Source organism: Trachemys scripta, chromosome 4, assembly GCF_013100865.1.
Source record: "Trachemys scripta elegans isolate TJP31775 chromosome 4, CAS_Tse_1.0, whole genome shotgun sequence".
NCBI classification, from domain to species: Eukaryota; Metazoa; Chordata; order Testudines; family Emydidae; genus Trachemys; species Trachemys scripta.
This window is the reverse complement of record NC_048301.1, coordinates 33,370,832-33,515,010: the sequence shown is the minus strand read 5'-3', so window position 1 is coordinate 33,515,010 and position 144,179 is coordinate 33,370,832. Positions and strand designations below refer to the sequence as shown.

Here is a 144,179-nt window from a genome sequence, read left to right as displayed (position 1 = left end):
ACAATGAAGCACTGTGGGATAGCTCCCGGAGGCCAATAACGTCGAATTCCGTCCACACTACCCCAATTCCAACCCGCAAAGGCCGATTTTATCGCTAATCCCCTCGTCGAAGGTGGTGTAAAGAAACTGGTTTAAAGGGCCCTTTAAGTCGAAAGAAAGGGCTTCGTCGTGTGAACATGTCCAGGCTTAATTCGATTTAACGCTGCTAAAGTCGACCTAAACCCGTAGTGTAGACCAGGCCTCAGTTACTTGCACTGGTTGGCTCCAGCACTGGCCCTAGTTCCTAACTTCTTACAAGGGGCACCTACCCCTTGTGGGTCTCCTTAAATCTCTCCCTGGGAGTTCACTGTACACCCCTTAGGGTTGGGATGAAGCTCTTCTGGATGGAAGTTCTCCCTGTCGCTCCTGGGATCACACCAGCAGTCTCCTGCTTGGCAGTCCTGCTCCTTCCCTTCTCACCCTTGCTGACTGCAGTTTTCTCCCTTTTAAAGGCCTCCTGCCTATCATATGTGATTGGTAAGTCCACAGGGGCATGGCTAGCCCTGCCTCCCGTGCCTCTCTGGCACCTTCCTCCTCTGTGTGGGGTCTATACACCCCATCAAATACAGGATCTGAGTTTATTTTTTTTTTAAGTGTTTTAAGTGTGTGCTTTGACATAGCAATGTCAGAGCATTGTAGGTCCTTGCCTGTATTTTAACCTCTCCCCCAAAGAAGATCTCTCTCAAGTAGTATGTGTCACTTAGCACTACTAATTCCTTGTAGGTACCTGTTCATCAATGTTTGACTCGCATGTACAGTGACTACAGAATGATTGTCAACAAGAACATCTCAGTCTTGCCAGCATTTGTGTGTGATTCAACCAACTGCATGTTTGAGTGAGATATGAATAGGCAATCATAATATATTTTATAAGTGGTTTTGGCAGACTTGCCAGTTTAGGTAACATTGGATAATACTTAATGTCACCTATTTTGAGCCCTTTTCTGGAGATCTTTTAATCTCCATGTAGACAGGAAGCAGATATTCCAAAAGATAAAACTTGGCACTAGGAGAGTCCCATGAATTCCCTCTCTGCATGATTCAGAACAAAAAATACAGCCATTAACAGCTTTTCATCTGAGCCATGATGATAGACATTAGATCATAATATGGAAAATCTTGCTTAAAGATTTACAAAATATTTTTCATCAGCATGTGAATCGAAGCACCATTGCATTAGTAAGAAGTGAATATATTTCTGCAGGAGGCTCCTGCTATAAAGTGAGCAGTGGTAGTAATTGGGCTTTCATATATCTGTACCAAAACCAAAGCAATATTTAAATATTGTTTCTTTTACCAGACAGTGTATCGATTTTACTATGTTTATTGATGTACCTAGGGAGTTTTATTCCTGTTGATCTATTGGATCACTCCTAATGCATCCTTAGGGTCACATAACTTCTCAAATTGTATTTCTTTAGCCATAAGAATGGATAAGTAACTAGCAGCCATAAGACAACTTCTACACATGCCTATTAAAAGATATGATAGGACACAGAATTATCACCAGGCAATATAATCGTACTGCTGTTGGTGCTATCCCCATTTCCTGGGGAAACTGCTGATCTTAAATTTTCTGCTTTTAGAACCACTGCAAAATCTTGAATATTGAGTCAAAAGATGCTTATGGGGCATGATGGTAATCAATTTAAATATCAAAATGTAAGAAATACTGGTGCAAACAATGTGGAACACCACCAGGTGCTAAAAAGATGTATAGCAAGAGTGGAATATTACTGTACTTGATAAGCACCTTGCAATACCTCAAATGATCTATTCAGCATGTCCTGTTATACACTGAGTAACCAGGTTAGTGAATGCATACGGTGTTTGTTGCACCAGAATGGCCCACCGCTGCGTTGTTTTTGTGTAACTTTAACTAAAATTAACTACGCATAAGACTTTAAATTCATTAATACAGTAAGTTCTTTAGTTGTAATTCCTTCAGTTATAACAGTAATACTATATTCTGTTTTGTTTCTCAAAAACTACTACACTAATATGTTTCAGAACTGTTAATTCTATAGTTACTTCATGCAGATTTCATATCTTATTTTTTACTAGCGTGAGTGCTCTTAAAAAGGAAGCATTTAGCTCACGATGATAAAAATGCCTCATCACAGTATTACATACCAAGACCCCATTTACCAAGAGCTGGCACACACAGGTGTCTGAAATACTACAAACATTTCCCTACACTTCTGCCTGATTTTTCATGTGGCAGAGATGTCCTTTGGCGCCTGCTGTAGTCAGCACAACTTAGAGCACTCTTTTTGCTGCTCTTAGTTACACTGGGGGCTGTTTTGTCCTAATGTCTTGTCTCTAAATATTTATTGTTATATTGCTATTAACATTCTCAAGATACGTTATACTCAAATTAGTACTTTCTGAATTAAATAAACAAATTCCTAAGGAAACCAAAAATACCATTTAAAGTCTTAAAATCCTGGCCAAGGATGAGGGGAAGCATAAAGATGGAGTAGAGCCACCTTTACTTCTCCTCATACTCACTACAGCTCAGAATTGAGCCTAATACTATGATAAGTCAAATGTTTCCTTTTAAAAGTTTCTCATTGTATTTATAAATATTATACAAATACATTTCTTAACATTTCCCCTTCTCCAGTCCCCATAGCAACACATTAATGATTGCTGGCACATATGAGTGAAAGGTACTCAGACACCATGGTGATCAGCACAATATAAGTACCTAGGTAGAAAGAGGCACTTAACTTAAAATTGTATGTATACATGAAAAAAAACTTTGTTAAATGAATGAAAGTTAGGTTGAAAAGTCAAGCACTTAAATGTTAGGAATTGAAAGATTTGTGGTTGTCCACACAATCTTAATTCTTCCCCCTTGTCCATCCATTCTGTGCAATGCATGAGGCACATTTATTCCTTTTTAAGTGTAGCTACTTTAAATATTTTAATTAGCTTTCCTGCAACAGAAAAGCGTATATGGACACAGGAGTTAGGGAGGGCAGAGAGGTTTATTAATTTTCATGAAATTTAATATTTCTAAAAGTAACATTGTGTTTCTTCACCTAGATGGTGAAGGTTTCCCCCTGTTCAATAAAACGTAGTGTTAGATTGCATATTTCAGCATCTCCATTTAAAAGTCAGCCAAAGTTATCAGGAGTGCTGACTTCTTTCAGTTTCACCTGCAGATGACATTCATAATAACAATTTACTTATATAGTGCCCTTCTCCAAAAGGCTCCCAAAGTACTGTACGATCCATCTACACAGAGCACTACTGAAATGCAACCACCACAGGACAGATAGCAGCAACCAGGAAGATAGCACGGTAGCGTAGTGTGCAACACAGGGAGCAAGGGTGGGAAGGTTTTACCCCAGTAGAAATCCTTGCCCTTGTAACAAGTGCCATGGCATCTTTGATGCCAAGGCAGAACAGACCTTGGTTTATAAGCCCTCATCTAAAAAACCCACAGGCATCAAACTGGAGCTCATCTTATAAAGCATGCATAGCTGGGCTGATCCTACCATGAGTCAAATCTGTGATTCAGGCAAGGCTGGGTATTTCTTATCTGATGCTCAGACAACCCTGCTAGTGGGTGCTTCTGACTGACCAGTTCTGAGATGAGGAAATTTCAAGATATCAGCCATGCCAAAAGCCAAACCTGGATGCCAGCGTCATTTCTGAGGTTCTTTCTTCTGGAGAATAAATCCCTTCAACCACTTAAGTTATTAGAGGATGAAAAAATATTGAAGTCAGTGAAATTACACTGGTGTGTAAAAGCTATGTAAAATGAGGAGAGAATCAGGTCCAACACATTTCCCATTTTCAATTATTGTTGCAGGGTTTTTTCCCAGAGAGAGATGGCACAAAACTGGCTAGTAGCTCTTAATGTGTAGTATGTGCTTTGCTGAGTTTCAGAAAATCTAGTTGTAAAATGACAGCTATGACAATATGGAAATCTGTACATAACAAATACGTATTAGGAAATGGTATTAAATTTTTATCTATATTGTTAATTTCAGATACACTGTGCATGCATTCATAGCTATAATTGCCTAATCAGATGTCTTGTCTCTAAATATTTATTGTTATATTGCTATTAACATTCTCAAGATACGTTATAATCAAATTAGTACTTTCTGAATTAAATAAATGAACTTCTAAAGAAACAAAAATACCATTTAAAGTATTAAAATAAAAACCCATACTTATATTGCGAACACTTATATACAAATGGAAAATTCCTTCATGGCTTCATGGTGTCAACCACATTTTTTATGCTAGAAGTCCAGATTCATACATTTTCACATATACATTTAGTTGTATCTCTAGTTAACAAATTTAATCTATGTCTACTTGTTGAAGATAGGAATATATCACACTATACAATCTGAATATTGCATAATAGATTACAGTCAAAAATATTATTGTATATATGAATACCAACACTACCGGGTATTTTGTAAAATGAGAAAAATCATGAATGTTAATATATCTGCTTGTAAACAAATTAGATCCTTAAGGCTCTAGTCAGACCACCCCTGAATGACAGAAACAGGTTTGTGTGAACTTGCTCCCTCATTTTATTCATTCATTAAGTAAATATTAGAGTGTAATTAGATGGACTGATAGTATGTACAAGGGGTGATGGAAGCACAGATTATGTAAAATACTAATATTTACCAAACGAGATCTTATTTTCTGCTCTATTCAAGCAAGCTACTCTGCAGATATGTCAAGCACAAGTCAGACCTGCCATGGTAGGTGCTGGAACTAGGGATGCTGCCCCACCTTCTGGCTTGAAGTGATTTCCATCATATACAAGCTTTACAGTTTGATTCAATGGCTCTCAGCACCCCCACTATACAAATTGTTCCAGCACCCCTGCCTGCCATAGGCATCTGTAAGTAGCTGTTACAACTCAGGTTGTCTCAAGCTAAAAGAACTATGTTCAAAATGATACAAAATTGCAGCTTCTGCATTTTGATAGTATAGCTTTCAAAGTGCCTAAATAATCTCATTAAAGGAAATCCTCTAAAATCCACAAGGCTCTTGTTGCTGTCTCGACTATTGCAAATATTTTTTAGTCAGACTGAATGAATATTAAACTGTAAACTGCTCTCTGCAGCAAACATGAGAATACATCTTATAATTCCATCCTTTATTTAGCTTGTAAAAATATTAAATTTTGTGATGAATTACCTACAAAGTTATAAATCATGAAGCTTGTTTTCTGACCATTAGAAGATGTGCTGTCATATTCTAGACCCTCACCTACAGCAAAAATTAATTTCCTGAGCCAAATTCATCCTTGGTGCACTTCTGCTGGCTTCATTCGGGGATGAATTTACATCTTTGTATAAAAGCAGATCTTTTCAATGAACTAGCCCGATTTTAGGAGGCATCTGTGACATCAAAGTGGGGTTTTGGTTACGTAATAACGCTTTCTTTTTGAAAATAAAAATAATTTAGAGGCAAATCCATTTCTCCCTGGCTTGTTGTGTGCATCTCTTGCCCACCACTTAGCAAGCTGAGGCCTTGATCTGCAATTTGTTCTGTTCTGATGGACGGGCCCTTGCTTTCATGGCTTCAGTGTAGGTTCAGGGGTCCACTGGTGCAGAGCTCACAGACGGGTCAGGGCCTTGCTCTGTAACTAATGCACTTTTCACAAAATTGTGACTACTGACATTCAGCTAATTCAGTATCTCATGATTATTATTAGTAGTAGTATTCACATATTTTCTGGAAGCCTTTTTTTTACTTCTATGAAAACTGCCTGTCTCAGGCTACGTCTTCACTGCAGCTAGGGGTGTGATTTGCAGCTTATGTAGATGAACCTGCATTAGGTGTAATCTAGCTTGCTCACTAAAAATAGCAGTGAGGATGCACAAGCCTGCATAACCTCACCTAGGTGCATTCTTTTTGTGCAGTCCATGCTGAAGGCCGCACCGCCCCAAGTCAGTGCTATTGTGAGCTAGCTAGATTAAAGCTAGTGTGGGTATGTATCGTATAGGTAGCCTTAGTAAGGTTGTGTTTGTAAGAACATAGGAGTTGTAAATTACTCATTCATATACAGTCGGATCATAGAAAATAGAAGTGAAAGAGAAGTCAGCTCAGGATTGTCCCTTACAGTATATTTTCCAGTACCATACTCAGTCTAGTTTTACATGTCCCAAACAATGGGGTTTCCACTATTTATTTAAAATTGTTTAGTTTTGTTTGATGGATAGAGTAAAATCTCCCATGCAGTCTCACACTGAATATTTGTAGTATTGTGTAAAATTAGTCATATTTTCATGGTTAGATAAATCTCTCATGTTAAGTAGATTCATGACATCGTAGTATAAATGAATATATATACACATACATATATAAATCTATAAATTAGATTGCTTATACAAAAAGAATTGTTAAACATCAGAATCAGTTTGTTGTACCCATAGGAATAAAGTGCAGCGCCTAATTTTGCACTAGCTGACACCCCTTTCACTCAGCTCAGTGTGTCTAAGGACTGGGTCCAATGTATTTTCGTGAGATGGAATCAGCACAATAATTGACCCATTACCCTTAGCAACAAAAAGTCATTACTCTATTTTATTTTAGATGCGATTAAGTTGTCATATGTACTAAGTGCTTCTAAAGTTTGATTTACGCTGAAACTCCTTAAGCTATTTTTAAAAATAAGAGCACCAAATATACATTGTACAACAAAAACGAAGTTGTTGTTTATGTAAATGCTAAAGGGTTTGGAATTTGCTTTCCAAAACATTCATATAGGTGGGTTTTGAAACATTCCAGTCTTATCTGTTTTCCAGAGCACCAAACTATAGCTGCAATTATTTTATATCCAAATAATCATGTAGTAAACCTTATTATACTGCTTGCAAATACAGGCATTTGTTTGGCATTGTTATTGCAAGTTACCAGTGCAGCACTTAATTGTGCTGTAGTAGTAAAATTAAGTGTGAAATACCACAAAGAAGGGTGCATTGCATCCTTACTAACTGTAAATATATGAGCTGTTTGCTCTAGTTATTAGCATGTAAACATATCTCAAATGGTTGTTCTCACTAGAAAAGTAACATTTGTATTAAATTTGGAGAAAAGTGTAATGAAGGCAAAGGGAAATATCATGTTATATGTGAGCAATGTGTACTGTGATTTATTTTTGATGGTCTTCCTAGAGAGAGGTTTTCTTTGTTTGTTTTAAAGCTATTACAAAAACTGTTTAAAATACCACAAAAGGCACGTTTGTTTTTTAGTTTAAAACACCATGGAGTTCTGAGAGTGAAAAAATGGGCTATTGGTGACACAGGGATTAATAACACAGTTATTAGGAGGTAATGTAACATCATTTATACAGCAAAAAGGCACATTTCCTGGATATTAAAAAAAACCCATTGCTTAGGTGCACACAAGAGAGCAGAAAATGTACTATCAGGAACTTTTAGAAATAGTTAGGCCTTTGGGATCTGCGGAGCTTGGGGAGGAGGCAGTGCGCAGAGCTGCCTGGCCACACCTCCGCCTAGGAGCTGATGGAGGGATGTGTTGTTGCTTCTGGGGAGCCGCACAGAGCCAGGTAGGGAGCCTGCCAGCCCCGCCCCCTCAGCACCAGCAGGAGTCCTGGGCTGCTCCCCCAAGAGCACCCATGGTGTCCCCCGGACCGCCACCTCACACCTGCCCAAGCACCTGCGGCACCCCTGGGATGCCCCCCCAAGATTTAGTCAGGGATATATAGTACAAATCATGAACAGGTCATGGGCCGTGAATTTTTGTTTATTTCCTGTGACCTGTCCATGACTTTTAGTAATAATGCCCGTGACTAAAATGTGGCCTTAATCATGTGGCATTTGTGAGTAGGACATTGCTTAGAATCAGGACTTTGTCAAGTGATAATCTGTAATCATTTGTATGAAAGCCTGCTGATGGACTGAATTGCATATTATTTTTTAATTAATCTGTATAAAGAGCTAGATGTTTAAGATAATTTTAAACTCATACACATTCCTGAATGTATTTTATTCATGAATTCAACTGCCTTGGCTCCCTTCTTTTATCACTTCTAAAGTACATGCTGCCTAATCTTTAGTCATATACCAGTGTCTTCTGATCTACCTATTCCTAATTAATATGTTGGGTATATATCATATGAAAGGTTTCTACTTCCGCCTGTCTGAAGCTAAACTTCAAGTTCACAAGAAATCTGGTAACTAATTAGCCTAATGAATTAAATTCTGTCCTTCAGAAATCCCTTTTCTATATTACATTCATTTACATTTTACAACATTTGATGATATGAATGCTAGCCAGGCAGGCCCATTGAGTGTAACGAACAATGAATCCCTCATTTTAAGAAGCCTCTTTATTCAGTTTAAAGTGAACTAAACTGGCAGGTTTTGTAAGTTGCTCTTTTAGATTGGGTGCTGCACTATATTGTTTACACAGTATGATAATGAGCTGTGCTAGAGTAACACCGTATCCTTGTGGCTTTTCGCGTGGGCCTACATGCAAATGAGATGTTTCTCTCTCAAGGCTATCCTAGTGAGCAGTTTTAAATACATATAGTATGTGCTGTGCCCCCCACCTTCACATAGTTTATACTTTTTGTACAGATGAAAAATATATATTTAAGTTTTTGGCAAGTGGTGGTTGTCTGTAAGCTTCTGAGTCAGTTTCCTAGCTGCAGCTAGACCTTGGAGTTAATAAAGTGTTAGAAATAACTCTTGCCAGTTAGCAGAGTCACTAGAAGTTTTACTATCCTTCAAGTCCAACTGTGACACTACACATTTCCAGGGATGTGTTAAAGGCTTGTGCAATAACTGTCTTGTTAGGATGCTTCCTGAACATTTGGACTCACATCAAAATGGGCCTGACTAGTGCTGATACATTACACAGCCATTCACATTTAACTTTCTAATGTGCCTTTCCTCATTTAGTGCCTCTGAATCCTTTCCACACTGTCAGATGTTGCTTAGGGCTGAGGAAAGCCAATGGAGAGCAGGACAGGACCACAACTGGTTCTTTCAGAGCCTACAGCAGCGTCTATCAAAAAATGGCTCCTCTCACCCAGGCAGCCACCTAAGGCAGCCCAGGAGAGGGGATAAAATGGAGAAGCTGAGAACCAACAACCAATTCTGTGCCCCAGCCCAAGTTAGAGCAGCTCCCAAATGGCTCTAAGTTGCACCACCTGGTAATGGTCACCTTGGGGATAATACACCATCTGAGGATAGCAGGAATGCAACATGCTCCCACCAGCAAGGAACAGTGGGGAGGGAGGTATAGAAGCAGGCTATGCCAGCAACACACCTGCTAGAGGATACCCCCTGGTGTGGGAATACCATGCAGGAGAATTGTGGGTGGTTTCTACTCATCTTTCTCTGTCTGTGCAGCACAGAGGGAGCTGAATAGGTCAGAGAACCTGCGCCAAAGCATTGATTGTGGTCCTTTGACCTTTTTGAAATATGGTTGGCCCTCAGGCTGAAAAGGTTGGACATCTCTAGTCCAGAGGTGGGCAAACTATGGCCCGTGGGACCATCCTGCCCGGCCCCTGAGCTCCTGGCCGGGAAGGCTAGCCCCCGGTCCCTCCCCTGCTATCTCCTCTCCCCCGCAGCCTCAACTCGCCGTGCCACCAGCGTGCTCTGGCCCACCGCTCCTGACGGGCAGTGCGGCAGTGTGGCTGGCTCCAACCACGCGGCGGGGCTGCAAGCTCCTGCTGCTCCGAGCAGCATGGTAAGGAGGGGGAAGGTTGGATAAAGGTCAGGGAGTCTCGGGGGGGGCAGTCAGGGAACGGGGGGCATTGGATAGGAGGTGGAGTCCCCGGGGGGTGGTTGGGGTGGGGGTCCCAGGAGGGAGTGGTCAGGGGACAAGGAGCAGGGGGGGTTGGATGGGTCAGGGGTTCTGAGGGGGGCAATCGGGGGCGGGAAGTGGGAGGGGGCAGATAGGGGGCGGGGACCAGGCTGTTTGGGGAGGCACTGCCTTCCCTACCCAGCCCTCCATACAGTTTTGCAAGGCTGATGTGGCCCTCAGGCCAAAAAGTTTGCCCACCCCTGCTCTAGCCTATACAAAGGCTATATGTAATATGGCACCTCAGCGTTTGTAGGGATGTTCTGATTGTAAGACATCGCATTTAATTTTCAGTATCCAGCCTACAATCTTTGAGCTTTAAAATCCTTCATTGTTTGGAGGTGACTAAAAATACCACCATTGGTGTTTCTTGCTAACACATTTGACTTCATTGAAATGCAAAATCTTTATAGAAAACATCTCCAACTTGGTTAAAACCACAGCCTGAGCTGCAGAGACAGATGTTCTTTCTTACTGGCAGTCCTGCAAACTTCAACCTGGGATCTGAGAGTTACGCTAGGGGTTTTCTTTCTTACACATCATCCTCGGCAATGAAGGTGTTCTGCAAATCAATCCAGGCCTTCAGTTACACCTGTACAACCTCATTGTCCTTAGTGGCTTTTTGCACTGGTGTAAATGATTGAAATTTTGTACACAATTCTGTTGGTTATGCACAAGAAACAGTAGGGAATAGTGAGTTGGATTCGACCTGTCTGTTGGTTCTGAAGTGCTAATAGTAGTAAAGATTACTATGCTTTTGTCTCTAAAGCCCACAGGGAGCCTATCTATTGAATAAGGATGTGCAGTTTTTACCTTGACACTTTTCAGAGTAAAAGTGTACAGACATTTTACTGTATTAATAAGTGTAATTTGTTACATTTTGTTCAGTTTCATAATTTATAATTATTTCATATTTAATGATTTCTTTTATTTTGGGTCAAACCAATTGTTCACACTGATTTTCTGAGATAAATAGTTGCTCTTTGACACTCTTTATGTGCCTCATGCTTTAGATGTGCTCCATGTAATCTCTTGGGAAAAAAAACCAGTTAAGCAATCATTTCACAGAACATTATCATTTGTGTTTTTCTAGAGTTCATTTGAAGCAGAAGCCAATGACCAGCTATCTCCTCAAGCACAAAATGCACAGAAATATTTGTCTAGATCATTATTGTCTTCGGAGAGGCAAGGCCTGGATCTTCCCAACCCTGCAAAATGTGTTAGAAAAGATACTCGGAAAACATCTAATGCCTCGATCTCTAATTCAAGTGTCAGTGTTTCAAGTCCACAAAGAAAATACTCTGGAGTTTCATACAGTTCTTCTGCTGAAAGTGTTATGAATATCAGTCCTTCTCACAAGCATCAGGATACTGAATCAAAAGTGTACAGCGGGGATCTCCTAGATAGGCACTCTGACCACTTTACTGACAGCCATCAACCGTTCACTCCACGCACCTTAAAATCAGATGCTAAATCCTTCCTGTCACAGTATAGGTATTACACACCTGCTAAAAGAAAAAGGAAGGATCCCCCCAAGCAGCAGGTGGAAGCAGAAACACAAACTGACTTGAGCAGGTACAGAGACTAAAATTTTAAAATAGTGTTATTTAAGTGTTAATTATGTCAGGATCTTCATAAAGCTACATACTGCATTGAAGTCTTCTCCCATCTATACAGGTGTAAATCCAGCATAATTTAATTGAAATCACTACAATTCTTCCAGACTTATCACTAATGTAAATTAGAACAGAATTTGGTCTCTTGTGTTAAAAACCCTCCAAAGACCTGCTCCAATCTGTATCATAGACTGTGGACATGATTCTCTACTCCATTTTACCTTGTGTCACTGTTTACACCTATGCAATCTGGATTTCAAATGCTACCAGATCCAAATGGCAGTATTCTACATGCACTTTGCACTGGTGTCAATGCCAACACAAGGTACAAGAAAGTGGAGACTCATTCCTCATGTATCTGTTCTCCTCCCTGCTCTCTCTGTTTTTTACACTGGCTTTCTTTCTGTCTTTTCTCACAGTTTTACACATGAACCTTCCCTTCTGTAGCTCCTGCAGTCTATATAGGGAGTACTCTGGTGTCTCCCTAATTGACTCTCCATCCCTTTTTGAAATCTCACTCAGAATGCCCTTTTCCCCTTGAATATATCTCTTAATGCCTTTTTTTCTTTTTAAGATATGTGATTCTATTTTTAGTTCAAACATTTTAAGATACAGTTTGTGTGAACATTTTATACAAGATAAAATTGTTTTCTCTTGCACTGTGCTGCTGCTTGGAGCAGTGGACCTGTTAATGCAGAAGAAGGCAATTTTATTTTGTATAAAATGTTCTCATAGGCAGAATTTTTGTTGTCAGATTTTTCCTTCTAAAGTAAGTTTCTTATAGTCTTAGGGACCCTAGTTGCCTCAGTGCCTGTATCCCTAATGCTCCGCTCTCTTGTATGAGCTGTCTTATCCTGCCTAGGGTTTTTACCATGTCCATCAGCATAGTCTCTGAGCACCTTTAAATGAGAGCATTACTGTGCATGTTTTGAGGAAACAGTGGATAGAGGATAATCACTGTGGGGCCAATATGCAAGATGCTGAATGGCCTCCACTCCCACTGAAGTCAATGGAAGCTCAGGGGGCTCAGCACCCCATAGCATCAGGACTGAAATCCATACTATTGGATTTCAAGTGGCAAGTGCAGCACCCCTGAAAGCACTTGAATCTAAAGCGGGAGAATTGTTTTCCAAAATCTTGGGAATATTGAGGTAGGAAGAGCTCAACCTCTGTCACCTTCCTTGGTCATTCAAGTAGGGTTCCAGATCTGAAACCAGGGCTTGTCTGGTGGATGTAATGAAATTATTGAACAAAAAATTTGCAAGAAACTCTGTGAGCTTCTCCTCCCTCCCTTACCTCTGTTAACTTCATCATTTCCTTTTGATATAGATTGTGACTAAAGTAATATGGTCTAATGGCAAATATACTTCACCACAGATAAAATGCCAAAACACCTTTAGACATTAAAATTCGGGTAAGGTAGTCCCTTTTTATAGACAGGTAGATAAATCACTTAGATGAAATTTCCATTGATATCTAGAGGAGAATAGGCATTTTAATGTATATTTAAAATTAATACCTGTGCCCTTTTCCATCTGCAGCAAAAAGGCATATAGAAGAAACATTAAGTTTGGCTGTTTTAAATAGTTCTATTAAGACATTTGACTTCAAATATCTTTTTTCTAATACATGAACCACTGCTGATTGAGTCTGATCATTTAAACAAAGATCAAGATTCCCAATATCATTGGATTTATGCTTCTTACCACAGGTCTTTCATAAACCTTTTTGAGAATGTCAGTTACTTTCTATTTTTAATTCTTTTTTCCTTAGCAGTTGAAGTTTATGTCACATATTTAAGTTAATTTTGTGCTCACAAAGGGTGGTATATTGGCCAAACTGGACACTCAAGCCCTCATTTTATTAAAAACACAGGCAGTAGCAATGCAAGTGTCTCCTATACTCTACCCTGTACTTGGAGATGATTGGTCTTTGCTTATTTTATTCCATATATTTTGGAATTCAGAAGACTGCAGTGGTGATAATTTACCATCTTTCATATTTGTACTATTGATTTGCTGTGTGTAGGTTATATAATGGCCCTATTGCATTTTATATTAATTTTTTGGCAGTCTCCACTCCCAATCCCAGACAATTATTCTGAATATTTTGCTATGCAGTCAGCAGATCAATTTGGATGATCTGGATATGGCTTTATTACCTTAAATATTGCCATCATTGAAAATTGACTCTTAGTTTCATTATGAGAGTAGAAGCTATAGCAAAGATTTTCAAAGATGTCTAAAGGATTTGAATGCCCAATAACCTTTAATATTGATGGGAATCAAGTGTCTAGATCCTTTAGGTGGCTTTGAAAATCTCTGTCAATGTATAGTTGAAACAGCTGTTTCAACTACAAGGCATGTATATTCTGAGAGATCTGTCTAATATTCTTTTTAAACTTTGTAGTTTTCAATCTGAGGCCAGAGAACCTGAGAGAAAAGATACTACCATACTGCAGAAGATCATAACACAGGTAATACAAACAGCTCAGTGGTTTGAGCATTGGTCTGCTAAACCCGTGGTTGTGAGTTCAATCTTTGAGGGGGCCACTTGAGGATCTGGGGCAAAATCAGTACTTGGTCCTGCTAGTGAAGGCAGGGGGCTGGACTCGATGACCTTTCAAGGTCCCTTCCAGTTCTAGGAGATGGGATATCTCCATTAATTAATGTATTTATTTATTTAATATCTCTATCAGTCACTGAGGTGTTTTGACTACATGTCCACCATGCAGAGAACCCATATTTTATCTTTGCCACTACAGTGTAAAGCTGAATTAAATTTCATATTCTGGATGGGTGACAGATTAATTTGGTGTGTGTCAAGCTACTTGTTCCAAAGGAATGAGCTGGAATGATAAGAAAGAATATGGACAAATTGAAATAGATTCTGAAAAACTAGTTTTTTTAAAACCTATGTGTAGTATGTGACATTCACAGGTAAGCACACATGTAAATATACATGTATGAAATTGAAATACAGATAAGAATGCAGACACTTGGCCCAGTATCATTAAACATGATGAAGTTGGTGCAGTATTGTAGGTAGGCAGATAGATAGCTCATAGATACACAACCTGGTGTATGGAATTTTTGTACATATGGAATACAGTCCTAGAACTTTTGGAGAGGGATTTGAAAACCAGAGCCAGATCTTTAGTGACTTTTATTTTAAATACTATAGCTCAAAAATGGCATTGTTTCTAAGCTGGAATGTAGCAGCCCATTAGACAATAGTGTGGACTTTGGGCTTTTGGGGAATCTTTGAGGGAAAAAAATAAAAAATCAATTATTTTCTTGAAAAAAATGACTTAAGAATCATGCACAGGAGAATTTGTTTGGAGATGGATTCTGTAAGGATTTTTAGCACTTGCGCTTGAATATATGTTTGAGAGCTGGACAGACACACGAACCTGAATATTAATAAGGAGCCTTTATATGCTGTTAGGTTAGGGAAGTAAAAAGTACTTGGGAGAAACCATTCAGTTCCTGAATATGTAGTAAAGAAGCTTCTGGTACTCCAAAAATAAAAATAATTCCTGCTGTCGTCCAAAATGGACTCTTGAGAGCCATCTCTTAGTATGGACTTTATTGATACCAGTTGTTTGAATCAGATAGCTCTGTAACCCATCTTCTTCGAGTGCTTGCTCATGTCGATTCCGTTCTAGGTGTGTGCGCGCTCACATGCACATTCATTGGAGATTTTTGCCTTTAGCCTCTCATGCTAGCCCATCAGATGATTTTAAGGAGCACCAATCTCTGCTCCAAAGGGTGTTCACGAACTTAGGCCTAGAGGTGGAGGAGATGGTGGCGCAATTGGACACCTTGTTTAATGTGCTCTCCGCATCAACCCCTGCACGTGTCACGCTTCCGGTGCATGATGGGGTCCTAAAGATTGCCAAATCCCTCTGGCAAACACTTCTCATGAGCAACTCTTCGCTCAGGAGGTCGACAACCACCTGCAGTTGGGGGCAATGGAAGAGGTCCTTCAGGAAATGAGGGGGAAAGTGTTTTACTTCTGCTATTTTTTATTCCTGAAAGCAAAAGGGGGTCTAAGACGCATTCTGGACCTGCGGAGACTCAACAGATATCTCAAAAAGTTGAAGTTCTGCGTGGTCTCCCTGCCTCCATCATTCCCTCCCTGGATTTGGGAGACTAGTACACCACTCTCAACTTGAAAGATGTTAATTTTCATATTTCCATCTTCCAATGACACAGACGGTTCCTCTGTTTTATGATGGGTCAAATTCACTTCCAATTTATAGTGCTGCCCTTTGGCACCTCGTCGGCCACGCGTGCATTCTTAAAATGCATGGCCCCAGTAGCCAATTACCTGAGACATCGAGGGGTCCAGATCTATCCTTATCTCGACGATTGGCTCATCAAGGGCAGATTGCAGGATCAAGTGCAGAGGAGTCTCAATCTGGTGCGTTCTACCTGTCACGACCTGGGCTTATTAGTAAATGAAAATAAATTGATCCTCGTACTAGTGCAACAGATAGAATTCATAGGGGCGGTCCTTGACTCCACGCGGGCCAGAGTATTCCTTCTGGAGGCCCGTTTCTAAGCTATGTCAGACTTGAACTCCCACATAAGGGTCCACCCGCTCATCACGGCCCACACCTGCCTGAGGTTGTTAGGCCACATGGCAGCTTGTACTTACGTGGTCCATCATGCCTGGCTCCATCTCCTTCACTGTAAGCATGGCTGGTGTCAGTCTACACCCCCAAAGGGCATGATCTAGACCTGGTAGTCAGGGTGCCAGACCACATCCGGTTGTCACTAGAATAGTGGTTGGACCCCAAATCGCTGTTGGATGGGGTTCCCTTCGTGGCCCTGTCCCAGTTGCTGACCCTGGTTTCCGATGCCTTGGACCTTGGCTGGGAAGTCCGCTTGGGCGAGCTCAGCACGCAAGGCCGCTGGCTGCGGGACAATCGCTCCCTCCACATAAATGTCAGGGAGCTCAGAGCAGTTCATTTGGCCTGCCAGACTTTCCAGTCCCACTTGAAGGGCAGAGAGGTACAAGTCCTGACAGACAACACCACCGCAAAATTTTATATCAACAAACATGGTGGAGCCAGGTTGACAGCCCTTTGCTAGGAAGCCCTCCAGCTCTGGGACATCTGTGTGCAGAATGCCATTCATTTTGTGGCCGTGCACCTCCTGGGGACCTGGAATGTATTAGCAGATCGCCTCAGCAGAACCTTCATATCTCACCATGAGTGGTCACTCCATCTGGAGGTGGTCAGCATGGTCTTCCAAAGGAGGGAAACTGCCCAAGTGGACTTGTTTGCTTCTCAGAACAGGAAATGCCATGTGTTCTGCTTGATTTGAGGGATCGACAGAGGCTTCCTGTCAGACGCCTTTTTACTCCCGTGGTCGGGGGCCCTGATGTACTCCTTCACACCAGTGCCATTAATCCACAGAATCCTCATGATGATCAAACAGAACAGGGTGAAGGTAATGCTAATAACCTTGGCTTGGCGTCGCCAGCACTGGTTCAGCATGCTGCTGGACCTCTCGGTGGTGGCCCCACTGCAGCTGCCTCTCTGGCCGGATCTGCTGTCTCAGAACCATGGCAATCTTCTGCACCTGAACCTGGCAGCACTGCAACTGACTGCTTGGCTGCTGTGTGGTTAAATGCGGAAGAGCAGGAGTGCTCAGGCCATGTCCAGCAGGTACTGTTGGGCTGTAGGAAGCCCTCCACCAGAGCAACCTACCTGGCCAAATGGAAACAGTTCACATGCTGGGCCTTGGACCAGAATATTAGGCCTGAGCAGGCCTCGATGCAGTCGATCCTGGACTATCTCCTACATCTTAAGCTCCAGGGCTTGACCCTTTCATCAATTAAGGTCCACTTGGCTGTTATCTCAGCTTTTCACCCTCCAGTCCAGGGCAGCTCGGTCTTCACTCACGACATGATGGTCCAGTTCTTGAAAGGTCTGGGGTGACTCTACCCCTATGTCTGAGACCCAGTCCCTCTTTGGGACCTGAATCTAGTGTTGGCACAGCTTATGGGGGCCCCATTTGAGCCATTGGCTTCCTGTTCCCTTCTTCTGTTCTCCTGGAAGGTGTCATTCCTAGTGGCAATAACATCTGCTCATAGGGTCTCTGAGATTAGGGACCTAACCGCCCTATGTAGTGTTTTTCAAGGACGAAGTCCAGCTGCGGCCACACCCAGCTTTCCTGCCCAACGTTGTTTCAGTTTCATGTGAGCCAGGACATATTCTTGCCAGTCTTCTTCCCAAAGCCGCATAGATATGAGGAGATGCGTAGATTGCACTCTCTGGATGTCAGAAGAGTGCTAGCCTTTTACATCGAAAGGACCAAGCAAGTAAGTCGATGCAGCTGTTCGTTGCAGTGGCGGACAAGATGAAAGGTCATCTGGTGTCCACCCAAAGGATCTCATCGTGGATCACTGCCTGCATTCAGTTTTGCTATGAACAGGTGAAAGTGCCTCCTCCAGCAATTGTAACTGCCCATTTGACTAGGGCGCAAGCCTCATCGGTGGCCTTCCTGCCCCAAGTGCCTATTCAAGATATCTGCAGGGCCACTACCTGGTCATCTATGCACATGTTTATGTCTCTCTATGTGCTTATCCAGCAAGCCCGAGACAATGCTGGCTTTGGCAGAGCAGTGCTGCAAGCCACACAACCGTGAACTCCGATCCCACCTTCAGGGATATTGTTTGTGAGTCACCTACAATGGAATCTACATGAGCAATCATTCAAAAAAGAAAAAACAATTACCTACCTTTTGTAACTGTTGTTCTTCGAGATGAGTTGCTCATGTCCATTCCAAACCCTGCCCTCGCCTGCTCCTCTGTCAGAGTTGCTGGTAAGAAGGAACTGAGAGGGCATAGGGCCGGCGGTGCCTGATATACTGATGCATGAGCGCAGCATTCCAGAGGGTGCCAAGGCCAACCCTACGGATACCACTAAGGCAAAAATCTTTGATAACCGGGCAGGTGGGCGTGAACAAACCTAGAATGGAATGGACATGAGCAACAAATCTATAAGAGCAACAGTTACGAAAGGTAGGTAACCGTTTTTTATTAAAGACTTAAATAAGTATTTATATAAAAAACTATTATAGCTGTTTAACCTCCAAATGTGTATTAGGGATTCAGAATCAATAATCATGTTTCAAATGCCCTGTAAATATGTATTTTACAGAATGTTCATTTCATAAAAAGTATAAAATATGCAATAGCTGTTAGATTCTCATAATGCAAATGCCTAGGAACTGTTTTATCAGGGTATAATTTGGGAATTTCCTTGTTTCCTTGAATAGTTAGTTAGCTAGCTAGTGTGTGTGTGTGTGTGTGTGTGTGTGTGTGTGTGTGTGTGTGTGTGCGCGCCACACACACACACGTATGGTATCTCCGTTTTGAGCTTAATTCTTGATTTGCTTCAACACCTACACACAACAGGATGATTTGAGATAGAAGTCTCAGCCTTTTGTGTATTGGTGCCATCAGTCAATTTGTCTTTACACTACACCAGGGGTTCTAAAACTGGGATGATTTAGTTGGGAATTGGTCCTGCTTTGAGCAGGGGGTTGGACTAGATGACCTCTTGAGGTCCCTTCCAACCCTGATATTCTATGATTCTATGGGTCTGGACCCCAAAGTAGGTCGCGACCCTGTTTAAATGGGGTCGCCAGGGCGCAAGGACTTCAGCCCTGAGTGGTGGGGCTCAGGCTTCGGCTTCAGCCCTGGGTGGCGGGGCTCAGTTTACAGGCCCCCCCCCACTTGGGGCTGGTTTTGGCTTTGGCTCCTTCTCCCCCCACCCAGGGCAGCGGGGCTGGGACAGGCTCAGGATTTGGTCCCCCATTCTGGGGTCATGTCGTAATTTTTGTTGTCAGAAGAGGGTTGCGGTGCAATGAAGTTTGAGAACCGCTGCACTACACTATTAAATATACTCTTGACAGTCATAGGAGATTTTATAATGATTGCGGTTAGCTGGTGCTTAGTTTTGTCTTTTATACTAACAGATCTCTTTGTTAGACTCCGCTGCCCTTACTCATGTTGAATAGTATCTTACTCTACACGTAGTGTCATAGATTTCAGTAGGACTTTGAGGAGTAGGGTACTGCTCAGCCTGAGCAAAGGAGGCAGATTCTGTCCCTCAGCTAATATTTTTCAGATAAAATATATAGCTTGTGACAATAATTGCAATAGCACAGAAATGTCTTTTACCGGAGGAGAATTTTCAGTAGTTTTTGAATGCACATTATTGATTTGTGGTGATAAGTGGCTTCAGCGCTGAAGATATTTTGTCTTAACATTTTCCCTTTCTGCTCATTTTTGTGTTGAAGAGAATGACCTGGAACTGAGATTTTTCAAATAGCTACCGAATTTTGGACCTCATCCTATAGCCTGTACACAGACACGTATTCCTTAAACAAATAATCCTGTCAAGGTTAATAGACGTACTCACATGAGTAGGTACTGGACCTTTAACATCTCAGATTACGAATAAAGCAAATAGTTCTGTTTATGCTTGCAGGATATTTGCTGCTTTATACCTTCCCTGAAAATGACAGAGTGGCTGCATCTGAACTGGGTAGAAATTGGTTCAGACAAAGCTTTAATAATTAGGGAGCTCCCCTCCAGTCCAACTGAGTACTATGTATTCATATGGCAACATCTGTCACATCAGTCTTTTCCTTGCTGATGAAAGAGTGACAGTCAGTAATGGAGCATTAATGGCCTTTTCTGAGTGTTGTCGTTTAAAATGCAGGCAGTAGACAACTTTACCATCTCTATGTTTGTGCGAGTGCCTGAAGTGAGGGGGAATGGTCTGGTGGTTAGTGCAATGGAATAGGACTCAGCATGGCTAGACTTTACTCCCACTCTACCACTGACACATTTTGTGTGGTTAGATAAGTCATTTTTGCCTGATTTGCAGAGGAGGTGAGTACTCACATCTCCCTTGGCTTCAGCTGGAGATTTAGGTGTTTAGCCTATGTTCAAATTAGGCCATTAACCTCCAGGTGCCTTAATGTACTGTTAATATTGACCTCAGAAAGGTGTTGTGAGGTTTTATTGATATTTGTAAGTACTCTGAGATCCTTGAATAAAAGATGCTGTATGCTTATAATATTATAGCAAAGGATATTAAGAACATAGTTTTAAAACTAATGTTAATAGATTAGCTGAATCACATGCAGATGATAAAATTTTAACAAAATTCTCCCCCTAGTCTTCTAAGCTGGAATTTCCTAAAGACTATGTGTGTGGCACAAACTTCCCGTCCCCCCACACTCCTGATGCCTTATGACTAACCATGTTCTGAGCCTTGTTTTGCTATGTAGTGTTGCATCAATAATAAAGATGTTATCTCTGTGTTTATAGGCTGAAGTCACATCTGCTCCAGATGAGTCTGAGGGAAGGATGGATCCTTTTCAGTACTCCTTGCCAAGGTGCCTGATTTGCAGAATATTTCAAACATTCTTTATTGCTTGCCTTCCCACTAGTTATTAGGCTCATTGGTCATTATTACCATTTCTGTCTGCGAGCCCTGTTTTATAGCAAGGAGTTTTTGGAGATTAATGACTTTGTGCATAGATCAGGAAGCAATATTCACATTTTCCTTATGATAAAATTCCAACATGAAGCCAATATAGTGAGATATATGTGAAATAAGTGAAGAAATCTTTATATACCTTAGCATCTCTTAATATGTAGATCACTGTGTTCTTGCATCCAAATTTCCTGTGCTTATTTGAGCAAGAGTTTCCATTAGCCAGGAGTGAGTATGACAGCGTCAACACAGCTAATAACTCCTTAGACATACTAGAACTAAGATCAGAACTTACAAGCTATTTCTTTTGTTAGGTTGGTGGTGATGGTGTTATTGATGCACTGCCATAGTCATGCATGAATAAGTACCTTTCAAGGGAAAAGAGATCCCCAATATCTGATCATCTAAATTACCCATGAAGCAAGGCCATATACTGAATAGGTTCTTACCTCTATGTAGCAGTAACTGGTGATATTAAGTTAGACTGATGGTGGTACCCGGGCTTTCACCTTTTTGTTCATGGCTACCTTTTCTCCTCCCTTTTTACAATCCCATCCCTCCTACCTGTGCTTCAGCTTCAGCTACATTGTGATGCTACCTATGCCCAAGATAGCAGACTGCCTCCTATGAGACTGTAATGCTTTTATGTGTCCTGTTACCACAGCCTACCCCATCCTCTACCCTAAACAGCCACACTGCCAGCTGAGCCCATCGCTAATTATCCCTGATAATCCACCTGTTGTCTGCCATAGAGGCTAAAAATAAATACTAAGTCTCATCTGAAGACAAAGCACAAGTGTGTTTTGTATTCAGTTCACGCTATGTTGCTATAGCAGATATAGTCTCACTGGGTAAAACATCAGGATTAAAACATCTGTGTGATGTTTTCTGTAACGTAAGAGCCAGTGATAGGCAAACTGTAAATCGGTGAGTCAATCAAAGCTCTACTTCTGAAATATTTTCCACTGGAAATCTAGGAAATATTGTAAATCTTACAATGCTAAATGGCCTTTCCGGTTCTTGTCTCAGTTTCTATCTGAAAGACAGACAGAAATTGATCTAGTTTTCAAGTTCAGAAAGGGGGCATTAAGATGGAACTGATCTTTTGAGCCACCTCAAATTATCATTATATATACATCACTTGTATACAGGTGCGTTAGGAACCTCATAGAACAGATAGATAAGCTCTGTGCTCCCAAATGTTTGCAGTCTAGAATTTATACACAATAGAAGTTATGAGGACATGCAAACAAGAGGGCACTGGGTAGGGTTAGGTAGAGTCACATAAATAAGATCATGCAGAGAATCCATTCATTTGTGTACACTTCTTGATGAACTTTGAGCCTATAATTTAAAATGATAGGTAGCTCACTTCTTGGTAGAAGTGTATGTGTCTCTAGAAGAGATTTAAAAGAGGCAAGAGTGGTGGATTGGTGGGCAGTCTCTGGGACAGTGTTCCAAGCATATGGGGCTAGGGCTGGGTGCATTTTTTTATTATTATTATTATTATTATTATTTTGGCACATAGTTTTGTTTGACTGCAAATGCATTTATCAGTGAATAAACTATTTGCAGATTGGTTTAGAAATTTAGTTATATTTGTTAGAGATTTTTTTAAAGGGTAGAAAACACCTGAAAACTTAATGAAACAAAACAATGGAAGAATGTTGTTTTGGGTCGGATTAAATGTTTAGTTTGACCCGAAACAAAAGTTTGTTTGGGTTTTTCTGTATCTATCAAAATCAATTATTTGCTCAGCTCCATATATAGTGGCATGGAAGAAGTCATGTTTGTATGACAAGAAATTAAATAATAGCCTCCTTTCTGTGCCAAGATGATATGTGAGTGCAGTGAGAGTACTTGCATGAGTAAGAGTTACATGCAGCATATTAAATGTTCTACTAAAAGCACTAAATGGATTATGGGATGCTATACTGCCATGATGGAAACCCAGCCTCAGGTGTAACATTGAGACTTTCTTTTCAGTCTGAGGGATACCTTCCATCTTTGGGGTAAGGGTTCTGACTGTCCCTTTCCTATTAGAGGAAACTCTCATCTGCCTTGAAGTTAAGAAGTGGAGTTTACCACTGGAGCAGGGGATTGTTTTCTATAGAGATGAAATGGATAAAGGATGTTAGTGACATTCCCATAACGCTCACTGGTACAGCTAACCCAGTTATTACCACTGGGGTTCGGTGTTCTTTGGCAGACACTTTTGGGTGAGGGCATCTCATGATTGTGGGTTGTTCCAGAAAGAGAGTGAAATGCAGGGAATTGGAGGTTTCTGGGAAATTGCCTAATACTATTTTTTAATATCTATTTTTCTGACTAGTGTGACATCCATGTATTCTATGGAATCCCCAGCAATGAGAAAAATCCCGGCTGAGTAAGTATATTTTTTCCTCTCTCTTTTATTGGGTGAAACAGTAAAATGGCAACAAATTTTAAGTTTTTACAAATATAAATTTAAGTTTCATTAAAAGACATCTAGAGGCAGAAAGGCATCAATTAAAAATTGGAAGTCAAATCTTACTGAGGAAAATAGAAAGGAGCATAAGAACAGCCATACTGGGTCAGATCAAAGGTCCATCTAGCCCAGTATCCTGTCTACCGACAGTGGCCAATGCCAGGTGCCCCAGAGGGAGTGAACCTAACAGCTAATGATCAAGTGATCTCTCTCCTGCCATCCATCTCCACCTTCTGACAAACAGAGGCTAGGGACACCATTCCTTACCCATCCTGGCTAATAGCCATTAATGGACTTAACCCCCATGAATTTATCCAGGTCTCTTTTAAATGCTGTTATAGTCCTAGCCTTCACAACCTCCTCAGGCAAGGAGTTCCACAAGTTGACCCTGCGCTGTGTGAAGAAGAACTTCCTTTTATTTGTTTTAAACCTGCTGCCCATTAATTTCATTTGGTGGCCCCTAGTTCTTGTATTATGGGAATAAGTAAATAACTTTTCCTTATCTACTTTCTCCACATCACTCATGATTTTATATACCTCTATCATATCCCCCCCTTAGTCTCCTCTTTTCCAAGCTGAAAAGTCCTAGCCTCTTTAATCTCTCCTCATATGGGACCCGTTCCAAACCCCTAATCATTTTAGTTGCCCTTCTCTGAACCTTTTCTAGTGCCAATATATATATTTTTTGAGATGAGGAGACCACATCTGTACACAGTATTCAAGATGTGGGCGTATCATCAATTTATATAAGGGCAATAATATATTCTCAGTCTTATTCTCTATCCCCTTTTTAATGATCCCTAACATCCTGTTTGCTTTTTTTGACCGCCTTTGCACACTGCGCGAACATCTTCAGAGAACTATCCACAATGACTCCAAGATCTTTTTCCTGACTTGTTGTAGCTAAATTAGCCCCCATCATATTGTATGTATAGTTGGGGTTATTTTTTCCAATGTGCATTACTTTACATTTATCCACATTAGATTTCATTTACCATTTTGTTGCCCAGTCACTAGTTTTGTGAGATCTTTTTTGAGAGCATAAACTCTAGCAAGTCAAATATGGAAGTATAATTAGGCAGGCCAAAAAATAATTTGATGAGCAAATAGCAAAAGACACAAAAACTAACAGCAAAAAAATGTGTAAGTACATCAGGAGCAGGTAGCCTGCCAAACAATCAGTGGGGACACTAGATGATCAAGATGCTGAAGGATCACTCAGGGAAGATAAGACCATTGTAGAGAAGCTGAATGAATTCTTGGCATCTGTCTTCACTGCAGAGGATGTGAGGGAGATTTCCACATCCAGTCCATTCTTTTAGGTGACAGATCTGAGGAACCATTCTAGACTAAAGTGTCAGTAGAGGGTGTTTTGGAACATACTGATAAAATAAACAGTAATAAGTCATCAGGGCTAGATGGTATTAACCCAGAGTTCTGAAGGAACTCCAATAAGAAATCACTGAACTACTGACAGTGGTATATAGCCTATTGTTTGAATCAGTTACTGTACCAGATGACTGGAGGTTAGCTAATGTAACGCTGATTTTTTTAAAAGGCTCCAAAGACAATCCTAACAAGTACAGGCCAGTAAGCCTAACTTCGGTACCAAGCAAATTAGTTGAAACTATAGTAAAGAACAGAATTATGAGACACATAGATGAACATGATATGTTGGGGAAGAGTCAAAAGGAAATCATGCCGCAACAGTCTATTAGAATTCTTTGAGCAAATATGTGTACAAGAGTGATCCAGTTGATACAGCGTACTTAGACATTCAGAAAGCCTTTGACACATCAAAGGCTCTTAAACAAAGTAGGCAGTCATGGGATAAGATGGAAGGTCCTTTCATGGATCAGTAACTGGTTAAAAGATAGGAAACAAAGGCCAGGAATAAATTATCAGATTTCACAATGGAGGGAGATAAATAGCGGGGTCCTCCAGGGATTTGTACAACATGTTCATAAATGAAGTGGAAAGGCGGTAATCAGTTAAGTGGCAAAATTTGCAAATGATACAGAATTACTCAAGGTAGTTAATACCAAAGCTGACTGTGAAGAGCTACAAAGGGATCTCACAAAACTGGGGGACTGGGTGACAAAATGGCAAATGAAATCAATGTTGATAAGTGCAAAGTAATACACATTGGAAAACATAATTCTAACTGTAGATACAAAATGATGGGGTCTAAATCAGCTGTTTCCAGTCAGAAAAGAGACCTTGCAGTAATTGTGGATAGTTCTCTGAATTCTTCTGCTCAGTATGCAGCTGCAGTCAAAAAAAAGTTAACAGAATGTTAGGAACCATTAGGAAAGGGACAGAGACAAGACAGAAAAATATCAGAATACCACTATATAAATCCATGGTAAACCCACACCTTGAACACTGCATGTAGTTCTGGTCGTCCCATCTCAAAAATATATTTTAGAATTGGAAAAGGTAAAAAGAAGGGCAACAAAAATGATTAGGGCCATGGAACAGCTTCCATATGAGGAGAGAATAAAAAGATTGGGAATATTCATCTTAGAAAAGAGACGATTAAGGGGGATCTGATAGAGGGCTATAAAGTCATGAGTGGTGTAGAGAAAATGAATAAGGAAATGTTATGTACCCTCCTCACATAAAACAAGAAGCAGGAGTCGCCCAATGAAATTAATAGGCAGCAGGTTTAAAACTAACATAAGAAAGCATTTCTTCACACAATGCAGTCAACTCATTGGAACTCATTGCCAAGGGATGTTGTGAAGGCCTAAAGCATAACTGGGTTCAAAAAAGAATTAGGTAAATTCATGGAGGATAGGTCCTTCAATAGCTATGAGCCAAGATGGTATGGGATACTAACCCCTGCTCCAGGTGTCCCTAAACTGCTGACTGTCAGAAGCTGGAACTGGCCAACAGGGGATGGATTGCTCGATAATTGCCATATTCTGTTTCATTCTCTCTGAAGCATCTGGCACTGGTCACTGTTAGAGGATAGTATGCTGGGCTAGATGGATCATTGGTCTGACCCAGTATTGACATTCTTATGTTCTTATGTTAAAACAATAAATGAGGCATTGTAATAAACTATCACATCAGAGTCTGATCTGGATCTGACATGGCTACAAATAAAGAAATCCATTTGACAGCATGTGAAATATCCCCCACGGATCTAAAAATCAGAAAAACTAGCTACAACTTTTTTGGGGAAAAGTGACTAGATTCTGCTATTCTTGTTTATTCTTGTTCTTGTTTATTACTAGGAATATTTCTATGAAGACGGGACCTTTGTTACTGCAGAGCTCCTGCTACTAGTTCCCCCCTTGATACCATGGTCTTTTCTTTGTATTGACAACAGACATATACAACAAACATTTCCAGAGCAACCAAAGTGTAATGTTGCAATCAGGCATCAGGTGGAGAACAAGTAGCAGGAACAGAGAAATTTCTGAGAACAAAGATCCCCTTTACATGCAATAGGAATGAAGAGGAAAGCACACTGAAGAAATAGGATATTCAGAGAGGCATTAATATTATTTTGCACTTCCATAGACCCTTCCATCTGAATAACACAAAGTGTTTTGCTGACATTAGTGAACTGAGCATTACAATCCCCTAGTGAGCTAGATAGTTATCCCCATTTCATAGATGTGGCAACTAGGTTCAGGATGGGTAAAGCCAGGAATAGAACCCAGATCTCCTTCCCAGTCTTGTACTTGTAGGGATGGGCAGCCCGGTTCAAATAAAGTCAGAACTCCTGCCCCTATCCCTCACTCCTTTTTAGAACCCAACCTTTTTTGACGTTTTAAAACACATGGATAAGTTGGTTGATTGTTGTTATTTCCAGTTTATATCCAGGAACAGAACTGATTACGGAGAGCATTCTCCTAGTATTTCTGGCCAGAAACCTGGTGAGACCCTGGAGTCAGAGATTGAAATTATATTCCCAGCTCTTACACTGACTTACAAGTCACGTAATTTCTCTATATCAGGGGTAGGCAACCTATGGCACGTGTGCCAAAGGCGGCACGCGAGCTGATTTTCAGTGGCACTCACACTGCCTGGGTCCTGGCCACCAGTCCGAGGGGCTCTGCATTTTAATTTAATTGTAAATGAAGCTTCTTAAACATTTTAAAAGCTTTATGGACTTTATATACAACAATAGTTTAGTTATATATTATAGACTTATAGAAAGAGACCTTCTAAAAATGTTAAAATATATTACTGGCACGCGGAACCTTAAATTAGAGTGAATAAATGAATGCTCAGCACACCACTTCTGAAAGGTTGCCGACCCCTGCTCTATATCTTAGTTTCCCCATCTATAAAAGGAATGATAATGCTTCCCTATCTTGAAGAGGACTTGACTGAAAAGCTTTTTGGAATCCTTGGAAGATGCTATAGAAGGGGAACATATTACTGCGTTGTTATTATTGTTGTTATTATTAGATTGTCTCAACAGAACTCCAAACTTTTGGAGGCTCTCCCAGCCATAGTGATTGGCATCACCACTGGTTCTAAGGAATGTTAGCCAAAGAGCTCCACAGCACCTCAACACTCTTCAAGGCATTTCTTTCTGTATCTCTCTGACTCTACAATGAAAATTGGCTATTATCATTATTATTATTACTTGTATTACCATAGTGACTAGGAGCCCTGGTCCTGGAGCAGGACCTATTGTGCTAGGTGCTAGTGAGTTTCATTCTCTGATTCTCCTGCACTAGCTGAATGCTGCAACATTTGGGTTGCAAACACTGCAGAGGAATGTTTCTGTCTTGCTAAAGGATTGTTTCCATTGAAATTTAAAAAAAAAGGATCAGAATGAGTGAAGTTGGCTCCGAGAGGTATCCATTACCTCTCCCTGCACCAGCAATGCCTGAAGTAAGGGAGGTTTTCAGTGGAAACACTGCCCTTCCACCAGAGAGTAGCAATTGAAGTTCCCTAGAAACCCCTGTGAAAGCTGTTGAATCAGAGCATTGCGCTGCATCATGTCTCTGCCCCCTACCTGGCCAGCACTACCCATTTCTTGAGCAGTGCTAACCTTCCAGATCTCATAGCACAAAGCAGGTTGTGATCTGTCACCCCTCCTGCAGGACTGCCCACCTCAGGAGCTCTGGACTAGTTTATACAAGAGCAGGAAGTTAACATAAAGCTTGACAGTTTTGCTCTGAGATGCCAAGGCAACATTTCTGCAGATATCATCGTACTTTATACAGAGCTTATTTTTATTCAACCTAAACATGGGACCTAAGTAACTTGTCTTCTGTAAGACAAGAAGCTAAGTTGGTCCCAAGAGCTATAAGTGTTTCCATTTTCTCCATGGTATTTGCTAAGTAATTTCCCTTAGCAGGTAAAGCTTCTTGCTCTGTTGTGTGACAGATGTCTCTACTTTTAAACATTCAGATTGGATTTTCTGTTCTCTGTGCAGAGAAGAAGAGCTTCGGTATTTGAGTTTCATTGAAGATGTAACAGATGAAATTCTGAAGCTTGGATTATTTTCCAACAGGTTAGATATCTTTGTTTTAAGGGTTGTAGGGACCGTGCGCAGAACAGATTGGATTCTGTAAGCCGTGTGGAGTGCAGTATCTCTGACCCTGGTGACATTTTTATAATAAGATTTTGGCATTTAACCTCCTATTAAATACACTTCTAAAAACATAACTTCCCTTTGCTCTCATTCTCTCTCCTTTCCTTTTACTTCTGTTGTAGATCTTGGCACATCTTCATAGTCTGCTCTCTTTCTTCCTCTCCTTCTCCATCTCTTGTCACTCTTCCCCTATCAGAGATACATAGATTTTAAGGCCATTGTAATAATCTAGGATGACCTCCTATATAACACAAAGCAAGGAACCTCACCCAGTAATTTCTGCATCAAGCCCATAATTTCTGTTTCAGCTATAATGTATTTACTAGAAAGATCTCCAATCTTATAGACTTCAAATGATTGAGAGTCCACCATGTCCCTTGGAAAGTTGTTCCAATGGTTATTCTCCCTTACCGTTAAATTCTCTCTGTGCACTGAATTCTCTTCCTTCTGTCTCTCTTTTTCTCATCCCCAACAACCGGCCTGTCCTCTTTCTCTTTCCCTGTTTCCAGTCTCTCCTTTCTTTCCCTCACTCTCACTAATTCTTTTTTCTTTCTATTCTCAATCTGTTTCCTCATCCCCCCCACTCTTTCCTTCGTGCACATTCTCCACCCTTCTACTCCACTTCCTCCTTCCCCCCACTTCAAATCAAGTGGAGCAGAGGGGCACAGCCCATATCAATCCTGGCACTGACAGAGGTGCCCTAGCAGCATCTCCTTCCTGACTCTCTCCTCACAGTTTCTTCTCCTCAGACTCTGAAGAAGGGACCAGAGGTTCTTTCTCTCGGCCTTCCCCACAGGCCATGATAGAGGGCCTTTAGGGCCTGAGGGATCTTCTCTCCCTTGCCATAGTGAGCTGCTGAAGCTGTGTTTTGTCTCTTCCCCCTCCCCTGGGACAGGGGGTCTGCTGGGAGTATAGGGCCTGGGACAGGGGATCTGCTGGGAGTATAGGATTTTGCTTGTACCTCTGCACATCAGCAGCCACTATGGGGAGGGGTTATGGGATAGTGAATACTTCAGCCTGTGGCATCCGCTCACTCTATCTGAGCTGAGACTGGCTAAGACAGAGCAAGGGGTACATCAGTTAGTGTTCTCATTCAGCCCTATGACAAGGCCTGGCCCACTGAGTAAATGTCTGTTAGCATGTACAGGTCTGTCGCATCTTACGCGCATTTAACATGCGCGAATTCAGCTTTACGCGGTCGGCAAAAACAAAAACACAAAAAAAGAGAAAAATAACAATTTAAATACTGTTCCTGTAGTGCGGGCGATTCCGCCCGCCATTACACTCAATGTAATTTTGACTATACGTGGTTTTCGCTTTACGCGCTGACCGCAGAACGTAACCCCAGCGTAAGATGCGACAGACCTGTAGACACAATGTTGGCCTCTTTGTGACAAAGTATAATGAGGGGAATCTGATTACTTCCCCTTAGTAAATGCATGAAGACTCTGGAGCTTGGATCCTTTACTCATCTAGGCTTGTTTAGGACATTTTTTCTTTCTCTTCTCAAAATAATGATCTGCCTGAGCCTTACTTATTTATTTATTTTTAGGGTTTTGGAGAGATTGTTTGAGCGTCACATAGAGCAAAATAAACACCGTTTGGATGAGGTATGTTCTTTTTCCGAACAGAGTCTGTAATGTTCTCAGTCCATGTAAATGACTTCAGAGAGGTCTTTCCAAAGTGCACTTTTAAAAATGCTGCAAATGTAGCCATAACCCTCAGTACAGATCCACCTTTTAAATGAGAGATTGTGTGGTGGTACTTCGTCAGCAGTGCAAGTGGGAAATGTGACCTTTCTAGATCACCCACATCATGCATACTTTCATGCACTGGGTAACAGTTATTTCAGAAACTTGATCATTGTTTTCTGCAAAGTAATTATAAGAATAATTAAGTTACTTGATTTTATGCATCCTGTATTTCCTCATAAATGTACCTAAATGGAACATGCTAATTTGAAAATAAATTCTTAATATATTCAGCTATTTGGACTATGAAATCTGTTACAGATCCTGTCTTAAGACTGCAGGCAGCTGTGGAGTGGGCCATAAGTGATTAAGAACCTTATTTCTTCCCTTAAATTCTAGAACAAAATGCGCCACCTACTGGATGTCCTCAAAGTCGACCTGGGCTGCAGCACAGAGAAATCTGAGAGAGTCAATGGCAGCATGGAAGTGATTGACCCATTTGATCTGGAAAGATTTGAGACCTTGGACCAGCTCCAATTTACCAGTAAAAATTGGAAACAAAATAAGACTACAAAAAGTGAGGAGTTCCTAAAAGCCATGGCTTTATTATCAAAGGAGACAGACAAACTAAAACACCCCATACACAGTGAAACTTCAAAGCAGATTCATGACAAGGATATCTTTTCAAAAGATAGAACTGAAGTGGCGAGTGTTGGAACAGATCCTTACTCTTCAGTGCAATCTGAAGAAGCCCCAGATATTTCACACACATTTGAGCCAACACTGAACTCAACCACGTGTGACAGTGACTTTGAATCAAATAAGGAACTTGATGATCTTGAGGAAAACTTTGCAGAGGCCCTTCAAATTTCCTCTATGTAAAGTAGTAGACAAGACTAGCTGCAGAACAGGACAGTAGACTGTTGCAGAGAGCTGACGTTTGTTAAATAAATGCTAGTGAATCATTCATTTTACCTTTAACTTTTCTCTTTGGACACTGCTATAGCCTCTCCAGCAGGAGTACAAGTATTATTAATCAGGCTTTAACCGATTCATGCACTAACATACACCTGTAGTGTGTCAAATGTCACTGGTTAAAAAGGACTTTATATATTTCAGCTAAGTGGCTAATTTGGAAATAATTGTTGAAAGTGCTAAAATTAGAGGTATATATTTTTAGGATTATTAGAGATGTAATAATAAGTTATATTATTTATTCTTTGTTTTTATAATAAATGAGTGCAATAACTGAAGCATTTAAAGCACAGTTGTAATATAATAAGCTTTTGCCACCAAGAGCTAATATCACAGCTTAAGCTGTTACTGAACATTTCAGTATCACTTTGCAGGAAGAATTCAGGATTGATCAGCATCAAAAAACAAGACACAGAGTTTAGTGTCTGCAGGAAATGTGCAGAGTGAACTTGGAGTTTCTTGCATCCACGTTGGAGGGGATTTCTGCATCTCTTGGCACTCCTAGTCCATTGTTCAAGGCTGTCCTAAATTCCCAAGAGGAGATGAACCCCTCTTCAAATCCAGTTACATAGTCTGAAACATGAGCATTTCTCTGTGCCAGTGACTGGCTGCTAGGGGGTGATCACTCCTCCTTTCACTCCCTTCTTTCCTGTATTCATCGCCAGATCTTTTCTACCCTGTCTTTACCTGCTGTAGAAAGCAGTGGGACTTCTCCCATAATAGCAACCCTCAGTCTTCACTTAACCTCCCGCCGTCTTGCTTGGCTAAGAAAGGATATCTTTCGGTAACTGCTGCAGTTGGCTGGCTTTGTTGGTACACTGTTTTAATCTGGATGTTCATGACTCAATTGATATTTTAGGAGGGTGGAGATTTTGCAACAGTTGTCAAACTGCACAACACTAAAACGTACAGCTCAGTTTCCTGCACTGAGGAAAGCCTTGATTTAAAGTGCTGCATATATTTTTGTTTTAATAAATTGACGAAAGTTGGGCTTTAATTCAAGATCAGGAGTGTTTGGCTAAAACATCAGGCATCATGTAGAAAATGTCGAAAGGGCAGGTTTTTATGTAAATATGTATTTATACTAATACACATGAAACGTACTGCACTGACAAACTGAGAGACTGAAGTTCTTTGTTTATCTATAGTACAGCTACAGCCTGAACAGTGCCTGAGCAAGCTTCATGCAGTAGCTGCACCGATGTGTCTCCACCAGTACCACCTGTTAAAGAGGGGTTAATGCCATAGGGAAGCACTGTGGGTTGCTCGACATTGTCCTGGTATCTTACACTGTCTTACACTTCAGTATTTTTAAGTGTATAATTAGTTGGTTCAACATTTACCTAAATGGATTGGGCCTGAGAATACATATGGATAAGTCACATCTTGCTACTTTTCCCCTTAAATTACTGACATTCATCTTCCTGATCCAGTTCATCCTGAAGTATCTGTGAGAAATAAGTAATTGTCTTTGCTGTAGTGGAACAGCACAACTGAAGAGGCTAAACAAAGGCTATGATTAATTATAAGAAACTTTAGGGACTGGAAAAGGGCACCTGTTCCAGTGTACCTGCTCTTTTCTTGGTTTTATCTCTTAATCTCCTTCTTCCAAAAACAAGGTTAGGTGGCTAGAGCTCATTTACACAACTCTACCTGTTTCCTTCCCTCCATTTTCTGATTGACTGTCTTTCCCAAACAATTTTGCAAAATAAGGAACTAGCTACAACTGCTAACTTCAGCTCCAATGGGTGCAGTTACTTGTGTGGTTGCAATTTTCAGAAATTAATGTAACAAAGGCCACCTCATTGATAAGATTTATCAATAGTGCAAGCTTGTTTTTCGGTCTGTCTGTGTTCTTCTGTATTGCCTTAGTACCACAGTATCTGTTTTCTCTTGCACAATATTCAAGTTTTGCCAGAAGTAGTGTTAAACCAAAATATTATGGTGGGAATGAGACAGTCACAACCTCTACCATTAAGATTGTAAATGCCGTGTCCTGACTTACCCTCTGTACATTTCTAGTCAATAAGGGTCTGTGTCAGAGAAGAACGTGACCCTAATAGTGTTCATCTTTATTTCAAATTACACTTACAACTACTGCACCAGTGGCTGTTACTTAATTATAACTGGAGACTTCGCTTACAGTCAAATATTATCACCTTGTCAACACTTTCCCTAATGATAAAAAATGTTTCTACTTATTAGTCCTGCATAAGACAGTAACTTATTTGGGTTCATGATAACCAGCATTAATAAATGACTCTGGTTCTCTACTGTTCTTGCACCATTTACACCTGTCCAGAATAGGGGTAAAGATAGCAGTTCAGACCCACTTTGCCTAGATGCAAATGACCATTCCGGGCAAGTGGAGAAACAGACCCTATATCTAGTAATGTATAGAGGTGCTGTTTCTTGTTGATACTAGCACTGTAAAGGGGCCTGAAAGTAAGAGTAACTTATTCCTTTTGCACTGCTTGAAGCACTGTAGAGGCATCCTGATGTGAGGGAAAACTAGGCCCAATAACTCCAAATGTAGTTTACAATAAATATCTAACCCACACAATGGTAGTATGGCCCAGAGGACAGAAGTCAGATCTGGGCCTCAAGAGATTTTGTATTCCCAAATTTGCTGCTGGTTGGTTCTGTGGCTTTGGACAAGTCACAACCTTTCTGTGTCTCTGTTTCATAGAAATGTAGGGCTGGAAGGGACCTTGAGAAGTCACCAAGTCCAGCCCCTTGCATTGAAGCAGGACCAGGTACCCCTAGACCAGTGGTTCCCAAACTGTGGGGTGCCCCCCTCAGTTCAGGGGCGCACACAGTGGGGCCCAGGCCAGCCCCCATGGGGGTTGGGAAGGAGCGCCACCCAGCCCCACTCCACCCCCCGCCCAGTTCCATCCCCAACCACATCTCTACTCCGCCCCTTGTTCTGCCCCCAGCCCAGCTCTGGCCCCCATTTCCTCTCTGCCCCGAGGCCAGCTCCACCTCTAGCCCCAGCTCCTCTCCCATCCCCAGTTCTGTCCCCAGCTCCACCTGCAGCCCCAGCTCCTCTGCTGAGCCAACTGTTCTGTAATGGAGGGAGAGGCACAGACAGATTCCATTACTGGAAGGGGAGGCATGACAGGAAACATTTGGGCATCACTGCCCTAAACCATCCTTGACAGGTATTTGTCCCGCCTCTTCTTAAAAACCTCCAGTGACAGGAATTCCACAACCTCCCTTCAAATCCTATTCCAGAGCTTAATTGCCCTTATAGTTAGAAGTTTTTTCTTAATATCTAACCTAAATCTCCCTTGCTGCAGACAATAGGTTCTGGGCTGAGAACTATTATTTAATGCTGTCTTTATAAACGCCAGAGTTTTTATCATTTGATTATAGTCTGACTCAGCGTGGAGCGTGTTTTAGACATTCAAGAAGGGACTGACACCATCCCCGGCAGCTCACAGTCTAAGGAAGGGCACACAGGTAGATACCGGTTAGGGGGAAAGGAACAGCAGGTAGGGATTAAAAACAAATGCACAAACAGTCAAATCTTTCAGTTTTCTTCTGTAGAACCCTCCTCCTCAAAATTGAAATCTGCTCTATCCAGCAACGATCAGTTTCCTTAACAGTGATAGTAATTACACATGAACAGGCAAATAGTAAAACAAACCACTGCAGCAGTTGTTGCAACAGGTCATATCACTACTAGCCAAGAGGTCCAATTTCAAACACCCACGCATAGGTCTTGGGCCAGCGGAAGCCAAACATGTCACTGGGTAATGTATCTCCGGAGTGGGTGGGAAAAGAGAAGAATACCAGTCATCGCTTACATGATGGCTACTAATGAATCTGCCAAGCAGCTCTGAGCTCATCTAAAACTGGACCTGCTCAATGAAAAACTGGGAAGGCCTCAGTGTCAGCCAGCCCTTGATCAGGAATTAGGATGGTTCACAGAGAGGAAGGAAATTAGAGCTAAAAATATTTTGGTTTACTGTAAACATGGGGTTTTTTTATATGTAGAAAACTACCTTAGCTGCTGGACTCCGTCTTCAGTAGTGAAAACAAAGGGCCTGCTCGTGCAACCCTTACTCTCTCAAGTAGTCTCACTGTACAACTAGGGACAGGAGCTGTGTCTGATGAGCCCATCAGCAATTTGCAGAAGCCAGTTATACTTACCACCATCATTTATGCAGGCACTTGAGCATCTAAATCCCTATGTAGATCTAGCCCTGAGTCTTTTGCAAACCAGCCAAACTCACTTCAGGCACCTAAATCCAAAATGTAGATCTTCAAAACCCCTGCTTTGCTGCTGCCTCACCATGTAGGTACCTAAATTCCCTCCATGCCTAAGTTTCCACTGATAAAATCCCCTAAGAACCTAAACATTTGCTGTTGGGCATGTGCCCTGCCACCAAAGTTCAGGGGCCTGGGTGCCTAGCCCATCCCTAAACCCTTGCAGGATCTTCAAATTAGGTATTCCCCACCTATCTCTCTGGCGAGGCCCAATCCAATAGGCATGCTTAGGGGCCACCTAACAGATCAGGCCCCATACAAGACACTTTATAACTATTAGCCTGGTGATTAGCGTTCTTATCCAGGATGTGGAGATACTGAGTCAAATCCTCCCTGTGCCTGATGTGGAGCAAGGCTCAGAACCCACAGCTCTGGACACAGCTATGAGATAGCCTAGAGTGTGGCTCTGTTGCTCTCTCCCACTGAAGCCATTCTGCTTTGCTTAAATAAATAGCCAGTGGAAGGAGAACTTGAACAGGGGTCTCCTACAGACCAGGAGCATGCCCTAACCACCAGGCTATAGTCACACCCACCCTTACTTAGCTCTGCCTCCCCACATGACTATTTAAATCAGTGATATGAAGTAAAACAGCTTCAACAGGAGATAGCCTGGTGGTGAGGGCACCCTCCTCAGAGGCAGGTTGAAATCCCTGGTCCACATCAGGCAGAGGGAGGAAGTGGAGCTGGGGCTCCCACATCCTGGGTGAGCAGGCTAACCACTGGCTAAAGTTATAAGGCAGAGGTTCTGCCTGTTTTTGGAAGAAAGGGTTGACCTGGCACTGTAACACCAGGAGAGAGTTCACAGCTGTGAATCCAGCATGGGGCTTGGCCCGTAAGTCCCTTTGAGGGGCAGGACTTGGGACTCACCCCTTTCCTCAGCATTTCCTACTGGCTACTCACAGCTGAGTGAGCTGGCTTTTCTGGATCCCATTCCTAGGCATCTAACTCTCCTGAGTGCGTAACTTGGGCCTGTGGATTCCATTAGGTGGCCGGATGCCTGAACACAGCATTGCAACATTTACCATCTAAGTCCTTTTTGTGGAGCTAGCCCTCAGGCGATATAGCCCAAGCCATTCTCTTGCCCACTCCCAGACCAGAGTGGGATGAGAATGCTAGAGGAGCAGAACACCCAGTCCCTATGGAATAGGCATGACTCGCATTTCCAAGCAGCAATCTCGCTTGCTGTTTACAAAATCGTACTCATAGCCTCCAGTGGAGTGAGGCTTATCCAGTCCTCAGCTGGAAGGATGGTGTGGGTGACATGAGCCCTTGAGAATGGTAAGTAAGGGCTAGAATAACTGAGTAGTGAGCTATCTGAGACAAACAAAACAAACCCCAGCTAGGCAACCCACTGAGCTATGCGAACTCATACTCTCAGAGGGCAGCATGAGACTGATCCATTACACATGATCCTGTGCAGAGTCATCCCAGGAATCCAACACCATAAAGAATGTTGGACTGTTCCAGTATCTGTGCAAGAGCTACTGCACATTGCAGAGCTAACTGGAGATAGAAGCAAGCTGGTTCCAGAAGATGAATCACACAGCACAAGATGACCCCCCCCACAACTATACCATCCTATACACATGCATATATATGAGAAATTAAGCTAGTTGTAGTAAGATATCAAGTCATCCTGTCACCATCAGAGCATATTTACAGAGCCAGCTAACTCTCCAGCAAGGATCAAGATTGGAAACAACATCTGGCACATACTTTACTGGCATTTTACAGGTACAAAAACATAGTTGATACAGATAGCAGAGGGCTATATGCTGGCTGTTTGGCTTCCCAGAGGCAGGGTGCACATGTCCCAGGTGCCAGTTTCACACTGTAGCAAGGCTTACTCAATCTGCCTTCAGGCCCTGCTGCTGCCTCAGTTTCCCCTTCTTACCCAGGGCCTCACATTTACACTGCCAGTGTTTTTCTCACTAACTCTCCCTTTTGATGAATTGGTTTATTAATATCAAGTTTAGAACCCCACAGCCTTTCATAGCCGGCTCACACCATTGGTATAGTGGTCTTACTCCTCTTCCAGCCTAAGCTTTCATCTTATGTGGCTCCTACTCCCTGCAGGCCCCTCAGGCCTTCCGGAGTGTTCCTCAGCCTAGGCTTCCTCACTGGCCTTTTCCTGACTGTTCTCCCTCTGCTTAATGACATGTACTCCAGGAAGGATCTCCCCAGCTCCTCTCAGGCTGCCCTCATACCCCCCATGTTCTTAGTCACATCCTCACCATCATGTGGCCCTTGTATTCATTCCCTCCATCTGAGGAGGAGGGCTAAGCCTGGCATAGGTGAGGCTGAGCCCCAATTCCCTTCAAGGGACAGCTCACCCTGTGACACACATCGACAGCAAAAAGCCAACTTCAGAACAAGCAAACCAGGCTTTTAATGATATATGAATGGGAAAACCCAACCCCAAAGCTGTCTGCTAATATAGATCAGTAATGGGCTTAATCTGTAGCAAGGCAATTTTAGGTTAGATATTAGGAAAAACTTTCAAACTATAAGGATGGTTAAACTCTGGAATGGGCTTCCTGGGGGAGTTGTAGAATCCTCATCATTGGAGGTTTTTAAGAACAGATTGGACAAACACCTATCAGGGATGGTCTGGGGTTATGTGGTCCTGTCTCAGTGCAGGGGGCTGGACTTGATGACTTCTTGAGGTCCCTTCCAGCCTTACATTTCTATCATTCCATGATCAGTAGAATCAGACTCAGTTATGGCTGAATGCTCACCAATGCCATTTAGCACATTTTCTCCAGTTTCTCTGCAGATTAGCAACACAAAATGTAAATTAATCTCACTGCTATTTACTTTTCATTATTTAAGTGCTAACAGTGTGCTGTGGGATAAGTAGGATAACCTCGTTCATGCAAATTGACTCATATGGAGCATTCATTTTCCAGCTTGATGGCACAAATACACTTGGCAGCACTCCTAACTCAGTGGTACTAGGGATGAATTTGTTTCAGACAGTGACCACACTCCAGCAGTACATAAATATTAGATAACCCACATACTCACCATACTCTCTATTTTATGCAAATTGTTTCCTAACATGCTACAGTGCATCAGATCAGTACACCTGATACTTGCTGTATGGATTTGTATAACCCATGTGCTTGATTCTGATATGGAACAGCTCCTTCTATACTCTGAATCAAAAGCTACAATTGGGAAGAAGACAAACACTTCATTTACAAACAGTGCATGTTTTAATTTTAATGCACAACTGCACTTTGCTGATTTTTCCTAATTAAATTCTGCTCTTGATTGCCTGCAAAGTACAATCCACTCTCCCCTCTGTATCATGCAGGGAACTGATGTGCCTATTTGGATCATGTATTGGTTCTAGCATGCACTATGCAGCCTAGAGAGAGTAATAAGGGGGAAAAAACAGGTTACTTACTATGTACCTGCAGTTGATAGAGGATTGTTCTAACTTTGGAGGGTGAATTCCTGGAACCAAGACACTCTCCTCAATTAAGTCAGAGGCCTTGTTTTGACAGGCAAAAAGACTGCGTTTTTCAAATGTGTTAGCTCAATCAAGGTAGCTTAACATGTTTGAAAAATTCCCTCAGGATGCACGTTTGAAGCCATGTTAGCTGGCTGTGGCTTGCGCCTATGCGTCACACACTTCAGCCTCAGAGGGGCAGCCATGTTAGTCTGAATCTGTAAAAAGCGACAAAGAGTCCTGTGGCACCTTATAGACTAACAGACGTATTGGAGCATAAGCTTTCAGGGTGAATACCCACTTCGTGTCTTGAGGGGCCTCGAGTGAAAAAAACAAGTCAAGCTACATATAGCTGGAGCAACCAGGCGGAGACTACTGAGACTAGGCCAGTGTGGGTTTGTATCTCAGCTCCCCGACTTCCTGTCAGATCATAGAGACCATGACGCATGATGGGATAGACTCCCTCACATGCCCTGTGTGCAACAGCAGGGAGTTCACAATGGAATCAACAACTGTGGGGAGGAGGAACAGCAGTTACACCAGCATACTCAGGAGACAGCCTCTGTGATCTCAACTCTTGGGAAACTGTGCAGGTGAGTCTGAAATACCCACCCAGAGACAGACTGTCCCCCTGAAGGAACCAGGAGCCCTCCGCCAGCTGGAGCCCCTGTGGGCTATGTATGTAACATTATAAAAGGAGTTCATGTGGCATTTTGCTTGGTTTGGCTGAGATACCGTAGTCGCCCTTCCACCTTTACTGTGGTATATGGGCTCCACTCTTCCCCTCCTGTAGTGGCTGCTGGAGCTCCAGATAGGAGAGAGCACATTGGGTTGTCAGTGAATAAATCACAAACCCAAAGGCTTAATAGCCTCAGTTTGTGTTTAAGTCCTACTGAGAGGGAAGCATAAAACCACCAAAAAATCTAATCATGCTCTTTAGCTTTGGCCTGCTAAACCCAGGGTTGTGAGTTCAATCCTTGAGGGGGCCATTTAGGGATTCGGGGCAAAAATCTGTCTGGGGATTGGTCCTGCTTTGAGCAGGGGGTTGGACTAGATGACCTGAGGTCCCTTCCAACCCTGATAGTCTATGAGTTTAGTCCTTGTCACTGTAGCAGAGCAGTTGATACTATGAGGAGCAGAACATTCCAGCAACTTTATTAAAAATAAGAAGTGTTATGCAAATGAGGTGGCGGATAGTCATTAGATATGAAAATAGAGGCACTGCATCATTTGCATAAAATCTCCAGATTCCTGAACCCTCAGCCTCAATAGGTCCATCAGTCAGTGCTTCTCAAAACTAAAGGAGTTATCTGAAAATTCAGTGACTTATACCTACCTGAGCAATCTAGAATGATGGGGACCTGCAGCCCTCAAGAGAGGTCTGATTTTGTGCAAGATCAGGACATTCACTATTTCTGGCAACTCAGAGATGAAGTCACTAAGGAACAGATGTTCATATTTCTCTATTGCCAGAGTACAGGAAATTAGCTACTGATATCTGGAAGCTCCAAAAAGCTACAGTAAATCTAACTAAAACAAACTAGATTCTGCAGACAACTGACTCACTGGAGTATTGTGCAAAAGCATTTGTCTACACAGGATTAAATTTCAATTGTATTCAGTGGAAGAATAGTTGTGTGTGTGGGGGGGAGGTGTTTGTGTATGGGCCTGCACACAAGACTTTCTTTGTAGGCACTTAACCCTAGTGAAAATTCTTACTTTGCCTCTGAACAGGAGAAGCATGTCTGGGTCTTTTCTTGGAAGGATTTGATGTTTAAATGTATGTAAAGGCATGTGACTGTCACTTTAGAAATGCTATTAATAAAATAATAATCTGAATTTAGTAGCCTAGATTAACATACTGATGAGCAAGCTCTCCAAGTCTTTCCTAGTAGTTTTGTTCATTAGAGCAGATATCTTAAATCCGTAGAATAAGCAGAGCTGTAAATAATACTGGTTTGGTATGTCTGGGATGACAGATGTTTGGTTTAAATTTAGGTGTCTGTCTGAGGTCTTGTCATGCAGATCAGTTTTGGAGCTGTAGTGATTAGTCAGAAATGGGACAGGAGAAGTTTGCTTAGCCCTGCTACATATAATCTCCTACATTTATGTTGTGCCCTTTCATCCCCAAGTGCTTGACAAGCTATAGGTCTAGCGTGAAGTCCCTACCCAGGCAAAACTCCTACTAATGCTCCCAATAAGGACATTGACTCAAATGTTTCTCCTTATCTCCACCATTACACAGCATGGAGAGAGAAAGAAATCTCAAGATAAATGGCCACTGACATGCCAGTATCCTGCTCTCTGTACTGGTTCCCCTATGAACACAGTGTCCCGCTCAAGATCATTGTCCAGATTTCAAAGCTCATGTGAAATTGGTCCTAGCCACTGCAGCTGTGGCCCTCTGTGGTGGTTATATGCTACTGGGACAATTACACTGTCAACTAGCTGAACGTGACTCATGATTGCAGGACGCAGAACCTTCATAAGAGCTGGAGTGAGATTATGGAAATTACTGTCCCATGAAATTAGGATCATCACCTAATCATCATGTTCCATTCAAAATTCAAAACTCACCTCTTCAGCCAGCTTTTCCACAACAGCACCCTGCTCGCAATAACATTCACACTTACTGTGACCATTTGGGGAACCTATGCATGGTGTATGAATTCTGGATGATATTATGCAGTTGTTACTATGAAAATTGCTGTGTCGCGAGTGCCTCTCTGTCACCGTGTACCCATCATTCCCGATCAACCTTTAAACCCTACCATTCTAGAGACAACAACAGATTAATTAAGGACCATTAGCATCTAATAGGCCTTACCTGTGGAGAACAAACGAGGAATTGCACCCTAGGAGAAACAGTTCTCTCTAACTTGTCTGCTGGGAGGGGTGGAAGTGGAGCAAGAAGAAAATTCCCAAAGTGGGATACTCAACGGTCACAAAACAGGTTATAAAGGGACTCACAGGGGAAAAGACTCAGGGCATGGCTACACTTGCACATGTAGAGTGCTTTAAGTTAAACCAGCCCTCGGAGACCGCAGCAGGGAAAGCGCTGCGGTGTGTTCACGCTGTCACCTGCAAGCGCAGTGGCGTGGCCACATTTGTGGCACTTGCAGCGGCATTGGGAGCGGTGCATTATGGGTAGCTATCCCACAGAGCACCTCTTCCCATTCTGGCTCTGTGACTTGTGTGAAGGCGGAGTGGTAGTGGGATGCATTCTGGGTCCTGTCCCAATGCCCCGTGATGCATCGCTTCGCATCCCAGCAATCCCTGTGCTTCCGTCCACATTTGGCGCCATCTTTGAACTTTTTTTATACTGCATGCTCAGTCTTCCTTTTCGGGCTGCAGAAATGGATCCTGAACTTGTGAGGAATTTGCTGATGAGTCTCACCAGCACGTCACGAATTGCAGTCGAGTTACTCTTTAAGCTACAAACTGACAGTGAGGAGTCCGATGATGATGTTGACTCACATAACACATACGATACGAGATTGTTTGTAGCTTTCACAGACATGCTCACCACAGTGGAAAGCTGCTTTTGGGCTCAGGAAACAAGCACTGAGTCGTGGGATCACATAGTCATGCAAGTCTGGGTTGACGATCAGTGGCTGCAGAACTTTTGGATGAGGAAAGCCACTTTCATGGGACTGTGTTCTGAGCTCACCCCCACCCTGCAGCACCAGGACACAAGATTGAGAGATGCCCTGCCAGTGGAGAAGCAGGTGGCTATTGAAATCTGGAAGCTGGCAACTCCAGACAGCTACCAATCGGTCACTAACCAGTTTGGAGTGGGAAAGTCGACCATTGGAATCATGTTGATGCAAGTTTGCAGGGCCATTAATTGCATCCTACTCAGAAGAACCGTGACTCTGGGCAACGTGCGTGACATTATGGCTGGCTTTGCACAAATGGGTTTCCCTAACTGCAGAGGGGCGATAGATGGGACTCATATTCCAGTTCTGGCACCAGACCACCTACTCTCTGAATACATAAATTGGAAGGGGTATTTCTCTATGGTTCTCCAGGCACTTGGGGATCATCATGGGCATTTCATGGACATTAACGCAGCCTGGTCCAGAAAGGTGCATGACGCACAGATCTTTCAGAACACAGGACTGTTCAGGAAGCTGCAAGCTGGGACTTTCCTCCCAGACCAGAAGATCACCATAGGGGAAGTTGAAATGCCCATTGTGATCTTTGGAGACCCCGCTTACCGTTTAATGCCATGGCTCATAAAACCCTACACCAGGAGGCATTCTCTCTGTCTCAGTGAATATTTAATGATGCATACAAAGTGGACCAGCTCCAACAGGAGAGCTTGAGCCACTCACCCTAGAATACGCAATAGGCTGCGTATGAGGGCCCTCAGCTAGGATGTGGGAGAACTGTGTTCAAGTCCCTACTCCAAATCAAGCAGTGTAAGGATCTGAAAGCAGGTGCCCCCACCAATTGGCTATAATTGGGTGGGATGGGTCCCTAGATGTGAGAAAGGCACCTAAGCCAGATCAACCCTAACTCCAGGTGAGGGTTGATGGCTGAAGACCCTGTGTGGAGATAGGCACCTCCCTGTAGCCTGTCGATCAAGAGGTGTAAGGCCTAGATCCATGTGACTTAGGTGTCTAAGTTCCTTTGTGAATCTGACCACCACCCCTTTCCTGAGCATTTCACTCCTGGCTAGCTTAGGCAGCACCCTGCTCAGCATGCTGGCTTCTGATGACCCCTTTCTTAGGCACCTTACTCTCCCCCACATTGTCTGGAGAGCCTGGATGCCTAACTCGGGGCCATGGCATTAGGCCCAAGTCCCGTTTGTGAAAATAACCCTGGGCTACCTTTTGAGTTTGACTCAACACATTTGACTTAAGGTGACCACCTGTTCCGAATTGGGCGGGACAGTCCCAAAATGCAGAGTTCAAGTCCCAGTCCTGGGCTGAGTGACCCTGGGACAGCATTTGGCCCAGATTCCCTGTGGCATTTCTCCACACCTGCCTGAGGCACAGGGGCAGCGCCAGCTTTTTCCCAGGGGTGGGGGCGGGCCTTAGCCCCCCCTCACCACAAGGCCCTGCCCCTTGCTTTTCCTCTTCCCCCTGAGGCTCCATGCCTGGCCAGGCCAGAAGCCGGAGCTGGGCAGTAGTAAGAGCTGCCGAGGGAGCCCGGGACCCTCCACCTGCCCTGGACGGTACGCTCTGGAGGGTGGGGACACTGGCTAGGGCTGCTCTCAGGCTCCCCGCCCAGGGCAGATGGAGGATCCGGGGCTCCCCACAGTGCCCAGGCTCCCTAGGCATCTCTTACCACAGCCCAGCTCCAGCTTCTGGCCTGACCAGGGGGCAGGGCCTCAGGGGGGGAGAGGAGGAGCTGGGGACAGAGCCATGGAGGGAGCGGGGCTCCTGCATGTGTCCTGCTTTTGCATTTTGAAAATGTCACCCTAGCTTGACTGGAAGAAATAATTGTAGTGAGCGCTTAAACAAGGTCTATGCTTTTGAATGTGAACTGCAGGAAAAGAAACAAACGTTAAAATTGGCATTGTACACTGACTGGAAGCTAGCTTTACTTCAGTGTCCACATATCAGGCTTCTATGACATTCCCATGACAAACTGATGCTACCGCCCAACAGCTAAATTATGGAAAATGCCCTGTACACAGTGCATGAGAGAGGCAAACAATTCCCCAAAAGGCACAGAAGTTGTTTGCCTTCCTGTCTTTGGATTAGTGGGGAAATGCCCATTTTACCAACCGCCGCGTTTCTATGACAGACCATTGTAGTGAAACTACTTATTCAGCAGTGAGCAGGTTCATGAATGTGTTAAGTGACAAAGGCTGCCTATTGGTTAGAATGGTGCAGTGGGGGTGGCATAGTAAGATATTATCATAACTGGAAAATGTATCATTTATATCTACTTTATAGCTGGCATTGGTCTCTGTCAGAAGACAGGATACTGGGCTAGATGGACTATTGGTCTGGCCCAGTATGGCCGTTCTTATATATTTCACAGTCATGATAGCACCTCGTTGTTGCTTCTATTGGCTTAGCTCAGGGATCAACAACCTTTGGCATGTGGGGAAATCAGGGAAATCTGCAAGTGGGCTGAGACTGTTTGTTTACCTGCAACGTCCACAGGTTCGGCCAATCACAGCTCCCACTGGCCGCGGTTCACCGTGCCAGGCCAATGGGGGCTGTGGGAAGCAGCGTGAGCCAAGGGATGTGCTGGCCACCACTTCCCACAGCCCCCATTGACCTGGAACAGCAAACTGCGGTCAGTGGGAGCTGCAATCGGCCAAACCTGCGGACGCTGCAAGTAAACAAACCGTCCTGGTCCGCCAGCGGATTTCCCTGATGGGCCGCATACCAAAGTTTACTGATCCCTGAGCTAAGCCAACAGAAGCAACAACAAGGTGCTACCATGATTGTGAAATATATAAGAACGGCCATACAGATACACTGTGTTTTTGCAAAGCTACAGCACATAATCTATGGGTAAAGATGGAATTTTCCTGGAGTTTGTCAACTAATTCTGTTATTTAAGTTACAAATCATGATGATATGGCTAATCAAGTTGGCTGCAGGGGATTTCATACATAATTAACCCTTAATCCTTCTATCCCAATCTTTTTATATCAAGTTATTAAGGTTATATATTCCATAAACATATCTATAAGGCAGTTTATCACCACCACTCTGTTTCTAGTGTACATTACTTTCAGAGCTACTGAAAACAAAATTTTCTAGGGAGGTCAAATGTTATCCCTCCCTTTCTAATTTTTCATTGAAGGGAACTGCTGGTATTCATAATTGAACATTCTTAATATTACTCTCACTGCGTAATGCAAAATGGACTCTGAGCTGATAATGGCAGGGCAGAAATCATGAGGCTTTTGCTGCAAAGGGGATAATTATTAATATCTTTAATTTTCAGTAGCAAGAGATTTACCATCTCCTTTAGGTGCATTACAGTATCTGCTGTAGACTTTAGGAAAGGGGATCTATTATACTGAATGTATCTTTGCCATCGCATCTAGGAGTTAGGAAAGTATTTGGACTGATCATAATTAAGTTCACTGACTGCTTTTTTCAGTACAACTCAAACAAAATTGCTTCAAATATTTATTTCCATGGCAAAAATAGACTGATATATTCATTTCACATATATTACATATTCAGTAATACAAGCTTTTCTGTCTATGAAACACAATTTGTACATTGTTTTACAAACCAATTTCAGTTTTACAAGAATTAAAGCTGTACTGATTATACATTTTTACAGTATTGATGGCAATACAGCAAAACATACATATTACCTACTAGCTTGATACTAGAAAAATAATACTTGAAAATCCACGTGTGCTACTGTTTAAACAAAGTAGTGTATACATCCCTGCATACTGGCTCGAAGGAAAAGGATGCAACTGGGGCCAGATCCTGCATTCCTTTGCCACATAGGATTCAACCCCACAAGCTGTTGAAACACCTTGACTCCCACTAACTTTAGTGAAAGTTAAGCAATCTCAGCAACTTGCAGGAACCTGATGAGTGTTCAGGACTTTGCAGGATCAAGACCCTAAAACTCCCACTGAAGTCCCATCCAATCTCAGCAATACAGTTGACGGGCATTTGGGGTACAGAAATAGTTCAGGAGAGAGTCCTGTACATGGACTATGTTTATCTTCTTTGTGAGAATTCTCCAGCATTAGCAAGGAGATGGACTGGATGATCTAACAGATCTTTTTCCATCTCTAAATTCAATGATTCTAGAAATCCGGTGTGCTGAAAGTTTCTTATTATAGTACTTTCAAGTCTAAGTTTTACTTTAGCATTTCTCAACAGAAAAATGTCATCTAATTTCCCTTTATAAGGTTAGGCATCTTCTGAAACAGTGCTTCATAAGGATTATTTGGTAAGATTCTTACTGCTGGATATTTTAAAATGAAATACTATGACAAAGTTTATACAAAACAATTGTCTAGCCTGCTGCAGTGCTGTATCTTTTGTCATCTGTATTCATTAGCTCCTTTGTACATCAAATTTAATTCCCGCCTCCCATCATCATCATTTATAGCCAAAGAAAGAACACCCGAAGAAAAAATACAGTGGAGGCACATCCTTCATTTCACAATGCAGTGTCTTGTGGAAAACTGTGACAAATACAGTCAAAGCTCACTTACTAACTTTTTGTTTTGAAATGCACATTAACAAAAATTTTGAATTTTTTAGTTAAGTACAGAATCCCTGCTGATTAGTAAAAAATAATATACCAAAACAGAATAAACCAAGTTAGCTGGTCCCAACAGCATCTTAGTAATAAGGTTTGACTGTACAGCCATGCCTAAAAAAAGCTGGGAAAGTTTGTGTGATTATTTGAAGCGTTAAGATCACTGCATGTGCTGCACTGAAATATGACTTCTACGTTCATGGTTAAACGCTATAGCTTAAGGGCCTAATTTGTAACCCAGCCTTAACCTGGCACAATGTAGGTCAGTCACATCTATTGTAAATACTTGACTGCACCCAGAAAGTATGTACCTGAACATCTAAATGACTTTAATTGCACACACAAATAGTTGCCAGTGCAAACACTTATTTTCCCCTGCTGTTTGCAAGTGTAAAACCAGAAACCAGTGCTTTGCAGACCCTAAGTCTGTAAACAGAAGCTGAGCTGATAGGTTGCACAGAATAAACTTGCAAAAGAGAGTTTGGTTTTTTTAATAAACACAGCCTCTGAACTAAAATGTTCGGCGTTTCAAAAAGCACTTTTTTAAAAACCCTGCAAAATCAGAATCTGACTACATAGTCACTTTTCCTACTAGGTCTCACAAAACATCCTATATGAATCAAACCTTTCTAGCTGCTCTAGTGTTGATAAAAATTGTTCCAAAACCTTCTCCATTTGCCTCTAGCCACTCCCTTCACCCTCACCCCCCATTCCACACGTCAGAGTTAGTACAAGAGACAGATTTGGAGAAACTCTCTTACCCGCTTATCCTTTTCATTTTTCAAGAGTCTACAGATGGAGAATCCTGATCCACTGTTTTGGCCTATTCTAGGTATCTGTGTTTAAATTAAAAGGAGATGTGAGTATTTAAGCTCTGTGGGCCTTATCCTGCATCAGTGCTGAGTGCTTTCAACTGCCACCATTGATTTCACAGAACTGAGGGAGCTTTGCATGTTGCAGGATAGAGTTTATAGATGTGAATCAAATTAATTTGCAATTCTTTGCAAATTTCATTGTTGGACTGGTCAGCTTTATGGATTAACATAGTCTCATCCCCTCACCTGCTCTTAGAAAACCTCAGTTTCTAAGAATATTTTCCACACAACTTCCATAAATATCTTTGAATGACAGTTTCACTTATTTGAGAAAGAAATGAAAGAAATTATTTAATCCTTTCCTTAATTTATTAGCATTACGTTGGGGGGGGGGGGGGAGAAAGACGGAGAAGTTCACCCTTATGTGAAACACTTAAAAGGCAAGTGAGTGAAATTTGCTTTGTGTTTACCTTGTTTCTTCACAGTTTACAATCAGCCCAATCTTGCAAAATGCCCATGACTTCATTAACCTGGCTGCAGGGTGTTAAGACAGAGGCACCATAATACAAATACCTCTTTGGAAGGTAACTGATCAAGCACCTGGGGCCTGAGCCAGAGAAGTCAATAGAAAGATACCCTCCTCTCACCTCCATTGACTTCAATGGACTTTGGATCAGCTGTTTAATGATTCTTTAGCAGCGGAGTGTGGCTTCTGGTAAGGAAAAGCCAAATACAAATAGTTCTTCTTTCACTGCTCAGTCCTGCTTATTAATTTAAGAGGCTACTTTGGCAGAATTCCCCGCATGCCCTAAGTATTAACCCAGAAATACACATGCAGGATTACATGGTGAGATAGAAAAGCACAAATACACTAATAGTAAAATGACATTCTTTCAGTTATAAATATCACATAGATGTTCTAAACACTTCTACATTTCTTTGAAAATACTGATTGAAATTTACTGCTGCCTTTATAAAAAAAAAAAAAAAAAAATCACGGGCTCTGCTTTGCTAAGTTCCTTGTAATTAAATGTATTTCTAAAAATATCCATAGGTCCCTAGAGTTATATTTTTAACTTGTTCACTAGTGTAAAGGGTTATTACATGCATAGTGGACACTATGGCCTAAATCTGGCCCCGCTAGCCACAGGGGTGGACATTCCTATATGCAGTGCTACCACCACATAGTTCTACTGTGCAGGCTGCGGAGAAGCCACACACAGGAACTTTGTGTATGTCATGGAGTAATGCTCCATGGGACTCATGCCACAGAATTATAGAGGAGTGATTTACAGCCTGATCCAAAGCCTACTGAGTCGCTGGACATCTTTCTATTGATTTCAAAGGGCTTTGGATCAGGCCCATAGAGAAGAGCTTGTCCATGACTGTACAGATCCACTGGCCCCACATCAGGGGAGTGCGCAGAAGCCATTGCTACAGCCTCCAACTTTTCTAGTGATTTTTAACTCAGGCCTGGTCTAAACTAGAGTTAGGTCGACGCAAGGCATCTTTAACTATGGAAGTGTCTACACTTAAATTTGGCTCCCGCCGACATAACTGCCTGCTATGCTGACTTAATACTCCACCTCCACAAGCAGCATAGAGTCAAGATCGATGTAGTTTGGTTGATGCAGTGTCAGTGTAGACACTGCGTTGCTTACATTGACCATTACTGGCTTTCCGGAGCCATCCCACAATGCCCCACACTGACGGCACAATGGATGCAAGTGCTCTTAATGAGGATGTGCACCGCTGACAAAAAGGAGCGAAGTGTAGACACGCACAAGTGATATAATTCCTGGATTGGCTGTATGCCAATGTACGTTAGCTCGACTTAATTCTGTAGTGTAGACATGGCCTCAGACTTTGCAGAGTTTTACAGAATTTTATCCTAAAGAAGCAGTTTCCATTTAGTCCTACAAAAGAGAGAGAGTGAAGTCTGACTATATATTTCCAGTAGCAGCACCCTTAATTGTCCCTGAGAATTCTGAAATTCTGAAACTTCTTATATATAGAATTATAGTTTCTCCCTAGCATTTCAACATCATTAGGGTAGAAAAGTGGATTTGGTGAACCTGGACCCACTTGGAATGGAATTTTAAGCCTTTGGCAAATAAACAGACCTGTAACCCTGGCTGGGGCTGGCTTTAGAAACAATTCCCTTGTAATGCTCAATATTCTATGAAGAAACATGGTACAGATATCCATCCATTTTGCATGGACAAATGTGTGGTTTTGAAGGTTCAAAGCATTTGAATGCTAAAACCTGAGTATACATTTAGACTTAAACACAGTTTCTTAATTAGTTCAATAGCAATTTTAAATTTCATTTTGTTACAGAGAGCTGTTGAATTTCATTCTGATTGATAAACCTTTTGGAGAGAAACGGGTTGGCTAGAGTGCTCTCATAGAGCTGGACCCAGCAATTCTTACTCACATGAGTAATCCCACTGATTTATATGAATGTTCATGCTGAAGTAAAGTCTATACATGAAAGAACTGCAGAAGTGGGCCCATGAAGCCAGATTCTGAGAGGTGCTGATAAACCATTTGACATATAAGTTGCAGGTAGTTTGTAGGTTAGCAGATGTGAATTATAGTGTGCCACATCTTCAGTGATTAGTTTCCTCTGTATCAAGACATTGTTCCTGCCAGGTGTGGTTCTGGTTGGGCAAAGACATGATAAGCATGTTATCTCAGGCCCACCGTTAAGAGGAAGAGAAGGTTTTCTCTGTTGTGCTCAAACTCATTTTTCTTCATCATCATGTCCCTATTACGCCTCTGGTGTTTAGGGCAGCGATGAAGCTCCTCCACTCCTGTCTGTTTCTGGCAAGTCTTTCAATGGTTCCCCAGCTGTGTTCCAAGTTTTTCAGCTCGGCTTCCACAGCTCTTCACCATGTTGTTTTCGGATGGCCTTGTTTTCACTTGCCTTCAGGTGTCCATCTTATTGCCACTCTGGTGATGGAATCAGTTTCCATCCGAAACACATGACCGATCCATCTCAAACGCCTCCTGGCAATGATGATGCTCAAATCCTCTTGGCTGCACTGTGTCAGTAGATCTTGGTCTGAGATTGTTCTGGGCCAAAATATACGGAGGATTTTTCTGCGGCAGGTTATATAGAATGAAGATTGTTTGGACATGTCATACTTTCTCATTCCCCAGCATTCCGCACTATAAAGTAATGTTGAAAGTACGCAGCTCTGATAAATCTTGAGTTTGGTTTTGGTTTTGTATGTTGATAATTTCCAGACTGTATTTATGCTCCTGAAAGTGTTCCTGGCTTTATTGATTTTGTTCCAGAGGTCCTGGCTTGTTCCACCATCCTGGCTGATGGTGCTGCCCAAATATGTGAATGTTTCCACATTGGTGAGAACATAATCCTCTATCCGTACTGGTGATGGTGAGGCAATATTATTTCTTATTACAGTTGATTTTCAGTCCAATTTGCTGGCTGAATGCATTGAATACAGTTGTTTTTTCTTGTATATGGTGTTGGGTATGTGATCGGAGAGCGAGATCATCTGTGATGTCCAGGTCTTCAAGGGATGGGTGTCCATTTAATGCCTCTTGGCATGTCTTCTGTTGTACACTGCATTACCCAGTCAATGGCAATGCTGAAGAGGATTGCAGACATGACACACTCCTGAAGTACTCCTGTTTTGACTTCAAAACTGAGCTCACTGTGATCAACACTGCAGGTAAAGTTGAAATAAAAGCTTTTGATGATGTTGATTATACGTAAAGGGATTCCATATGCCCGCAGAATGTCCTCTGGTGTCCGTGTCTTGTCGTGGCAGGATAGCTTGCATGCTCTAACGATCCCCAGAGTCTGTGTCGGCGGGGGCTTTTTGCTCCTGGTAGCTTCAACCATGCCGGATTGGTCTGTGGGGGAGGGGACAGACAAAACAGACATCCTGGTCCTCCAGGTTGCAAGTTAGGCACAGAGCTAACAACCCTGTCCCATAAAAAAAACAAAATATGTTACGAAAACAGTGACGGAGAAATCGACCATTACTGTGTGTGATGGCTTTCAGGAGTCAATGACCCATATGACTGCCAGGGGTGACAGCCGAAAGGAAGTCACTAGCATGAAGACTGAAGTGCTCAACACCAAGACAAAAACCAGACTTGTTTTTTGGACCGTACGGACAACGTACAAAACAGAGAAGCTAGCTCAGGTCACAGCAGAGATGAGACACTACAGCTTACACATCCTGGGTGTCAGTGAGAGCAGATGGACGGGATCAGGAAGATTAACAACAGCTTCGAGAGAAACTTTGCTGTATTCTGGACGGGATGATGGACAACACTATGAGGGTGTTGTTCTCCTTTTGAAGAAGGGAGTGGAGCATTCCCTGCTTGAATGGAAATCCATCAGCAGCAGACTTATGAGATCCAGACTGAAAGGGAAACATAATATCACCCTGATTCAGTGCTATGCTCCGACAAATGACAGTGATGAAGAAGTAAAGGAAAAATTCTACCTTACACTACAGGCGGAGTTAGAGAGAGTACCACACCACGACCTAACTATCGTCATGGGAGACCTGAATGCCAAGGTTGGTAAGGACAAGACAAACGACAGAGCAATGGGAAGACATGAGTGTGGCACCATGAATGAAAATGGAGAGAGGCTTGTTGGTTTCTGTAATATGAATGACGTAGGCATCGGCGGAACCCTATTTCAACATTGTGAAATTCACAAGCTAATATGGTGTTCTCCAAATGGCAGAGATAAGAACCAGATTGACCATATCATGATCAATGGCAAATGGCAACGATCACTGATAGATGTGAAAGTGAGAAGGGGTGCAGATGTTGGTAGCGACCACCACCTTGTGACAGCCTCCATCAAGCTAAAACTGAAGTGTGGGTCCACCAAACAAGGGACATAGACATTATGACATTGACAAGCTAAAGGCCCCTGAAATTCAGAAAGCCTTCATTTTCCAGTTAAAGAACAGGTTTCAAGCACTTGCAAACCTTGATGAAGAGGAGGGGAATGCAATATGTGGGGCAAAGTAACAGCAATTTATAAACAGAGCAGTGAAGTCTGTCTAGGCTACAGCAGAAGAGAAGGAAGGAGTGGATTCCACCCAGCACATGGAGTACTATAGAAACCAGATGAGCCCTGAAGAAAAAAGGGTTTTAGACACAAAATCCCAGAAGCTAAAGAACAAATACCACGAGCAGAATAGCAAGGCACACCGGGAAGTCAAACGCCTTGTGAGAGTGGACATACAGCATTATATTGATAATCCGGCAACACAAGCAGTGGATGCTTTTGTTTGTTTGTTTGGTTTGGTTTGTTTTTTAAGGTCAGGCTTGACAAAGCCCTGGCTGGGATGATTTAGTTGGGGATTGGTCCTGCTTTGAGCAGGGGGTTGGACTAGCTGACCTCCTGAGGTCCCTTCCAACCCTGATATTCTATGATTGTATGATGCAGCTGCTTGTGATGAACAAGGAACAGTCTATAAAATGACACGGCTTATCAGTGGTAAACATCAGACACCAACACACACTCTCATCAGGGACAAACAAGGCCACCTACTAACAACTGAAAACAAACAAGAAATGCGCTGGACAGAGCATTTCAAAGAATTGCTGAACAGGGAACCACCTAAAGACAAAGCAAGCATCCAGGAGGCAGAAGATGATCTTGATACCAACACAGACACTCCAACTAAGGAAGAGATCATTCAAGCCATCAAATCCTTAAAAAATGGGAAAGCTCTTGGCAAGGATAACTTGAATGCAGAATTGTTCAAGATAAATCCTGAGTTAACAGCATCTATCCTGGCCCCTCTATTTACATCAGTCTGGGAAAGGGAAAAAGTGCCAGCTGAGTGGACCAATGGGGTTATAGTGAAGATACCAAAGAAAGGAACTCTCAGTGATTGTAATAATTGGCGTGGTATCACACTTTTATCTGTGCCAAGCAAAGTATTGTGCAAGATCATAGTCCAGCGTATATCAGAGGCAGTCAATAGCGTTCTCAGAAAAGAGCAAGCTGGTTTTCGGAAAAGGCGTGGATGCACAGACCAGATCTTCACTTTATGAAACATAACAGAACAATGCTTAGAAAGGCAATGGCAACTCTACATAAAATTCGTTTTTACTAAGGGCAATATAAATTGGAAAGGGCACCAAAAAACACTACATGGCTCTCGCAATCTACCCCAAAGTAATACACCTCTACCCCGATATAACGTTGTCCTCGGGAGCCAAAAAAATCTTACCGCGTTATAGGTGAAACCGCATTATATTGAACTTGCTTTGATCTGCCGGAGTGCGCAGCCCTGCCCCCCCCGGAGCACAGCTTTACCGCGTTATATCCGAATTCGTGTATATCGGGGTAGAGATGTATAATTTTGGGGGGAGTGATATTTTAACACTGTCATTTGGACCTTGTCTATCATTTTGGGAGCAGATCATTACAGAGGAAACTGAAGCAACCCTTTATTATCCTTTAATTAAAAATTGCACATAATTTTTTCTTGTGAAAGGAGCTTTTAGTCTCTTACACTAGGGCTTAAAGCTTCCTCACAGCTAATCAGAAGTAAATCGCACCATCCTGACAGTCATAAAAATGACAAATAAATGCTAATCCCATTCCGTGGAGCAGGGATCTCTGGGGGAGGTACAATATGTTTGTCTGTTTGTTCACTGACTGATCCTCCAAAGATTTAGGGAGTCAATTGACCACTAGATATCTACAAACAACAGAGAGAGCTCTTGAATCGAGCTGTTTGTCTCTAAATCTCAAAGCCTTTACAATGGTGGGGAAACATTATTACCCCTGTTTTACAAATAGAGGCACAGAGAGGTGAAGTGATCTGACTTAGGTCACACAGTGAGTTAGTGGCAGAAGAGGGAACAGACCCTCAGGTCTCTTGACTTCCAGTTTCATGCCCCATCCAGTGACCATGCTGCCTTCTTTTGAGCAAATACCCACATCTCCATCATCATCAGTTATCATTTCTGAGTGTTGCTATCATTCTCAGATGGCCTCCTGTATATCAAACACCCTTAACTCAACAATACCATACAAGGCTAACGAAAACCTTTCAGCTGATTAACAAAATAAGCTCAGGAATTCTACTGTAAATTAAGATGTTTTTAAGCTTTTCTTGCTAGAGAGAGTAAAAATTAATACTGAAGTCTTTGCACTAACCATGTGCAACCAAAAATCACAGCCGTCACATTTGCACCATCATTTGCACATACTCAGTCCCCATTCACCACTATGCAACTTCCTACTTTTAAGTTCTATTATCTCTCACTTCATCATTTCCAAAGGCTCTTCCTAAATTAACAGTTAGGTTAGTAATGGTACTTTAATCTATTAAATGATATATGGTTACAGTTTATATGCTTAGCTATATAAATAAGAGAGCAAAAAAAAAAAAGTGCTTAAAACATCATTTGCATCCACTTCGATTTCAACCAGTAAAATCAAACTGTCCTCTAAATATATGAATAATACTGAATATATACCTCCTCTTGTCCATTTTGTTACCTAGAACCCTGTAGGTAACTGACCTTCTCTTGTTCATTTACTTTTACCTAAAACCATTGACAATAACCTCTTCCCCTTGCTGATTATTACCTATAACTCTGTAGGTAACTGTGCCTCTCTCTTACCATTTATGTCACCTAGAAATATGTAGGCAACAATGCCTTCTACTTGCCTATTTTATTACCTAGCACTCTGCAGGTAACAAGACTTTTCTCTTGCTGATTCTACTACCTGGAACTCTACAGGTACCAACAGTTTCCTCTTGTACTTTTCACTTTTGTACATATCCTGAAAAGTTAATTTGAGTGTCTTCGTTTCTGCTCTTCTCTGAAAACTTGTGCTGTTTACAAATGTATATCTCTTTGAAGACTAAAAAAAATTAAATTTGCTGAATAGAAAAATAACTGTCCTGATGTTTTTAGGTTTCTAGCAGCTGCTGGTTCTGCTAAATGAACCAGAAGAAACCAAGTCTATTTTAAAAAATATATTAGCATTGTTTTAAATACAAAATGGAAAGTAGAGTGAGACTACTTAAGACCTTGGCATTCCAATGGGGCAGTCATGCCCCTCGCTATGCAACTCTACAGATATTTTTTCCACACTTAGAGCTAATGCTCTGTTTTTAAAAAAGCAATTTAGACTTAAAAAACCATAGGTTATTTCCAAAATTGCCTAGTGTACTTTTGGTAAAGTTGACAGTTAATTTACCCAGAGTAACACAATATCAAGAAAGTGGGCAGGTACTTCACAAGAGCACAGTTGTGTTATGTTAGAACCTTCCTAACATAGCTGAACACAGAAAGAAGTTAGTCCAGTCAATATCTTGCTTTGCAAAGGTTGATACCTTGGACTTGCATTTAATATCCCCACACCATGCCAAAAAGGTAACTCTGCATGAGTTATCTATTGAGGAAAACACCCGAAAGGCAAGTATGTCTGGACAACTGCAATTCTCCTTTTATAAACTCTTGAGATGATTCAGTCCCACAGGAAGTGGTGGGCGTCATATAAGCCTAGAACTTTTAAGGAACTGAATAAGAACTCCATAGACGAAAGTGTATTGACAGAGAGTCTGCACCATCATCATCCTCTGCTGCCTCAGCATGTCCAGCACTCTTGGGATGTCCAGCATCTGGAAAAAGAAAGAAGTTAACTGTTATAACGACTGGCGATTAATAAGTCTGTGGTTTGTTCTTTCAAGGCAGGAGAGATACATGATCTAAGCACAGGGCACAGAGTCAGTAACTCCTAAGCTCAGATCTCAACTCTGACAATTAACCCACTGTGGCCTGGGCCAAGTCACTTAAATTGTCGGCCTCATTTTCCTTATCTATAGAAAGGGCTTAATACTAATTTGCGTACCTCATAATGAGGCTTAATAATTTAATGCTTGGCAAGTGCTTTGAAGATGAAAAGCACTGCCATGTGTAAATACTAAGTAGCATCAGCATAGAGTATCTTAGTTTCAGTATCTATCACCTTTCAGAGCACATTCAAAAATGAAAAAAGCAACAAGTGCAATAGTCTATAGCTGGTCACCTTCGGTGATGGCCAGACAGGGCTAATGTCTCCTCTAAATATTTTATGAAACGGTCACACTGTCTTCTACACAACACTAGTATTATAAATACAGATACACCCAGCAACCAGGCAAATCTGATGAAGTGCAGGGACTAGACTGAAAAAATGCATCTGTAAAAATGGGTCATAAAGCCAAACTAGCAAGATGCTGGGTTCCCTCAGCTCCTACTGAAGTCCACAGGATGTGCGGATGCCCTGCACCACACAGGCATTGATCAGCACCTTGCAGGACAAGGTTCCTGAATGAAAAATACATGTTAATGCACACCTGATGCACTAGCAAACGCTTTTACAATATTACTAAAGGGGGTGAGGAGCTGGTAAGGGTTCTCCCAACCTCAGCAGTAAAGATTTTCCATAGGCCACACCATAAGTGCTCAATAGATCAGGCAGCACAATATTTATGATCTGGGTGACCTGAGCAATCTCCACATAAAAAAGCTTTTATTTTAAAACATAGGCAAGAAAATAACCTCATTGTGTTCCAAACAGGCAATCATGATCTCTGACAATATGACCACTCCCGTTCTTCCTACACCTGCGCTGCAGTGCACCAGTACAGGAGGGTTAGAGCTTTTAGGATCTGCTGTGCTGTTTGTATGGCGCCGCACTGACTGTATCTCCTCCAAGTATGCTGTCAGTTTCAATGGGAAAGAAAAAGACACGTAAATATACATATTACATCACTACCATTGTAACGAACATCAGAGAACAAACCGCAACATTCCTGTCACATTCGTGACAACGAACATTGATTTACTGAAACATTTTTAACAGCCCATCAAAGCAACAGGAAGGATTATTTATTTACTTGGGAGTTTCCCTGGGGAAATAGCCTAACTCTCTTTTGCTGGGGAGCTATTAAAGTGACAGTTTGCAGTGTAATTATGTTTCAATTTATATGGTTTTTAATGATTACGTACATGAGCTTAGAGGCAGACAGACATACATTTCTACAAAAAAAGGCAATCCAACATCCATCACTGGTGTGAAGAAACCTTTAACATCAGTATGCTCTACAACCATAGTAGGTGGTGTGGCTAATGGAGGGGATTAACACAACTTACACAGAAATCCCTTGGGATCCTCTGGGCACCCATGCTCTGGCCAGTCAGTGTACTGCAGATGCCAAACTGTTCTCTCCTGCCCTGTGAGAAGGTGTTTGATCTTCAAGCCGGTAGTTGCATAGCAGCCAGAGTCTGTCCGGAATCGTGTAGTAATCTTAAATCTCCCATAGGTGACAGTGTTGTGCCTTGAGCCAAGTCGGGGCCAGTACCTGAAGCTCTTTTCTCGCCCACCCTCCTTGGAAGCAAAGCATTACAAACGTAAGGCATGAACACACACATACACAATTGAACTTGCTGTAACAATCCCAACGTTTCTACCCCACAATATACCGCTAAAGGGCTTCTCCACAAACTTTGACTCAGACTTAGTAAATGAGGAAACCATTTCTAAGGCTGAGTCTACGCTAGAATGGTTGGCCAGTATAGCTATCTCAGCAAATCTCTCGAGTGGAGACCAGTTTATACTGACAAAACTTCTAACAGTTCCCTGAATGAAAAACTATATTGGCAAAAGGATTTTTTTGTCAATATAAAAATATCACACAAGATTACGATCCTAACTAACATTACTATATCGAGAAACGTTTCAAAGCACACCTGGCCTAAGGACTCACCTCTTCTGCTGTCACCATTGCTATAATGGCAATCCCTTGTTCCCACACCATCTGCCAGAAATCCTGACATGTATTCTGCAAAGGGCCCTGTGTAGCAATATAGTCCCACTCAATGCCACTGACAGAGACCTGTAAAAAATGCAAAAAGAGAATGTTAAATTACTGGTTACCAAGAAAGTTGTTTGCAAAATGAGTGACTTTAAAGTTTGGAGTTGGAAGTGACATTTGGGAATCAAATGATGCCATTTGTAAAACATATAAATCTGACTCCACCTAGTATTTGCACCCTGTCGTGTTGAAGTCATCATTTATATAGTCCTTTAAAAAAGGTTAAATGAACATTTAGAGGAGAAAAACAACTAGAGATACAGTATTTTAAAACCAACCATACTGGACAACTGAGGCTACATCAACATTCTTTCATATTGGGTGAATTCTGTGTAGTCAGACAAATTAGGCTTTAAAGACATTTTCTAGCCATTTCAATGCCATTATTACAGTGTTAAAAGGAGTCTACACTAGTCAATATATTTTTCCTCCCAATTTTGATTCAGGAAATTCAAAATGCTGACTTATAGCTTGTTATCGAGTATGAAAACTGTTCAATACTATGCCAGGCAGCAAAAGGCCATAAAAAAACCAAACCAAACAAACTTAAAAACCAACAACATATAACCTTGTTTAGAGCTGCCTACAGATAAGAAGGGAGGGATAGCTCAGTGGTTTGAGCATTGGCATGCTAAACCCAGGGTTGGGAGTTCAATCCTTGAGGGGGCCACTTAGGGATCTGGGGAAAAAATCAGTACGTGGTCCTGTTAGTGAAGGCAAGGTGCTGGAATCGATGACCTTTCAAGGTCCTGTCTAGTTCTAGGACAGAGGATATCTCCATTAGTTTATTTATTTTAAGGAGATCTTAACTCTCTTTAGAAGCATCAAATCAAATAAGACTATAACCCACCTCCCTGTGGAAACACCCACTGGAAAAGGGCAAAGGGCCCTGGAAATTCTATGGAGTTCACCTTGCAAGAGGTTCCTTATAATCTTTAAGGAAAGAGGCTGGGGCCAGGGGAAAGGGGTTATACTGTGAAGAGCAGTTTCCCACCTGGCTCCATCTACTCCCTGTGCCCAGCCAGGGAAGTTCCAGCATGAAGCTAGCATTCCCACCTTCTGTGCTCCCAGGCCAAATCCACAGAAGGAGAGGGAACAATAGGGCCCTTAAATTTCAGTTCTTTAGGTTGGGTGTATGTCTGTCTCTGCTGCGAATGGAGTCAGACTGGGCAATTACAATACCTGACACATATATACCAGCTTTGATCTCAAAGGACCCCAGTGTGCTTTAAGGATTATTGTCCAGCTTTTTACATCCCCAAAGCATTGATTTACCTTCTATTAATGTATGACAAAGAAAAAAGAGAAAGCAACTGAATGAACAGTATATGGCAGATGCCTCAGATATGTGATCATGGAGTCTCTCTTAAGGCCTAAGGGCTTGACTACACCGAGACTTAATGTGTGGCTAGGCAGGGTTTGAATGTACAGTCCTCTAGTCTGCCACTCACTAAGTGGCTGTGTGGACCCTGTTACTGTGCTCTAAAGGTTCCATTGTGTGCTGTGATGTTCTGCTGTTTCAAACAGCGGTACGTCAAAGCACACTACAGAACTTTTAGTGCGCAGTAACAGAGTCCACACAGTTGCTTAGTGTGTGGCAGGCTACAGTGCTGTAGTTTTACACCCCCGCTTGCTGCACACTGCATCTTCACATAGATAAGACCTAAGGAAAATCTCTCTTCCTCAAAATAGTGAATATTAGGCCAGCATGAAAAGGGAAAGAGGGTCTGACTGGGCATTTACCCACACTCATTTATCACGTTTCAGAGTAGCAGCCGTGTTAGTCTGTATCCGCAAAAAGAACAGGAGTACTTGTGGCACCTTAGAGACTAACAAATTTATTAGAGCATAAGCTTTCGTGGGCTACAGCTCACTTCCTCGGATGCATATAGAGTGGAACATATATTGAAGAGATATATATACAGACATACAGAGAGCATGAACAGGTGGGAGTTGTCTTACCAACTCTGAGAGGCCAATTAAGTAAGAGAAAAAAAAACGTTTGAAGTGATAATCAAGATAGCCCAGTACAGACAGTTTGATAAGAAGTGTGAGAATACTTACAAGGGGAGATAGATTCAATGTTTGTAATGGCTCAGCCATTCCCAATCCTTATTCAATCCTGAGTTGATTGTATCTAGTTTGCATATCAATTCCAGCTCAGCAGTCTCTCGTTGGAGTCTGTTTTTGAAGTTTTTCTGTTGTAAGATAGCCACCCGCAGGTCTGTCATTGAATGGCCAGACAGGTTAAAGTGTTCTCCCACTGGTTTTTGAGTATTATGATTCCTGATGTCAGATTTGTGGCTGTAGCTCACGAAAGCTTATGCTCTAATAAATTTGTTAGTCTCTAAGGTGCCACAAGTACTCCTACTCATTTATCAGTCATCAGTTTTTCAACTTCAGTCCTAACACTTCCCTTAGTGCAACAGTTGCAATCCCCTGCACAGTTAAGAGAAAGAAAAGTATCTCCCAGCAGTGTCGTGCTGCTCTGAAGCTAGCACCACCAACTCAGGTCTTCATCACCAAGACCCTCCTCATAGCCCCCGGTGCCCTGACATTTCAAAGTGCAGAGGTCAGTGTGCTCAGTCAGCCAATCCAGCAAGCCAACTACCCTGGCAACACTGTTAAGCTATTCAGAATGATTTTAACCGATTAATAAAGAGGCTTTTGATACTAGCTGCAAGAATCATTCTGTAAAATGTTCTTCATCAGTATTAATCTTACCTTAATATGGGATGCATTGATATAGCCAGTGTTGTTTTCTTTGGTTGGGACCAGCTCCACTCTGGCATCATCATAGGGAAGGACATCCTGGAACCTGTTTCTCTCTGCATTTTCAGGGAGCCGAGCTATTGAGCACTCTCCATCTATGAGCCTTTTCTTTTGAATCTGCTCATACTCGGTAAACACCATTCCCTGTTCCAGCCGTTGTTCTAGAATTTTACACTAAAAGATAGAATAAGATGATCATATAATGCCACAGCCCCACTCAATTTTACTCTTAACATTGCAATGAAAAGAATTTAATTAAAAAAAAAAAAAAAAAAAGAGCACAAATTTCTCTCACTTAATTTTTAAAAGCCCTTTCCAGCTATCACTGTTTTTACAATCACAATAATTCAGGAGTGGCCAAATATTGGGGTCTTTACTCAGATTAAACTAATTTACGTTAATGGGAGTTTTGTCTAAGTGAAGATGGATGAAGAATGTAAGAATATGGCACTAGGAGATGGAAATAGTAAATAACATTCCAAATTATTCCTTGATTTCTATATAGATAATCCAATCAGACATGGTAACATTTTGCCAAACAAGGTAGTTAGGACAGAGTCTCTACAGGTATTTGAGGCAAGGATAGATAAGTTTGGACGGGGATGTGTACAGTCCTTCCTGCTTGATGTAGCAGGTTGCAGTAGCTAATTTGAGAGGTATCTTCCAACTCTATTATCTGGTCAGCTTTGTTTTGAATCTGGAGAGCCACCTGAACAACAAAGTGTTTTGTTAAATGAATAAATTCAGCATACTCTGCAAATACTCTCTCAGTTTTATCAGCCTGCAGATGATAAATGTTGAAGATGGCAGCAAATCCTTCCTACAAACTCCTGCTGCAGATGAGGTATAAGCACAAATTCCTCCTACCATAATAATTCTGTTTTATTTTTAATTATTTTCTGTATTGTTTTTCATTTATGTTTCATTAATTGTTTTATTTTTATTTAACAAGACCTGCTGAAAAACAAATTTTTTTTTCAAAACCAAAATACTTTCTAATCAGAAGACACTTTTGGAATTTCAGCAACTGTTTACTTAAAAAAAAAAAGCGGGGGGGAGATTTAAGCAAGAGAAGTGTGTGTGTGTGTGTGTGTGTGTGTGTGTGTGTGTGTGTGTGTGTGTGTGTGTGTGTGTGTGTGTGTGTGTGTGTGTGTGACGTGCACCAGACTCTCACGATAACATCAGAACAGCCACACAGTATGAGACAAATCAACCATCTAGTCTGGTATCCTCATCTGCCGTTACCAGATGGTACAGAGAAAGGTGTAAAATCTCCATAACAATTCATACATTGGCACACTCACAGGGAAGTTTCTGACTTTCTTCTTGGTCAAGTTCCTACTATGAAATTGACTACAAGGGCACAGTAGCATGAATCTGAGCTTCACAAGTATATGTTGAACGAACTTCTTGGTCCTCTACAAATATTTGCAGTCCTCAGACTGGATTTACTTCTATTACATACGTCCGAATTGTTTTGTCTGTGCCCTATTTTAATGGTAAACTTCTTGTTTGTACAGCATCACGCACAAGAGTGCTCAGTGTTATAACAGCGGCAACAATATCTGCTTTTAAAAGCTTTCACTATTTACTTCAAGAATGACTCGATTCTTTCCTCTAATAGATTCCTGTGGGTGGTACTAGGCAATTGCGCCTCTGCCCTATTGGTTCTACTGTGCAGAGGTCTGCAAGGTTCTATTTTGTCACCCTCCTATTCAACATGCACTGCAGACAGGGCTGCTGGGAAAGACACTGCAGGGATGTGGATGCAGAGGACACACATCTCTGACTCCTTTTTATCTATCCTATCAGTGCAGATTCCCCGTTTTCCCCAAGTGCTTGGAAAAAACTGGGGTGTGGATAAAGTGTGCTCACTGAAGCTCAAGCCATTAATGGCTGTGTCGGTTTGCTAACTTCATTGACAATGTGGTGTTATTTTAGGTCCCCAGCATCTCCTAGGCTAGGTCTACACTACCCGCCTGAATCGGCGGGTAGAAATCGACCTCTCAGGGATCGATTTATCGTGTCCCGTCGGGACGCGACAATCGATCGCCTAATAGATGCTCTTACTCCACCAGCGGAGGTGGGAGTAAGCGCCGTCGACAGGAAGCCGCGGAGGTCGATTTTGCCGCGGTCCTCACAGCGGGGTAAGTCAGCTGCGATATGTCGAATTCAGCTACGCTATTCACGTAGCTGAATTTGTGTATCTTAAATCGATTCCCCCCTGTTGTGTAGATGTAGCCCTAGACTCCTATGGTGCACCTATGGCTAAAAATGCCATTTTCTAGCTACATTTGTCCAGAAAATTACAACACCTCTCTCCAGTGTGTGGACCTTACTCAGTTATCCAAATCTTTGAGATCCCCAGAATGAATTACTGCTATGTGCTTGACACTGGATTACCCTTTGGAAGCCATTTGGAAGTTTGTAGTTGGTGCAGAATGTGGTTTCTCATTGAGGGTTCAGTCCTGCAAGGTGCTCAGTGACCTTCTCAGTGAATTGAGTTAAAGTGGAGATGAAGTTGAGCGTGCTATGTTATGCACAGAATCAGGTACTTAAGTGTTGGCTGAAGGATGCACTTTACACTACTTCTCCAAGGACTGCACTGGCTATGCTCCTGGGTATAATTCAGGGTGATAATATTGCTCTATAGAGTCCTATATAGTTTGGGTTCTGCCTATTTTCATCCCATATCCTCTCATGACACTTAGATTAGCCAGAGCGCTCTTGCTTATGCTGCACATCCCAGCTTTAAACTGCCTTGATCCCAGCTTTCTCAGCTGGATGACCCTCAGCTTTGGAGCCTGCTTCCCTCACAGGTTTGAGACAGTATATATGTGTTGATCTTCAGGGCATTGTTTAAGATCCATCTTTTTTTTCAGGGTTTTTCCTGAGGAGAAATATCAATGTCACCTGCAAAGACCTGAACCCTGGAGCGAATTCTAACTAGGATAATAAATAATAAAAATTTAACAAGTAAGCACCAACAGTACAAGTCACACAGAAAGTCACAGCCCCTACCAGGAACAGCATACACCTCAGTGGGAAACAGAGGGGAAGTTTCTAATTTAAAAAATTCTGGATACTATTTTAACTACTGCCCAGAAGCTGGATAGCAGGTGAATCTTATATATAATAGATGGAGATATACCTATCTCATAGAACTGGAAGGGATCCCAAAAGGTCAGAGTCCAGCCCCCTGCCTTCACTAGCAGGACCAAGTACTGATATTTCCCCATCCCTAAGTGGCCCCTCAAGGATTGAACTCACAACCCTGGGTTTAGCAGGCTAATGCTCAAACCACTGAGCCATCCCTCCCTCCTTTCATCCTTAGTCTCATTAGGCACTTTTCCCAACAACTAACCAATAATTAGAAGTCTCTTTCACCAATTTGCTGCCACCTTCTATGTCTGAATTATTCTGAGGGTGAGATGTTCTAGTAATTAGCACAAAACACAATGACGATACAGTTCATTTTTAAGATTGCCTGGCTAAGAGAAACCAAACACTCTAGAAAACTAACATACCCGTTCATCATTTGTTGCTCTGGTAGGCTCTTCTTTACCCTCATCTGGCAAAGGCATTCGAGACAAGGTTAGTCCATTTAGGGCAGCTAGCTTCAGAGGCCCTATTTTTTTTGCATCAGTTCTATTCTTTTTCATACCCTGCAGAAAAAATTTAAAAATTGTAATATCCACAAAACAGATTATAACGTGGTCTTCATAGGGGTTCAGCTTAATAAGAGGGACTCCTCTGACACCTTTTTTGCAAACAGAAGACAATGCACAGCCGTATCTCTTTGCTAACCACTGTCTAAGAGATTGCAGTGGTAAAGCCACATTCTTTCCTAGGACAGGACACCAGTCGGACTTCATTCCAGATACAAGTTTCTGAAACGCCACAAGAATGACAAATATTGTGCTCTCCAAGGCTAGGTCACAGTGCAAGGGCAATTCTGGGCAGTTTACAGTCCTCAATAGAATTAAAATCTTTAATAGTACGAATAAGACAGAAAAAAATACCACAAAGGGATATCACACATCTAAATGATTATGTGCATCACACTATATAGTTTATAGGCCCAGTTTTCAGAAGCGGCCTCAGAGAGCACAATTTTATGGGTGCATTTTATAGCACTTAGATGCATAAGCATTAGACTGCAGATGGGGTGTGGGGAGGGGTCTTAAATGTCAAACCAGTAAAAAAAATGGGCCTACAACAAATTTCAAATGCAAAAATGTGGTCGAGACTTAGAGGTAGAGTTAAGGGCCTTTGGAAAATCAGGGCCTGAATCTTTAATTTTGCAGTAATCACTTACTGTTAGAGGAAAATATTAGTACAAATTCAGGGGAATTTTTGTGTTAAGAATCATTCCACCATGATCTTTTAAACACTTATATACTAGAGAAAGCAAATGTCTCAATCCTACAGTTTATAAGTTTGGCTGCTAACAAAAATAATAGACCTGAAGAATTTATCACAGTGAAAAAACCTGAAACACAACATGGACACATGTGGTGTGAGAGTAAATAAATAAATAAATAAATAAAATAAAATAAAATGAATATATCCAAGAGCTAACAGGCAGTAACAGAAATGAAAACACTGCTAAATGCCAAAGCTAAGAGAATGGGACTATGTGCAAGAATGAATGAATGGAAACCCAATAACAAAGGACCACAGTGGGAGCAAAAGACCATGGAAAGAATGCCTCTATCAGTCTTATCAGGATATAAATCTCAGCATTAAGTACTGAAAGGAATTAGGTTTTATCTGTATTGTTTGCAGGGTTGTTGTAGCCATGTTGGTCTCAGGATGAGAGAGAGATGAAGTGGGTAAGGTACTATCTTTTACTGGACCAACTTCTGTTGGTGAAAGACAAGCTTTCGAGCTCCACAGAAGTTGGTCCAATAAAAGATATTACCTCACCCACCTTGTTCTAGCTATATTTTAAAATAACTAAACAATGTTACTTGCTGAATAAGACAGTATTCTATTGAACATTTCCAATGAGTAAAGAACATCCCGGTTTAAAACTAAAGTGAGTCTCTCTCTCTGAAAGCAAACTAATTACAAACACAGTCGAATGAAAAAGCAGGGTAGATTCACAAATGTCTCAAAAACATATACCATGTAAAGAGCAAGACCCAAACCTCAAAGATATTTAAAGGTCACATTGCAATAATTACGACTTAGGTGCCTAAAAACCTTTGAGGATCTGGACCCATGACACAAGGTGAGAGTTCAAGCTACCTCTGAATATAAACCTATCAACAGAAGAACCTCATTAGTTTTACTTGATGTTAGTGTAACAGAGGGGGAAGAGACACAGAAATTATATACAATTATAAAGTTCTTAAAAGGTAATTGACTAAGGTTGTGCAATTCTACTAGGTCTCTTTCTGCATCCAGCTCCATGCTAGAAAGCTGGATTCAGAGGGACAATGATGAGGGCTATATAAGTGCCTAGATAAATAGACTAAGCCTACAGTATTTAGTTTCTGCAAAGTCAGCTGTAGCAGCTGCTAAAGCAGTAAAACTAGTATGCCAGTCAGTTTCTGATTGCTGCTCTTCCCTGTATAAAATGCTACTTGGCAGCTGCTGGTAGTGACCCTGGGGAAGAGGTTAATGTAGTACAATCAATAAAAAAAAAAAAGCAAACTAAAAGTAGGGAAACAGGAAAAAAAAAAGCTAGTGGCTAAAAGGAAGAAAAAATATTATTATTTTGTTTTTATTACAGTAGCACCCACAATGAGCGAGGCACTGTACAAACACATGGAGTTATAGTTCCTGCCCTAAGAACTTGCAAACTAAACAGACTAAAAACAAAGAAGATCATGAATTACATTGTGTGATTCTGCACACATCTTGTAGGAGGTTTTGTGGGCAGGAGTGTCAGTTTGTGTTTGTGGGAGGGAGGGGAATGGCAAGGAGGGACTAAGTTTTTAGGGATGAAAGAATAGTTAAAAGGTAAGAGAGGAAGGGAGGGAGCGCCTGGAAAAGGGAAAAACCAAGGAGTGAATACAAAGCAGGGAGGTGCTTAATGACATCACATTAGGAGGAGAGGGAGTGGGAAGTGTGTCAGAAGACAAGTGAACATTCAGTTAAGTCCAATGCTCAAATTATGGGAATGGGTCTAATGTCGGTCACAAAACTGCCAGAGAAGTGGATGTAGCTGCTCCTGCTTCAGTTGCCTGGTGAATGGGGGGGGGAGGAGGCGGCTCTAGGAACCGTGGCCTATTAAAAGCCACCCTGGATGACTCATGCATGGGTTATATGAGGCTGAGGAGGTCTCAGAGCCAGTCCCCCCTAGCTACAGATTGAATAGGGGGTGGGGTAGGAAGACTGGCTGAACAGACTGGGGGGGGGGGGAGACAAAAGAGACAAATAAGGAGAGAAAGCAGGAAACAGAGCGAGAGAGAGGGCAATGGAGAGGAAGGTTACTTCATTTAATTGCTATGCTTCAAAGATATTGAAAAAACTTTTTTAAAAACACCAATGATTGGTATCAGATCTATTATCAGGAGCCACGAGAAGAGAGAGAAATAATATCCACTTACTCCTAAAGGGGGAAGACCTTCCACTATATTCTTCTTCCCTGACAGAAGATCAGAGACGGGTCTCTTCTTTAGAGAATCCTTTCTCACTCTGTACCTTCCCGAAGTCGTAAGGTCAGATTCTGACATAGACGGAGTCAGCAATCCTTCGCCTCTTCTCTGCACCTGGGTTTCAGCCATTAAGTGTACTGGGCTCACATCTTTTATCCTCTTTTCCGTCTCCGAAATATGTAACTTAGGCTCAAGGATATGCAAAGGGCCAGGAGGTGAAGCAACAGAACTGTAGGGGTAACTTAGTAAGGATTCCTGAGGATAGCCACCCATAATAGCAGAAAGCTGGGTTTGATCATCAGTGAGAGGAGTCAGAGTTGTACTAGCTTTGTTTTCTTCTTCAAATTCTTCCTCTTCCTCGCTGCTGTGAATCAGCATAGTGGCATCTGAAAGAGACTTCTTATGATCACAGTTCAAACTTTCTTCTTGCTCCTTATTTTCTTCTTGCTTTGTTCTCTCTATGAAAATGCAGGGCTGTGACCCTGCCAACATGACCCTTGGAAGAGCCACATCTGCAGCAGAAGCTGACATGGTCCGCTCTTTAATTCTTATGCCTTCAAAGTTGTGGGTAAGTCCAGCTATTTCAATACTGTTCCTTTTCTGTAGCTGAGCATGCCGTGCTGATGTTAAGGGCTCACTCACTTCCTGAAGGGAATGTGCAACAGGCAGGCTGTCTTCCTGAAACGTCTGCACTGAATGGTGGACTCGCCGCGTGATGAGATCTGGATTGCTGCTGCTAATGTAAAGATGTCGGGACAGGTCTGGGGTACTGTTTGCAGGTCTTGGGTATGGGTAAGGGGGAGGAGGTCGATAGACCTGGGTCTTCATGATGTTTGGTGCTGGATACTCCTGAGCCTGAAGCTGCACATTTGTCAGCTCAGGGACACTAACTGCTCCAACAACTGGACGCCGTTCAGCAGGATATGGGTAGGGAGACTGGCTATGAAAACTGTAACTCAGGTTAAAAGGATAGTGATTAGATTGCGGGGAGGTGAAGTGAGCATGTTCTCGGATTTCAGGTTGGCTATAGACCAGAGCATCAGGCCTACTGTAGGCATATGAATTGCTGATGTTAAGATTTCTCATAGAATGACTCTGCCTATCTGTGTGTATCATTCCTCTGTTAAGCTGTCTCATTACAGTTTCATAATCTGGTGTAGGCCGATAAGAAGGTGGTATTAGCGCACTATGTCGATGCGACGGAACATAATCAGGTCTCAGGACATCGCTTCCAGTAATGCTTGGGTTAGAGGACATGGGAGATGGCTGCAAGTAGTGCTGTGGGTTATTCAAAGAGTTAGTGCTGTGTGCGCTATAGACACTCCCATTGCGAATTCTGCCATTGTAGTCATGTGGAGCTCTATCCAAGCTAGTCTGAGAGTGGTAGTAGTATCCATTCTGCTTGTTCACAAAAAGGTTATCTGAAAAAAAATGGAAGTGTTTAACAACCATTATGTCCAAACATTAAAAAAAGAGTGAAATTCCTCTACTAGCCATGTTTAATCAATGATTAATTATCAAAACCTCAGCCCTTCCCCACCATATCTCGGCTTTAACAATATATTGCTGCTAAGCAACATTTTACTTCCAAGGATTGCATTTTTAGTGCTGCAAGGCTCACTGCAATACACAATTGCTACCTCGGGATAGTATTTCTGTTTTACCTCTTGCTACCTGGTCAATTTTCTGACATACAGAATGGACCCTGTAATATAGTCCTTTACCTGGAGACTGATTTAATTCTGATGTAATTTGTTTTCAGACACCATGATGTTAATGAGTGTGGCATCAAGACTCAGCAGTGAAACATGACAGATGTAAATTTGCCTTCTATCTTGAAGTCATTCAGAACTTTTTTTGCTATGACCAAGTGGGGTTGTGATGTAACAGCAGAGACAGAATTCAGGCAAGGTTGATCAATAAAATGTGTCTCACTCACAAGAACCATTCAAAAGCAGGAATCTAGAAAAATCCCACCAACTAAGCAATAACAGGCTCAGGCGCAACATCAGGCTTTCAGCTCTCTAGGCAGGGGAGACAAGGCACAGTACAGAGTTATGGCACTTGAGCTCTGGGGGAAGAGGTGCACCATACCTGTAGGGGCAGCCATGCTAGTCACCTAACTAACTGGATTAATCAACAGTGGCTGCAGAGGGGACTTTCCCTTATCCACCAAGCCACTCAACGTCCTGCAGTGACTGCAGCTACTGAGAATTAGGCAGAGGGGAAGCTTCTGATCTTATTTCTTTATATCTTATTTACCTGTTTTATGCCAGTGAATTATACAGAGTTACACTTGAGATACGCCAGTGCAAGGTCTTGTCTACATGGGGAAGTTGTACTAGAATAACCTAAGGTGTGAATTCAGACTGATCTAAATCAGTGCAAATTCCTTTGTAGAGACATTTATTTCAAAGAGTGGTTTTTTTCAGTTTACTTAATTCGACTGGGAATAGATTTAAATTAAACCAAAATAGGACACTCAAACTGAAATAAAAAAAAAAAAAAAGAGTGTCCACATGGGAGTTTGTATTGGTTCAACTATATCAGTTCAAAAAACAAGAAGTTAAACCTGTTTAACTTGCCTATGTAGATAAGACCTTAGTGACAGAAGAATCAGGCCCACTATATAAATGAATAACACTGGTCTACAATTTTTGAGAAGTCGTCTGCTTCAGAGATAAAATGTGCTATTTATTATGTATTTTGATGTGCTGAATTCAAATATGACAATTAAAACAACTGATTGGCTACTGTTTCTAAGATATTTAACTTTTTACATTTTATGTCTATGTATATTGTGTAGATAGTAGAGTTTTAATCATAAATTGTAAACCTAGGTCTTTTCATGTGTTTCTGGTTGCTTTACATGATAATATTTCACCTGTCCTGTTTATGTAACACTTTAAAAATCAGCAAAAGGGTTATATAAATAAAATTTATGATGAAACAAAAGGCAAAAAACTATTATGTACATAGTTTAGTCCTATTCAGTGTCTACTCGGCGCTTCTTGGCTTGTCTCTTGTATTCATTAAATGGAGCATCTCTTGTCACTGTCCAGCAATAGTCTGCAAGCATTGATGGGCTCCATTTGCCCGGATAGCGTTTCTCCATTGTTGCAATGTCCTGGTGAAATCGCTCGCCCTGCTCGTCGCTCACTGCTCTGCAGTTCGGTGGAAAAATCTAGATGAGAGTGCAAAAAATGTATCTTTAGTGACACGTTGCAACCAAGGCTTTTGTATGCCTTGAGGAGGTTTTCCACCAACAACCTGTAGTTGTCTGCCTTATTGCCACTAACTGGAAGGCTTTCCATGCCGTCTTTTGCTTGCCACGCAGTGCATGGTCAAATGCATCATCTCGAAGAAGTTCATGAATCTGAGGACCAACAAAGACACCTTCCTTTATCTTAGCTTCACTTAACCTTGGAAATTTTCCACGGAGGTACTTGAAAGCCGCTTGTGTTTTGTCATTGGCCTTGACAAAGTTCTTCATCAGACCCAGCTTGATGTGTAAGGGTGGTAACAAAATCTTCCTTGATTCAACAAGTGGTGGATGCTGAACACTTTTCCTCCCAGGCTCCAATGACTGTCGGAGTGGCCAATCTTTCTTGACGTAGTGGGAATCTCTTGCATGACTATCCCATTCGCAGAGAAAACAGCAGTACTTTGTGTATCCAGTCTGCAGACCAAGCAAGAGAGCAACAACCTTCAAATCACCACAAAGCTGCCACTGATGTTGGTCATAGTTTATGCACCTCAAAAGTTGTTTCATGTTGTCATAGGTTTCCTTCATATGGACTGCATGACCAACTGGAATTGATGGCAAAACATTGCCATTATGCAGTAAAACAGCTTTAAGACTCATCTTCGATGAATCAATGAACAGTCTCCCACTCATCTGGATCGTGAACTATGTTGAGGGCTGCCATCATACCATTGATGTTGTTGCAGGCTACAAGATCACCTTCCATGAAGAAGAATGGGACAAGATCCTTTTGATGGTCACGGAACATGGAAACCCTAACATCACCTGCCAGGAGATTCCCCTGCTGTAGTCTGGAGCCCAACAGCTCTGCCTTACTCTTGGGTAGTTCCAAATCCCTGACAAGGTCATTCAGTTCACCTTGCGTTATGAGGTGTGGTTCAGAGGAGGAGGATGGGAGAAAATGTGGATCCTGTGACATTGATGGTTCAGGACCAGAAGTTTCATCCTCTTCCTCGTCTGACTCAAGTGAGAATGATTCTGGTGTATCAGGAACCGGCAGTCCTTCTCCGTGGGGTACTGGGCGTATAGCTGATGAATATTTGGATAATGCACAGTCCACTTTTTCTTCTTTGACACACCTTTCCCAACTGCAGGCACCATGCAGAAGTAACAATTGCTGGTATGATCTGTTGGCTCTCTCCAAATCATTGGCACTGCAAAAGGCATAGATTTCCTTTTCCTGTTCAACCACTGGCGAAGATTTGTTGCACAAGTGTTGCAGCATATGTGTGGGGCCCACCTCTTGTCCTGATCTCCAATTTTGCAGCCAAAATAAAGGTGATAGGCTTTCTTAACCATAGTGGTTATACTGCGCTTTTGTGATGCAAAAATCACTTCACCACAAACATAGCAGAAGTTATCTGTACTGTTCACACAAGTACGAGGCATCTCTGCTCACTTTGGCTAAACAGAAATGTGTCCCTTTGCAAAATCAAACACTGACAAATAAAAGCACGACACCGTATGATTTCTAGAGCTGATATAGGGCAATTTGTTCAGCAGAGTGATGGAAGCTTCGTTATGATTGCATCATCCATGACTTCTAGGAATAACATGATGCAATTCATATCATGTATGACGCAATACCAGCTTCAGATTGCATCATTCATTGTTTTGCCTAAAAAGCAAGTACTGTCCAAACCCAGTCATAGATTTATTCATAGATCCAGTCAAAGATGTGTTTTAGTCATTTCTGGTTTAAATTGAGATCCCTTCCCTTTATAACTCACTTATCCTCCGCCATTCCCATGTCAAGGGTCGTATATACTGACCCAAAAGCATATCTTGAAAACTAGAGCCAATCAACAATTTTAAGCATCATTTTCGTTCTCAGTGACCCAGAATTAGTAAAGTTTGACTACATTAATTTCAGAAGCATTTTGGCTGTAGAGCAGTGTAATCAATACTAATGATGTGTCTATAAATCAGCTGGGAGATGTGATTTTGAGTTCAGAAAGACATACACTTGGTAGATCTGGTCAAGATAGCATGTTAAAAATATAGCATGATGGGGACAGCATGGGCGGTGGCTCAGGCTAGCTGCCCCATACTAGCTCTGTGTAGACAGTCTAAGAAATCTGCCTTACGTGACCATCCCAGCAATGGTAGATCTTAGTCAAATCAAAGTTTTCTGGAGACTTTGGGGTACTTTAAAATATAGTAGGATGTACTACAGTTGGTCCTTATTACAGATTTCACTATACAAATTAAAGTAAATTATCTATTGTTTTATGCATTTAATATTTATAAAGCAGCGGAGCTTTTGCTCTGATGCCAAAATGCAAAACAGAAGTCACTGCTTTGGGCACTCTTTGTGCATGCAGCACAAACAAAAAACTGCTGTGCATCTTTGCTGACAATTGCTTTTGAGTCTTTGTTCATGAGAATAAGCGTTCAATAGCAGGATTTTATTACAAACCTGGTATTCTTTACTGTACCCCTACTGTGATACTGGAAACAATTCAACTCCGTTCTGCTATGGAGATTACAGGTATTAGTTCCCAAAGCTGTCAGAGACTCAGTATTACCAATATTATTTATATTTGTACTACCATAACACTCAAAGGCCTGACCGCAGTGGATAATTAAACACAGTCCTTGCCTCCGAGAACTTAGTCTAATTAAACACAAAATGAGGGTAACAATAAGGGAGAAGGAAAATGAGAGTACTGGTAAATCCATTGCATATTACATAGACTAGCTATGTGCACCACTTGAGAGTTCTGAATAATTTAACTATTTTACTTTTAGAAAACCAGTGTTTAAAAATTTCTTATCAAACCAGCTACAATCCCCTGGGCTCTCTCAAAGTTTGCACCCCCAGCCTATCCCAATGATTTCTATACCTACTACTACAGACAAGAGGTCTCTCTCTTCCTTGAGCACCTGTCCCACATGGTCCTAAGAAGTCCCACTCGCTCTATTGCTGTCCAGGGGCGGGGCTGGGTCTTTGGAGCAGTCAGGGGGAAGAGGGTACAAAGTCCATTGATAATTTATGGAGCTCTAATATCCTTAAGGTCTAGAGGGATAAGGAGGAGTTCCTGAGGCCTGCTCATCAATTTACCTTCTGAGGTGTGTATATAGCCATAGTAACCATAGCCAATTTAAGCTCATTCAAGAGGGACTGTGGTCTGTAATTACAATGTGCACGGTCAATAACTCAGTGTTCGTCATCCTAGCTCCCTGCCACACCCCTCTATCACTCTGTACTTAGAATAGAAACAAGTACTGCAGCAAGAGAAATAATATGGTCCTGACTCACATTCACACTATGGCCTCTTTGCACAGCTCTAGCAGTGCCATGGGGCCTTAAAATGAGTTGAAATATAATGTGATGTAATGTGGTAAAATGTGATATCAAGTGGTCTGAGTGTTTACTGGTTCCCACTGTATTTAGAATTTACTTGAGAGTTAAACATTGTGACCACATCATAATTTACCTTGGGACGATGTATATGGTTCCGTGTAGTGTCCATTGTAATGTAGAGGAGGTGGTGGTTGCATCATGTAAGGCTGTGGCTTGGGCTAAGAAAGAAGATATTTTAAAAGTAGTTAAATACTACATGACTTTTAAAGAGTCTTGAAGAAGATTGTACAAGGGGCTATTCTAAAAGCAAATTCAGTCAGTATGTAACACAAAGTATCAGTTTTCAGGGCAAGTGAAGAGTAAAAGCCAACCAATGTAGTGCCTACAAACAGACATCTAGGATTTTCTCTAGATGTAGGGGAATCTTAAATTGAAAGCAGATGTATCTAAAATACCTAAAACAAAAACTATTTTTTAGATCAGTTATTAAGAAGTTACATCCTGGTTTTCTGACAAGCCAATAAGTTTCTTAATTTATTGATCCCACCTTATTTTTCATCGTTTCAGCTTATTTCATTAAAAGGAAAAAATATTTGACTCAAGTCTAATGGAAAACTATAAAAATTCAAATCTCAGTAGTTTGGCATATTCCTAAGAAAAGTATCCTTCTCTAATCTTACTGACTACGAATGTAGTCACACCATTTCTCCCTCATGGGGCATCTGCATTCTAGTTAGCAAAAAACAAGAAACAAGAAGTGGCTCAAATATGAAGCTATTTGAAAACCTTACCAGAGACATCCTGGAAGAGGACCTCCTTCTAACTGGATTCACTGTAACAGCCTGGGTCTGTCTACAAAGCAAGTCATATATGAGCAAAGAGTTTTACAACATTGTCAATTTAGGCCCAATCCTGTAAAGTGCTCACCACCGCATTTCAGGGCATTCAGCACTTCACAGAATCAGGCCCTATGTTGCACAGTCCTCCCGCCAGTCCCAAAGGGAAGAGCTATGTGCAGCATGTGCACAAATCACCGCTGTTGCTAGAATGAGAAGAAACACAGAAATAGGATGGGGAGGGAGAAAGACAAACACCTTGTTTATCTCACTGCCTCCTCTCCCCATGTACAGCCCCCTAGCAGGAGAAGGATTCAGTTTGCTCTGGCACACCAGGCTTCCCCAGCAGTGAGTGAAATGGAGGATGACCTGAATTTCACATATGCAGTGGGCTGGGAGAACGGTGGGATTTCCATGCTCTCTCACAAATTTCAACCCCTGATAGAGTCTCACCCAAGTGGTAACCTGTAGGCTCCCTGGTCTGGATCTGTCTTTATAATAGTCTGTAAAGGGTCCTCAATACTTACTAGGCTATAATAAGAAATAAACAACAGCCGAATGTTCATTCTGGGTCCCTAGCCAATCCAAATTTTAGATATGGCAAACACTGTAGCTATCATAAACAATGTTTTGTAGTTTGCCAAATCACTGCATGTTGGACTGGTCAGCAATGCCCATTTTCCCCACCCTATACTGTTTCTGTACCCGTCAGCGTGCAGTAAGAGAAGGGCCCAAGACACGAGAGCAATACAAATACAGGACATGCAAAATTTCAGAAAGAAAGAGATTATTCTTCAGCTCACCCTTTGGGAAGAGAAGGACGAGAAAGAATTGGAAAGCGTGGAAAGGAAAGAATGAGGAAAGGTTTCTGAGAGCCTTCCACAGGTGGAGAGTCTGGGGAGTCTCTAAAGACAAGGTACGTGCAGACAAAATGGACACAGTCAACTAGCACATTGAAAAGAAAGGCACTTGTTACCAGCAGAGAAGACATTTTAACTGAACTTAGATGAGTCTGGGACAGAGGTTCTTAGCTTGGGTGTCAGCAATACTTTGCCCCTCCCTTTTGCTAAACAGCAGGATTTCCCAGCTCGTTGACATGAGGAAAGCAAGGAAAGATTAAGAACTACTGGTCGTGGGCATTTTTATATTTTTAATTGAACTATTGTAAAGGATGCAGAATTGACAGCCCAGAGACTGACGTTCATAATATAACCAGAAAACCGATATATAGTTCAGACAGCGGCTACACATGCTTCTGATATATACACCACCTCCATCAATATGCTTCATCCCTGACCAGAAGGCAGCCACCATGAGGGATGAGAGGCCAGTTTGGTCTCTATTCCAAGTCAATCCTTCAACTATTTTTGAGAGAGTGTCAACAAGGGTGTAATTAATATTAGTGCCTGTTGTGGTGATTTTTGTGATGTGGATATTTCCCACCATCTTTCCTTCAACTTCAATAGGCTCTGAATCAAACCTCAACAAGTCATTTATTGCTGACCTATGTAAAATAAAATAAATTAAATTAAATGGAAATCATGCTTATTCTGACTCACTGGGCCTGATTCTCTGTCTCACACTAATGTAAATCAAAAATAACTTGACTGAAGAGGAAAAAAATCAGAATCAGGCCCTTGATTTGCAGTGTGGAGACTGGCCCATTAAATTTAATCTTCTCACTTGTATTTAAATTTGTTCTGCTCTGGTGCTTACTGAGCTATGAGGATTCTGCGGATATCAAAAGGGCCGCATACTGTAAGACTGCCAATCCAGCATCTTCCAAGAACACTACATTCACTCCTTTAAAATAACTTCAGTGTCCTATTACAAGTTCAGTCAAAAGCACAGTCAGAGTCCCGTAGATTTCAGTGTTTCACAAACACCTTCCCATTAATGGCGCAAGTAGATGCATTTACATCCTTGAAATTGAGTTATTAGAAGAAGAGGACGACGTTCTCAGCTGTGACTCCAGGTTATAAAAATATTGTCCTCTATTACAAGGCTGCAAACAAATAAGATAAATCCTTTCCATATTGGGGATAAATAAGTGGTTGAAAGCATCAGGAGTAAACAAGGTTACTATTTAGTATATTCTAAACAAGTAGTAAATTACAGATGTTATATAACATTTAAGTTCATTATGGGAACAGAGACCTTCCCCCTTCCACCCCCCCCCCCCCCCCCCCCCCCCCCCCCCCAAAAAAAAATCTATTATACTTACAGGCTACATTTATTTAGTCTGTAAAATTTGTGTCTGGCCACACACATCCTCCACACATATTTTGCGGTTTCCATGTCCTCCTGTCAAACAAAATATATTGATATACGACAAAATATACAGGTTAAAATATACAGGCCCAACTCTTGGTCCCATGGAAGTCAGGGAAAGTTTTACCACTGACTTACTTTGGAACAAGATTTGACCCACTTCCAGGGCCGGCTCCAGGCACCAGCTTAACAAGCAGGTGCTTGGGGCGGCCAAGGGAGAGGGGCGGCACCTGTGGCAATTCGGGGGCGGCAGGTCCCTCACTCCCTCTAGGAGCGAAGGACCTGCCGCTGAAATGCCACCGCCAATTGCGGCTTTTTTTTTTTTTTTTTTGCTTGGGGCGGCAGAAATGCTGGAGCTGGCCCTGCCCACTTCATTTTGATGTAGCCGTTTCTATATCAAAGTTTCTTAGGAACCATGTAATTTACAGGACTAATCCAGCTGCTCAAGCATGAACACTCCACTAGATTAAAAAAAGTTGAAAATAGCAGCCTTCTGTTGAAGACAATCTTATGACTCAGAACACTGAATAACCATATATACGGTGCATATCACACTTTAAGACTATTACAAAAATTATATCCTTGAAGAAGGGAATAGACAAATGCTTTAAAGGCTCAATTCTGCAAGGCGCTGAGCACTCTGGCCCTGACCCAGCAAAAGCACTTAAACATGTACTTATCTTTAAGCATGTGAATAGTCCCATTGACTTCAAAGTCTTATTTAAACACATGCTTAAATGCTTTGCTGGTTTACACCAGAGTGCTCAGCACTTTTGGTGTATTTACGAAAGATAAGATTTCTTAATGCCTTTTACTTTTGTATAAAAACTGCTGAAGCAGCCATAGAATTTAAAATGTTATATTTGTGGCACCCTTATAATTAAAGTTTTTTAAAAATTGTAACAGCAACTAAAAAACCTCCATATAACTACAAAGTTGAAAAAAATATAACATTTTGGACAAAAATAGTTTGAGGGATTGTCTTATTTTGTGGTTTACTTGTATAGCTTTAGACTGAGAGAAATAAAAACTCACTCACTTACAGTTTGGAACTGGATTGTCTCTTCTTTATTTGCCAGTTCTAATGCAAAAAAGGACTTGTTGTGGGACATATTGGCAATGTCATGCCACCTAAGGATATAGGGAGAAGACATGACAAGTAAGCTCTGGATTTTCAGCATACAGAAAATATAAATGAAAAACAAAACCTATCTGTGGGGGCGGGAGGAGGAGGGATGAGGACTAACTGAGCAATAACTCCCCCCCTCTTCCCTGCCCCACATCTGACTCATGTGTGGCAAATTCTGCAATAGTGATTAAAGAAGCAGACTATAACTTCACACCCATTAAATTATTGTTAAAAGGAAAATGGGGACGTAACTGTAATTCTTTGGAGGATGTATGAGTGAGTGGTATTATTTATAATGGATAATACTTTGCCATTCCTGCTCAACTTTGCTGTCTCAACTTATTAAACTTTTTTTTTATGCATTTAAGACAAGAAACTAGCCATTAGCATGTCCTAACTGCTTGAAAGTTAATCACTCATTGTAAAAGAAAAGCTATGTCCAGTAACCAAGAATGCTCAGAGCGATTAAGACCTGGTTAAAATGAATGAGAAGACAGGTAAGGGTGAGCAGACCTTGGGGCCTGTAAAGATTCACTGTGCATGGCCCACTTACTCTGGGGTTGCAGAGAGGTTCCAATATTTGGTCCTCAATCAGTCACAAACTCGTTTTGATCAGATAAAATCTACTGAGAACAAATGTCTACCTGGCTACAATGGTAACTATAAGTCACCAATGTCCTTGAAAGTAGCCTTCCATATGTGTCGCTACACGATATTCATTTGGTAGGCCAAATTCTGCCCATGGATGCACATGTGCAGCTCTTATTGAAGTCAGTGGGACTCGTGTGCTTGCATCCAAAGGTGAAATTGGGCCCTGGCCTATTGGAATTGGGCCCTGGATACATGGATCTCAAGGCCATGCCTAGTATGGAAAAACATTTTTAAAATGTTTAACTATGAGAATGTCCAGGAAGACTGCATGCTTCACTACCAGTGACAGCCTAATTGCAAACAGCAAACCATCTATCACTTCAGAATAGTAATGCAACTCTCCTCTTCATATTTCCATATATAGAACACCACACAGCCCCTCAACATACCAAAAAAAAAAAACCCAAACAAACATGCACATCAATTACTTGGGGATGTGCAATCGTAAAAGTATGTGCCTGTATCTGGCAAAATGATGCTGCCTTTAGAGTCACATGCATTTGCACAGAGGAATGTACATAACTGTAGGTGACACACATATATAACATAGATCTAAATGAACTAATCCTGCAGCAATTATATAGGTAAAACTCCCATTGAGTATAGTATGTATGCACAAGGACTGCAAGACTGGGCCCATGTTTGGAACTGTGCTAATGAGTAAGATCAGTATTCATCCAAGATGCCATGAAAGCAACTGGGGACTGCACATAAAATGTTAATTTGCAAAATACTTATCAGCATTATTCTGACAGGGGACAATACTCACCGAAATACAACAGGAGGCCGGCCATTTTTGTGTTTCACAAAGATACCATCAAGACATGCTCCAATAAATAGGTCACTTCCCTGGCTGTCCTGGAAGTAGTAAACAGAAATCACAAGAAAGAAACTCTTTATGAGCCAAAGTTACAGCAGCAGCAACTATTCACTTCAGTGAGGTCACCGAAGGGTTCTTACATAGGCAATGCAAATCTTAATCTTTAGTTTGAGATCATGACCTCTCTTCATCATACAGCACTAACAAAGGACTCGATATAGCAGCCCTTATGCACCAGAGTAATCCCAGTGAAGTGATTGGGACAACTCAGGTGACTAAGAGATGGGGTATTGGGCCCCGGGGTTTCTTATACATTGGAATTTCTTGTTTTTTCTTTAAAATGGAAGATAGATATGAAGATGGTTGCACTTGTTAAGTCACGTCGAGTGTCAAAGCCATCCTTACCTTTGCAGGGTAGCTCTCTTCACCATAGCCTTCCATTCTCTCTACCTCTTGCATATATAACATTTCTGCATCAGGAGGTGTAAGGCCTCTACAAATAAACACAACAGTAACTTTTAATCTAGTGATCAGCTTCTAAACTTGTACCAGTGGGGGACTCCTAATTGTATTACTCTGAAGCATGCTCTCAAAGCTCAAAAAGCACTTAGTAAGATATCCAGGCTATCGCGAAATCTTGCTGCTTCTTGTCTGTCCAAGTGGCTAAAACACTTGCCCAGGTCCTGCCGCTTGGACTCCTGTAACCTCTTCCTCTCTAGCTTCCCTGATTTCCATAGTGCTTCTCGCCAATTCGTCTGCTATGTCTATTGAGACTATGTCACATCCCTCTTCAAATCTCTCCCCTGGTTCCCCATCACCCACCGTGTCAAAACTGAATGTCTAGTATTTCCATTCCGGGCCCTGCATAATTCTACTCCAGCCTGCATCTCAGATTATTTATTTCTTTAGCACAAACAGAATGCTTAGCACTGTACAGTACAAAAAAGAGACACATTAATTGCTTATTATATCCCTTCTCATTCCTCTTTTCTCCTACAGTGACATCAACCTCAGCTCCTGCACCTTTCTTCTCCCACTCCCATCTACATTCCTCTTTCTATGCTGCACAGTATGCACAGAACAAGCCCCCAATCCTGATATGTCAGTCCTCACCCCTCTCCTCATTCCAATTCCTCCCAAAGACTCACTGCTTCCATGCTGCTTAAAACAAACCCACAACACTGAGCCACATCAAACTCCATCTTCAGCCCAACATTATACTAACTAGAGGAAAAAAGAGTGAGATCAGGAAAACAAACAAGGAATCTCATCTGACACCCTCCTCTGGGTCTCCCAGTGCACGGTGTCTTATCTCTGTGACTTCGACTGTAAACACCTTGAAACAGAGGTTACCTTTAGATTGATACAGCTCTGAGCATACTGTTAGTTCTTAACAAACAATAATAATTGTGGTCACAATTTCCATTACACTAAAATGAGAGATTAAGTTAAAGGACTTTATAAACATTATAACAATGAAGTCACAATATTTATTTTTGCCCTGATAAGCAACATTATTATGATGTGCATTTGCTATTTCAAATGTCCTGGCTTTACCCTGAATGTAAATATCCACAGAAGCTTGACATTCACGGCACAGACAGGAGAAATGCAATTTTCCCCACACTACTCATCCCCAGCTGTGCCTCAGCTCTGACCGGGAGGAAACACCTCTGGCAGGAGAGCAGTAGATGTTCCTAATTATTTATTCCCAGTTAATTGCACTTATAGTTTTAGTGATTTGGAGACCTGAACTCTAGATATAGGAGTGAGACAGCATCATACAACAACAACTTTCAACCACTATTGAGCCAGGATGACTTGAACCAGCAACATATGGGTGAGAAGCTCTATATCGCACTACCTAAATATCCAACATCACCTATACCACAGAATCATAGAACTGGAAGGAACCTCGAAAGGTCTTCTAATCCAGTCCCCTACACTCAAGGCAGGACTAAATATTATCTAGACCATCTCTGACAGGTGTTTGTTTAACCCCCTCTTAAAAATCTCTCATGACGGAGATTCCACAGCCTCCCTAGGCAATTTATCCCAGTGCTTAACTACCCTGACAGTTAGGAATTTTTTCCTAATGTCCAACCTAATTTGCCCTTGTTGCAATTTAAGCCCATTTCGTCTTTTCCTATCCTCAGAAGTTAACGAGAACAATTTTTCTCACTCCTCCTTGTAACAACCTTTTATGTACTTGAAAACTGTTATGTCCCCCCATCAGTCTTCTCTTCTCCAGACTACACAAACCCAATTTTTTCAATCTTCCCTCATAGGTCATGTTTTCTAGATCTTTAATCACTTTTGTTGCTCTTCTCTGGACTTTCTCCAATTTGTCCACTTCTTTCCTGAAATGTGGCACCCAGAACTGGACAAAATACAGTGCTCCAGCTGTCAGCCCAGGGACGGTGGGGCTCCAGCTGTGTCAGTGCCCTACAATGCCCCACTTGAGTTGGTGCAAGCGCTCCTGGTGAGGATGCACACCACTGACAGAAGGTGCATACTGTATGGACATACAGAACCGATTTAAATTATTGTGATGGCTGTAGGTTGACCTAACTTAAGTCGACTTAATTTTGTAGTATAGACAAGCCCTTAGATCTGAAGTGCTCCACAATTTCTGCATTTAGGAAATCTTACCTGTACTTTTGATGCAGCAAGGCCACTTTCTGTGTTGCTTCCTCCAGGACTTTTTCCTCTTGTAACCAACCCTTAACATAAAGCAGAATTTAGTTAAAGAGCTAGTAGAAGGAATTCTAAAGGATAAAATAATTAGTTCCTTCACTCAGTAGGAACCTGACTTCCAACTGAGCCTGTGGTTAGTAGGCTGTGAACAGATTACTGCAAAAAACCTAAAACACCACACTTTGTTTTTTCCCCCACCATTTATCTTCACTATACTATACAAACATCTTTAAACATTGCAATGTCCTGGAAAATTGGGATCTATTGTGCAATTTAAAGCATTATGTGTAATTCAATTACCTGATAAAAACTTTAATTAGATCTACTTGCAGAACCTCAATAATTTGTGCTTTGATTGGTTTGGGAGCAGTAAACGAGAGAGAGAAGTAGTGATTCTCAGCCTTTATATAAGCACGTATCCCTTTGTTGAAATCTCTCTCTAATCAAGCACTGCTATTTGTTAATACCGTGTTTGCTCACTTCGTAAGGGGTCTCCAAACCATTTGTTTTCTTTCAATAATGTCAGAAAAGCAGCTGAAGAAAGTACTTACCACAGGAAACAAGGCAAATCTTTGCAGAAATTCCTGAGATTCATACTGATCGTAGTCTCCAAAGTCAGCTAAGGAAATGAAAGAACAGGTAGGATTCAAGTACTTGTGATGATCAAAGGATTTAGTTCAGTGTGAAGGATGCACTCTCTGTACAATATAGCTCCATAATAATGAACTCTATTTGAAAGTAGCGGATGACACTGTACAATAGTCAGTAAACTTTGCAAAGTGTAACAGTTAAGCAAATCATGTTGTGATGAGTGTATAAACCCCATACTGACCAAAAAGGGGCTAAATAGAGATAGAGGCCTAGTGTATACTTCAGAGTTAGGTCAACACAAGGCATCTTATATTGACCTAATTATAAAAGTGTCTACACTTCGATTTCACTCCTGTCAAAGTAATTGCCCTGCTAAGCCAATTTAATAACTCCACCTCCGCGAGCAGCATAGAATCAAGGGGTCGATGTAGTTCGGTCAATGCAGCATCAATGTTGACACTGCGTTGCTTATGTCGACGGTTACTGGCAGTCAGGAGCCTTGCCACAATGCCCCACACTGACAGTACAATCGACACAAGCATTCCTGATGAAGACATGCACAAGGACACAAGGAACAAAGTGTAGACACACTTTTACAAGAAATGTAATTTCTGCAGTGGTTGTATGCCAATGTAAGTTAGCTCGACTTAATTTTGTAGTGTAGACATGGCCTCAGAGCTTGAATTAGCACCAACTTGTTATACCTGGAGGGTGCGTCAGGCTCACTGAGGAGCTCAGCTGGGAGAAGGAGACCCAAGGAGAGTGGAGATCTGGAGTTCCTGCCCTGTGCGAAGAGTCAGACAGAAGCTCAGTGGAGGGAGAATTGTGGAGAAGCTACAAGAGTGGGAGTGAATGCTGGGGTGGGGGGAAGAGGGGAACTTGAAAAAGTGGCAAGTTTCTAGCGAGACAGTCTTGTGGGTTGGTGCTCTGTAGGAGAGAGGAGAACTGGGAGAACCTAAGATGCTCTAAAAGCTGAAACCTAGGCAGGCAGAAGTTGCTCTAGTTTGTATTTTTGTCTGGTTTCTGAGTTTTGCTGAGGGTTTCCAGGGGGGAGCCCTGCAAGGCTGAAGAGGAGCTCAGGAAGGACAGAAGATGTTGTGTTGATTATCGCTATGTTGATGGACATTATTTGTTTGGGGCCTTGATACCCTGGAAGGGGTGGAACTATAGGGAGACCTGGATAAAGGCCAAGTCACCATCGTTAGAGCCCTGCATGGATACAAAAATTTGGATTCATATCCATGGTAACTAAATTGTATCTGACCTAAGATCTGCACTCCACCTTATATAAGGATCTGCATCTGCACTAGCACCCTCTATAGCAGCGCTTCTCAACTGGGCATCTGTGGCCCCCTGGGAAGCTGCGAGCTGGTTTCAAGGGGTCCAGGGCCCTGCGGGGCTCCAGCCCTACAGGCAGACCCCCTGAAATCGCAACCCTGCTGATTGAGACCCCCTGCATAATAGAGAGCCCAGCACAGATAAAAATTTGGATCTGCATCAAATCTGTAATCCAGAGATGGTACACAAAGATCCGTATCTATGGATGCAGATATCTGTGGATATGAAGCTGTTATCTGCAGATGTTCAGGGTTCTAACCATCATACCAGATCAATGACATAGCGAGGAGGAAAGCAAGTCAGAGTTGCTGAAATGCCATATCACACCAGGAGGGCGGGGGGTATTCTGTGGTGGTGAGACTTTCTTTCTGTCCTTCTTCTCCTAAAATATCCTACTTAGTCTGTGTTCCTCTTCTGACTGGTCATGTGACACAGTTCAATCACTAATTCTTTTGATCTTAATACTTTAGGAACTCCACTCCTGTTCCTCTCTTTTCATTTGTTGTCCCTGCACCCAGTTGTATTCTGGCCCTTGGATTTTCCCTCCCTTCTCCTCCCCTCCCCAGGATTCAAGTAGGCCTGGTCCTGGCTTAAGGCTTCTTTTACTGAGGATGCTGGCTGTTAACATCCAAACCAACACAACTTCCACTGGGTGCAGAAGAATGGGAGGTAGGAAGGAAGGTATCTGTCAGGAAGATGATCACAGCTCCCTGATTCTCTACGGCAGTCCCACTTCTGGTACAGATTAGAACAGACTAAGGGCTGTTCTGACTAGCTCCACTGGATATGGTCCCATAGAGATTGTACACAAGATAGGGACTGATGGAACACACTGGACACTTCCCCTCCACACCCTAAAATGATCCCTGTGCTGGGAGACATGGGGAGTGAGGCCTAAAAGCCAGTTCTGCATGCTCTGTACCTGCTGGAGGCTTCCCCATACTGGGAGTATTCACAGCAGGGACTTAGGGGAGGTTTTGGTTCTCTTTTGGTCACCCAATCAGCCCAAAGGGATCACACAGGGACAGAGAACCTGCCTCTATATCTGGCCCCAGCTGTTGAACAGGAGAAATAAAGTGGGCTAAATACAGAAGACATCAAGAAGGCCAAGGTGTTTAATGTATCTTGTTTCTTTCTTCACTAAAAAGGTAGGCTGTGATCAGATACTTCACACAATTAATATTAACAAGGGGGAAGGAACACAAGCCAAAATGGGGAAAGCACAGGTCAAAGAATATTTAGATAAGATACATGTATTCAAGTCAGCAGGGCCTGGTAAGGAACCAGCTAAAGCAATCTCAGAACTGTGAGTGATTATCTTTGAGAACTTATGGAGGACAGGAAAGCTCCCAGAGGGCTGAAGAAGGGCAAACATAGTACCTATCTTTAAAAAGGAGAACAAAGAGGACACCCAGAGAATTATAGACCGTCTCCTAACTTTGACACCTGGAAAGATACTTTACTGCAACCAATTAATCAACAATCAGTTTGTAAGCACCTAGGAGATAACAGGGCTACAAGTAACAGCCAATATGCATTTGTCAACAACAAATCGTGCCAAACAAACCTAATTTCCTTCTCTGTCTGGGTTACTGGCCTAATGGATAGGGGGAAGCTGTAGATGTGATGTATCTTGGTTTTAGTAAAGCTTTTAAAATAGTTGCAAGTGACAGTCTCATGAGCAAACTAGGGAAATGTGTTCTAGATTAAATTACTATATGGTAGGTGCTACACTGCTTGAAAGACCATACTCAAAAAGTAGTTACCAATGGTTCGCTATCAAACTGGGGAGATGTATTTAGTGTGGTCCAGCAGCGGTCTGTTCTGGGTCTAACGCTATTCAATATTTTCATCAAGGATTTGGAGAATAGAGTAGGGAATATGCTTAGAAATCTGAAGATGGGAAGGATTGCTAGCACTTTGGAGGACAGGATTAGAATTCAAAATGACCTTGATAAATTGGAGAACTGGTCTGAAATCAACAAGATTAAATCCAATAAAGACAAGTTTAAATCACTTCATCTAGAAAGGAAAAATCAAATGCACAACTACAAAATGGGGAATAACTGCTTATGCAGTAGTACTGCTGAAAAGGATCTGGGGCTAATAGTGGATCACAAATTGAATAGGAGTCAACAGTGTGATGCAGATGCAAAAAAACCACCAAAATCATTCTGGGGTGTATTTACAGGAGTTTCAGCTGTAACTGTCTGCTCTACTAGGCACTGGTGAGGCCTCAGTTGGAGCACCATGTCCAGATCTGGGTACCACACTTTAGGGAAGATGTGGACAAATCTGAAAGTCCAGAAAAAAACAACAAAAATGATAAAAGGGCTTAAAAAAATCTGACCTATGAGGGAAGGTTCAGAAAACTGGCATGTTTAGTCTTGAGAAAAAGAGACTGGGAGGGGCTCTGATAAAAGTCTTCAAACATGTTTGTTAAGGGCTGTTATACATATCAATTGTTCTTTTGTGCACTGAAGGTAGGACAAGAAGTAATTGGCTTAATCTGCAGCAAGGGAGATTTAGGTTAGATATTAGGAAAAACTAACTAACTATCAAGATAGTTAAGCTCTGAACAGGCTTCCAAAGGAGGTTGTGGAATTCCTGTCATTGGAGGTTTTAAAGAACAGGTTAGACAAACACCTGTCAGGGATGGCTTAGGTATATTTGGTCCTAACTTGGGGCAGGAAGATGGACTAGATAACCTCTCAAGATTCCTTCCAGTCCTACATTTCTATAAATATCAGAGAAGCTATAAATTAATCTTCAGGAGAAAAGGTCTCAAGGGACCAGAGCTTCTGCTGAATGTCTGTTCCATATTTTCATATACAAATATAACTCACAAAAATATAGCTCTTATTTAGAAGCCTCACCGAAGAAAAGTACTTAGACAAATGTCTTTAACTGAGAATGAATAGTATTGTGTGGGCTAGTATTCACATTTAAAGGAGACTTCAGCCATTTTAGATTAAATTAATACTATACTCATGATCAGACTAGTGTTCGGAATGGATTTACTGTTACTATTAAAATCACAAATTGCTGTGGTATTCCTCAGTGGGGACAATGACAAATCACCAACTTGCCAAAATCCAAGTGTGCGTGTTCCTGGTAAAAGCAGTTGACCCACCTTATAAGTCACCTTAGTTATCAAGCAGTACCAACCCAAAAGATCTACTATTCTACACTGGTTTTTCAGTGTGTTACTAACACATACAATTCCTCTCTTACAACCCTGCCAGATCAAATGAAGAATGCAAAAGTTACAGGATAAAATATTTTCCATCTGAGAAGAGGATTATATTGAGAAAGATTCCCATAAACAACTCACTGAGCAGAGACACATTTATACTCTCCCAAGAGCATAAAATGAGTAAGCAAGAACTTGGTAGATGAAGAGTATTAAAGGGCTAGCCTGCACTACAAAAAACTGATTTTACATACATAAGGTATTTTTAATTCACCCTATTTCACTGGTAAACAAAGCAGAAAAACAGATTCTCTTCTTTAAATGTGATGCTATCAATATGTACACTTAGTTAATTTTTAAAAAATCAACTACAAGTTTCATGTACTACACAAGTCCCCGGCCAATGCTGGTGGTTTTACAAACTATTAGTAGTTATATTGGAAGACAAAATGCAAGCAAAGGTTGTGGGAATGGAAGACTACATATAATGAGTCTGGTCATGGGAAAGACAGGCAAACTGTTAGTTCTGGGGGTTTCTAGGTTTTTTTAAATATATGTATAACCTATCCAACCTGCCCCCCAACTAGCCAACATTAAATGGCTAATTTCTTGTAGGCATCATGGCAGAAGGGGGTCTTCAGGAGAGATTTGAATGTGGGGTAACGGTCCTGTGGACTAGCTCTGCAAGCACATTACAGGCGTAGGGGGAGTTGGCGCGAGAGACAACATGGAGAAAAGAATATGGGTGTACAGACACATTCTTAATTATTAAAATGCAGCCCCCTCTCCTGCTCCTAAACCAACAGGAGGAGATTGCAGCAGTTGAGACGCAATGAGGTCTAGTGGTCTGAGCACATGACTGAGAGCCAGGAACTCCTGGGCCACTGACTCCCTCTGTGGCTTTGGGTAAGTCCCACTGAAGTTAATACAGTTTTGAGGATCAAGCTCTTAATGACCAACTAAGTGCTGAGGCACCATAATCCAGGTGCATTAAATGATTATAAATTCAAAGCAAATATCATGTATTTTACAAAAAAGGCAGGCATAGAGCCACATAACTACATACAGAATATCTACCATAACAGGGGGTGTTCGTGTAAGCAACAAATATAAAATATACATCCAAATATCTCAAGTCACCATCCCTAAAATTTACTTAGTGAAATTCCTTTGTTTACCTTGAACAGCTAAGCCAGCCAGATGAATTGCTTGCTCTAATGTGCAAGGAATGTTTCCCTCCAAGATATCTTTCTTCAGTTGCAAATAATACTGGTATCTACAAAAAAAAAAAAATATCCATGTCAGCTTTTTCATTTTTGTTTCAGTACAATATAGCCAAAAAAATCTTTTGGAAGCCAATGAATTTGCATGCATCGTTCCTTCCAAATCTCCTCCCATTCCCTCACTCTCTCATTATTGAGGAGACCACAATCCCCCTTGTCACTCAGTCCCATAACTTAGTGTTCATCTTCAGCTCCTCCCTCATCCTATAGTATATCCATATCCTGCCACTTCTTTCAACACATCTCCAGGATCTGATCTCTCCTGCCTGCCCAGACATCAAAAACGTACTCATGTCCTCCTCATCGCGCTATTTAATTCCTATAACCACTTTTTCTGTCGCCTTTCTGACAATCACACCACTTCTCTTCAGGCCATTCAAAACACAGTTGCTGGTCAAAACAATCCCTGATGGTCAATCTGACATCACTCCTCCCTTTGAATCACTTTGATTCTTGCTTCTCCAGTACATCCACTGCAAGCTATATGTCATCCCCTTTAAGGCCGTACATAATCCATTCCCTTCAACCGGGTCTCTCATCCAATTTATCCAACCTGGTCTCTACCTGTGTCATCTCCTCCATTCATCAAGGACATCACTTTCCCACAACCACCTTTTTGCATTCTTCCATGCCATTCCTTACGCAGGGAACATGCTTTCTGAGGAAGTCCAGCAAGCCACCAGCCTCTCCACAAAGTACTTCCTTAAAACCTACTACTGCTGTAGTAAAACCTACAGAAACGGAGCCAACTAAAACATTTATTTACTCTGAATATATACATTTTTTAAAAGTTTAAACGTCCTCATGCGGTACATTAGCCCTTGCTCAATATTGCAAACACTTAAGCATGTGCTCAACTTTACTCACTTGAGCAGTCCCATCTGAAGTCAAGTAAAGCACACAAGTTTTTTCAGCATGAGGGCCTAACTGCATAATTTTATTGGTATTGTCCCTGTCCCCCTAACTGTTTTACAACATCACATTGAACAAGAGTTTAAGAGTTCCTGGGGGCAGGGATCTTGTCTTTTTACATTTCAGGAGATACATTATGCCATTAGAAACAATAAATAAATGCATGTCAGACCAAACACAGGAAAACAGATGTTTTCCATCTTTACCAAAGACTATTAAACACGGCAACCTTTTAACATATTCTCTACTATTTTCCCCTCTCCCACAAGAACAGAGCCATGTGCTATATGACAATAAATACCAGTGCTACATAAATCACACACAAACAGAGCTGGGACTAAAATCCTTTGCTCCAAAAACACACACAACCCTTTAGAATCATAGAATGCTACGGTCGGAAGGGACCTCAGGAGCTTATCTAGTCCAACCCCCTGCTCAAAGCAGGGCCAATCCCCAATTAAATCACCCAACAGATTTTTGCCCCATATCCCCCTCAAGGATTGAACTCTCCCAACCCTGGGTTTAGCAGGCCAATGCTCAAACCACTGAGCTATCCCTCCCCATTTGTGCAAAAGAAAATCACCCTAACCAGGCAGTAGGTTTCTTTTTCTTCCTGCAGGACACCTGCTAAAGGAATATATGATGCTCATACAACTACCCCATCTTATTATGGGCAACTTCCCTCAAATGTGGGCCTTGCACTCCCTTGGATATGCCAAATATACAGGGCTGGCCTTACCATGAGGCAAACTGAGGCAGCCACCTCAGATGCCAGACTGTGGGGGGGGTGCCACTAGGACCTGAAGCAAGATGGGGATGGGGGTCCCCCGGGGGAGACCCTGAGACTGAGGGGTGTACTGCCAGGGGGCAGCACCCCAGATAAAGGGGCACTGGAGTCTAGGGAGGGACACGGGGGCCAAGTGACAGCGGGACACCAGCCTGAAGAGGGCGCTCCAAGGCTGGAAACGAGCTAATTCCTGAGACACCCCTGCGGCGCCTCCTGCTGGTTAAGTCCCACATCGCTACACCATCCAACACATTACTAGCGTGAAATCCCCAATGGTGACAAAGTGGAGAGGCCATGGCTTATACTCTCAAAAACCCAGAATGCTGTATACTGTTTTTGTTGCAAACTTTTCCAGTCTAATGTTCCAGCCACATTGGGTTCTACAAGAACAAAGGACTGGAAAAATCTGGCTAGAAATCTGACATGCCATGAGAAGGCAGCAAATCACCAGAGAGCATTCCATAGGTGGAAAGAGCTTGAGAGGAGACTAAGGTTAAAGGCTACCATAGATGATCAGCATCAAGAGAAGATTGCATCAGAGTCTCTTTACTGGCAAAGTGTTCTGAAAAGGCTCATTGCCATTGTGAGAATGCTTGCTGCCCAAAACCTAGCACTGTGTGGCACATTAGAGCAGCTGTATGTGCCAAACAATGGAAACTTCCTTAAAATTGTGGAGCTGATGGCTGAGTTTAATGCTATACTCCAGGAGCATCTAAGAAGAGTCACTACCCAAGAAACGTACACACCCCAATTCAAAATGTGATCATACAGTTAATGGCAACAAAAGTCAAACAGAAGATTGTGGCAGATCTGAAGTCAGAAAGATATTACTCGGTTATTCTGGACTGCACACCTGACATCAGCCATATGGAATAAATGACTTTAATGGTGCCTTTTGTAACAACAGAACCTAGTGAAAATGTCCCTGCAATGGTGACTGTCAGAGCATTTTCTAGAATTTATTGACATTGAAGATCCTACAGGAGCTGGTATGACAAATGTGCTTCTTAAAAAGCTGGAAGATATGGGAATTGTGATAGCTGACATGAGAGGTCAGGGCTATGATAATGGTGCCAACATGAGCGGAAAGAACAGAGGAGTGCAAACACGGATCCAAGAGTTAAACCCTTGAGCTTTTTTTGTCCCATGCAGTTCTCATTCATTGAAATTAGTGGTCAGTGATGCAGCATCAGCTTCTAGGGAGGCTGCTGAATTTTTTAATGTAATTTAAAGCATCTATGTATTTTTCTCTGCATCAACTCATCGATGGCAAAGTTTGAAGCAATATCTGGGAACATCCTCTCTGACACTGAAACCACTGAGTGCCACATGATGGGAATGTTGAGTGGAGGCGATAAAGCCTATCAAACACCAAATTGAGAAGATAGATGATGCCATAGTTGCCATTATAGAGGATAATGCTATGACAGGAACTGTTCGTGGGAGAACAATGGCAGAGGGAAATGGAATCACCAGAAACATACATAACTTCAAATTTCTGTGTGGGCTTAGTGTTGTGGTATGATATACTGTTTGAAATAAATGTTGTAAGCAAGAGACTCCAAGGTATTGACCTTGATATCTGGAGCAATGGAACAACTGGACAAAGCAAAGTCATACCTACAGTCTTACCGGTCAGATGAGGGATTTCAAAACGTTCTGAAGAGTACACAGAAGCTGGCAGAGGAACTTCACACTGAAGCTATCTTCCCACCCATTCAAGAGTCACCGAAGAAGATGACATTTTGATTACGAGGCACGGGATAATCCCATAAGAGACCCCAAACAACAATTCAAAGTTGAATTCCTTAACCAAGCACTAGATTGTACAATACAGTCAGTTGAAGAACATTTCATGCAGCTCAAGGAACACAGCAGTATATTTGGGATGTTGTAGGATATTCCAAAACTCCTCACTATACCTGAAGAAGACCTACACCAGCAATGCAGGGCACTAGAGACAGTGTTGACACATGATGACATGAGTGATACTGAGGCGAGTGATTTAGGTGATGAACTGAAAGCCCATTCACGATACATTTCAGCAGAATCAACTCCAAAGACTGTTCTGGAAAATGAATATATATATATGCACAAATAAGATGACCACCCTCTTTCCAAATACTTTTGTTGCTCTGTGCATACTTCTAACACTTCGTGTAACAGTTGCCTCTGGAGAATGCAGCTTTTCCAAGCTGAAGTTAATAAAAACACATCTACGCTTCACAATGACACAGGAGAGGCTGGTCGGCCTTGCAACCATCTCAATAGAGCATGAGCTGGCCCAAACTGTGGACCTTCAGCCGGAAGTAGTTCAAATCTTTGCAACCAAGAAGGCACGGAAAATACCACTTTGATTATTCAAACACATAAAAATGCCAGTGTTTATTATGCAGACAAGAAAAGTTACATTTGCTGTTCAGGCATTTGAAAGTTAAGTGTTACTTAAAATTTTTGAACAAGGCATTTTAAGTTGTTAGTTCTCCTTTATTGGGGTAGGTAGCAAAGCAGTACCATGAGAGGAGTAGAACAGGAAGAAGGCAGAATTGAGACCTTTCAAAGTTTTGGCCCAGGCGAGGGGGTATGGGGCGTCATTTGAGCTCCCCTCCTCAGGTGCCAAAATGTTGTGAGCCAGCCCTGCAAATATACCACTTGTTTAACACTCTTTGGACCAGATTCTGGTATAGAGCAGAAGTAAGTAACTCCATGAACTTCTCTGAAGTTAATTCCCATCTTAACTGATGTGAATTAGATAACAATTTAGTCCTTTATATCTAGCTGCCCACAGTATAGGAACACAGAGTTTGCACCTGAACTCGGGTCTCATGCATGGCAGTATATTGCAACATTACTGAGCTATCGCACTAGAAAGTTTACAGCTTCTGTGTCTGCTAAGAATGTCTATATTAGAAATACTGGCAGTTTCATTCCACTGAATTAGAAAACTGCCTAATCGAAGTGAAAGCTTTTAATATTTTGATCTTGCTGAAACAATTCCTGATACGTCAACCTGTGGAATCCTATACCAAGCTTAGGACCTAATCCAATACCTGTTAAAGTTGATGGAAATACTCCATGTCTTGGAGTTGGATCAGGCCCTTACAAACCTGGAAAACAACTGAAAAACAGCCCACTATGCATTTTAACCTTTTATAAAGAAAACAAGCGTACAGCTTTTCCCATGGAAAATGAGAAACAAAGTCAACAGGACTTGTACTGCACTGTATAATATGGTGGAGCTGCAGGATGTATTCTGAGACACCCCACTGCATTAAAGCATAGCAGCCTGTAGTTAACGTTGTGACAGTTCTCAGGGTAACCAGGACTGAGAGTCATCTTGTTACCCCTCTGCCTTCAGTGTGTGAGGGAGTCTTGCTTGTGCTTAACTGGTTGTCAGCTCCCTGAAAACACAAGCCTATTAGCCACCCAAGCACTCTCATCTGGGCTGATATTCACCATATGAAGAGCTGATCAGTGAACATGCTGAACTGGATTCTCCTTTACAATTAACAGCACTTTCTGGCACTTGTACTTGTGATCAGTGAATTCACAAAGCAACAGTGGAAATGGATGCACAATTTCCTATCTGATCTCCATCTTTATTGTCTATAATCACACTCAGCCTTAGATGGGACTTTGCAAATATGGTTTATGAATACCAGAGTGTGCTGACAACAGGACAACTTGCCTCTATCAGCTCTTCAGGTAGTAAGTGTTGGATTGGTTTCCTGAAGCAAAGTATTCCTCTGAAAGAAAAGCCTATAATAATTGAAAGGCTGATCGTGCAAGCATGTCTGTGAGTAACTTTACTAGGCTCCAATGGACTCATAAGGTCATTGGGAAAATTCATCCCAAGAGTAACTCCATTATTATATAGCAGGGATCGGCAACCTTTGGCACATGGCCCATCAGGGAAATCTGCTGGCGGGCGGGCCTGTCCCGTTTACCTGCCGTGTCCACAGGTTCGGCCGATCGCGGCTCCCACCGGCTGCAGTTTGCCATTCTAGGCCAATGGGGGCTGCGGGAAGCAGCAGCCAGCATATCCTTCGGCCCACTCTGCGTCCCGCAGCCCCCATCGGCCTGGAACGGCAAACCGCGACCAGTGGGAGCCGCGATCGGCCGAACCTGTGGTCGCTGCAGATAAACAAACAGTCCCAGCCTGCCAGCAGATTTCCTTGACGGGCCGTGTGCCAAAGGTTGCCAATCCCTGTTATATAGTCTAAATACACTAAAAGGATAATAAATGCCACAGTTTGGGCACAGTTTGCGCCTTAAGCCTGCATTTCCATTTTTAAAAAGGTTGGAAATCAGGCAATTATGTCTATTTTAAGAAGATTCATAGGTTAGAATGTTAAAAGCTGAATTTAAAAACATGTGCAGTTTACCTGGTAATCTCCTGCTGAAGCTGAGAAACAGTAGGCACATAAAACACCACTCCAAAATATACCGTCGGCTCCAAAGCATATTTGTCCAGTTGCTTTTTTAGAGGCTTGTCCAAATCTACCCACCGGCGCTGGTTCTGCTTATTGTAATACCACAGACTGAAATAAGTAATCTGAAAAAGAGGGAAACAATTCAATGATCAAATCATGTCAGTATTGCAATACCAAATAAAGTGCATATATCGTAAACCTGGCACTGTCTCCATCTTCACAAAAGGCTAGAGATACAGGATTAAAAACAGTTTAACACAGCTTTATAAACCTATAGTCTTAGGATTCAAAACTACCAGGAGCATTGAAATATTTTTAACAGTAATAGCATGCCATATTAAATATTTGAAATAACAAAACAAACCCAGGTAGTTGAAGAAAACACTTTTGGCTGCCTAATATATAAATTAACAGCCCTATTCCCAAAACACCACCAGCTTTTATTATTGTGAGCATTCTCGTTGACTTTGATAAGACTATTCACATAAGTAAATAATATTCTTGGTAGTAAAAGTTTACATTTCATGATGCAGCATTAACTTCATGATGCAGAATCAGACCCATTCAAATCTAAGTTTCACACCATACAAGAAGTGATCAATAATGTCTGATTTGGCAGTCTTTATTCCTGTGAGTAGATTCATAGATTCTAGGACTGGAAGGGACCTCGAGAGGTCATCGAGTCCAGTCCCCTGCCCACATGGCAGGACCAAATACTGTCTAGACCATCCCTGATAGACATTTATCTAACCTACTCTTAAATATCTCCAGAGATGGAGATTCCACAACCTCCCTAGGCAATTTATTCCAGTGTTTAACCACCCTGACAGTTAGGAACTTTTTCCTAATGTCCAACCTAGACCTCCCTTGCTGCAGTTTAAACCCATTGCTTCTGGTTCTATCCTTAGAGGCTAAGGTGAACAAGTTTTCTCCCTCCTCCTTATGACACCCTTTTAGATACCTGAAAACTGCTATCATGTCCCCTCTCAGTCTTTTCTTTTCCAAACTAAACAAACCCAATTCTTTCAGTCTTCCTTCATAGGTCATGTTCTCTAGACCTTTAATCATTCTTGTTGCTCTTTTCTGGACCCTTTCCAATTTCTCCACATCTTTTTTAAAATGCGGCGCCCAGAACTGGACACAATACTCCAGCTGAGGCCTAACCAGAGCAGAGTAGAGCGGAAGAATGACTTCTCGTGTCTTGCTCACCACACACCTGTTAATACATCCCAGGATCATGTTTGCTTTTTTTGCAACAGCATCACACTGTTGACTCATATTTAGCTTATGGTCCACTATAACCCCTAGATCCCTTTCTGCCGTACTCCTTCCTAGACAGTCTCTTCCCATTCTGTATGTGTGAAACTGATTTTTCCTTCCTAAGTGGAGCACTTTGCATTTGTCTTTGTTAAACTTCATCCTGTTTAATTCAGACCATTTCTCCAATTTGTCCAGATCATTTTGAATTATGACCCTGTCCTCCAAAGCAGCTGCAATCCCTCCCAGTTTGGTATCATCCGCAAACTTAATAAGCGTACTTTCTATGCCAATATCTAAGTCGTTGATGAAGATATTGAACAGAGCCGGTCACAAAACAGACCCCTGCGGTACCCCACTCGTTACTCCTTTCCAGCAGGATTGGGAACCATTAATAACAACTCTCTGAGTACGGTTATCCAGCCAGTTATGCACCCACCTTAGAGTAGACCCATCTAAATTGTATTTGCGCAGTTTATCGATAAGAATATCATGCGAGACTGTATCAAATGCCTTACTAAAGTCTAGGTATACCACATCCACAGCTTCTCCCTTATCCACAAGACTCGTTATCCTATCGAAGCCTATCAGATTGGTTTGACATGATTTGTTCTTCACAAATCCATGCTGGCTGTTCCCTATCACCTTACCACCTTCCAAGTGTTTGCAGATGATTTCCTTAATTACTTGCTCCATTATCTTCCCTGGCACAGAAGTTAAACTAACTGGTCTGTAGTTTCCTGGATTGTTTTTATTTCCCTTTTTATAGATGGGCACTATATTTGCCCTTTTCCAGTCTTCTGGAATCTCTCCTGTCTCCCATGACTTTCCAAAGATAATAGCTAGAGGCTCAGATACCTCCTCTATTAGCTCCTTGAGTATTCTAGGCTGCATTTCATCAGGCCCGGGTGACTTGCAGGCATCTAACTTTTCTAAGTGATTTTTAACTTGTTCTTTTTTTATTTTATCTGCTAAACCTACCCACTTCCCATTAGCATTAGAGTAACAATTTCAGAATTGAGTCCTCGATGAGCACGGACATGGGTATAAAATGTCAATCTAAAAATCAGACAAGCCATCAGTACTTTTATTATAATAGTGATTAATATAAAGCATCAATGTTGTGCATTGGTATCAGTGGCAGTAAGGAATTTCCCCAAGTGGTTTATACACATGCACTGTTATAGATGGTGCAGGTAGAAACACCTATAGACTGCCTAACACTTTTCTTTAAAAGACCACGTTTCCAGTTCCTTATAACTTTGCAATGTTAACTGCCAGGGCTGAAACATCCTATGCCAAGAGTCTGCCTCAAGTTGATTTCCCCCATCCTCCCCATACTAAAAGGGTCGGTCATTTCTGAGAATGGGAGTAGGAAAAAACGTGTTTGCCCATGTTCAAAGAATGTGTAAAACTGTTTCACTGGAAAGCTTTAGAACCTCCATGCTTTGGAGCAGGGACTTGAAATTTGTCCAGGGTGTTGACTTGGTGTCAGATGTGCCTTTTGTGGTTGTGCTAATGGATGGGGGACTCACCCAGGATGTAGGAAACCCCCAGTTCAAGCCCCACTTTTCTTGAGGGAGAGAAGTGATTTGAACAGGGATCTGTTACCTCTCAGGAGATTGCTCTAGCCACTGGACTTTAGGATACTCTTATATGGGTCTCCCTCAGTCTCTCCTATTGAAGTTGTTAGTTAACTAACTGAATAACTAAATATTAATTAGGCAAGTGAAGAGTTAAATAACTCTATAACCTAATAGATAGGGCAATGGCTCTCAACCTTTCCAGATGACTGTACCCCTTTCAAGAATCTGAATTCTCATGTACCCCCAAGTTTCACCTCACTTAAAAACTTACAAAATCAGACAAAAATACAAAAGTGTCACAGCACACTATTACTGAAGAATTGCTTACGCTCTCATTTTTACCATAGGATTATAAAATAAATCAACTGGAATATAAATGTACTTACATTTCAGTGCATAGTATGCAGACCAATACAAACAAATCATTGTCTATGAAATTTTAGTTTGCATTAACTTTGTTAGTGCTTTTATGTAGCCTGTTGTAAAACTAGGCAAATATCTAGATGAGCTGAAGTACCCCCTGGAATACCTTTTAGTACCCCCAGGGATACATGTACTCCTGGTTGAGAACCACTGAGTTAGGGCACTCACCTGAGAAGTGGCTGATCCCTGTTCAAATCCCTTCTCCCCCTCAGAAGGAGCGGGGACTTGAATCCAGGATCGCCCACATCTTGGGTGAGTACACTATCGACTGACTAGGCTACAACTTATCAAGAAAGGCCTCCTCCCCCCAACAGTTTTGTTCCTGGCCCCTCATGCAATTTAGGAATGCCTATCTTCCCTGGTTCTTGGATCACTAGCAGAGATCGATGCCACACTGCAGCTACATTTAGGAGCCTCTCTCTGTGACAGGACTGCGGTTTGCACACACCCCCGCGGTCAGCATCTCCCATTGGCTAGCTTAGTTGGCTCCCTACATAGTATGCTGGCTTTGCGGATTGCAGCGCGAGATGCCTCTCTCTCCCCATTCATTGTACAGGGTGCCTAGGTGCCTAATTCATGCTTTGCAGATTGCAGTGATATTCTGTGATTTTCTAGGGATCTAAAAGTCAGGGGCTGCGATGCTCAGAATCATAATGCCGAAGTCCCTTTGAGGGTCTGGACGTAAGGTACTAGGATGAAAGCATCCTAGAAAAACCTCAGAAAGATGATAATTTTGGGTTCAGTGCAGTGTTTGGATGGTGTGCAATAAACACCACACAGGGACAAAGCCACACACTGAATGAAGAGGATAAAAAAAAAAAAAAAAAAGTATTGAACAGCTACCCATTGAATGACCCCATCAATGTCCATTGGGCACTGAATAAGGCATGGATCCTATGAAAAAAAGTGTTGATGATCATGTAATTAAAGGGGTTTTCTATACAAACAGCTAGACCAGGCAACCTATGGCACGTGTGCCGAAGGCGGCACACGAGGTGATTTTCAGTGGCACTCACACTGCCCAGGTCCTGGACATCGGTCTGGGGGGGGCTCTGCATTTTAATTTAATTTTAAATGAAGCTTCTTAAACATTTTAAAAACCTTATTTACTTTACATACAACAATAGTTTAGTTATATATTATAGACTTATAGCGAGAGACCTTCTAAAAACGTTAAAATGTATTACTGGCACGCGAAACCTTACATTAGAGAGAATAAATGAAGACTTGGCACACCACTTCTGAAAGGTTGCCGACCCCTGAGCTAGACTGTAGCAAGTGGGGATGTGAAAGTGCCCCGCATTAGCCTAGAGCGGACTAAATGTCCGTGTGCACCTTGCAGATGCGCACAGGCTTTGACGGAGACTCGCATCAGCAAGGTACATAAAGACAGGTAGTGTACTGCAAGCTAGTGTGGGGTAGAGCCACAGTCCAGCTTGCCATGGTCTAATTGTTTGTACAGACATGCTCACTGACTACATACTATAATGTGCACACACAAGGAGCGGAATTAAAGTTACATGGGCAACCTTAATTATAGCATTTCCTAACTTCTGACTGTTAGAATTTGCTACTTAACATCCTTTACATTACATTACATTAAAACATCCTTTACATTACATTACATTTACATTACATTACATTAAAACAAAGTAAGGTAGGTGAACTACAGGAATACAACTACAATAATGTAGACTCATACCTCAATTAAAGTTGAAGTATAGGCCAAGAGCTGCCAGATCGCACCTGCTGCTGTGAAAAGCTTGTGTATATAAGCCTATTCTTACTACTGGTCCAGTCCATCTGCCCAAGTACTAATGCATTTAGCTGGCCTAGCAATTATAGTAACAGCTAGGGGCTACCACTAATCTTTAGGATCAGTGCAATGTTTAAAGCTGGACATTGAAACCTAACAGTATTTTGGTCACCACTACTGAACCAATGCAGCCTACTGTCAAAATGTGTGTGTGTTTGTCTGTGTCCCTATCTCCCCGAATCATATGAACATTTATGAAAACTGATCCAATGGGTATATGTGACAATGCCTAGAAAACCATTTGACTTGGTTTGATCTGTAGACTTAATCTAAGCCATGAAAAAGAAAATGGATTGTAATTTAAAGGGGGATGGGGGGACAGAGGGGCTTGAGATTTGGGCTAAATATGCCAAAAATTTCAAACCTGTCAGACTCAAAATAGGCACCTAAATCTATATTGAATAAGTATCTTGGTTTTTCGGAGGTGCTGACTGCCTGAAGTTTTCACTCCGTTTCTTTAAAAAGCAGGCCACTTATGTTGTTGCATAAAAACAGATCAAAGTTATGACCACAAATAAGGAAATGTGTCCACTCTTAAATATGATTGAGTGTAATTGTGTGCATTTAAATAACCTTCCCCCCCCCAAAAAAAATGTTTACACTTGAATGCCCAGAATAAATAGATTAAAGGCAAATAAAACACTATGTGCCAAATCCTGTCTTCTGATTCACATGCAAGCCTTCTTTTGGCTTCAAGGGTAGCATTTGGCCCTATGAATTCTCAGCAGAGGTAGTGCACTCTGGAATACTGGTGCCGATTAAAATAGAATCATTTTTTACTCATTGCTAAAAGTCTGTTAATAGTAGCACAAGACATTACACAATCCTAAAAAAAGTGACATGACATAATTCTTAAAATATGTTAAGCTTCTGAGATTAACACTGTAGTGAAGTTTGTTTATTATAGCAACTTATTTGTCATTTATCTCCTGGGCAGAAAATCAACCTGGATAAAAAGAACTGTAGAATTTCTACTTAATTACTTTCCAGCTAATTACTTTCTGCATTATAGAAAAGAAATAGCTGGTCTCTTATATAATTGTGGAACCACTGGAAAAAAAAAAGCATAGTACAATAAAAGGAACTAATAAAATAGGTCTAGAGGTGAATACTAATATGGAAACCAAAATTTTAGGTGGGAAAAGGTTGCTTCTATCGCCTAGATGCATGCCACCTTGCTTTGAGGCAATCAGACTTCACAAGCTAAGCAGCTGGGTTTGGTCAGTATTTGCATGGGAGACAGAGGAAGAGAGACAGTTCTGATGATATGCTAGGTCATGATCTACTGTACCTTCTCTGTCAGTAGAATATTAATGGTGCTAAAAGGCAAGGTCTTGTTGGAGGTTGTTCCTTGTACATGAAATATAAACCCGAGGTCTCACTCACTTGATGGTCTCTTAAGAAACCACAGGAAAAACTGAGCTTGAGTCTTAGTGCTCTAGCCAAATTCCAATTCTGGTCATTTCATTCTGCCTACCTCAGTTCCCCCTGTAGTGTCAACTGGAAGCCATAGTCTTCCCCTTCTGTCCTATACTGCTGTGTACTGTTGCTGTTAATCAGCTGCTGCCTTTCATTTAAGTGGTTCAAACTCCTCCCTAATTTAATTCCATTGACTTCAATGGAGTCATACCGGGGTGAATTAGGCTGAGTTTATAGATCAGCTTAAATTTGTAAAGCATGGTGGAATCCTTCAAGATGAAAGCTGCTTTATGGAGGTTATTTATCTTTATTGTGTGGGAGAATACATTTTAGTACAATATCTTGAGGTCACTTCTAGTCTGCATTTGTGCTGTCTGAAGAGGATCTTATAAAGATAATTTGTCAGTAACTGGAAATGTAAGCTTCCCTCGCATGAACTCTGCAACTCTTGCTGTGACCCCAGGATTACATCTTACCATGATCTCTGGATTTGATTTTACATCTCAAGAGAATCTAAAGGCAAGTATCAAGAAAAGCTTTGTTTCTCAAGACTTTTCAATCCGGTTCTGCTGTTGCCTCTGAAGGTTTCTTTAATAGGTACCAGGTGTTATGCTGCTGCAAACATACTAATAACATTATAAATTCCCCATCTGTCAGAAGTCCCATAGCTTGGACTACAGACTGTCACGTGTTCTTCTGAGGTTTGATTGTGGTGGCTAATTAGTTATTGCATAAGCAACTTCAACAATCTACTGTATATTTTGTCACATACAAAGTGATCAAATATGATATTAAGAGTTCTCATGATAAAAGCTAGAAAAAGGAGCACTCCATAACTAAGGCCTTATAAATGGATTGGAACAGAAAAGGTGAACGTTATTCTCTAGGTGGCTAAAACAATTGCAAAAGTACATTAACTAGAAGGTGCCTGCCTCAGAGATACTATAAATAAATGAGACAACACGCCAGACTAATTTTATAGTCTGACCAAGATATATTAGGAGCGGCAATCAGGGGACCTTTACAGTTTTGCAATTCGGACTTTGTTAGCGATATGCAAGGGGAAAAAATCAAAATGGGCAGAATGACATTTTCCTGAAAAATGTGTCTTGAAGATCAAGCCCTCCCCATTACTGTCCATTATTATTATTTAACATTGGCACTACAGTAGTGCCAGTAGACCCCAATCAGGATTGAGGGCCCACTGTGCTGTGCATATAGTAAGAGACAGTCCCTGCCCTCAAGGAGCTTACAATCTAAGAGCATAAGTGACACACCAAGGGTGTTGGTCGATGAACAGTAAAACATATCATATACCAGGGGTCGGCAACGTTAGCATGCGGCTCGCTAGGGTATGCACCCTGGCGGGCCGGGCCAGTTTTATTTACCTGCTGACGTGGCAGGTTCGGCCGATTGCGGCCCCCACTGGCCGTGGTTCGCCATCCTGGGCCAATGGGGGCGGCGAGAAGCGGCGCGGGTGAGCGATGTGCTGGCCGCGGCTTCTCGCCACCCCCATTGGCCCGGGACAGCGAACCGCGGCCAGTGGGGAGCTGCGATTGGCTGAACCTGCTGCATCAGCAGTTAAATAAAACTGGCCTGGCCCGCCAGGGTGCTTACCCTGGCGAGCTGATTGCCGAATGCCCCGACCCCTGTCATATACCTTCCATTAAAGATATATGAAGTGTCTTACTCATGCTTTACACCACTGAATTACCAGACAGTACATAAAGTTTAAAGAGCCATATTGTGCTGTCTTGGGATAAAAGAAAAGATGACAAAGGACCCAGAAAACTCCACTTATACATTACAAAAACACAAAAAACAAAGGGAGGATTTAGAGGACCGCACATTAGACAGGGTGCACAGCCTCTAAATCTCATGCATCCCGGGAGTTTGTAGGGAAAGGAAACTCCAATCTTGCAGAATGCCAATGCTTGTGTGGTGCTATATGCATCTACATGCTGCCCCAATACGCTCCAAGGGGGTTACAGACAGTAAGTGGAGGCTAACACTACTGGCTGCATGGACCCTGATTCTGAAGTTACTCCCTGTTTGTACTCCAAACCCCCACAGAGCCATGTGCAGAATTGAGTTGAAGTGAGTTCTTCCATAAATGTAAGGTCTGGAGGAGGAGTACTTCCCCGCCTCAGGGACTTCTCCACCCCATTTTCCTTTTATTTGCTTCTCTCCCAATAAAAGGAGAAAACAGCTCTAAGTTAACTAGCAAGGTCATCAGTTATGGAGATGGGGCTTTTTAATAGCACAAATTAACTGTTAACAAGGAACACTTCTCAATATGAACATTATTTCATACCAAGGATCCCACCTATTCTGGTGAATCTTATATCCGGAGATACTGTAATTGCTGGTATGTAAAGTCTTTCTTCGACTGATATATTCTGTAGCTGGGCTAGCATGAGACATTAGATTAATTCAGCAGTACATGAAAACACAATTCCTTGAGTCTGGGGTAAAATAAATATAAGGAACCCAATAAAAGGACTAATTTTTCTGGTGTAATCCATGTTATTGCTGTAATGATTACCTTGAATAAAGCTGTACACAAACACAATAAAATCAAAAGCAACATTAACACTGAGTACTTTGAAACATTAACTTTGGGAGACTGTTGCTTATAACCAACTTACAAATTCACAAAACGGTTAAAATAATTTCATTTCTAGTTGTCTGTGGACAAGAATGACCAGAGCAAGGCCATGGTTATGGGAATTATGACAATGACTGCAAACAGAAAGCAGTTCTTTCAGAATGTAATTCTTTTTTCTAATCCCCAGATGAATTTTTCCTACTTATTCCATGATACCTTTCATAAGTATTATTTAAAACAGTTACTAATAATACCTCAAAGCAAAATATTGAGGGGGTTTTTGTTTTACCACAGTCTCAATTTTGGCATCTGGTCTAATCAAATATCACACAAGGTCTCAAATAGAGCATCTTTTTGCCTTTCCTTGAAGTGACATGGCTGCAAGAGTTTTATTTTGAAGGGGAAGATAGGTATGGAGTCACTGGTTGCTGTACCAGAAGCAGATGAGTAGCTAGCAGACAACCAAACATGAAGTCAGTGAGCACATGCAGCAAATAACTGACCAGAACATTACTGAGAAAGAGAACTCTGATCGCTAATAGAAAACAGCTGTCAAGATGGCGAAAAATTGTAGCTCTTTTTAATATTTATTTCAGGTCACTTTCTCTCTCTGTTCAAAGGGGGGAGGACTCATCTCACTTTCTGTCGTCAATTCTGTGCAACACATTCATCCTCAAAATCATCACAAATAGCTATTCACCAGGTTTTTAATTTCTGGCATTTCTTCACCATACAGAAAAGCAAAAATATTCAACATACCTCAGCTCATATTAATAAATATACTATTGTGCTTCAAAAGAACAGCAAATCCTGTTCTGCAGTCATCCATTACATAAAGGAATGCAGCCGATGCAACATATTGTGGTATAAGTGACTATAAAATTATATTACAATACACAGATTCTGAAAAAGAGAACTACGTGTTATTTTCAGGTTCTGACTTAACCATGAATTCCTTAGCTTTTTTCAGGTTAAGAATCCCTGCCTATCAATCAGTTTTTGAAAGAACAACCTTATCTATTTTGTGCTTAGTAAATGAGAACATGAGGACAAATTCTGCACCTACTAAACAGTTATTTTAGATAGTCACCAGAGAAAACCTCCCATTCCCTCAAACTCCTGCATGTAGGCGAATTGCTGATCTATTGGCCTTGCCATAGCTTGCTCTGCCCCCAAATTCATCCTGGGTGATAGCAGATAGTAACAACCTCAGAGCTCCCTGGTGTTGAGTCATGTCATATGAATATGCTTTTGGATAGGATCAAATTTGCTATGTTCCTGACAGGTTTTAGTAAAAGAAACACTAATTTCTTCTTGGTTTAAAAAGGGAAACACAGACAATTAAGAGCCTGTATGTTATGCATATTGCTTGTTAGTTCAAAGATCAATGGTTAACAATCAGTAGAAGTAAGTAGTATTGTCTTCCAGCCATGCAGAATGCAGGACTGGACCCTAACACTTGTCTATCCATCCCAGCCCACCACTCAGTACTGCTCATGTTCAAAGTTTGGTCACGCTTATCCCTTTCTGCTGGGCATGGGCATGATTGTGTTAGCCAAACCTCATTCATGGCCTTGCCACAAGGTTCAATCTATCAGTCACTGTGGTTTCTGATATCATTGCTTACCAGTGTTTTTAATTAGTAGGTCAGTAACAACAACATTGAGATAGTGTTTGTGTAACAGACTAAAATAGCCTTTACCGGGGTATTTATCTGATAAATGAACATTTTTAAAACATTACACTGAATATCAAATATTTTAAAATTTATTTTCTCTGAGGAGGATCAGATTTGTAGATATCGGGCAACAAAATTTGACTGTGCACAGTTCAAGTCTCTGAATTCTGCCTCACTGACTTCTGCAGTGTCCTGATCCTTCCTCTCTCCCTCCAGACATAGGGTTGCCAGATGTCCGGTCGAAGAGGGACCCTGGCGGTTCCAGTCAGCACCACTGGCCAGGCTGTTAAAAGTCCAGTCAGCGGTGCTGCAGGGATAAGGCAGGCTAGTCCCTATCTGTTCTGGCACCACTCTGTGCCCCGGAAGCAGCCAGCAGGTCTGGCTCCTGTGTGTGGAGGGGTGGGCAGAAATGGGGCTCCACGCGCTGTCCCCACCCTGAGCACTGGCTCTGCACTCCCACTGGCCAGGAACCGCGGCCAATGGGAGCTGCGAGGGTGGTGCCTGTGGCGAGAGCAGTGCACGGAGCCTCCTGGCCCCCACCAAGGACCCGGACCTGTCCGTCACTTCTGAGGTGCAGTGCGGTGCCAGGACAGGCAGGGAGTTTGCCTTAGCCCCACTGCACCACTGACCGAGGTAAGCCCGCGCACAACCCCAAGCCCCAACCCCTTCCCCAGCCCTGAGCTCCCCCAAACCCAGAGCCCCCTCCCACACCCCGAACCCCTCATCCCCGGCCCCACCCCAGAGCCCACACCCTCAGCCCAGAGCCCGCACCCCGTTCTGCACCCCAACCCCTTGCCTCAACCTGCAGCCCCCTCCCACACTCCGAATCCCTCAGCCCCACCCCCTAGCCTGGAGCCCCCTCCTGCACCCCTCATCCCCATCCCCATCCCAGAGCCCTTACCCCCTCCCGCACCCCAACCCAGTGAAAGTGAGTGAGAGTGGGGGAAAGTGAGCCACCAAGGGAGGGGGAATGTAACAAGCAGGGAGTAGGGCCTCAGGGAAGGGGCGGGGCTAGAGCGTTCGGTTTTGTACGATTAGAAAGTTGGCCACCCTGTCCAGACCCAAGATAAATACATGAATAAATAAAGGTATGTGCCACCTTCCAACCCTCTCCAGGAATTTCTCATCAGCTTTTGATAGACTCCCTTGTCACAGTGTTTTCAGAACTTGGGGCCAAATATTCACCTCACTCACACAAATAACTCCAGTGACAACCGACTCTACTTGTGCAAGACCAGCAGGATTTGCCCCTTCATTTTTCATTTTGAAAGATAAATTTCATAATCATAATGGAAATAAAGAAAAAAAATTAAAGAGTTTATTCTTAAAAATTCCCTCAACTTCCTTGAAGATGGTTAATAGCATTAACATTTAAAAGATGTTCCTAGTTTAAAATGTCTTTTGCTCACATTCGTGCCACAGATGCATGCCATGTGCAAATGTGCATGCAAGTGTGCGCACACACACACCACTTTAATCCTGTTTGCAGTCAACAGCTTCACAACCACAGCACTTGATCCTTTTTCAGATCTGCAAGACTGGGACTGTCTCGTGTGATAAACAGAGGTCCTAGGTTTTCATTATATCCCCTCTTTTAGCAGCCCCAGGATAGTCTCTCTGAAGCACGATTAAGGGTGAATTTAATGAAGGCATGTTTTTGACTTGGCTTCTTGCCCAGGGTCTGTGATTAAGAGAGCAGGATTATATTTATGTTGCCTCTGATTCACATTCTGGGAATACCACAAGATATTCTCCTCAGTAAATTTTTATTATTTTTTAAAGTTTATAACAGGTCAACAGATGAAGTCAACAACAGACTCAAGTCTCCCAATTCCTAGTTCTGTGCTCTAACCAGTACACCATACTACCTTGCTAATATAGAGGCTGGAATTGGTAAAAGTCAGTGTCTAGTGATGCACATTATGATTTAAACATTGATATTTTAATGACATTACCTCCATTACAGTTAAAAAATACAGCATTAACGCAAAATCCTTAAGCTGTTTCTCAGACTCCTGTATACAGTAAGTAAATAATGCAATGAAGTTAACAGGAAGTGAATGAAAAATTCAGAAATCATACTGTTTGACTCTTTGCCCTTTGTAATATATATATATTTTTTTAAAAAATCTTGTTGCAAAAGGCTTTGTTAAGGTTGCATGCACAATTCAGGCATCATATATGCATATCCCTTATACAATATCTGAACCACTTTCTGATGTTGCTACTTTTCATGGTAGCACTAACACCCCATTCAACAGGCATGATCTTACAAGGTACTGAACACCCTCAATTCCCATCAATGTTGATAGACTTGAGGGTCCTTAATACATTAATAAATTATCAGTGGCATTTGCAGAGTGGGTCTGGGTTCCCCTAACCCCAGCCACCGACTCTAGATGTTGTGCAAAGCAACCAGATTCTCGCCTTTGGGTAACATAAGAGTATAGCCACTAGGCGGAACTGCCAGCCTTGTACACAACACCCCCCTGCCCTGACACTCCAGCACCAGGTAAATAGTTTGATAAGTGTGACTAGGTCAGGCAGGGTAGACAGTGCCTACGTGTGATGGAGTACACAAATCCTGCACTGGACAAGAAGAGCATTTATCAACGCAAGCAGCCCTTTCCCACTGTATCTGCAAGGCACCTCAGGCCTGGAGGAAGGGCCTTAATAAAAGAAAATTTAAAAAAAAAAGGTCGGGGGGTGGGAAGCCCAGCTCAGTTGGGTGCAGTGCTGCGAGGAGAACAGACCTCCTATCCTCAGCTTTTGGCGAGTGTAGCAGCTAAGGACAAAACCTGCTTGCATGGCCATGGTGGTCAGTCTGAGCCTCCTGAACGGAAGGTGGGCCAGATCCTGAATGGCTGGTTTAGAACTCCTGTCAGTGACTTGCCTGAGGGTGCTGAACTGTGTTACAGACTGCTGGAAGCCCCTTGCAGGAAGATGGCCTGCTGTCAGCTTCCAGTAGTTCGTTTGCTTTCCTTTGTTATGTTGGGTACCTACAAGAGCCCCAGAAGGAATAGACTCCCCTGGGACTCGGTCAGAGGTTCCCACATCTAGACTTGTGCTGATGACTGCTTAGGTGCTGAGGACTGAAGCACAGGGCTCTGCCCCACCCCAAAAGGTTGCTGTGGGAGATCAAGCCCATGACACTACCCTTTTGCAAACCAGATATAATAAGATCTCCACCTGCTACTGTAAATTGGGCCTGATTGTCAATTTAGTCTATTTTCAGATGTCACCAAACTCCACTAACACACACACACTCAACCATCAGCACTAAAGAACAGGTACACAGCCTGCTACAGTATAGACTGGCACTATCCCAATAGAACTACTTTTGTAGTATTTTTTTTTCCCTCTGGCACAATATAGCATGGTGAGAACACAAGACAATGAATTAATAACTGCTGCAGAAAAGTATGTGGTATATTAAATTTTGAAGAATAAAAGTTTAAAAAGACAATTGATGGCAAACTACAAGAAGGCAGATGGAAATTAATGGATCCCACAGTAAGCAAGTGCTGATAATGATTTGTACTGGGGTTGACTTTTCTTATGTTTATCAAAACATTTTTAATACAGAATTCGAGGCCATTTCTGCAAACATTTGCTATTGTATAAGGCTCAATACCATGAGCAGTTCTAAAGTAATTAATGCTGTGCATAACAGTAACTGTCTGCAGGACTGAGCCCTAAATTTGTTTGCTCAATAGTTCTTGAAGCTGCTTGAAATTGGAAATTCAATATTTTGGAAAAATTAACAAGTTATTAATTAACTAAACAGAGTAATCCTATAGCCTTTCCAGCTTGCTCTTCTGTTTTTGTTGTGTACTGCAGTCTGGGGTTTTGTCTCTTATACAAAGCAGTATTCAGAGGCATCTCTTTTCTAGTACTACGGTGCAACATATACCCATTTCTGTCTTGTACATCTTCTAGTTTATACTTTGTCGTCCCCCCTCCCCCCAAACAAAAAGTCAGATGAATGCAGTACAAACTACACAATACATGGATACAGCAAGGAGTTGGACTGGGATATGTGCCAATTTCCAAATTGTGTCAACAGCATCCAGCCCTTGGGGTCAAATTCATCTCTCCTACCACCAGACTGAAACTAATGGAGTTACAACAATAATAAATGTCTCCCTTTAAAAAGAGATCTGTGTGAACAAAGGTTCTACTTAGGTAAGGATTCTATAAGCCCAGTTTCACAATTCAGCACTTCAGGTGTAAATAAATCAAAATACAAAAGAGGGATCATCATTAGATTTGTGTGGGACAGAGGTAAATCTGAGTTACTAGAGAGTTCTCCAAAATGTTTAACCTTCTTTTCAAAACTAATTTGTGTATGCAAATACTCTGACTTTTAGTTGAAGTCAAGCATCTGCACCTGGCCAACTATGCATTTAATGGGCCATCTGCTAGCTCAACTATCTAGCTCAGCAGTTCTCAAACTGTGAGTCACGACCCCATTTTAATAGGGTCACCAAAGCTGATATTAGACTTGCTAGGGCCCGTGGCGGAAGCTCAAGCCCCACTGCCCAGGGCCAAGGTCAAAGCCAGAAGGCTTCAGCCCTAGGTGGCAGGGCTCAGATGACAGGCCCCCTGTCTGGGGCTGAAGCCCTTGGGTTTCGGCCCCGCACCTGGGGCAGTGAGGCTCAGGCTTTGGGCCCCCCGCCCAGGGGACGTCAGGCTCGTGCAGGCTCAGGTCTCGGTCCCTCCTCCTGGGTCATGTAGTAATTTTTGTTGTCAGAAGGAGGCCGCAGGGCAATGAAATTTGAGAATCCCGGGTCTAGCTTATACATACCATGAGTGTATTTGGACATACATGTACTGTGGACTGGGTATTAGCACTGGCATGGGCAGTGGGTCGCATAGGCTGGGGGAGACTTTGCCTCCCTAAACATCCAGGCGTGACCCCACCCCCTGCCATGACGCTCCCTGCATGCGGTTCCAGTCCTCTGGCTCCAACCCCTCAGTGCTCCGCTCCATCCGCCTTCCTGAACTCCGGAGCTGAGGAGGCTGCAGCCAGCAGCTGCTCGCCCCCACCCTCCTGGCTGGGGAGGCTGGGGCCGCGTCTCCCGCGCTCGGAAGTGGGGAGGCTGGGGCCACGCCCCTGCCCTCCTGGCATTCCTTCGGGGCTCGGGGAGTAGCCGTGGGACTTGGCTGGTGGAAGCGGTGGTGTTGGGAGGAGGGCGCAGTGGCACCTCTGGTAGGGGGTGGGATGGAAGGGGCGGGGCCTCGGACAGAACAGTCGGGGATGGGGACTAACCTCCCCAAGCCGGCGGTTCACACGCCCGCCCATGAGCACTCGTGCTTTTTTGCACAGCACTAGTGCCCTGAGACCCCACTCATTCAAATACATGAATGAAGTGGTTCTTTAAGAAAGAGGTAAGCTCTATAAACTGATTAAAAGGGGAAAAAATAAGATTCTAAATTAACTCCTGCCTCCAAATCGCCCACTACTTCCTGTATCCCTCTGTTATGATCTATTCAGGCAGGAATGGTCATTACTTGTCTTAAACTCTGACAATATTCGCAGCACTGTACAAGAAGTGACAACTATTGTCCTTTTGGCCAGCACTTTAGGCTTGTGGGCTGAAACATGGTGCATTGCTGCTGTCCACATCCCATTCTCTACAACATAAATTGTGAGACTGGATTTTGAAGCCATCCAAGTTGCACTGTGGATCAGAGCATTCACAATTGAAGGAACATGCTGAGGTGGCTGGTACAGGAGAGAATTTGGTAAAGTAGCATAGTTATTTAAAACAGTGGTTCCAATCTGGGATCAATGGACTATGTCTAAGGAGTCCATAAAAGGTTGTCATTATCACAGAACAGTGGTTGTCAACCAGAGGTCCACAGACTATGTCTAAGATTCCAAAGGGGTCCATGCCACCATTCAAAATTTTTTAGGGATCTACAAACGAAAAAAGGTTAAAAACCACTGGTCTAAAATGGTAGGGAATCAGTGTAGTGGGTAACCCCTTTAAAGGGATGGCTAGAGAAGTTGCCAATTTTCTTACCTCCCGCAGTTCGAGTCTCTGAGCCACAGCCTCCAGACTTTCCTGACCGGTGCTCTCCACAGAAAGAGTAAACTCCACAAATTCATTGTTGAGCAGCTGGATGCGGGCCACCAAGCAGCTCTTGCTGGACACTGTGTAACGTCGAGTTCGTTTCAATTTGAGCCCAAAAGGTAACGGCATCTTTCCCCACAGACAGTGATGAAAAGCTATCACCACGCTGGAAAATGAAGGGAAGTAGCAGTCTTCTCCCAAGCAATAAGGAGCCCTGAAGTATCCTGCCAATCAACCAGCAGCGGCAGCAGCAGCCATTAAAGAAGAGCAGGTCCTCCACCAAGCTCTAACTGGAGGGAGTTTTCACAGCAGTTCTAACAAGAAGGGAGAGAGTCCAGAAGTGATTTACCTGAAAGGGGAATTGGAACCATGGGAAATCCACAAACAAACTCACATTTTCTAAATCTACATGGTTAACGATTTTCTCCTCCTCCTCCGAGAGAGAGGTGTATGGTCTACAACAGTGAAACAGGAACAAAGATTCCTGGTTTGCAATGAACTCTTGGAATGACCTTTGGTAAGTCACAACTTCTTGATGGCTCTGTCTTAGTCATCTGCCAAATAGTGTAATGAAATTGGACCAAAAGCATTTGTCCACATCCCATTTGACATGCTTTAAAGATTAAAAAAAAGGCTCTAAAATGGCTAGGTATTTCATAAACTGGATCAATACTTGGATGAGCCACCTTTAGGAAAAACGTAGGTGCTTCAAGTAATTGGGAAGGAGAGTCTCTAGGTGGCACTGTTTTCTCCAACTCAGGACTAAAACCAGTATTGTCCTAGGAGCACCATGCTATTGGAGGCTCTGTCTTGGACAAAATGCAGAACCAAAACATAAGGGTATTAGAGATGCCACAGTTTGGGGTGTCGTGTGGTGGTCGGTTTTTTGGTTTGGAGCTGGGGTGAGGGAATCCTAGCCAGATTCCCATTCAGTTCATTATATTCCAACTCTTGTTTCCCCCTGCAGTTTGTTAGCTACAAAATTCTTTATTTCCTGTGCTAAACAGCTGTACAGTGCTTCTGGTTGCTAGTACATGCCATAGTGTCCTCTCCTCCCCCCCGCCATAGGGAACTACCTTTCAGTGGTGGTTGAAGCAATTCTTTTCTAAATCTCCTCAAAGAAAGATTTCTTCCAGGAAACCTATATACCCTAACAATTTCCTTGACACCATCCATTGCTCCATGTCTCCCACAAACAATTTTCATGCTACCTCCTAAGCACAGAAAGCCCTCCATAAATAAGTCTGAAAACCTACTACCCTCTCTCAAGTACTTTCTCATAGACCACTCCCTATAATAAACTGCACATCATTATTACAACTATTGACTGTTTAGAAAATGTGCCTACATAATGGAAGTGAAGGTATCAACATTTTCTAAAAGACTATTATTCTCTATGCAGTGATTACTATGTTTCATAGACATAAATAGTTTGGATAATTAGTAAGGTTTATAAAGTGTTTTGAGATCCATTCTGATGGAAATTGCTACACAAAGGCAGGCTTCACATAGTAAATTGCTGACATCTAATCACATTCCTGGGGAGGAGAAAGCCAAACATTAATCTTGAAACTACCAGCCCAAGGTAAACAACACACAGCACACATCACGGATACGCTGATTACCTGAGCCTGTGGCTTTAAGGGGTTTGTTTGGTTTCATTCCCCCTCTCCTACGACTAGCCCCACTAGGTTGGTGACTAGCAGCTGCTTGGTAGCAGGCTCTGAGGACCCTCTGGATGAGCTCACATCTGAAATGTCTCTGGCTGCTGACACAGAACAGCCCCGTCCAGAGGGAGGGAGCGAGCAAGCCCATCTCCAGGAAGGGCTAAAGGAGCTCGGAACCCGGGCTGCCAAAGGGAGGCTCCCAGGCCCAGACTCTGAGCACCGGGCAGCAGAGGGCCGAGGCATCAGGCTCGTCGCCCACAGGAGCTTCTTGACGTGTCAGGGACTGGTTAATCCGGAGAGGCCGCCCAGAGCCCTCCTCACCTACAAGGGGAAGGTGAGGGAGGGGAGCATTTAAAGGAACGGTGCCCGCTTTAGTTAGGCCTCCAGCTGAGGTCCCCTTTAACCTTGTGCATTGTTATAGGGACACGTGGGGCTGATTCCTCCAGTGCAATTTATTTTTCCTATTATGTTTGGTTTTGCTGGGAGTTACATTCCTGGCCTCTAGGTCACGGCGATGTCATCAGGTAGGTGGAACCATGGATGCCACACATCTAGCTTATTTATTTTTTTGGTCCCCTCTAGTTTCCCAGTAGCTTTGTTTCAACACTTAAAACTTCAGGAGGAGGAGGGTCAGCTTTTATATAAACAAATCTGCAAACGTCCTTTTTAATGAAGGGTTAGGGGGGCTGTTTTTTTAAATGCAAATTCATATCCACCTTAACTTAAAAGGTTTTATTTAAAAAAAGTTGAGGAAATATTATTGGAGCTATTAAATAGGGAATTTTTAAAAGTAATGTTACTCCAGCAGTATTTAAAACCTAGAAAAGCAGGACAGAGTGAGAGTGAATTACAGATAAAGAAAACAAATGAAATATGTGTCTATGAACAGGAGAATATTAACTCTGTACCTATGCAAATAGGAATTCTATAGTGATCAAAACATACGCCTAGCTTCAGTGTTACCAGAACCTAGCCTTGAAGGCACTAATTACTACACTATGGAACTTAATAATTAACACAATCATGAATGAAACCCCAGACTGCTGCAGGCAACATGTTCTGCAACATTAACAATAATAGACGTTATTAAATGACTGCTCTAGCACAGTAGTTAAGGACCTGTCAGTATTGACCATCAAGTCTTATTTTTCAGTGATGGTGTAGCCTGGCAGCAAATATTTCCTGTGGGCAAACACATAACATACAAGTTTTTCAAATAATGTACCACTGTTTTGCCTGCAAAATATTACACTTGATTTCTCTCTTCTATGGTTAGGAAAGAATCAAACATCAACTCCTTGTTTCCAACGTCTTCCAAATAACATTTCTTCAGACTAGCATGTGTTAGTATTAAATTTTTTAAATGTATTGACTTTGATTTCTGAGAAGACTCCCCTTACAATTTGTTAAATCAAATACCTTATTTATATTTCCAGAATAAGGATCAATTTTGATGGGGGAGGCAAACTCCTAATGCACCTCTCTTTTAGTCCCTTAAATAAAATACTCAAATTAGATACAGATTATCTTTATTATGGATCATTCTGGCTCAATCAAGGAAAATTCATAAACTCATACAGAGCTCCATGTTCCCTTTAGTTAGGCACCCATGGAGGGGAATAAAGGTAGGCAAGAAGGGACAGATGACCCCCTGACACAGAGAGAGTGAGGGGAAGGAGCACCTCAGTGACCTACTTAACTTCCCACATCAGGAAACCTTCCATGTCCTTTTTGCATGATCATGCATCTAATGATTTGGAATAGATTGTGCCACTCTATGCAGTAATTAAGGTAGGTTGGATCAGAGACTGTCTCCCTGTACGCATATGCAATACTAACAAAATTCTAGGTACTATTAGAATACAAATCATAATGGATGGAATTAGATTTCCCTGCAGAGCCTAGGATGACGTGGGGTTTCCAGGCTTTCCTGTTTGCTCTGCACAATGATCCACATAGTCCTACTACATAACAATAGTGTGCAGGGAAGGTTCCACAGACTGAACCTTGCAGAGTTTCCTGCATACTAAGGGCAGAATCCCCCAGTGCATTTATTCCTGGCAGTGAAATTTGTGGATCACTCACCGAGCTCGCTTTCTTCTGCCTTGGTATTGAACAGGTTGTATATCAGATTATGCTCTTTTCTCTGATCCCTGTAGTACCAAAGACAAAAAACAAATTATGGAGCTTTTTGTCATAACTTTAAATCGGTTTTAAAAGTTTTAAAGGGGTACAATTAAACATGACAGGCTTTCAATCTTTTTAGCTCTAAGGAGTCTTTTCTTTTTTTTTTTAAACACCTACACATCTCACTAGCTCCAGAGCGACTGACAAATGAAATTTAATCAGATTGCCTGGATTCTCATTGCTTTAGTTATTTTTTGACAGAACTAGATGTATGCATAGGAGGGAATTTTAAATAAGACTTGGTAGTCCATTAAATGGGAAGGAATTTTCAAAACATGCCAGGTCCATTCTTAAGGCCATATTGTATTCTCTGCATGTTTCCCTAGTGATGACAAACTAATTTTCACTTTAGATTACCAAAAAATATAGTTCAATTTTCCTTACTTATGAGGCATGCTTACTTCACTTTTTAAAATGATTCTTAGGCATGCTATAGGGAAATAAAATAGTTACACTTATTTAATTAGTAATCCATATCCTTCACTAAATCAAACACATAACCCCTGACATATTGTAAAATACAATTGTATTGAACAACTAAGAACATTTGAGGAATAATGTTCAGGAGTAATTCAATAACTTATTGCTGGCCAAGCACAATTCTTGCAAATAGTGCAGTATTGTTTTCATTTACCAGCTGTCATTTTGCACTACCATCTGCTGTCATATTTGTCTCAGGCATTATTTCAAACATGTGTATCTACACTAAAAGAACAGGAGTGCTTGTGGCACCTTAGAGACTAACAAATTTATTTGAGCATAAGCTTTCGTGGTTACAGCCCACTTCTTATGTAGCCCATGAAAGCTTATGCTCAAATAAATGTGTTAGTCTCTAAGGTGCCACAAGTACTCCTGTTTTTTTTGCGGATCCAGACTAACACGGCTGCTACTCTGAAACCTGTATCTACACTGTTATAGGGCTATTTTTGCAAAAAGAAAACTGCACCAAAGTGCCAACCCTTGTAAATCCAATCAACTCTGCTGAAATTACAAGTCTTTATTTGGCAGGCCTAGAATTTTCATACCACAGCCAAAAAAAATTTTTTCACTTGCTAAATTGTATACATCCATCCATACATGCATGCTGCACATATAATTTTAGATATGAATTTAGCCCAATCTGGCTATGAACCAAACAGAATTACCAAGGATTTGAATATCTTCCTTCTTTATCTATGCCTCCTATAATTAGCTTTCATTTAACTTTATATGATGAAATGCTTTACAGTTTGCACGAATGACAGTATGCAACATAAAACTGGAAAGCATGGAGGAGAAATGAGGCTCCCGCTATTCAAGTATTGAAACGTATTTTATAAATATGGGGCGAAGCCTAAAAGCAAAATCACTTCCCTCGCCTTGTTACACTTTTATCAATCAATCACTGGTATTACTTACTCCTGGGACTAACTGTAAGAGTAAAGGCAAAATGTGCACATCACAAACTTCTTCTGCTACCCGGAGCGAAGAGGCCCCGAAAGTTACACTGACCTCACCTCTACAGGCTGCTTTTATTTATCTTAAAAGGAAATGCCTGAAACTGTGTAACCTGAACGAACAAACAAACCAAAGAGGGACAGAACACGTTATTTCCAACAGCGCCCGTCGCATTACCTGCTGCAGTGAGCCAAAGACACAGCGTATCCCTTCCCACATCTTTAGCTGTGAAACCTCATCAGCAGCGCGGAGTTCTTCCCCTGAAGCCACCTCATCTAAATTCCTGGGAAACGGACTTATTGTGTTCCCCTTGCATGAAACAGCTGCTAGCTCCGCTCACCCGCCTTCTTCTCAGATCACTCATAGTGAAAACACGCCTCACTTCCTGTCTCAAAGCCCTTGCTCTGGATATCATTCCACTGGGTAAAGAGTCAGGGACTGGGAGGGGAGCAATATTGCAGCCAAATAAACCTGCAGCAGCAGCCAGCTTTGCAGACACCTTTCATGGGACCAAGGATATTGTGCTGCTTGAGCATAAAATGTGTTCGCTGGACTATTTCAAATCATCTCTCTCTGCATTTCATTTCTTTTCCTGGAGGCGTTCCCCTGGCTCGATCCATGCGGAAGGATACGATGAAAGATTAAAGCGAAGCCCGTATGCTGTAGGCCATTACCTCACCGAGCCGGAATGCCTGGCAGGGAGAATGTCAGCAATGGGACAGCTGCTCCTCTGGCTACCGGGGCATTACAGAAATAGGGACTTACAACAAACAGCAGGCAATCCTTTCTTTTTTTAATCATATGATCATTTATTTGATGCCTTTCCAATTAAAGAAAAGCTTCTTTCAAATCTACTGGTCTTATTTATACCTCGCCTGGACATATTTTTAAGCTTTCATTTGAATTAGGTTTATGTATTATATAAAGTAGCCGTTGTGCATTATTTTAAGGTTTATGACTTAAAACAAAAGTGATTGTGGAGTACCAGCCCTTATCCAGATGCTTTCTCAGCAGCAGTAGCACTACTGAAATACTAAAATTGATTAGGTAGAATTCTCAGTCCTTGGTCAGCTAAAAACCCCCATTGAAGTCAACAGGCATTTTGTAATTAATAAGAACTGTCAGATCAGGCACTAAGTGAGGACTAATTAGTTCATGTTTATAAAGCAATTAATGGAAGAAAAATCTTGTATAAATGGTAAGTATCCCTCCTCAGTTTGTTGGTAATGGAATGGTCTTCATTGTTGTGGGGACAGATGAAAGCAGGGGGACAAGGAAGGGGATGGAATCAAACATAATAAGTGAATACTGATTCATTATCAGAAAATGTCAGTTATGCAATCTTAACTCTTCCCCCCACACTCTAGGCAGGTTTAACTACAGGTCAACTAGGGCTAGGTCTACACTACCCGCCTGAATCGGCAGGTAGAAATCGACCTCTCGGGGATCGATTTATCGTGTCCCATCGGGACGCGACAATCGATCCCCGAATCGACGCTCTTACTCCACCAGCGGAGGTGGGAGTAAGCGCCGTCGACAGGAAGCCGCAGAGGTCGATTTTGCCGCCGTCCTCACAGCGGGGTAAGTCGGCTGCGATACGTCGAATTCAGCTACGCTATTCATGTAGCTGAATTTGCATATCTTAAATCGACTCCCCCCTGTAGTGTAGATGTAGCCTAGGTAAGCAGTAGCAGAAGGTAGCCGTGTTAGTCTGTATCTACAAAAACAACAAGGAGTCTGGTGGCACCTTAAAGACTAACAGATTTATTTGGGCATAAGCTTTCATGGGTAAAAACCTCACTTCTAGTGCCCAAATAAATCTGTTAGTCTTTAAGGTGCCACCAGACTCCTTGTTGTTTTTGTAGGTAAGCAGTAGGTTACTCAGCAGAACACTAACCTGTGTGTGACGACAAAATGTAGGTAATATTTGTACTATGTGAGCAGGGCGGATTTGATTTAAATCACTAGTCAGGAAGACTCAATCATGGTTTTCTACATAAAAGTGCATTTTTGTTGGTTGTTATGACCTTTCACTAGGAGGGTGGTGAAACACTGGAATGCGTTACCTAGGGAGGTGGTGGAGTCTCCTTCCTTGGAGGTTTTTAAGGCCCGGCTTGACAAAGCCCTGGCTGGGATGATTTAGCTGGGAATTGGTCCTGCTTTGAGCAGGGGGTTGGACTAGATGACCTCTTGAGGTCCCTTCCAACTCTGATATTCTATGATTCTATGATTAATACAGATTCTTCACAGCTCAGAGATAGATAGTACACACTATACATTTTTAAACAGTGATTTATTCTGAAAACTTTTCAGATTAGTTTTACAGCTATATCAGAAAATGAATGAGTGTTTGGTTATTTCATTTACCAAAGGTAATTGAAGCAGATATTTATGAAGTCATTGAGAGGTGATCTATCTCCAATTCAACAGGTTAATCATTAATAGTTGGAGGATTTTCTTGCCATGCTGTATTAGGAGGAGAACATCACCAGACAGACATTTAAATTGTTTTATTTAACTAAAACAACAACGTTAAGTCTTCTGGGGGGGGGGGGTTCTTCAGCAGCAAACATATAATATTTTAACAAAACAAGCATATTTCCCTCGCTTCTCACATTTATCTCCAGATCTCTTCTCCTTGTCCAGTTTTATTCCGCCCCCAACAATCTTCTATTCATTGAACTTTTTGAAACTTTGCACTTTTAGAGAGAGGTAAGGGATTGACCCTGTGTACACAAATTTGCAGAGGGACAATAGAGTTGAGGTCTGTTATTTCTCACCTCTATATATTATTTATTTATTTATTTTAAAACATTTTTGCTGTTAACAAGCATGTTACCTCTGGAGACACAAATCCACAGCTTGAGAACTGCAAAACTAAGCATCTCTGATGGTATCTTCTAGACTGAGCACTGAGTCCCATTGGGTAGATAGAAAGATTAACTTAAATAATCTATACAGAAGCCTGTGGAACCCCGTAAGATTGGATCCCTAATCCATGAACTATTGGAACTCATTTACAAAACTTTTCTTAAACATTACATGAATATATTGTCTCATACTATAGCATTAGAATTTATAATCCCTATTCCATGATGAGATATCTTTGAGCTATAATGTATCTTAATTAAAACTATCTTTTAAAAGCATTTTATCAAAAAAATCCAATTTAAATAAAAAAAATCCAATTTTTTTTTAAATCATTGATTTTTATCCACCCTGTATGGGAGGAACTGCTCTTGAGTTATTTCTTCACTGTGTTAGGCCCAAACATGGTTTCTATCACAGTTTCTTTTCATTCTGAGCACAATTTATTTTCCCACCTATCTTAATGCTACTGAGCCATATTTATGATGATCACTGCAAGCCATATATTCCAAGTTAAAAAATAGATTGAGGGATTTTATGTTGAGAGTAAATATCAGTAACAAGTGTAAAAAATTACAGGAATGTTCCAAATATCCAAAAAATATGCAGTTAAGTTTAAGCTTAAAAGACATCTCAACATGTTAAGGTGTAGAACAGAGGTGGGCAAACCACAGCCTGCTGGACTGTCCTGCCCGGCCCTTGAGCTCCCAGCCGGGGAGGCTAGACCCTGGCCCCTTTCCTGCTGTCCTCCCTCCCCCGCAGCCTCAGCTCGCCGTGCCGCCAGCACTCTGGGCGGCGGGGCAACGAGCTCCTGCTGGGCAGCATGGCTGTGAGAGCCACAGGCGTAGTGTATTAAATTGCTCCCCATCGGAATGTGCTACGTACGGTGTACTACTTAGGGCTGCCAGTCCTGGTGCTCTGAGTGGCATGGTAAGGGGGAGGGGGGCGGGGAGGTCGGATAAAGGGCAGGAGTCCCAGGGGGCAGTCAGGGGACAGGGAGTAGGGGTTGGTTGGATAGGCGTGGGAGTCTCGGGGGGCCTGTCAGTGGGTGGGGGTGTGGATAGGGGTCGGGGCAGTCAGGGGCAGGGAACAGAGGAGGTTGGATAGAGGATGGGGTTCCAGGGGCGTGGTTAGGGGTGGGGGGCTTTCAGGGGACAAGGAGTGGGGGGGTTGGATGGGTCATGGGTTCTGAGGGGGCAGTCAAGGGGCGGGAAGTGGGAGGATAGGGGGCAGGGGCCAGGCTGTTTGAGGAGGCACAGCCTTCCCTACCCGGCCCTCCATACAGTTTCGGAACCCTGATGTGGCCCTCAGGCCAAAAAGTTTGCCCACCCCGGGTATAGAAACACGCTATTAAAGCATCCAAATAACTGTAACTTGGTAGCCATACCATGCAATAATCATTCAATTATATTTAATGCAATTTAGTGATTTAGTCCCTCCCAGATTACATTACACTGATCTTTAAAGGTATGTTTCCATATGTGCTGGAACAATTTTTATAATGGGGGTGCTGAAAGCCATTAAACAAACTGCAAACCTGAAAATGATGGAAACCACTTCAAACATCTTTCCACCCCTAGTTCCAGCACCTCTGTATGTTCCCCCCCTTTTTTCTTCCCTAATGGTGTCAACTACAGGACACAGCTAAGGTTATTTGATGCCTCCGTAATACTATTATCAACACAACACGTTGCAGCACTATGTCTGGATGAATGCCCCCCCTACCCCCCCGTTTAAGTCCTTGTAACTGGGAGTGATTGCTCCGGCTCCAGGCAATTGAGAGATCCCACACATTTTATCTGTCTCCTTCCTAAATCCTGCTTTCAGTGTGATCCTGCCCTGAAGTTGCATCTCTGAGAATGCTCTTAGCTCCCTAATTTTTCATCTCTGTGTATTTGTGCATTTTACACTAAGGGGCACGCACACAGCTCAGCAGCCCACATTTCCACCTTTCCTCCTGAGAGCCCTGTGTTTCTTTTGGGTTCCCTAGGAAGGACTCCTCATGCCCCACTTCTCCGCCTCTCCCATCCTTCTTCTGTCACGTCCCTGCCCGTGCTGCTTTCTGTGTTGCCCCCACTCTCTTTTTTGCTAAGAAACCAAGTTTGGCAAGCACTCAGGACAGCGGCAGCTTCACTGTTGTGAATGTGCATGCTCCTGTCTCTGACGCAAGCGCATTAATAGATGTAGACTAGCTCTGGGAGTGGAGGTTGGACCCATGTGTGGTACCCTGTGCCCTTGTCCCCGCCAGGCTGGCACAGGCTCTGTAGTCAGGTGTAATTCAGGCCCCAGGGACCCTTAGCCAAGCCCCCTTCCTCCCCATCCTGTCCTCGGCCTGTGAGGGGCCAGGCTTTCCCGGGAGGTCCCAGCCCAGGACACACCTTGATCCGGTTGGATTCCCTTCGGTGAGCAACATGGCCTCTGGGCTGCGCTGGCACCTAAGGGTAGCGGTCTGGGGGCTACTTCCCACTGCCATGCTGACCCCAGGCAGTGGTCTGGTTGTGCCTTCCCTGGCTGTCTTAGAATGAACTGGCATCGTTCCATCCAGCCTCTCTGGGCTTGTTCCATCCTTAGTGGAGCTGGTGCAATGGCAGCAGGGCAGCTGGGTACGTTGCCTAAGCAGGGCATGGTAGTTAAATGTAGGAATTCACGTTACCCCGTTTCTGGCGATTTGGTGTCCCTGCCTGACTCCAAGGTTTGTAGTGTTGCCAAACCTGCAGGATTCTCCCGGAGTCTCCAGGAATTAAAGATTAATCTGTAATTAAAGATCATGTCATGGGATGAAACCTCCAGGAATATGTCCAACCCAAATTGGCAACTCTAAAGGGTTGGGTCAGCTTATTCCCTGACTAATGGAAAATGGTCACTCCAAAGTGAGCCCACTAAATACAACAAACTCCATTGTTCTCCAGAGCAAGAAGACATTTGCACAAGTGTCTTGATGAATTTACTGGGAAGACACTAGTTCTTGACACTAGTGTACTCTAGAAATCAATAGGAAAGAAGGGTTGCCAGGACTTCTGAGCACCACAGAAGCTATAGAGAATGCATCATAATTTATTCACTGAACACATGAGACGGTGGCTCCAAACACTTAGGCCTGGTCTACACTACGGGGTTAGGTCAAATTTAGCCGCATTAGGTCGATTTCAAAATGAATACGTCCACACAACCAACCCCATTCCGTCGACCTAAAGGGCTCTTAAAATCGACTTCTGTACTCCTCCCCGGCGAGGGGAGTAGCACTAAAATCGATTTTGCTGGGTCGAATTTCGGGTAGTGCGGACGCAGATCGACGGTATTGGCCTCTGGGAGCTATCCCAGAGTGTTCCATTGTGACCGCTGTGGACAGCACTTTGAACTCCGATGTACTAGCCAGGTACACAGGAAAAGCCCCGGGAACTTCTGAATTTAATTTCCTGTTTGGTCAGCGGGGCGAACTCAGCAGCACAGGTGACCATACAGTCCCCCCCAGAATTGTAGAGCATAGACTGTTTCTACATTCCCCCTATCATCTCTGTCCCTGAGGTTATCGCAGATTAGAAGGCGAAAAAAACGCACTCATGATGACATGTTTTCCGAGCTCATGCAGTCCTCCCGCACTGAAAGGGTATAGCTTAATGCATGGAGGCATTAAGTGGCAGAGGCCAGGAAACAGGAGCGACGCAATCTTTTTTGCCGCCCTAGGCAGCGAAAGGTCCCGCCCCCGAAATACCACCAACGACCGGGTCAGCCGAAGCTCCAGCCACCGCAGCCACCCCCCCCAAATGTTAGCGCCCTAGGCGACTGCCTAGGTCACCTAATGGGTTGCGCCGTCCCTGCTAGGAAAGAATTAAGTGAGTGCGAAGAGTGGAGGCATGATGTGATGCTGAGGCTAATGGGGGAGCAAACGGACATGATGAAGTGCCTGTTGGATCTGCAGGAAAGCCAACAAGAGCACAGACCCCCGCTGCATCCACTGTATAACCACCTACCCTCCTCCCCATGTTCCATAGCCTCCTCACCCAGACGCCCAAGAACATACGGGGAAGGGGGGCGGGAGGCTCCAGGCACCCAGCCACTCCACTGCAGAGGATGGCCCAAGCAACAGAAGGCTGTCATTCAAACTGTTTGATTTTTAGTGTGGCTAGAATAAGCAATGTGGCTTTGTCCTTCCCTCCTCCCCCACCCCACCCAGGCTACCTTGTCCGTTATCTCATTTTTTTTTAATTAATAAAGAAAGAATGCATGGTTTCAAACAATAATTACTTTATTTCGAAGGGGGGAGGGTGGTTGGCTTACAGGGAATTAAAGTCAACAAAGGGGGCAGATTCGCATCAAGGAGAAACATGCACAACTGTCACAGTGAAGCCTGGCCAGTCATGAAACTGGTTTTCAAAGCCTCTCTGATGCGCAGCGTGCCCTGCTGTGCTCTTCTAACCGCCCTGGTGTCTGGCGCGAAACGATTGTCTGCCGTTGCTTTCACGGAGGGAGGGGCGACTGACGACATGTACCCAAAACCACCCGCGACCATGTTTTTGCCCCATCAGGCATTGGGAGCTTAACCCAGGATTCCAATGGGCGGTGGAGACTGCGGGAACTGTGGGATAGCTACCCAGAGTGCACCGCTCCGTAAGTCGATGCTAGCCACGGTAGTGAGGACACACTCCGCCGACTTAATGCGCTTAGTGTGGACATACGCAATCGACTGTATAAAATCGATTTATAAAAATCGACTTCTATAAAATCGACCTAATTTCGTAGTGTAGACATACCCTTAAAGTCAGACACTGACTGATATTGATTGTCCCAGGGATGGGAATTATTCTTCTTTGTGTGATTTATAAAATCTTCTCTCCTTTTTACAAATGTATTTTCTCCTTCACTTCCCTTTTACTACTTGACAGAGTGTCTCTGAGACTTCCTTTGTTTTTCATCACTCTAGGTATTATTCATGACAAATACAGGGTGTTCCACAAAACAAGGTTAAATCAGGCTCTCAGGAATTTACAGGGGCTGTAAAATTTGGAGTGTTGTAGCCATGTCAGTCCCAGGATATTAGAACAAGGTGGGAGAGGTAATAGCTTTTATTGGACCAGTGTTGGTGAGAGAGACAAGCTTTCGAGTTTACACAGAGCTCTTCTTCAAGTCTGGGCAACTTATCAGAGTGTTTATCTGTGACGCTCTGATTAAGTTACCCAGACCTCAAGAAGAGCTCTGTGTAAACTCGAAAGCTTGCCTCTCTCACCATCTGAAGTTGGTCCAATAAAATATATTACCTCACCCACCTTGTCTTTTTAGGGGACCATTTAAGACCCACAGGCAGTTATGTGAAATGCAACACTATAATTTATTTGTTGAGTTTTAAAAAGGGTGTTAGGTGCCATAGAGACATAAAATGACATAGACACAATCCCTGCCCTACAATGCTTGCAGTCTAAAACATGTCCATTGTTTCTGCAGATGAAACTTTTATCTGTGTTTGCTAAATTACCCTTTCAAGGTACAATTGGGCTCGTAAACAATGACCGGCAGTTCATCATCTTGTGCTACTGAATATATTAGCTGAGATTATTATTGAGGTTCTCCAGTTACAGCTTTGTAGTTAAAACTGAGATTTGCACTTAATACAGAGATGAATCACTGATTTATGTATGAAGAATACAGCAGATGCTCCCCAAAATTACAGCACTCTATCAGAAAATTCATTCTGTATTCAAAGATAATTTACAAGTAAATCCACCAATTTGAGATAAAATTAATTTTACAATATGTCCTTTAGCATTCAGACCTTTCTTATCCAGACAACTTTATCTTGGCTCTGTAGTGAACCCATAAGTAATTTTTTACAACTGTCCTTAATGTCTTTAAAGTCAATTTAATCTAATCTTGGACCATAAAAAAATATTATTGATCATAATTTTATGGTTATTGCATGGTGTTGTTACAGGACAGAGTTCATGTTATTTAGATGTCTTTACTGTTTATTTCCATATTTTAATATGTTTGTTTTTCTTTTAAGTTTTACCTTAACTCCTGGGTTTGTATGCTTGTTTTGGGGATAATTACAACATCCCTGTAATGTTAATGTTTTTTACCTTTAAGTTACTGATATGTCTTTGATTGTAGTTGTTTTGTATGGAAATAACCTTTTTTGTTTCAATTATTAAGGTGTGTTAAGATCACTTCTTGATATGCTGATCAATACTCTCTCATTTTTTCCTTGTACTCTCATATTGGTCTGGAACCATCTGATGTCTCTTGACTTATTCTTACATTGTAAACTGTTGGGGCGGGGGCTGTTTTTTTGCTCTGTGTTTGTATAGCACCTAGCACAATGGGGTACAAGCTGTTAAGCACTACAATAATACAAGTTTAAAAAAAGTTACCATCTGATATATACGATGATTTAAATATATGTAGTATCAACCTTAATTTGTGTTTTAATTTTAGCTTTTATGGATAGATTCACTTGTATGCTCTCACTGCTTTATGCCACTTTGGAGCAGTCCAAACTACCAACTGTATACTGGCCTGTTAAACTGGGCTTACAGTGGGCAGGACTGAGTGCAGTACAGTCATGTCAGGGAGAGGAGCTGTCTGTGGTGGATAATGGCTCTTGCGAGTGGGGGCCCAAGATGCTGCTGCTTTTGCCACTGTGGTTCCTGGCAGAGCCCTTTAAATCTGTGGATATCCACATCTGCGGGTATGAATTTTGTATCCACACAGGGCTCTAACTTTTACCCTCAAAATACAGGCGCCTGCAGGGTTTGGTGGGAATTTTGTGAATCACAGTGGAGCCTAAAACTGAAGTTTAGGTGCCTAAGTACCTTTGTGAATCCCATCCTTAGTTGTTTGGGATACAGTTTTTTTTTAAATGACTCGGAATTGAAAAAAAAAATGGATATTTCCAAACCCCCCCCCTTAAAAAAAAAGGTGGTTATCGGGGTCTGAGAGCCTGGGAGCTGGGCAGGTGTAACAGAAGGCAGGAGGAGAGTGGTGTGTAGGGCGAGCAGGGATGAGGCTCTCAGTGGCGATGGGGACGCTCTGTGCAGAGGGGGCCTGTGGCGGGCAGAGCAGCCGGCTCCGACCCGCTCTGTAGAGGGCCGGGGGCTGGGCTTAGTCCCGGCGGGTGCTGTTCCTGGGCTGCCCGGCAGAGGGCGCAGCAGGCGGAGGCCGCGCTCTCTGTGTCGGCCCGGCCTGTGGTAGCGGCGGCGGCCCGGGACTCCTCAGACATTGCGACCATGGAGATCGGCACCGAGATCAGCCGCAAGATCCGGGTGAGCGAGAAGGGGGCCGCGAGCCCCTGCGGCCGGCTGGGCTGCCCCCCCTCCCGGCACAGAGTTCCCAGCTGCCCCCGCTCGCCGTGGTCCCGGCGGGTGCGGCCCCAGACCCCCGCGCTGCAGCCGCTGAACAGGGCCCGAGGCTGGTGTCACGGGCCGTACGCTAATGAGCCCCGGGCCCAGCTGTAAACCGTCCGCCGGGGTCCACGTCCAGCCCCGTCCCCGACGCGCGCGCACACAGCGGGAGCTGGGCCAGGTGACGGGGGAAGGGTCAGGGAGTGAGAACAGGTGGCGAGAGGCCTCAACACCCCCCCCGGCACCCCACTTTCATCGGAGTTTGGAATCCGAATCCGCATCCAGATCCGAACTGTGCCGCCAAAGCCGGCTCTGGACTGGGCCGAACCGACATCCAAACATCCTCGCGCTCGGGGAGGCCGAACCCTGGATCTGAATTGTGCACCTCGAGCCCATCACTAGCCTACACCAATCCTGATTCAAAAATCATGAGGTAGATTCCCCCCCAGGTCATGAGATTGGTTTAAAAATGAGATTTGAAAAGCAAGGTTTCTTTTTATGGTTTGTTTTATTTTGGGGGTTCACGTTTTCCAGTGTTTCTCTGCAACTATGAAGGGCTAGGAATTTAAAAACATAAATGGAGATTTTCAAGTAATCTCATTACTCAAGGAGCTAGAACAGGGATCAGCAACCTTTGGCACGCGGCCCATCAGGGAAATCCGCTGGTGGGCTGGGCTAGTTTGTTTACCTGCAGCATCCACAGGTTCTGATGATCGCAGCTCCCACTGGCTGCGGTTCGCTGTTCCAGGCCAATGGGGACCGCAGGAAGCGGCGTCCAGCACATCCCTCAGCCTGCACCGTTTCCCGCAGCCCCCATTGGCCTGGAACGGCGAACCGCGGCCAGTGGGAGCTGCGCTCAGCCGAACCTGCGGACGCTGCAGGTAAACAAACCGTCTGGGCTTGCCAGTGGATTTCCCTGATGGGCCACGTACCAATGGTTGCGGCTCTCTGATCTAGAGTTATCCCAGATACTGAGAGACTGGTGATTACATCATGAGAGTTGTCAACACTGCCTCTCCCTTTGGAAGTTTGCATTGCAAATAGTGGAAAAGAGGAAAAATAAGCTCAACACCTGTACAAGATCTGTATTACTGGTGTTGACAAACAAATTTTAGCAACCAAAATTCTCTCAGAGTTTGGGTATTAGTCATATCCAATGTTCCTTAACTTAAATGCAATCTTAATTTATTTTCTTTTTATAGGGCGCTATAAAGGGAAAATTGCAGGAGCTGGGGGCTTATGTCGGTAAGTTTTATTCTGTTTAATAGCTTTATTTAAGCTCATTGTAGCTAAAGGTGGAAAACACCTGCTAGTTTGTGTCTGTCCCTTGCAAGAGTATAAGGTAGTTTCCTCCCATGACAGTGTGTAGGGTTTAGGTACTGCACTTGACTTTAGCTATTTATTTTAGTGCAACAATAGTTCACAATTTGATATAATGCTCCACTGAAAGCAACCCTGAGAAAGGCTTCCATCCCGTATCTGGATTTATATTTACAAACTCCGCCACTTACCTGGAGCACAGTTGAAGTCCCTGGGGAATGGGCTACATGGGTGCAAGGATCACATGCCATTGGGTGATCAAGCCCAAAGGTTGTAGCTGGGTTCAAAATTAATCCTGCCACCTATTTAAATGTGTCAGATGGCTAATTTACAGGTTTACCGAAAGTTGTTATGAAAGGATGCCCCATCATTTTCTCAGTCCATCATGTCTGAAGGGGATGAGCTCATAATTTCTCCTTGCAAGTCTTCTCTTTAATTTGTTTGTCAGCCCCACTGTATATTTGGTCATTCAACCATGCAGCCTGGTTGTCTTCTTTAATTCCTCTCTTTCCTTCCCACTGTTACCTTTCAGTTCTCTGGTTTCTCAATCATACAGCTTCTTTTTCAACAACATCTCTGAAATCAGTTCTTTCTTTTTTCTAGTGCCAAGATGTTATTAGTACTCTAGTAATCTCTGATTTTAATTACGCCAAATGAGGAAGTTAGTTAACTAGAAATTAAAAGATATAGTGCCAAAAGTGAAATCCCTGCAAGCTTCATGGAAACTTTTTAAAGACACCATAATAGAGGTTCAAATAAATGTATACCAAATTAAAAAACATAGTAAGAAAACCAAAAGTGTGCCACCAGGGCTAAACAACAAAGTAAAAGAAGCAGTTAGAAGCAAAAAGGCATCCTTTAAAAGTGGAAGTTAAATCCTATTGAGGAAAATAGAAAGGAGCAAAAGGCGAAAAGGAATTTGAAGAACAACTAGTCAACTCAAAAAGTAACAGCAACATTTTTGTAAGTACATCAGAAGCAGGAAGCCTGCTAAACAATCAGTGAGGCTACTGGAGTATCGAGATGCTAAAGGAGCACTCAAAGAGGATAAGGCCATTGCGGAGAAACTAAACAAAGTCTTTGCATTGGTCTTCATGGTTGAGGATATGAGGGAGTTTCCTCAGCCTGAAACATTCTTTTTAGGTGACAAATCTGAGGAACTCTCCCAGATTGAGGAGACAGCAGAGGAGGTTTTGGAACAGATGGATAAATTAAACAGTAATAAGTCACCAGGACCTGTTGGTATTCACCCAAAAGTTCTGAAGGAACGCAAATGTGAAATTGCAGAACTACTAAGTGTGGTATGTAACCTATCATTTAAATCAGCTTCTGTAACAGATGACTGGAGCATAGCTAATGTGACACCAATTTAAAAAAAAGATTCCAGAAGTGATCCTGGCCATTACAGACCGGTAAGCCTCACTGCAGTACAGGGCAAATTGGTTGAAACTATAGTAAAGAACAGAATTATCAGACACATAGCTAAACACAATTTGTTGGGGGAAGAGTCAACATGGTTTTTGTAAAGGGAAATCATGCCTCACCAATCTACTAGAATTCTTTGAAAGGGTCAACAAGCATGTGGACAAGGGGGATCCAGTGGATATAAAAAGCAACAGAGGGTCCTGTGGCACCTTTAAGACTAACAGAAGTATTGGGAGCATAAGCTTTCGTGGGTAAGAACCTCACTTCTTCAGGACCCTCTGTTGCTTTTTACAGATTCAGACTAACACGGCTACCCCTCTGATACTTGACACCAGTGGATATAGTGTACTTAGATTTTCAGAAAGCCTTTGACAAGGTCCCTCACCAAAGGCTCTTAAGCAAAGTAAGATGTCATGGGAATAAGAGGGAAGGTCCTCTCATGGGTTGGTAACCGGTTAAAAGATAGGAAACAAAGGGTAGTAATAAATAGTCAGTTTTCAGAATGGAGAGAGGTAAATAGTGGTGTCCCCAGGGATCTGTACTGGGACCAGTTCTATTCAACATATTCATAAATGATCTGGAAAAGGGGGTAAATAAGAGGGTGGAAAAATTTGCAGATGATACAAAACTACTCAAGATAGTTAAGTCCCAGGCAGACTGTGAAGAGCTACAAAAGGATCTTACAAAATTGGGTGACTGGGCAACAAAATGGCAGATGAAATTCAATGCTGATAAGTGCAAAGTAATACATGTTGGAAAACATCATCCTAACTATACATATAAAATGATGGGGTTTAAATTAGCTGTTTCTACTTAAGAAAGAGATCTTGGATCATTGTGGATAGTTCTCTGAAAACAAGCACTCAATGTGCAGCAGCAGTCAAAAAAGCTAACAGAATGTTGGGAATCATTAGGAAAGGGATAGATAATAAGACAGAAAATATCATATTGCCTTTATATAAATCCATGGTATGCCTACATCTTGAATACTTTATGCAGATCTGGTCAGCCCATCTCAAAAAAGATATATTGGAATTGGAAAAGGTACAGAAAAAATGACTAGGGGTATGGAACAGTTTCCACATGAAGAGAGATTAATAAGACTGTGACTTTTCAGCTTGGAAAAGAGATGACTAAGGAGGGGATATCATAGAGGTCTATAAAATCATGACTAGTGTTGAGAAAGTAAAGAAGAAAGTGTTATTTACTCCTTCTCCTAACACAAGAAGTAGGGGTCACCAAATGAAATTGATAGGCAGCAGGTTTAAAAGAAACAAAAGGAAGTATTTATTCACACAACACATAGTCAACCTGTGGAACTCTTTGCCAAAGGATGTTGTGAAGGCCAAGACGATAACAGGGTTCAAAAAATAACGAAATAAGTTTATTGAAGATACATCCATCAATGGCTATTAGCCAGGATGGACAGGGATGGTGTCCCTAGCCTCTGTTTGCCAGAAGCTGGGAATGGGAGACTGGGGATGGATCACTTGTAACTACCTATTCTGTTCATTCTCTCTGAAGCACCTGGCATTAGCCAGTGTCGGAAGACAGGATACTGGGCTAGATGGACCTTTGATCTGAGCCAGTATGGCTGTTCTTCTGTAACCCCCTCTTCAATTGTCTGTCCCCACCAACTAGTTCATTCAAAAGACAGTTACCAAGATAATCTTTACAATGGCTCCTGTTCTTCTTCTGAATTAAGTTCAAGCTTCTTGTTTTATTGAAAGGTCTCTGGACTCACCTACATCTCTGCCCATGTCTTATCCTACCTCCTGTCTACACTCAAGTTGTTGTGGTCCTTTGTCGTCATTTCTCGCTCCTGATTTTTACACCTTCTTTCATGTTACCCTTAATGCTTGGAACAGCCTTCCAATTAATATTTGCCTCCATTTCTTCCTTTAGAAAACCAAAATCCTCCCTACTTCTTGAGATATTTTTACTATTCTGAGCATAGACCATTCTGTATGTGTACATTTTTGTTCCGATTTGTGTCTATTTGTGCCATTCTGTTAGGTTTTCTGCAAAAAGACTGTTGTTTTTGTTTTTTTAAAGTTATTTATAATGTAGAAATAACTGTTAAAGGAAAATCTCACAACATAGGAAACTAAAAGGAAGAAAAAATATTCTAAAATGCTAATCCACAATTTTTCAAAATATACCAAAATCTCACATTTGTACAGATGCCCAAGTTTTTCAGCAAGGGAGTAACTTCCATACATTTAGTAAGAGAACTAGGGGACTGTGAACAGTAATATCTTATTCTGGAACGGTTCACAAACTACTAGCACAGGGCTGAAATGATATCTTATGAACTTTAAGAACTGCTGTTGCAGTATATGAATTTAACTGCTGTAGTCACACAAACTGTGTCATACTCCTCTGTACATTTTAAAATATAAGAGAAAATGTAATTCTGTTCTGTTACGCTTTCATTTCAGTTTAAGATTTCCTCCTCTTTTCTCTGATTTGTTTCCTTAGGCCCTGATATTGTAAAGGCTTATGCATATGCTTGTACAAAGTCTTCGGGGCATGGGCTGTCTGCTGCTCTGTAGAGTCCTAGTAAAATGGGGCCCCACTCTTGATTTGTTCTAAGGTACTACTGCAGGGATCAGCAACCTTTGGCACGCAGCTCACCAGGATAAGCCCCCTGGTGGGGCGGGACGGTTTGTTTACCTGTCGTGTCCACGGTTCGCCGCTCCAGGTCAATGTGGGCGGTGGGAAGCCGCGGCCAGCACATCTCTCGGCCCACGCCGCTTCCTGCAGCCCCCATTGGCCTGGAGCGGCGAACTGTGGCCAGTGGGAGCCGCAATCAGCCGAACCTGCGGACGCGGCAGGTAAACAAACCGTCCCGGCCCACCAGAGGGGCTTACCCTGGCAAGCTGCGTGCCAAAAGTTGCTGATCGCTGTACTACTGTAATAAACATGTTAAATACAAATATGCTCAGCCTCACACACTGTGAGTAGTCTCTCTGAAGTCAGACAACTTACAGTGTAAAGTTAAGCACACAAATAAGTTGCTTCAAGATTGGGGCCTTGATTTTTTTATTTATTTATTTTTTTTTTTAAATAAAGAATTGATGTACCATTATTAAGGTTAAGATTTAGTCATGGGTATTTTTAGTAAAAGTCATGGACAGGTCATGGACAGTAAACAAAAATTCACGGCCCATGACCTGTCCATGACTTTTACTATAAACACCCCTGACTAAATCTTAGCCCCAGGGCATGGCTGCACTGGGGGGCCCCCGGGACCAGCCCCACTGGCCGCTGCAGCTGCAGAATTTCATGGAGATTGTGGAAAGTCACGGAATCCATGACCTCCGTGACAAACTTGTAGTTGTAACCACTATTTCCTCTCAGCAGCATTCCCCACCAATCCCTCAGATAAAGATAGATAAGGAGGAGTTCTGAATTGGATTATCTTCAGTAAACATTATTAGTTTTCTTTTACGTTTAGTGACAACGGTAGCTTTGGGGTTGTGCAGCATCGTTAAGTGTCACCAAAATAAAAAAGGGTACATCGAATCCTTTTCATAAAGTCGTTTGAAATGCTGCTGCTCAAAGGGCTATTCAGGTTTTAATAATATAATACTTTGAAATGGAAGGCACTGTTGAGAATTGCAAAGTGCTTTATATATATAAGGAATGAAAGTAAGAACACATCCTTTCATTGGTATTCTTCTGAAATGACCAATTGTTTTTAATCTTATATATAGACCCAGGCCCTGATTGAACAAAGCACTTAAACATGTATGTAATTTTAAGTGATTTAATTGGCACTGCTGACATGCCTAGTTATGCACGAGTTGAAGTGCTTTGCAGAATCCAGACCCTAATGATCTTACCATCCCCCCTTGAAGTATATAGTGTCTGTCTATGCTTATTCAATATTTTTTAGATCGAATTTTTGAAGTTAATAGGTAAAGGTTTGTCTGTAAATTTTATGCATAAATTAGAAAGCAAATTTCTCTATTTCTGGGATGTGCTGGCCGCCGCTTCCCGCAGTTCCCATTGGCCGGGAACGGCGAACCGCGGCCACTGGGAGCTGCGGGGGGCCGTGCCTGCAGACGGTCAACGTAAACAAAATGTCTTGCGGCCCGCCAGCAGATTACCTTGATGGGCCGTGTGCAGGAGGTTGCCGACCCTTGCTCTATTTGGTTGCTTTTCCTGAAGGAGAAAGCCCTTTTGCAGTATAGGGCTTTTATCTTAAATATTTGAATAAATGAGAAAACATATAGTATAGTGTTTAAAGAAAAGGCCATAATATACAAATGTGATATCAAAACGACTTTGTTCATATGTTTATCGTGTATGTGTGACTCACTTGCTCTTTTAAAATTTTACTGTAATCTTTAATTTTTCTTCTGGTGGAGTTGACAATCTTATGTGCTTTAGCCATATCTGAAGCTTGTATTGTATTTCAGAGCAAGTGGAAAACTTGTTCATGAAAAGCTTGCTTATTCATTTGCTTATCAGATAATCCATTTGTTGTGCTGTCGTAAGTAGGTATGTTTGACATACCAGAATGCAGTTCAGACCAGTGAGGGGCTGTCTCATCCCTGTACTACAACCTTTACTCCTGGGGGAATTCTGCACCACTGTACATGCTCAGAATTTATGTCCCCTGCAGACTTCTTTGCTTCCCCGCAGAAAAATGACTTTCTGACAAGGAAGCAAAGGGAAGCCACAAGAGCAGTTATGCGACCCTCCTCAGCAGTATGTTTCTGGTGCCCAGGGCAGCCGGCAGCTAAATCACTGTGGGGCAGGGGCTGGGACTGGGGAATACCCGGCTGGTGGCTCCTACCCTGCACCGGGGTTAGCTGCTAGTTCCGGCTGGGCTAGGGAGGACAGGACTTCCTCTTCCCCTGCATGGCATCTGGGGCTTTGTCAGACCCACCCCCAGATTTCTCCCTGGGCTGTAGGAAGCTCTTCAAACTCCTGCCCGCGCCCTCCACCCTCCCTGATGCTTCCTGCATCCATATCCCATCGCTCCTCAGCTGCAGGGGGAGGGATCACTGTACAGGGAGCTGCTCCCCTATCCACCCCAACCCCCACTGCATCCAGAACCCCTCATACCCAGACCCTCACCCCTCGCACCCATAACCCCCCCAACGAGCCCCACCCCCGTACCACCCTGACGAACCACTCACACCCGGATCCTCACTGTACCGAACCCCAGCCAGCTGCACCTGGGTCCCCACCTCACTGAGCCCCACTCCCCCAGAATCTGGACCCCACCACTGAGCTTCCCATACCCCTCCTGCTGATGTCTGTCACCCCGCTGAGCCCCAGCCACCTTCACCTGGACCCCTCTGCTGAGTCCCATTACTGTTGCACCCAGAACCCCCCAAGAAGCCTCTGTGCATCCAGATTCTGCCCCCCTCTCCCCCGCACCCGGACCCCACTGAGCCACCCGTACCCAGATTGCCCCACACAGAACTTTCTCAATCCACACCTGGATCCCCCCACACTAAGCCCCTCCACAGTTGGATCCTGTCTTTCTGAGCCTGCTTGCCCACACCTGGTGCACTTGGCATGGAGGGGCAGGGCCCCTGGGGTGTTTCTGGGGTAGGCCCGGTCCTTGTGCTGTGTCAGGGTTGGATGCAGCCTCACCATGGAGTCTGTCCCCCGGGTGGGAGCTGTACAGTGATCTCCCACCTCTGTGCAGCCAGTGGCCCGTGCTCCTCAATGCCATGCTGGAGCCTCCACATTTATTTGACAAATAAAATTTGCAGAATTTTGCAGAATTTTAAAATATTGTATGCAGAATTTTTATTTTTTTGGTGCAGAATTTTTATTTTTTTGGTGCAGAATGCCTTCAGGAGTAAACATGGGGAGCCTCGCAATACCTTGCTTAAAGTAGCTCCCACCTAGGCTGCTCACAAACAGCCTTCCAGCATGCAGGTCACACCATGAGTCCCTGTTCAGCTGCAGCCTGCCAGCCACACTTGGGTTTCACTCTGGTTCTTACCAACCTTAGTTATACTGCAGGGTGACCCCAACACACTCCCAGTCCTGGATTTCTCCCCCCTAAATGTATGCCTTGTACTGCACAGCCCTCTCCTGAACAGTCCACGTTAATTCTGTCATTCCTTTAAGGAATAATACACACAAGCTTACCACCTTAAATGGAGTTACTCAGACACTTCTACTTAAATACTGCATTAGCTTAATCAAGTTTATTAACTACAAAGAGAGCGTTTTAAGTGAGTACGAGCAATGAGGTGTAAAAGTCAGAAATGGTTACAAGAAAATAAAGATAAAAATGCTTTCTGGTGCCTAGCTTAAGAGATTTAAAAATGTTATTGAAGCTAATGTTAAAATTATACAATACACAGGTTGCGAAAAGAGTGACTGTACATCTGGGTATAGTGCTTGGATTATCCACAAATACAAAGTTTGTTTTTAAAAGTCATATGGTACATATAGTACAATATCAACAGTAACCCAGATTTAAGTGAATAAATTTAAGAATACAGGTTAGATATTAGACTCAAAGCAAAATTTCTTACCACATGTTTCCAGCAGCATTACTGAACAACTTCCAGGTGAGGATCCCTCCCCCAGAGTCCAATGGCTACATCTTTTGTCTTCTCAGGTGTAAAGAGGGAGATGGCCAGGGAGGGAGAGGAGGGGAGCTTTGGAGTGCTTGCCCCCCCTTTTTATAGTTTCAGTCCCTCTTTGAAAAGCATTTCCAGCTGAGAACCGAGAGATTGGGGGTTTGATGGACCAGGGACACCTCATACTGTTTCTTTTCTAAGATGCAGCTTTCTTTGTCCTTGTCCCCCTTTCTTGCCAAAGGATGGTCACAGGATAGGGGATGGCCCATCAGCTCTGTTGACACCTGGCTGGGGCGTCTGCTTGCCCTTTGTCTTTGAGAAATTGGTTTAGCTACTCCCCAGATTTATCTGGGAAATACACTTAAGTCATGATTTCATTTTATGTTCATAACTTTACACACAATGTTGCTAGATGCATTTTACAATGATATTACTGATCAGCAAGTTAGGAGTTTTCAAATGATACCTCACAAGGCATGCCTTGTACAAAGATTATCACAGTAGTGTGTAGGGTGTGAATACAGGGGTGCATTTCATCACAATATGTCAGAACATAGAAGGGTTTTGATGAAGCAACTTTATGGTGCTACATCTAGTGTTGTCAGTGATGTAGATTTTTCATTGCAAAAGAGAGAACCTTGAAAGCTTTTGATTTTGCAAGAAAATTTGCAAGTAATTACCAGTCAGTTCAAACAAGTCTGTTTGGCCATGATTTTGCTGTTCTCTTGCTACCTCTGTGCTTCCTGTTTAATGACGATCTTCATTCCAAGGGGTTTATAGTAAAACTGGAGAAATATTCTGATGTCTTCTTTGGGGATCTAATCTCTTTTGTGCATCTACTCTACTTTGAAAATCTTATAAAAATGTCATTGTTAATTGCAAAGTTGCTTTGAAAAATAACAAATTGTATATTTTTTTCTTCCAATTAGATGAAGAGCTCCCTGATTATATTATGGTAATGGTAGCCAACAAGAAGAGTCAGGAGCAGATGACAGAGGACCTTTCTCTTTTCCTAGGAAACAACACTGTCAGGTTTACTGTATGGTATGTTTGTGAGCTACTTTTTCCATGAACCTTACTTCTTACAATCATTTCATAACTGCTTTCTGTATATGAGACTTGAGAATATAAGAAATTACACATAACATTTGATCAATTAATTTTTTCTTGTGCATGAAGTGATGCAATATAATAACTGATATTTTTTTAAAATTATTACTTGTAGCTTGCCAATATTCAGGCAGTGGTAACACTAACATATATATAGCAGTTAGAGATTGAGGTATTGGTATTCTCCTTTTATCCACTTTTCCAGCTGAACCTCAAGGTTCTGAAATGTTTAAAATAAATTAGGAGTTTATTTAGACATGGTTAGCAAAATTGAGTTTCAAACATTTGAATCCCATCAAGGGAGTCACCCTCAGAAAATTATTACTGCAAAATTCTATAAGAATAGAGAACATTACACAGTGCAGCCACAGCTGATTATGGTAGATTTATTTGGTAAACTTCCCGTTTATTCAGATTAACACAGCTTGAGTTAGAGATGTTAATATTGTGTAGGCATTATTGTTATGCAGTGTTGTATCCGTGTTGGTCACAGGATTTTAGAGAGACAAGGTGAGTGAGGTAATATCTTGTATTGGACCAACTTCTGTTGGTGAGAGAGACAAGCAACTTCTTCCACAAACTCTGCAACATTAACAACCTCCCTCAGAACACTATCCTTACCACCAGGGATGTCACTTCCCTATACGCCAATATCCCTCACAGTGATGGCATAGCTGCCTGCCTCGAAATATTTTCAAGACAATGGACAACCCTCAGATATCTACCTCAAACACATCGAGAAACTCCTCCATTTCATCCTCACCCATGACAATTTTCCATTCAACAACACCACGCTTTGTCCAAACCATAGGAACAGCCATGGGTACCAGGATGGATTTCCAGTATGTCAACCACTTCATGTTCCTCCTTGAAGAAGAATTTCTGAGCAAATGCACCATGAAACAAGTGATATGCCTCAGATACATCAACGATAGATTTCCACCACAGCATTAAAAACCACCACCTGTCCACTAAACTCTTTCTGGAACGCTCCCACGCTAGCATCAACTTGTTGGATACCACAATCAGCTTCAACAGTGGAACCCTACAGACAACCATATACAAGAAACCCATGGATCACCACATCTGTCTTCATAGATCAAGTAACCACACCAAAAAATCTGTTCTTTAAGTCAGGCACTCAGATACCACAGAATATGCTCCAAGGAGAAAGTCCAGGATATATACCTTAACACACTTCAACCACCTTCACCAAACAAGGGCACTCCACCAGAGTAGAAGATCTGGTCAACCATGGAATGGGCCACCCAGATATCCTGAGAGACTGAATAGCCCTAGTTATCACCTACCAACCCACACTGGAACCCATATGAGTATCGTGAAACAACTAAAACCCATACTCGATGGGGATTTCATCCTGAAAGAAATCTTTCCAGAACTCCCTCTTCTGACCTTCAAACAATCTCCCAGCCTCTCCAAGCTCCTCATTAAAAGCAAGCTCCCCACAGACCAAAATGCATCAACTCAAAGCAGCACCAGACCCTGCCAGAGCAACAGAGGCAAAGCCTGCAGACATATTTCCACTGTTGCAATGATCAACACCCCCCACAACACACCTTTCAAGATCCATGGGTCCTACACATGCCTATCACAACGTGGTGTACCTCATCCAGTGCACTAAATGCCCCAATAACAACTATGTGGGTGAAACCAAACAATCACTACGCTCTTGAATGAACTCTCACAGAAAAATGATCAAAGACAAAAAACACCCTATCCCCTGTGAGTGAACACTTTTCACAAAGTGGTCACTCTGTCTCAGACCTATCAGTCCTCATGCTCAAAGGAAAGTTACATAAGAACATAAGAACGGCCGTACTAGGTCAGACCAAAGGTCCATCTAGCCCAGTATCCTGTCTACCGACAGTGGCCAATGCCAGGTGCCCCAGAGGGAGTGGACCTAACAGGCAATGATCAAGTGATCTCTCTCCTGCCATCCATCTCCATCCTCTGACAAACAGAGGCTAGGGACACCATTCCTTACCCATCCTGGCTAATAGCCATTAATGGACTTAACCATCATGAATTTATCCAGTTCTCTTTTAAACACTGTTATAGTCCTAGCCTTCACAACCTCCTCAGGTAAGGAGTTCCACAAGTTGACTGTGTGCTGCGTGAAGAAGAACTTCCTTGTATTTGTTTTAAACCTGCTGCCTATTAATTTCGTTTGGTGACCCCTAGTTCTTGTATTATGGGAATAAGTAAATAACTTTTCCTTATCCACTTTCTCCACATCACTCATGATTTTATATATCGCTATCATATCCCCCCTTAGTCTCCTCTTTTCCAAGCTGAAAGTCCTAGCCTCTTTAATCTCTCCTCATATGGGACCCGTTCCAAACCCCTAATCATTTTAGTTGCCCTTTTCTGAACCTTTTCTAGTGCCAGTATATCTTTTTTGAGAAAGTTGCACAATGCTTTCAAAAGATGACCCAGGGAGCTTAAATTCATGACTTAGCTAAACACTAAAAATCATGGACTGAACAGACACTGGATTTATGCCTTATTACAATAATCTGTAACCAACAACCTTCCCCCAGCTGCCTCCCCCTCTCCCTTCCTCTTCCCTTTGTGACTGGAAGGGTGTTAATGGGTCACTTCACCTTGAATGGTCCCTTGAAATATGTGTTAACTACTTATGCTAAACAATCTGTTCCATTTTGTAATTAGTTATGACACTCTGAGTACCTTTCCCAGACCTGAAGAAGAGCTCTGTGTAAGGCTATGTCTGCACTATAGCACATGTTAGCATAACTTATGTTGCTCAGGGATGTGAAAGAACCACCCCCTTGACTGACATAAGTTACACTGACATACGTGCCGGAGTGGACAGTGCTATTTTGGCGGGAGAGCTTCTCCCACCGACATAGCTACTGCTGCGCACAGAGATGGTTTTGTTATGCTGACGGGAGAGCTTTGTCCTGTCGGCATAGAGCATCTTCGCCAGACGTGCTGCAGCAGTGCAGCTGTATCAGTACAGCTGTGCCACTGCAGCCCTGTACGTATAGACATGGCCTAAGTTCATAAGCCTGCCTCTCTCATCAACAGAAGTTGGTCCACTAAAAGGTATTACTTCACCCACCTTGTCTCTCTAGGCATTATAGGAACATAGGAATTGCCATATCAGGGCAGATGATTGGTCCATCTACTTCTGTATTCTCTCTTTGGCAACAGCTGTAGATGGTTCAAAGAAAGGTGTGAAAAGCCCCTAAATTAACACAACACCCCTTTAAATATTATCAAACTTTAAAACCATTCAAGACCTAAATTTAATGGAAGGTGAAGACAGTAAGCCCCCCTAGTGTTACATTAGATAGGAGAAAAGTTATGAGGGATTCATACTGTCATGTTTCAGGGTATAAAGTATCCACAGCTGCTAGGACTTTGGAAGAAATTTCCCTGATGGGAAAGTTTTTTCATAATTGTTCATCATGAGGTTTTGGAGTCATGGAGGGAGGCTACCACTTCGCAGGGAGGTGGATTACCTACATCAACAGGAGAATCTGTCCCGTCAGCATACGTAGTGTCTGCACTGAAGCACTGCAGTGGTGCCGCTGTGCTGCTATAGCATTTTAAGTGTAATCAAGCCCTGAATGCGAAAGTTGATCCATGATGATCACATCAGCCGGGCTCAGCTGACGCTGGTTTGGGAGTGTTCTAGTGAGAATGCACGGAAGAGGATCACAAAGGCATTTCCAGCTGAGAACCGAGAGACTGGGGGTCTGATGGACCAGGGACACCTCATGCTGTTTCTTTTCTAAGATGCAGCTTTCTTTGTCCTTGTCCCCCTTTCTTGCCAAATGATGGTCACAGGATAGGGGATGGCCCATCAGCTTTGTTGACACCTGGCTGGAGTGTCTGCTTGCCCTTTGTCTTTGAGAAATTGGTTTAGCTACTCCCCAGATTTATCTGGGAAACACACTTAAGTCATGATTTCATCTTATGTTCATAACTTTACACACAATGTTGCTAGATGCATTTTACAATGATATTACTGATCAGCAAGTTAGGAGTTTTCAAATGATACACCTCTGCCCCGTTATAACGTGACCTGATATAACACGGGTTCACATATAGCGTGGTAGCAGCGGCGCTTGGGCAGCGCTTTAAAGGGTCCGGGGCTCTGGCTGCTGTGGGGAGCCCCGGGCCCTTTAAATCACTGCTGGAGCCCTGCTGCCCCACCCTGGGGCTGCGACAGTGTGGTTCTGCCGGCGATTTAAAGGACCTGGGATCCCCGCAACAGCCGGAGCCCGGAGCTCTTTAAATCACCGCTGGAGACCTGCCGCCCCACCCCAATATAATGGGGTTTCAGCTATAACGCGGTAGGGATTTTTGGCTCCCCACGACCGCATTATATCGGGGTAGAGGTGTACCTCACAAGGCATGCCTTGTACAAAGATTATCACAGTAGTGTGTAGGGTGTGAATACAGGGGTGCATTTCATCACAATATGTCAGAACATAGAAGGGTTTTGATGAAGCAACTTTATGGTATTACATCTGGTGTTTTCAGTGATGCAGATTTTTCATTGCAAAAGAGAGAACCTTGAAAGCTTTTGATTTTGCAAGAAAAGATCCTTTACTCAATCTTTCAATGGAGTTTGGGCACATAACTCTCTTAGGCTCCTAAATTATGAAGATGTCTGGTTGCAACCAAGTAGGTAGGGTTGAATTCTAAAATGGGCTAAAAATGGGGCATGCATTTCTGTTTTTCTCTGAAGGCAGGTGTTCAGTCAGTTTGAAATTTTACACAGGATTGTTTTATTCCCTTGTAGTTTTCTTTGTTGGTTTTACTTGATACATTTTTAATAGGAAGCCTTTGAATTTGGGCTGTAGCTGAAATTTTTCCTTGGCAGTGTTTCTTGACTGCTCTCTCTTTAAAAACATTGTGTCCATATGCAGCATTTGCTAGGGAAGTGGATCTTGCATCGATCAGGTGCACAGAACAGTGTTTTATCTGTGTGTACAAAACTGATTGATGGAGTCTGGGAGTGTGCAGATCTTAATTGATTGATTCTGGGGTTGGATGTACAAAGGGCTGATTGTTTAAGTGGAAAGCAGGCTCACTCAAATGACATGGAAAAATAAAACTTATAAACCTTGCTGATTTTTGAATGGCTACTGTTCTGAAAGAAT

At 42.4% G+C, this 144,179-nt stretch overlaps 3 protein-coding genes across 9 annotated transcripts in view; 2 read left to right on the top strand and 1 right to left on the bottom strand.

Moving 5' to 3' along the window:
- SPATA7 (spermatogenesis associated 7) overlaps nt 1–31,704 on the top strand; it is a gene marked incomplete in the record, with an annotated part of 75,090 nt that extends 43,386 nt beyond the window's left edge. Inside the window, 7 exon segments of the mRNA XM_034768683.1 lie at nt 10,958–11,439; nt 13,890–13,956; nt 20,838–20,905; nt 23,339–23,392; nt 28,881–28,958; nt 30,592–30,649; nt 31,130–31,704. Of these exon segments, the coding sequence (XP_034624574.1) occupies nt 10,958–11,439; nt 13,890–13,956; nt 20,838–20,905; nt 23,339–23,392; nt 28,881–28,958; nt 30,592–30,649; nt 31,130–31,612 (1,290 nt within the window).
- Nucleotides 31,705–54,413: 22,709 nt separating this feature from the next.
- Nucleotides 54,414–118,989, bottom strand: PTPN21 (protein tyrosine phosphatase non-receptor type 21). Of its 4 annotated transcripts, none has more exons than XM_034769403.1 (21): nt 118,581–118,989; nt 116,865–116,932; nt 113,062–113,461; nt 96,198–96,367; nt 90,009–90,106; nt 84,260–84,327; nt 83,664–83,734; nt 81,417–81,504; nt 80,961–81,049; nt 79,455–79,542; nt 78,365–78,444; nt 76,944–77,045; nt 76,096–76,156; nt 75,438–75,522; nt 68,685–70,153; nt 65,652–65,789; nt 62,077–62,298; nt 59,245–59,373; nt 58,631–58,865; nt 58,037–58,197; nt 54,414–57,114 (listed from the first exon to the last, which is right to left on the bottom strand). In XM_034769403.1, the coding sequence occupies exons 3-21, from the start codon at nt 113,239–113,241 to the stop codon at nt 56,986–56,988; spliced, it is 3,663 nt and encodes a 1,220-aa protein (XP_034625294.1). In that variant the 5' UTR covers nt 113,242–113,461; nt 116,865–116,932; nt 118,581–118,989; the 3' UTR covers nt 54,414–56,985. The 4 variants fall into 4 exon arrangements, with proteins under 4 accessions (XP_034625294.1, XP_034625293.1, XP_034625296.1 ...); XM_034769402.1 differs by having other exon boundaries at nt 113,062–113,426; XM_034769405.1 differs by lacking the exon at nt 76,944–77,045 and having other exon boundaries at nt 113,062–113,426.
- A 9,419-nt stretch (nt 118,990–128,408) lies between these two features.
- ZC3H14 (zinc finger CCCH-type containing 14) overlaps nt 128,409–144,179 on the top strand; it is an 81,744-nt gene continuing 65,973 nt past the window's right edge. For 3 of the 4 annotated variants that reach the window (XM_034768130.1, XM_034768131.1, XM_034768132.1), the window contains exons 1-3: nt 128,409–128,527; nt 129,808–129,850; nt 138,843–138,957. In XM_034768130.1, the coding sequence (XP_034624021.1) occupies nt 128,492–128,527; nt 129,808–129,850; nt 138,843–138,957 (194 nt within the window). In that variant the 5' untranslated portion in view covers nt 128,409–128,491. Of the gene's footprint in view, nt 128,528–128,576; nt 129,039–129,807; nt 129,851–138,842; nt 138,958–144,179 lie in introns of those variants that run through there. The other variant, XM_034768133.1, reaches the window with a different exon arrangement.

Excerpts from the sequence above, each read along its gene's own strand:
- PTPN21 (XM_034769403.1), bottom strand. The coding sequence starts at position 113,241 with ATGCCGTTACCTTTTGGGCTCAAATTGAAACGAACTCGACGTTACACA. Across the intron at positions 77,046-78,364 it reads AGACTAAATAAATGTAGCCT|AGACTCCCCAGACTCTCCAC; the intron begins GTAAGTATAATA and ends CCTTGTCTTTAG. Across the intron at positions 75,523-76,095 it reads CCTCTTCCAGGATGTCTCTG|CCCAAGCCACAGCCTTACAT; the intron begins GTAAGGTTTTCA and ends CTTCTTTCTTAG.